Source organism: Podarcis liolepis, assembly GCF_965112155.1.
Source record: "Podarcis liolepis genome assembly, chromosome: 1".
Classification (NCBI taxonomy): Eukaryota; Metazoa; Chordata; class Lepidosauria; order Squamata; family Lacertidae; genus Podarcis; species Podarcis liolepis.
This window is the reverse complement of record NC_139554.1, coordinates 25,843,061-25,987,239: the sequence shown is the minus strand read 5'-3', so window position 1 is coordinate 25,987,239 and position 144,179 is coordinate 25,843,061. Positions and strand designations below refer to the sequence as shown.

The 144,179-nt window shown below is 43.4% G+C and overlaps 1 protein-coding gene across 6 annotated transcripts; it reads left to right on the top strand.

The window, feature by feature from the left end:
* Positions 1–26,738: 26,738 nt before the first annotated feature.
* Positions 26,739–125,183, top strand: FLRT2 (fibronectin leucine rich transmembrane protein 2). 6 transcript variants are annotated; one of them, XM_083502043.1, is made up of 4 exons: positions 26,748–26,828; positions 49,770–49,839; positions 120,423–123,928; positions 124,106–125,183. In XM_083502043.1, the coding sequence occupies exon 3, from the start codon at positions 120,820–120,822 to the stop codon at positions 122,803–122,805; it is 1,986 nt and encodes a 661-aa protein (XP_083358169.1). In that variant the 5' UTR covers positions 26,748–26,828; positions 49,770–49,839; positions 120,423–120,819; the 3' UTR covers positions 122,806–123,928; positions 124,106–125,183. The 6 variants fall into 6 exon arrangements, with proteins under 6 accessions (XP_083358167.1, XP_083358169.1, XP_083358170.1 ...); XM_083502044.1 differs by lacking the exon at positions 26,748–26,828 and adding an exon at positions 30,135–31,165; XM_083502041.1 differs by lacking the exon at positions 49,770–49,839 and having other exon boundaries at positions 26,739–26,828.
* The last annotated feature ends 18,996 nt before the right edge of the window (positions 125,184–144,179 follow it).

Here is a 144,179-nt window from a genome sequence, read left to right as displayed (position 1 = left end):
TGTCAGAGCTGCTCTCCCAAATGTCAGACTTTCCATATTTGCATGTTGAGATTTATATAACAGAAAATGCAGGCATGCGGATGTCTTAGACAAATATGTGGTGTTAAGATGAAAAGCGACACGGGCAAGTGAAAGTTTACATTCTTCTCATAACATTATAAACCCAAAACAAGATTATTTGGTTCAGGCAGTGGTGTGTTATGTACCATCCTTGTCAGGGATGTAACCTTGTGCCTTATGAAGTACCATTTGCCCTACATTCAGATCTTCAGAGCATAAGCAGAGTCTGCTGGAACAGGCCAATGACCCCCCTGGTCCAGCTTCCTGCTCTCACTGTGGCCAACCAGATGCCTATGGAAGTCCTCAGGAAGGAGCTAAGTGCAACAGCACTCTCCTGATTTGTGATCAACTGGCATTCAAATGCATGCTGCCTCTGACAGTGGAGGTAGAACACAGTCATTGTGTCTAGCAGTCACTGACAGCCTCTGTGAATTTCTCTAGTCCTCTTTTAAAGGCATCCAAGTTGGTGGCCATCACTATTTCTTGAGCATCAAATGTGCTTTTGCTGTTATTTTAATCAGCTTTGAACAGTGGATTTTTTCCTGATCCCTGTGCACAAAGTCATGTGACTTCTTCTTCTTCTTCTTCTTCTTCTTCTTCTTCTTCTTCTTCTTCTTGTCACAATAAACTACAGTGGTACCTCAGGTTAAGTACTTAATTCATTCCGTAGGTCCGTACTAAACCTGAAACTGTGCTTAACCTGAAGCACCACTTTAGCTAATGGGGCCTCCTGCTGCCGCCGTGCCACCGGAGCCCGATTTCTGTTCTCATCCTGAGGCAAAGTTCTTAACCTGAAGGACTATTTCTGGGTTAGCGGAGTCTGTAACCTGAAGCATATGTAACCTGAAGCATATGTAACCCGAGGTACCACTGTATTCCAATTACCATAAGATCCTATGGTAAGTTACAGCAAATGAAAAATAAAATATTAAAATGTGTTTAAAACAAATTATATTCAAGAAAATAGGCGAGAAAGGGGTGGGGAGAGAGAGACTAGGTAACTGTTGCTAAGCAGACTGTGAAGGGAGGAGAGGTGGCCCATTACACCACCTTTTGAGTAAACAAGCACAAACACCCCAAGAGGCACACACCATCAATGACAGTGCCAAAGAGGATACACAGTCACATAAAATGTACTTACAGTAGATTAAACATACTGATGCAAATTTAGAAAGTATCACTCTAATTTATGTAAGAAAGACAATACATCTTGCCATAAGGAGGAATGCTGTGACCAGATTATGCTAAATTCAGCTGCTAATGGTTGGCCTTCCTACTTTCCCATTTTAAGGTTGTTTATCTTTAAACTGGATTAGGACAAGACCTTCAAATAGCGGACTGTCCTTGGTATAGTAGGGCACATGGCCAGCCTAGCTCCCTCTTACTCTCAGTCTATTAACTGCTGGAGGGAGTCCCAGTTCTTGGCCCCTTCTTTTTCTCTCAAGTCTGGTTCAAGCAGACTCATCCCATGGTAGTCCCAAGACAGGTCCTGAGGAGGAGAAGGCTGTATGTGTTGGGTGGGAATGAGTGCCTAGATGGACTAATGGGTGGAGCAGAAGCCTTGAGTAGGTTTGTCATGGCCCAGTGTATTGCTGCATCCAAGGACTGAAAGAGTCTCCATTCCTTGTGCTTTGTATAGCAAGAGCAGGATAATGTCCTGTTATTTTAACTTCCCTTTGGGGTTGACATTGGGCTAGCATTCCTCTCCAGCAGAGAATCATGATTAGGACGGCCTTTAGTCCTTTGATTCAGAGTCTCAAAGTGTTAGTTATGCCTCCAAGGAGAAGATGGATGCTCTAGCACTAGATTCCTCACCTGGCTGGAACCTTTGTAGATGTTAAGGAATGAACTGCCAAATCCTCTGAAGGTCAAGAGTATCTATGACCCATGTCCCTTCAGCTTCAAACTCTTCTGCCAAGAGGGAGTCAACAGCTGTGTCAAAGAAGACTGGGCCTTTAACTGGTATGTTGCAGGACTCAGAAGGTGGACCTCTCTTGGTCCTCCAGGCTAGATTGTAATGTCCTGCAAGTTGCAGCAAGACAGCATTATGGCAGCTTGTGCTTTCTGCTTTCAACTGGAGAACTGTTGTCTGTGGGGCTGTCCAGGGTCCTGACCTCACACCAGAACAAAGATGGCTTAAGGAGACCTGAGTCTTCCTCCCACCATCTTGTTTGAGCCATCACCTCTTCTGGAGTATGGAAATTGCTATGAGCCAGGACACACTTGCATAACAAATGAGAAGGGGGACACTTTCATAAAATTCACGCTCCATGCTGAGATCATTTACCTTGGTGAGCCCCAGGATATTGGTTGCAAACTGAAGAAATCATTCCATTTGCAGAACGATGTTTGATCTAGTAAAAGGATCTGCAGATGGAAGATAAGATAATTTCCTTATCTCTCCCCCCACCCATTTTCCATGTTGTTCTGGAGTGTCCCCAAAACTTCTGGAACAGATTTTTAAGAGGCATAAGAGGGAAGCAGAGGAGTTGGGAATTGATCGACATCTCCCTCCCACAACAGATCAAAAGCCCTTCAGTTCATGGAATGGCCTTGGGCTTTCAAAGACATGCATTTATGCACTAAATATGCTCTTACAGGGAATATACTTTGTGTTAGCAAAATTCTGTATGATGGATTTAGGAAAACAGTCACCCTGTGCTCTTCATACTTGAGAGCATACAATTTCCCAAGTGCTGTGAGTCCCTGAGCACAGCTGGCACATGAGCTCCTAGGGGAAGAGGGCCTGGATCATCTGCTGTACTTTGTCCAGATTCTTTAATGCCACATTGCTTTGTATCGTACTGTATCCTAGGTGCACTTGGCTAGTCATTCAGAAAAAAGGAGAAAGTTAATCCATGTGGATTGGACATCAGCACTTTTTCCTGTTGCGATCAGATTATTTTGGAAAGTTTAGTTGACGATTTGTGGTGGGAGGCAAGCAGTTAGTAGTATCATGCCAGACCTCTTGGTAAAATTATCTCTTAAATTTTCTGCTGTTACTCTCCCCTCACCTCTATGATGCCTCCGGGTAAAGACTCATTCACCAGTCCTGTCCACAACCAGTTTAAAATAGCTAGTGGTCTCATTGATTGGGATTCTTCTGGAGATCTTGAAAGAAGCAACAAAGGTCTTTTGTAATCACCAGTCAACTCTTTGAGGCTTAGTAAGCTGCTGGATCCAGTGCAGTTCTACCTTTCTTCCTACTCCACAGAGGGGAGAAGGAGCAAAGGGAACACAGTGAGAAATGAATGTCATTTTGCAGTCTTGTCTGGGATATACAATCAGAAGCCCATTTCCTAAATAGTTCACCAAGTACAGGCGTTGTTGTATTACAACTTCCATTATTCCTGGCCACTGGCTATGCTGGCTGGGTCTGATGGAAGATGGATTCCTACAACCTTCTCCTACTGGTCCACTTCTAGGACATACATCCTGCCAGTACTGTCCCTAAAGGGTGTTGTTTCATGGCCCCGGTCAAACTCAGAGGCAGGGAGATCTGCCACACACCCAGGTAAACTGATAGGCCCACAGTACTAATATATGCCTCCTACTGCTCTAGGTGTCAACCTGATGTCTTGGCTGGGATGGTTGATCAGCCAGAAGTCAGGCTACCTAAGAGCGAGATCCTTGCTATACGCTCTGTCATATGCTGTGGGCTGTAACCCATAAACTGTGATGCTGTGACCCTAGCCTACATGTACCCACCCCCACTTCATGCTGCTGACACAATGTTATGAAGTGGGATAGACAACATGGTGCCCTCCAGATGTTGCTGGGCTCCATGATCCGCAGACAGCATGGTCAATGGTCGAGGAAGATGGGAGCTGTTCTGCAGTCTAACATCTGGAAGGCACCATGTTGGCTACCTCTGCTATGCATTCCTGAGCAATTAGAAAAATGGGACAGACTGCAAAAAAAGTAGAAAGGTGCACATTTTCACAAATCTCTCTATTAGTTATCTGTTTGTCACACCAAAGTGTTTCTATTTTAATATATTTTATTACTTTCCAATAGCAGGAATAGAGGCATGAGCATAAACATTATCAACATTCTCCAAACAACTGGTTTTCCCCCTCGCATCCCTTCCCCCAGAACAGAAGATTAATGTATCAAATTTTACCAGAACCCTTATACGCATAGTTGTGTTGGGATACTGCCAGGGAGATAAAGTCCATCATGGCCCCCAAACCGGCTGCCGGACGATCCATCGATCTCCCGTAGTCATGCAGTATGAGCTATTAGCGACACGAGTTTCCTGGAAATACCTTGCCACATTCCAGGGCTCATGCACACTCTTATCAGCAGATAATGCACAGCCAGAAGTCGCACTCAGGAGAGCATTATTTACAAGCTTTTATTCAGCGTTGATCAGAACAAAGAAAAGCATGACTGTCTGCGTCAGTGTCTTTGACAGAGAGAGAAAACGAAAGCAATAGCAAACATAAACATCCTGTGAACAGGAAATACGCAGGCTCTGTGACTCACAGCCTGCTCCCTTTTAAGGTGGAACGGAAATATCCTAACAAGTTGGTGGGTGCATCAGGGTGTTCATTTGAGTATTTTATAAAAGAGTGTCATATTTCAACAAAATCACCCAGATCATGTGCTTTCTTAGTTTCTCAGCAATTGTCCATATATTCTGTTTCTATTGTGTGATGCATAGATGACCAAATTATTTCCTGTTTTTTTCTATAAGTAATCATGCTGCTACCAGGAAAAAAAGTGGTAAGTTGCTTGTGTAATAATTTAAGATGGGTTTCTTAAAAATTGTTAATAGACGTATGCATGGGTTGCATTGAACATCCTGGTTCATACCAAAGCGTTTCTAAACAGCAACCATCATTTTCTGATTTGGGAGCTATGTAGAAAGCTCCCTGTCTAAATGACGGTCATCAATTACACAATGGGCTTTGTATGCTGTTAAGCAAGTTGTTGATGGGGTTAATGGTATAAGGCTTCCAGATTATGAATAGATCTTTGAAGCAAGTAAACAGCGGCTCCCACACAATAGAATCCACTTTACTGCCAGGTGACTTACTCCTAAGGTCAATTATTCTCATTAAATAGCTGTGTAAATTTGATGAACTCCATAAAAAAAGAAAAGTTCCTTTCACACACCGAAATGATGAAAAAACAAACATGTTTCAATGCCCATTTAGCTGAAATAATCACAGAGGCTTTGGACTACAATTCCACCAACCCCAACCATCATGCTGTGTTGATGGAAATCATAATCCAAAATATCAAGAGGGCACCAGGTTGGTGAGGCAGCTGTAATGTTTCCTTTTGCAACCCCTAGATAATGTGTCAGATAAAATATTGAGGAATCAAATCCACCACATTGAATGCAGCACAGATTACAGCCCTTAATTCTAATTGGTCAAACAGCACTGAAATGTTCAAAGCTGCTGTGCAAGGTTACCTTGGATAACTTTGTTAAGATGTGGAGTAAACTACCAGCATCTTAGTTTCTAATTCCTACCTGTAGCCTATTACTATGGGATAGGAGTGTCTTATGACCTTGAGTTTGTTTATTTACTTAGCTCTCGAGATAGAAAGGTGCTATTACCAACATTAAACAGATGGGAAAACGAGGCACACAAAGACTCAAGTACTTGCCCAAGGTCACACAACAGCAAAGCAGTCCATGTTGATTTTATTTATTTATTTCTGCAGCTTAGTCTTCTGATAACTAGAGAATGCTCAGTGCTCATGGTGTCATCTGACAATAAAGACTGGATGCCACAGTGACAGAGATGAGCCGTACTTCAATCAAATGATAAAAAGAAAAGAGAGAAAGCCACCTGGCTCCACCCCAAATTGTACTATTTGTTTTTATTAATTATTATTTATAAAATAATTTTATTTATTAAAATTGGGACACGGGTGGCACTTTGGTCTAAACCATTGAGCCTCTTGGGCTTGCTGATCAGAAGATTGGTGGTTTGAATCCCTGTGATGGGGTGAGCTCTCATTGTTCTGTCCTAGCTCCTGCCAACCTAGCAGATTGAAAGCATGCCAGTACAAGTAGATAAATAGGTACTGTTGTGGCAGGAAAGGAAATAGCCTTTCCGTGCGATCTGGTTTCCGTCACAGTGTTCCATTGCGCCAGAAGTGGTTTAGTCATGCTGGCCACATGACCCGGAAAGCTGTCTGTGGACAAGCGCCAGCTCCCTTGGCCTGAAAGCAAGATGAGCCTCACAAACCCATAGTCGCCTTTGGCTGGACTTAACCATCCAGGAGTCCTTTACCTTTACCTGTAATTAATTTGATTCATTTATATCCCACCTTTCCTCCAGAGAGTTCGAGGTGGATTATATAGTTCTTCCCCCAAATTAGGCTGAGAGATTGTCACTCAATGAGCTTCATGGTCAAGTTGGGGCTAGAACTCTGGTCCCTTATGTCCTAGTCTGGCACTGCACAAAAGCACATTGTAATAGACTCTGGGAACCTAAGTAGAAATATGTGACATTGTCCTTATGCTGACTGTGGTCCCATTCTGAGCCCAGTTTAAAGTGTTGGTTTTAATTTTTAAGGTTTGGGCCCAAGTTACCTGAAGGACTACCTGAATCCATCCTACTTGCTCATTAGGAACCTGCTCATCTGCCTGCCATCTAGATAAGTGCAACTGGCAGGCCTTTTCTGTGACGGTCGCACAAAGGGAGAGGGGCTTTTCTGTGGTGGTCCCACAGCTCTGGAACTCATTGCTAGATAATCTCTGGGAGTTCAGCACAGTCCAGCCCTTAAGAAAGGCTTTAAAGGTTCATTTGCTTCAGGTGGCCTACATTTATTTATTTTTTTAAAAATGGGGTACTGCTCTCTGTAATGGATAGATTGGGGTATTGTGTTTTTATATTGGGAATTGTGTGGATGCTTTATGATTATATCTCATTTAGCATTGGGTTTTCATAGAAACTTGTTTTGTATTTACAGGCATCCCCCCCCCCCCCCCACTTAGGCAGCGGTTAAGTTCCGGGGCTTCACACAGATAAGAGAAACTTCTAAAAGCCTCTCGATGCCCCTTTTTTCCTGCTCTCCAGGATTATTTGGGGGAAGTCATGACCTTCAAAAGTTCCTTGGTGCATGCACAGCTGATAACGAGAATGAGGATACCTCTCAAGAAAGCCTATCAGTCAGTGTATCTGCTTCCCTTTTTCTGGTGTCTTTCCCAGTGAAGAACTTAATCAACAGTGGAAGGAAGCATGTCTCTCTCGGTCTCCCTGGATTCAGACCAGGTTACGAGGCTGCTGGAGAATGCAGAATAGGTGGAGCTGAATTCCCTCAGAGTGGAGCCTATCATGAGGCAAGCCAACCTGGATTGTGACATGGGATGAGTACTTAGCCTGCTCCCACCCATCACCACAAACACAATTTCCCCAGAAGATATAGGCTGCTCTCAGCAAAGCCAAGCTGTGACAGCTTGACCCTGCTGCCCCGGGACGCTCATCTCAGGATTTCCTATAGTCCAAAGGAGTTGCCTGTGTCCCCTTCTCCTTGGACTTCTTGGAACACACCATCTGATGGTGAGTGAAAACTATATTAATTTATCTTTAATTAAATAAACTAATGAACAGAAGGCAAATGGGCTCATCGTTGTTTATGGCTTCCTAGCCCTTCTGTGTCTTCCTCATGTTATTTGAAGATGACCCTGTTTTAAGAGATCAGACCACAATCACTCTGAAGTCCTGAAGAATTGAGTGACTGGGTCAAGTGAACATGCACAGGAAATGTATTTCAGCAATCTTTGTCATAAATATCTACTTGCTCTTGAGCTGTAGAGAGAAGTTGTTTAATTTTAGAAAAATCATCTCAGATGAGGAAGACAAGCTTCCTTGTTGCTATTTCTGTTTTGACTCTGTCAGGTTCTCTTTTGTCTCTCTTGTTAGCCTCTTAAAACAATTTCTCATTTGATTTATTTAAATCCCATTTATTTTCTAATATGGGCAAGATGTGTCCACTAACCAAAAAAACCATGTATGATGCTGACATAGCAATGTGTGTCAAGAGTGGCAGGACTAATGCAATTAAACAGATGAGGAGACAAAATTTGTACTTCAGTGATTTTTACGACACGAAACACCAACATTTGTGCTTTGTTTTATTTTTCTGGTCTGTCTGTTTGGCATAATAACTGGGATAAGAAAAACAACGTCATTGCAAATATATTGCCCTGTTCTTGGACAACAAGGATATATTCTCTTTACTTTATGTGTTACTTTTACTGGACTGGTTACATTCCTGAAACTCAAGTTGTCCACTGTAAGTTATTTCACATATTACGCAAAGGTAAACACAAGTTTGCCAGCAAGTACACTCTCAACAGGGAGCTATAGATAAGCATGACTCCATGGTGAATGTAACTGTGCAATATATGTGTTTTAAAATACTTGCCAAAGTTAAGCATGCAAAATCCCACTGATTTCAGTGGAGGTGCTAAGCACATGCTTAGATCTCTGTCACTGAAATCAATAGGATTGAAAAATATTTAACCTTGCCTCAGTTGTGCCTTTGGTTGACACATTCTCACTTTGCAATTCTAACTGCCAGCCCAAAAGTACAGTATAATGTATGAAATGGCCCCAGAGGTGGTTGATATAAGAACAAGCATGGCTCAGAAGATGGGTAAAATCTTTTTGGCTATGTTGGGAAATGAAATGAAGGAGTTTATTGTATGTAGGCTGCACCGCATCCATTGCACTAGGGGTGAGACACAGAAGAGATTTTCAGAACAGTGATGAGTCATAATGAAATTTAAAAGGGAAGTGGGAGGTTGGGTGAGGGAGGGTTTGGTGGGTGGGAGAGTTTGGTAAGTAGGTGGATAGATGAGACAGGAATTATTCTGTGCTTCAGATTTAAATACTCATCTCTGCTTTAAGAAATGCATTATGAAGCCCCAACCCTCATACCTGGGCTAGAGTCCAGCAGACTTTCCTGGCATCTCTGAAAATGATCAACTCTTTGAGATTTGACAAGCTTTATCATACATTCTGTAGCTTCCAAAGTGATTGAACATCGCTAATCATTACAATGCTGCCTGTCTGAGCAATTTGTAGTGTGGGGACCAAATAGAAGGAGAAAATACAAGCCAGTTATCACACAGTGATGTCATTTTATGATCTGGTGTCTCAGAAGAGCCTAGGAGAGTGGGGATTTTTTGAGGTTTCAACAGGCTGAGACATTTATTACAGGATCTTTAGATAACATATCTTGATGGGGTGTTCCAACAGAGGAAGCTCAACAGATCATGAGTTTTTATTGGTGGAGTTACCAAATAATCCTTCCATGGTAGGGTTTGTCAGTTTGCTTTTTTATTGACTGGGTGATAACTTCTGATTATGGAACTCCTAGATTTCCTACATTTGACAAAGGGCAGAAACAAGTGCCCTTGGGCCTTGGCCATTAGAGGTGGAGTGTACAAGGGTCCGAAGAACATGTCTCAGTCTTTGCTGAGTTTTGTGGGGGTGGAATGACAAAGGTACAGTTCATTCCACCATGAGGGCAGCTCTTAAGTAAAAGGAAGCTGCCTCCCCTTGGATGCACATAGATTGGTTTCATAGACCACAATTTTCTTTATGGGTTTGTGTTCATGGTTTGAAAGGTGTCTTTGAGTTGACCTAGTCTACCACCACCACCATCTGGCTCAATGGCATTGTTCAAAATGAAAAACTAGCACATGCCTCCCATACTTTGAATTATTTTGTATAAGTTTGTGTTGAACTTCATTAATGGTTTACCCTCTTTCTTTCCTGATTTGTTTCTGCATATTGTTACATTGATGGAAATGTTATTTAAATGTTATCTTCTAATGTTTTCTTATTGTCATGTCATGAGCCACTGTAAGCTCATCTGCATTGTTGGAGAAGTTACATACAAATATTAAATCACATCAGCACCAACTATAGCCATTCACACATCCTCAGAGCCTGTCCTGCTAAGTTACTTGTACTCCACACAAGGGATGTAGGTGGCGCTGTGGTCTAAACCACTGAGCCTCTTGGGCTTACTGATCAAGTGGTCGGCAGTTCGAATCCCTGTGACAGGGTGAGTTCCCACTGCTCTGTCCCAGCTTCTGCCAACCTAGCAGTTCAAAAGCACCCCAGTGCAAGTAGATAAAAAGGTACCACTGCCATGGGAAGGTAAACGGCATTTCTGTGCACTCTGGTTTCCGTCATGGTGTCCCGTTGCTCCAGAAGCAGTTTAGTCATGCTGGCCACATGACCTGGAAAGCTGTCTGTGGACAAACGCCAGCTCCCTCAGCCTAAAAAGCAAGATAAGTGCCGCAACCTCATAGTCGCCTTTGACTGGACTTAACCGTCCTTCGGACAATGTGTAGGAGAGGAATGGTCAGGTCTGCTTTAATTCTCACACCCCACAGAGGGAGATGGAGTTAAGGAAGCCAAATTGAGTAATGTGCCTCTTCCATCCTAGAGGCAGAGCTACATTCTGGGGTATCTCACAGGTTGTACACTAGCAGAACAATCCAAATCTTCAGTGCTACCTGCTGGTCCTCTCCTGCATCCCATGTCCCCCAAGTGTGCCTGTAAGGGTGGCAGGACCAAGAGAAAGGCCTGTCCTGAAGATCTCAAAACCCAAACCCAACTACTGTCTTTCAGATAGCTTGGCCTAAGCTGTGTAGGGCTTTATAGGTCATAACCAGCACCTAACAATTCCACCAGAGTTCATCATTTTAAGCAGGTACTCCTAATTCCTGGATGTGTAATTGTGCCTATTCCTGGATTTTGATTATAGCCCTGGTGAAAGACTACACTGCACAGCTGTATAGCCAGAGCCATTTCCAGCTTGGCTTTAAAAATCACAGAACCGCAAAGCACTTAAATATAAGAACTTTATGGCACCACAGTCATATGTTGGGTGGGTTGCCCATTTCAATGCGTGCTTTCATTTGGCTGGTTTGCAAGGGAAATGAGACGACAACAGCATTTAAATCCCTCCGTTTGTTCCTCTTTGGGTAGGTGGCAGGGTACTAGGCAGCAGCTGAGGTGTGTGGGTGTTTGAAATAGTAGTTGACAATTTATTGGTAGCCAACAGTGTTCTTCAAAAGTTGCAGTGGGGGGAGCAATCACATACCATAGCACGGAACTAAATATATGTTAGCATTATCTAAAACTCAGCCAGTGTTAAATAGCTTTGCCTACTTTTCTTATCGAAAAGCAGACTGGGTGGCCTTGATCATGGGCTTCAGGCACCTACAGAAGAGAAAGGTGTTTGCATTCAGAAGCACCTTATAGCAGGTAAAGGCATAATGAGATTCGGTGGTTAGAATATTAAGCTAAGCATAATTCGGGCTCCAACATAATGTAGGTCTTCTGACAGTTGCCATTATTTACCTTAGACATCTCCTTGAGTGTTATTGGTTGCACTTCCTCTGCCCGTTAGTCCTATAGTGCTGGATCCAGGCTGAATGTCACAACTTGTCTGAATGTTTCAGTATTTGTGGCTGGAGAGTTTAATGCTTATCAGGGAACCTTAATTGGGATACTTTGGCAATTCTGTGATATATGAAGAGGAAGCTTTGAAGTTAGGGCTTTATAGGGTCTGGTAAGCTAAGTGGCTTTGGGATCAGCTGGCTGGCTGGCAGGGGTGCCAATTTGAATAAAATATTGGGGTTGCCCCGGTAAGTCCCGCCCTGCAAAATCGATTGCATGGTGTGGTGTGCACACACCATTTGAATGGCAATGGCCATCAGTTTGCGGGGCCCTGGCTTCCTCGGATATTTTATTGGGAGAGTCGAAGGGACTTTGGCCCCTGATAATTGGCTCCTAAGATAGGCAGGTAGGTATTGCAGCCTAAGTGGCACCCTTGCCACCCAGAGATCAGTCTACCAGTAGAAATAGAACACTGGTGGAATTGAAGATAAAGTATCAAACTTCTTCTAAGGACCTTAGCTTGAGACAGACGTGCCCCTTGGCACTTTATGAATATAAGGTTCTTGTTGTTTATGTTAGGTGGCAGGGTCCCGTGAGAGGCCAGTGACTATCCACAAAGTTTGGATTTGAAGAAAGGAGCTAAATTTCAAAGTCAGGAGGGCTCTGACTTCCCCATCAAGCTTGAGCTGTAGTCCATCTTACATTTCAAAACTAAGCACCGACTCAGTAGAACACCATCACTGTTGCATAAAACCCCTTAGTTCCCCAATCCCATTCTTGTGGCTTAACCAAACTTCCTCCTGTGTTTTGGCAGGCTGTGCAAGCAGATTGGTTGTGCAGATAAACATTCTCGTTCCTTGTGTAAACAAGGGCATTTTCATAAATTTGCAGAATGAAAATGTTAATAAGCGCCATCAACATTTCTTGCCTGGAACGGCTTGAAGGTTACGAGCAATGTTGATACAAGGCCAGAAAAACCAGCGGCAGAGAGGCACGAAAGCAGTTAGCAATCAGTAATGGATGATCGAGGAGGGGTAAATAATTAAAGCGAATTCCGACAAATGCAGAAAGATGTACAGAGAGCATTCAAAATGCTAACAGATGACAGACAGCTGAATGCCGACAAATGAATTGTAATTACGACTTTGACAAGCTTTTATGGCATAAGACTACTCTTTGTTCCTGATAAAATATGATAAGTAAAGAAATTGGGTCCGTCCCCCCCCGAAAAGTCAGGAGGCAAGCCATTCTGTACCATTAATGAATGATGTGAATAGCAGGGGGAAGAATTTGTTTTTAACAAGAAGACTAATGAGTGCATTTAACTTTTTCTCTCTGTTTTAAAGGCAAATCAGTACATTTAACAATAGGTCAGTTGTACTGGGTTGTATGCTTCACAAAATATGGGTGTTGAGACTTTGGTATGAAAGAAAAGAGAGTTCTTAAGCTGGAGATTTATTTTGCTTTTTAAACTCATGTTTGCCTAGTTGTTAGCCACAACCAGAAATTGCAGAGTTCAATTTTGTATGTTATTGCTTTGTTTCTGTAGTAAAAGCATCCTTACACAAAACAGAGCTTCTGCTTTTCATTCTTTGCATTTTTGTATGTTTGAGAAATGATGGTATGTACTTTCCGTTCAAACCGGACCAATTTTATTCAGATTTTACCATACCTTGTAAGTCATTAACTCTGAATAACTATGTTTCAGAAAGGAACTCCCCCCCCGACTTTTGTGTTCTTTTTCCATTTTAAAAACCTCATCAACAGGGAAGACCATCAAAAAAGAACCTTCTACCACTTTTTTTTTAACTGCTTAGTGCCAAGATTCACATTAGGAAGGGCATGTATAAGAAATGGAAGAAAGGGGAAATCACAAAGCTTGGAATGAGCTCAGGCTTGCAAGGGAGGTTAATAATAATAATAAAGGTTTATTTGCTGTGTATGAAATAAGAAGAACAAGAAAATAGTAGGTCCTCTATGTGAAGAAGTGTGATTGGGTGATATGGAGCGTAAGCTACTTTAAATGAATTCAAATATCCAGAGCATGAGGAGCTCTAAGGGTTCTAAAGGATTCTAAAAAACCTAATGGTTCCAAAGGAGCTTTTGGATTTAATCTCAGAGCCTATGCCTAGAATCTTTAAAAATTACTGGAGAAGAAGTGTGGTCCACGCAGACTGAAGGCGGGCAAATGCTGTCCCCCATCTTCAAAAGGGGGGAGAGAGCGAAGACCCCGGTAATGATTGGCTAGTCAGCTTGATGTTGGTACCAGGAAAAGTCATAGAACAGACAGCCTGTGAGTAATTAGAAAAGGTTGTCGTGATAACAAAGACCCAGCATGGGTTTCTCAAAAACAAGTCATGTCTGTCAAATCTTATCCCCCCGCCCCTTTTTATTGATAGAGTTACAAGCTTGGTGGATCAGGGGAATGCTGTGGGTGTAGTGTATCTCAATTTCTGTGAGGCTTTTGACAAAGTCCCCCATGATGGGAGGGTTAGCTAATGTAGAAGACAGAATCAGAATTGAAGATAATGTTAACAGATTGGAGAACTGGGCCCAAGCTAACAAAATGAATTTCAGTTGGGTTCTACACTTAGGGCGAAAGAACCTGTTGCACAAATATAAGATGGAGGACACCTGGCTTACAGGTGAAAAGGATCTAGGGTTTAACAGTGTGTCAGTGAGTCAACAGTGTGATGCAGCAGCAAAAAAAAATATCTAGTGCTATTCTAGGCTGAATCAACTGAAGTATTATATCCAGATCAAGGGAAGTAACAGTCCTGCTCTATTCTGCCTTGGTCAGACCATATCTGGAATACTGTGTCCACTTCTGGGCACCACAATTTAAGAAGGATATTGACAAGCTGAAATGTGTGCAGAGGAGGGTGACCAAGACTTATGAATAATGGTTGAAAGAGGTGGGTATGTTTAGCCTGGAAAAGAAGAGACTGAGAGGAGATATGATAGACATTTTCAAATATCTAAAGAGCTGTCAAATGGAAGATGGAACAACCTTGTTTTCTCCTGCTCTGGAGGGTAGGACTCAAACCAATCGATTCAAGTTACAAAAAAGATTTGACAAAGTCATATAAATGACAATAACTTCAATCCAGTTAGGATTCTTAATGCCAAATTGAGCAAAGTCATGCTTTGGTCCACCATTTTGATTCAGAATGGCAACCAGCATCCAAACAAAGAAAAAGATTGATGCCTGCCCTTTGGGAATGCTCATGTCATGTTGGGCAATGGAATCTTCAGAGGCATCTAAATTGGCACAGGTTGGAACTATAACATGAAAAATCAGGCAAAGTCACACTGAAGTCATGTATCAGTCCACCATCTTGATTCAAAATGGCAGCTGGCATCCCTCTGTTGATGGAAACTGCTTCCCCCACCTCAGAAACTCTCATGCCAAGTTTGTAATCCACACAATTTGTACCCATCATGCCAAATATTGGGCAAAGTCACACCAAAGTCATGTTTGGGACTGCCAAATGACATCCGGCTTCCCAACAGCAATGAAAACAGACACCTGCACCTCACGAACTCTCATGCCAAGTTTGATGATGATAACTCAAGTGGTGACTGAACCTGTTGAGAACAAATGAACAACTCATTTCCCAAAATATATAGTAGATTTGGAGTGAGTTGCAGATAGATGTGAGATATCAACACACAGGATATATCACATCAGGGTTTGGGAGAATAATGATATCCAAGAATAACAGTTTGTGGATTTGCAAATTGCCTGGCTCTTGAAAGCCATCATGCATCAAACCACATTGCAGACGTACCCATTAGAGTTATCAAGGATACAGCGCTAATCCTGCTGGTTACTAATAAATTGATAGTGTTTGAAAAAAGCAAAGGTCCTGACTTCCTTTGTCTCCTCAGCCTGGTCCTCGGACCCTTGTCAGCATAAAAGAGTCCACAAGAAGAGTGTCCTTGCAGAGTATTTTCTGCTTTTATTCTTAAAATGTCTTTATCTGCAAAACAACCAACTGTACACACATCAACAATACCAGCTTTCACCAACCAACCCACACACACGCACAACACTAACATTGACCACTCTATATATACAGGTACAATTAGGTGAAAGGTTGCATGAGTAATGGTAGGCCACTGACTCATGCTGACTTAGTTCTTTTAGCATTAAAAAAACAGCAGCCAATTTTTAGCCATGACATAAATCCTGTGCGGCTACAGACAAAAGTGCATAGTCCAAACCTAGGCTAGAGTGACATCAAACAACAAGCACAACATCACCCAAGAGGACTGAGGGATGGAAGACGTTCATGAGTCAGTTGAGTTGGACAGCAGTGCACATCCCTCTGTGCCTGAAGGCAGCGTGAAATGAACTCCATGCGGGTTTTGTAGCTAAAAAGCCTATTTTGCAACAGGCCTAGCTAACAGCCCATCCCTGAGCTGAATAACTGTTGCCACCATCCGCATGATTCAAACTGTTAAATGTGTGAGTCAATTCTAAAGGAAAGGGGGGGGGGACGCTTCCTTTCTCTCTCATGATTGTAGCCTGACTCAAAGACACATATTAAATGCTCTGAATCCTTGTATCTCTTCAGGGAGGACTTGACAGATTCTTTCAAACCCCCAAAGAAAAAGTGCAGTTAAAACCTCTTCACTGTCTTTCTGCCTGAGGCATAAGAAGGAAAGAGGCATTCGTGGTTTATACAAAAAGGTGCAACTGTCCTAGGGATATGTGACAGATCTTGATGGCCAATCAGCTTGGGACTACAGTGTGTGTGTGTATCCTTCTAAATAAATCCACAGCTAAGAGCTTCAAGGGTTCCCAGATGGAAGACAGGTACTACAAATTGAAAACAAAGAGGAACTTAAGTGATCAGCAAACCCTGGAGATATTGATCTGAAATAGATCCTGGCAAAGGCACCAGTTTCTGAAAAAGATTAAGGGGGCCCAACGTGGCATCCTGATGTCACATGCGTGATGTAGCAAGGAACCAGGGGGTGGAGCCGAATACAGTGGCAGCATGGTCCCAGTGGCCAGTGGCCCCCATCATGCAAGGGAAAGACGGGGAAAGCTGCCCCTATCCAGTCACTGCAGCAGCAGCAGGAGGAGGAGTAGCTACCAACCATTGAGTCATGCCATGCCCCACTCAGCTCCAGTATTGCCTGCTTCTCCTATTCCTCCCCCTTGTAGCGGGATGAGAAGCAGCTGCTGGCAACCAAAAGCCATTCTGCGCCCAGCTCCGCATTCACCCTCTCCACCCTCTGAACATTGGGCGGGTGGCCCCTAGCAGTCGGTGCCTATTGATCCTGCCTTTCATTGGTTCAGGTGATTCAGGAAGGGGTGTGGCCTTGGAAAACTTAGATTGATAGCACTGTTCTGAACAAGCCATTTGACGCAGCTATCCAGAACAGCAGAAAAGTATAGAACAAATCTTTCTGTTGCCATGAGCTGCTTACCTGACACACGTTCTTGAGCCAAGAACAGCAAAGTCTGGACGAAAGGGGGAAAACTGAAATCTCATTTGCTCTCATCTATCCTAACCTTGCTGAAGCTCGCTCTTAAGATTGCACATCCTTTGGGAAGATTTTGCAAGTGTGCTTATATACACATCAGATGGGTCTTCTCAATATGCTGAAAGACTAATAAAATCCAGAGTCTTTCACAATGCTTGTAAAGAATGAGTACAATGATATGAAAAAGGTGACTCCTATCAATGTCAATGTAATCTCTATACAACATCAACATGAAAACTAGCCTCATACCTTTCAAATGTTTTTTTAGAGCTCACACTTCATTAAACTAACTCTTCCCCATCTTTCTGCCATCAGAGATAAGTTTCTTGAATAGATGATGAATGTTTCAGTGACTCAGCATATCTGGACATAGTTTTCCAACACCAAAAGCTCTCCCTGGAGAGAAAGAAATCACAGGCTCTGCTTTATACGAATTAAACCTACAGGAAAATTAAAACAATGGACTAGCTGAGCCCATTTTTCTCCAACTAATTAGAAAAGTTTTATCTATGTTAATCTCTTCATTCTACCTTTCATTGCGCACAATTCTTATGAAACTCAGTTTACCAACTAACCAGGAAAAATGACCTCTCTCCTAACTTTCAGCAATTAGCAAATGAACCTTTTTGTGGCATTGGGATAAGAAGATTAATACCTGAGCATGTCAGGGCAACAGGATCATGTTTAGGGAAGCTTTTAATGTTTGATGGATTACTGTATTTTAATATTTTGTTGGAAGCTGCCCAGAGTGGCTGGGCGGGGTATAAATAAATAATAACTATTATTATTATTATTATTATTATTATTATTATTATTATTATTATCCCAGTAGCAGAGGATAGTAAAAAAAGTTGGCAACCTTATATACAATCTCCACTTAGGTAAAGGTAAAGGGACCCTTGACCATTAGGTTAAGTCGTGACCGACTCTGGGGTTGCGGCTCTCATCTCGCTTTATTGGCCGAGGGAGCCGGTGTTTGTCCGCAGACAGCTTCCGGGTCATGTGGCCAACATGACTAAGCTGCTTCTGGCGAACCAGAAATGCCGTTTACCTTCCCGCCAGAGTGGTACCTATTTATCTACTTGCACTTTGCTGTGCTTTCGAACTGCTAGGTTGGCAGGAGCAGGGACCGAGCAACAGGAGCTCACCCCGTTGCGGGGATTCGAACCGCCGACCTTCTGATCGGCAAGTCCTAGGCTCTGTGGTTTAACCCACAGCGCCACCCGCGTCCCTTATGTGACACTTATCTCCACTTAAGGTAAAGGTAAAGGGACCCCTGACCATTAGGTCCAGTCGTGACCGACTCTGGGGTTGCGGTGCTCATCTCGCTTTATTAGCCGAGGGAGCTGGCGTACAGCTTCCAGGTCATGTGGCCAGCATGACTAAGCCACTTCTGGCGAACCAGAGCAGCGCACGGAAACGCCGTTTACCTTCCCACCAGAGGGATGTGCTTTCGAATACTAAATAATGTGATACGGGTCTGGATCTGAAATCTCAGTTCTGATATTTGCAAAGTTACGATAAAATTAAGCTTATAACACGAACTTTATTTATGATACTTATATCCCACCTTCCCCTCAAAGAACTCAATGCGGTGTGCATAGTTCTCTCCCACTCAATTTTATCCTCACAACAATCCTATGAGGTAGGTTAGACTGAGAGACAGGGACAGGCCCCAGGTCACCTGGTGAGCTTCATAGCCAAGTGTAGTTTTCATCTAAAACGAAGACTTGCTCTCTTAATTTTTTCTGCTTTCAAAAAATAATTGCTAAGCCCACAGACTATGTTTTCTTACATGTAAACTGGATTTGGTAGAATCGAAGCCAGGTTTTTTTTTGTGAATTCGTAGGCAAAACTGAAATAGTTCCAAATGTTTCATAAGCACAAAATTCTCCTGATGTCCCAAAATTGTTGCAGCAATTTATCCATATGCAGCATAGGTACCATCTGTTGAGACAACGTTGCTTGTTTTTATTTATTTATTTACATTTCATTGACCTTTCAAGAAAAGATTTGCATTGCGCATAATGATACAGCAAAAGTTTAGCAGCACAATCCTGTGACTGTTTTACGAAAGAAGCAAGTTCCACTGTGTCCAATGGATACACAGTGTTCCCTGGCAAGTGTGTTTAGGGTTTTAGCCTAAAAGAATCATAGAACTGCAGAGTTGGAAGGGACCCTGAGGATCATCTAGTCCAGGCACAGGCAAACTCGGCCCTCCAGATGTTTTGGGACTGCAACTCCCATCATCCCTGACCACTGGTCCTGTTAGCTAGGGATGATGGGAGTTGTAGTCCCAAAACATCTGGAGGGCCGAGTTTGCCTATGCCTGATCTAGTCCAACCCCCTGCAATGCAGGAATATGTAGCTATCCCATATAGGGATCAAACCTGCAACCTTGGTGTTATCAGCACCATGCTCTCGCCAACTGAGCTTTGCAAATATACACTGGATCCCTTTCCCTTCCATTTGTGGAAGGGACACTCTAGATCCAACTCTTAGCTGTCAAAATCTTAGTCTGGATTAATAGGTATCAATGTGTGAGACCCACAGAAATCAATAGACTTAAGTTAAAACTTCATTGTGTCTGCTCTGAATTTGACTGCTCTTGAATATCACACTAAGACCATAATTTGATACGTCCACTCAGAAGTAAACTCAGAAATAATTCAATGGGACTTACTCCCAGGTAGATGAATATAGGATTGCAGCCTTCCTTTCCTTTACATCTCCTTTAAGAAACAGCAGCTTGGCTTGATTTTCTTGTTTGCCCATCTGCCTTAGAAGAACCGTTATTTCTATTTTAAATCCTTTCAAAAATAAAGGCATTTTCGCACATGACATGCAAAATGCCTTTGAGCCTCTCTTGTGCTATTTGTGTGCATGTGTGAATATTGTTAATACAGGATAGAAAGTGGGAGAGATTCGGGTGTTGCTGCTTTTTTAAATTAAATGTACTGGAACCATTATAGGTTTTGCGTTAACGTTGCAGCTGGTGAAAAGAAGTTTTGGTGTCATGTGGAAAAAAAATCCTTAAAAACAAATAAAAATTAACATTGCCATGCTGAACTCTGTGGATTAAAACCTCTCCACCTTAAAACTGCTTAGCTGGATCAAGCATATTCTATATAGAGTGATACGAATACATCAAATAATCAGTTACTCCAAAGAAATACTGAGAATCTGAGAGTCTTTTGCATTGGCCTTCCTTTGGCCACCCTGCTCCTCACCAGAGCGATGGGGGGGGGAAGAATTAAATTCTGTTTGCATTTAATTGACGCTTTTCAAAACAATAGATGACCTGAAACAGTCATTGTTCAAAATTTGCACTTCTCCAAATTTTGCAGTGCAGTTCTCCAGCCATGTAGTATCACATGTACAAATATGCATATGCTAGGGTAAAGTGTGCCTAAAAATGCATATATTCATGAAAAATCATACTGCCCCAAAAAGCTTTATAGTAGGAAAATTGCTTTGCAAAAATGTTCGTATTAGAAGTTTACACAAAAATGCTGATGAATGTTCATGCAGACCCTTTTTTTAAAAAAAAAAACCAATAAATTGCAAACTAATGTGGAAGCATAGAAAACTAAAGTTAAGTTTGGCAAAATGAGAAATGGAGAGAAACGGAAATGGACAGATTTGCTGATCCCTCTGCACAAGCCAGCATTGAAACCTCCCTTCGTTGCTGCTCACACCAGCTGCTGTTGACATGCCTCCAGTAACTTGGTTTCGATACACTCTGACACAGTGTCCCCCAGGTGGTGCATAGGAGCAAACACACCCACACATCTGCAGGACATGTTGACCTCAAAGTTGCTCTCCCCATTTCATGTCATCGTTTTATTGGAAAGGCCCAGCTTGCAAAAAACAACAAGGGACAAGTGAAAGCTGGAAGCTGGGAAATCATTGGCACACACTTTTGAGGTTTTAAAGATGAAAGGAAATTGGTGAGACTCCCACGATGTCTGCATCCCTTGGGAACAGACACCGAGAAATTGCCAAACATATGACTGGCCATAATTCTATCAAAAGCTATTTATAAAAAATAAAAATAAAAATGAAGGAAAGAAGGAAGAGCCTGTCATGTGAAATAAATTGCAGCACCTGAAGGCATGGAGTGGACTGTTATTGGGTGATATCTTGGTAACTCTCCAGTTAAAAACATACCAGGCAATAAAAAACAGAAAAGCAAAAAGAAAGGTCTTTCAAGGAAAATCGATATGAGATATCCCATATATTGCAATGACTGTCTGGTGGCTGCTAGGTGTGCCGTGCACTATACCACTTGATTTTATTTTTTTTAATCCCATAGGAGAAAAATCACTTTCTGGAAAAAGAGGTATACTTTTGAGGATGTAAGATAAACAAGGAGATGTTTGAAATGCAACTAGAAATATAAAGAAAAAATATTGTATGTACTGGCTCTTTTTCTTCTTTTGCTGTGACACACACACACACACACACACACACTTTATGCTCTCTAGACAGTTTTTTCTCCTTTAATTCCAGCACCAGTAATTTATAAATATGTACTTTTTCTGCAATGCACACACATTTTATTTCATTTAACAAAACAGCATGAGGAATCTGCCTAATGAAGAATCCATCTAACAAAATGGAATGGGGAAACTTTGCTTCTCTGAAGTTTAACCAGAGCAAAGCACTTAATTTATGACCTAGTCCTATGCATGTTTCTTTAATAGCAAGTACATCTCACAGGTCTAAAAGCCTAAAGGCCAGTCCCATTTTGCCCAGTGGACCTTACTCCCAGGTAAAACTGCATAGGACTGACTGCAGTGTATGAGTAATAATGACGATGATGACAATAGCAGCAAAAGTGTGGTGAGGAATATGAGACCTAAATGTTACAGTGTTCTTGTGCAGCATGCTTAAAAACTCTGCATGAATTATTACTATTGTTATAAGTAATTTGACATCCATTCAAGTAAGTGCAAAGACTCATTGACTTCATGATATCATTATTTGCAGCCTCAAGAGAAATCCCATTATTTCTTCTTACACTTTGCTGCTTGTTAAGGCAGAAATATTACTACTGTATTTGGTCCAGTTTGGGTGGCAGGCCTCTCTGTTCTCCACTCATGTTATCTTATTTCAGTCTCTCCATTTTAGTGCAATAGAAATGCAGCCCTTATTCATTTGTGATTCACGGGCCCCTGTTCCCCCTCCCAATCCTTCCATTTATTTACCAAGTTTATATCCTGCCCTTGCTCCACAAAGAGCCCAGGACATCAAGTGTGTGTGTGTGTGTGTGTGTGTGTGTGTGTGTGTGTGTGTACAATTTGAAAACAACAATAAAGCAAAAACGTTCTAAAGATTAAAGCGATCCTCGCTCTGACCTTCTAGCAATGCTGTCTATGTCAGAGGGAGAAGCGGCACTTTTGAAATGTAGGATGCTACATGTGATTTTGGAAGAGGGCGGCAGGCCATTAAAAATGGCTTCATGGGCCAACATTGGCTGTGAGTTCACCACCTCTGGTATAGATATAGACTGTTCCCCCCCCCCCCATATACACAGTTGCTTTCTGAATGGTTCTCAGTCATATACTAGAAGATCCACCTCAGAGCTACAGCTCCCAGAATAAACTATAGTTCCCAGGATTCCTCCGGGAGGGAAGTGATATAAGGGGGCTTTAAAGGCATGGTGGTTGATGTGACCTTTGATCCATTCCAATGAGACTTTTGAAACTTTTTGGTGGGTTGTAACATCCTAAAGGCAGCCTTGGCATTTGTTCAAAATAAAAATGGCAGTCTAACTCAGCCATGCCTGCTACTACAACCTACCTCATCCCCTGCTTAGCTTATTTTTCCAGGAGGTTTTTTTTAATGGGGGGGGGGTTGCTTGTTTGTTTGGCTGGCAAATAACACCCTAAGAAAAGGCATCATCATTCCTGCTCCACTACACCACAGACTGCCTGCGTTTCTGTGTTCCCCATTCATGCTTGCAATAGAAAAATAAGAATAAAAATATTATGAAAACATTCTACGCTTCTCTCTCTCTCTCTCTCTCTCTCTCTCTCTCTCTCTCTCTCTCTCTCTCTCTCTCTCTCTTTTAAAGGCAGCGTTTAAGGGCTAAGCAATCAAACGATACCCAAGATTAATATTTCAGAGGAGGGGAAAATAAATCAACCTAAACGAAAGGAGGAGAGGGGCGGGGAAGGAGTTTTGGGTAGGTGGTTAAACGCTAGCGAGCCCGGGCTCGCCGGCTTTCCTGCCCGGCGCTGCAAGATGCGCCGAGCTCCGCCTGTGCTATACTGCCACCTTGTCTAAACGCGGGGATTTGCACGGCAACTGTACAAAGCACGTTACCGGCGCCGCTCGCCTCCTGCACCGCTTCTCGCATAGCGATAGGTAGTTAAATAGAAAATTTTCACAGCCCTTACAACTATGATCCGAATATTCTCAGGCGATCTGCCCGAGATCTCTACTTTGAAATCAAGGAAGCAGAGATGAGAGCATGTCAGGGACGGGCAACACCTCTCCGCTCCGTCCCAACAGGGTTTGATTATGGAGCTCTTTAGCAGGTCGCTTTGTGCAATCTGAATTGAAATGGGCCCAGGCGCACCAGGTCGCAGCAGCACGCCATCCAACAAAGCGCTTTACTTCGGCGCAGCTTCATTGTAGCTTCTGGTGCTTCCACGGAAGAAAGTGAGTTATTTGCACGCCTCAGTGCCCCCCTCCCCAATATATCTCTGCCATAGTTTTTGAGTAGTAGATAGGTAGCCGTGTTGGTCTGCCATAGTCAAAATAAAAAATTCCTTCCAGTAGCACCTTAAAGACCAACTAAGTTAGTTCTTGGTATGAGCTTTCGTGTGCATGCACACTTCTTCAGATACACCATGTATCTGAAGAAGTGTATCTGAAGAAGTGTGCATGCACACGAAAGCTCATACCAAGAACTAACTTAGTTGGTCTTTAAGGTGCTACTGGAAGGAATTTTTTATAGTTTTTGAGATACGCGGGGGAGAGAGAAAAGCGACCCCTCCCTCTCCTGCCTTTCCTTCGAGTTAACGCTCTGCGCGCGTCACTTCGGAAAGGCTGGAGGAAGAAATGGGGAGCTGCAGCCTGCGCGGAGGAGCTTATCGCTTGGGTCTCTCGTTCTCCCTTTTAACTCCTTTTAATTCGGCGTTTGAGAGCAGGGAAGCTTTTAGACACGAGTTCACGTAGCTCTTTAGTGATGTGGCTATCAGCGTGCTGATGTTCCCTATGAACTCTCCGTTGCTCCACCGTAGCAGAGCCAGTACAAACATTAAAAGCTCATTTCCCTCGCCTCCAACAATCCCGGGAACTGTAGTTTGATAAAGGGTGCTGGGAATTGTGTAGCCCCGAGAGGTAAACTACGGTTCCCATGGTTCTTGGGGGGGGGTGCGGTAAATATATGATGCGTATGCAGCTCTGAAAAGTTAATTCTGCATTGCAGGGGGTTGGACTAGATGACCCTTGGAGTGCCAGTTCTATGATTCTATGAACTATTGTGCCAGGAAGAGAGGGAGACCCAAGGCCTAATCCGCATTCGGAGTACATCCGGAGCAGGACTGGTTCTCTCTTCGACTTCTTCACTAAAGCCCCAACGCTGGATGAAAGAGGAAGGAGGCTCGTGGGGAGGGCGGAGGTTATCTTTGTATGCCTTCCCCACCCTCGTGCCTCAACAGAATACCTTTCCACAGTTGTAGAAGCGTACACACGTGCACGCTGTTAACTCGCATTCTGCTTTTGCTTGCGGAGCCCCGAAGGCGAGGAGGTTGGAAAGGCTGGTGCCGGTTTGAGGTGTGCCGGGGGTTGGGGAAGAACTAAACAACTACAGGTTAAAGTCATGCCACACGCACGAAATCCAAGGATCAGAGGCGAAATCCCTCCGAAGTGGCTCCTGAATCCACGTATTGTTCGCGGGAAATATTTTTTTTAAAGGTCTGTAAGTGCAGAAAATAAAGATCCCAAGTAGAAACACTCCCCACCCGCCCCTATCCTCTCGAGTCCAGTGGCAGATTATGCCTGTTCTCTCTTTTCCAAACCCACCCCTTGAGAGGAGACGAGGCGGCACGTTTGCAAAAGAGGCACGCAGCTGATCTCCCGAAGGATATCTCTCGTGTGTGTGTGTGTGTGTGTGTGTGTAAGTTTCCCCAGGCATGCAAGCCTCTCACTTTCTCTCTCCAGGCATTCTGTGCTGGGCCAGCCACAACAGAGCGACCTCTCTCTCTCTCCCTCTCTTGCTCTCACAGGCTCGGCTCTTCTTTCAGCGTCCCGCCCTCAAAGGGTTAAGCGGCCGCTGCCTGCCGCTCTTTGCTAGACGGCTGAGTTTCGAGGAAGGCGCTGTTTGAGGCAGGCGTCGCTGCGCGCTGCTGTTGCCGCTGCTCTTGCAGCCACCCGCTTGTGAAACCCGCCAGGCAGGCTCGCTTTGGGAAGACGGAGGGGCACCCATCTGGTGCATCGAGGATCTGCTTTGGGGAAAGAGGGGAGAAAGAAAGAGGGAGAGAGATTTGCGGGCCGGAGGCGGAGAAGAACGAGGCATTTGGTTATGCTCGGCTGTCTTTTGCATCTTGGCGCTCTGGGTTGAATGACCGGCTGGACAGCGGCTCCAGAAGATCCCTCCGCTGGGCGCTCTTCGGCGAGAGAAGCCTCTTCGGCGGCGGCGGTGGAAGCCGGAGATTATGAGGACGGCGAGCGTGGCTCTTGCCAGCTATGGAACAAAGCCAGACCTTGGCGGTGATCCTTAAATCAGTACAATGCAGGAATCCAGTGGCGTAGCGTGGGGGGTGCCAGGGGTGCCAGCCGCACCGGGCGCAACATTTTGGGGGGCGCGTTTGGCCGGCCCCCCTCAAGGAAGCGGGAACCTCTCCAAGGCACAGCGCGCCGTTGGTAGAGGAAAAAAGCTGCGCAGCAGCAGCAGCAGCAAGGCACAGCGTGCCGTCGGTAGAGGAAAAAAGCCGAGCAGCAGCAGCAGCAAAGTCGGGAGGAGGAGGAGGTGGAGCGAGCCTGCTAATTCCTTGCAAAGTCGGGAGGAGGAGGAGGTGGAGCGAGCCTGCTAAGAATTCCTCGCAGCTGGCCATCCAACCTCCAGCGAAGGAGGGCCCCGCTCCACCTTCCGAGGGAGCCTGCTAGGACCCCCGGCTCCCTGCAGGTGGCTCACAACCCCCGCTAGCCCGGCCGGGGCTCGGGGAGGATGGGAGCCGCCTGCTGGGCTGGCACAGCTGCGTGTGAAGGCGCGGAGGGAGGCGCTCCCAGGGCTGCCGGCGGCCTTTCCCCGCACGTGAAGGAGCAAGGGCGGCGGCGGCGAGGCTGTGCAACAGCCGCTGCGTGAGAACGAGCCCTTGCCCAGCCCGGGGGACGATCCGGAGGCCCTCTCCGAGCGCGTCGCGTGTAGCCAGCCTGCCAGCCTGCCTGCCAGGGTGGAGCAAAGCGGCGGAGTGGGGAGAGGTTGCCCTTCTTCGCACGCAACCCCCCCCGCGTCACGCCTTAAATCCACCCTCCCACAAACTAGGAGCGAGCAGCTGAGAGGGAACAGCTGAGAGCCACGAGCAGCTTTTTCTGAAAATGCCCTTTAAAAAAAAAAATCCTAAAATTTATAAACCGCTTGACAGCTACAAAAGCAGTTTGCCAAGAGAATAAAACTGCCAGGAAGCAGTGGCGTAGCGTGGGGGGTGCAGGGGGGGCCGGCCGCACCGGGCGCAACATCTGGGGGTTAGGGTTAGGGGGCGCAAATCCACGGGTTAGGGGGCGCAAATTACTTGCCTTGCCCCGGGTGCTGACAAGCCACGCTACGCCACTGCAGGAATCGAGCGGCTGCCCTCGCCACCTTCCTGACCCAGTGGGGTTTGGGTGAGCTCCAGCGAGAGGAGAAACGCGGCGCACTCTCGTCAGGTAAAGCGAATTCTTTTTCCTTGCTGCCTTCGTGCTTCAGGCGCCACCATCTGAGATGGATGGATGGATGGGGAGAAAGAACTCGGGCCATTTCATTCGCCCAGGGTTCCAAGTTTCATTCGGGGAGGGGGGAAGCAGAGAGGTGTGCAAGGTTAGATTCGGTGTGACTCCGGAGCGAGCGAGGGAGAGAGAGGTAGAGGCTGTGGATTCTCTCTCCATAGGCAGGAAGAGTTGTGTATGCATGGGGTAATAAGGATAATGATAATAATATATCTGCGATCCTGAAAGTACCTACTCCAGAGTAGTCCCCTTCAAACCAATGACAGTTCGGTTTCTGCATGGCAGATTAAGTTTGGTGGTGCTAGTTCAAGTACACACACGAACACATTTTCTGGGTGAATTAGTGACGGTGTCTCCTTTCCATTGCCCACCACTCTCGCGCAAAAGGTCCACGTGGGTGGATTCTGATGGCTTCTGTAAATCAGGCCGTTCCGTGCCTTCAAGTTCAAGTTCTCAAGCCTTGAGGTAGTGACAATCGTGTGTGTGTGTGTGTGTGTGTGTGTGTGTGTGTGTGTGTAACGTTTCAAAACGGTGCCTCTGCTCCGCCGGTTCGTCTTTTGCGTCCGGAACCAGTGCGCCTTTACGCGCAAGGAAGCTCCGGCGAGTTCAACGGGACTTTACGTCCCTGACAAAGCTGGACCAGATCGGGCTGCAAGAGTGAGGCGCAAGGGTTTGAGAAAAGCAGCGTCCTCCCTTCTCTCTCTCCCTCCCCGTGCAAAATTAGGATCCAGAATCAATCGATTGGAGAGCTCTGAGTGGCTTATTCCCCTCGCTGCCTGCACTCCTTCCTTTTAGCGCCCCTCCCCATTTTAATCCAGATCTACTGCTGACGGAAACAAACCTCCTTTCTTCCCCCATCAGTCAATCACTGTCTGGCAAATGTCTTTCCTCCACCACCCCCTTTTCGCCTCCGCAGAAGAGGGGTGCGGGAGCGTTAGGGCTGGGTTAACTCCTTCGAGTCCGGACCCTCATTCATTCCGAGTTATCGGGATACCCTCCCGCACCGTCTTGATTTCGCCGAGACTCCCCCCGCTTTCCTCTCCAGCGGCGATTCTGCTTTTGTGATAACAGTGCCAGCAGCACTGCGTGCCAGGCTCTCGTCAGCGCTTCCGTTTCAGAGACTGGCTGGATGCTCCTTCTGGCTTTCTTCTCCGGGGTCTGCGCACCAGCATTTTCATTTTTCGAAGGCATGGGGGCCGGGGCTGGACCCCTTTAGCGGGTTTAGGAGTTCCTCTGTCTTGGAAAAGTACATAAATTGCAGGCTGTGAACCCCGCGAGAGCCATGCCAGGAATGAACGTGCCATGATCCCCAAGCTCACAGATGGGCTGTGAGAGAGAGGGACATATTTTTGTTCTGTGCCCAGGCTTTGATAACAGTGTAGCTCATCAGGAGCATGGGAAGTTGCCTTAGTCCCGTAGCATCTACAATCATCAACCCTCTAGGGTTTTAGGGTTTCAGTCTCCTACAGCCTTGCCTGGAGATGCCGGGGATAGAACTCGAGATCTTCTGCCCGCAAAGCAGGCGCTCTGCCACTGAGCTACAGTCCTTCCCTCCTTGAGCTGATTCCATTTCTCCGTGTAATCTGGGCAATATCATAGCCCTCTGCTTTGGAACAGCCATGCGTGCTGCCTTCCCTTGCCATATATGTACCCCTTTTCCTGCGTTTGGGGATGTGTCTTCGGAGGTAGGAGGTAGCTTAGGCCGTGTCCAAAACGCCCAACGCGTCTGTATGACCCGCCAACACATTGCTAGGGATGGGTGGCTGAGGCATGGAGAGCGAGCGTGTGGCTTGTACGTGTGATCGAAGGGAGAAGGGCGAAACGGAAATACCTCTAACCGGCTCTTAGCGTCAATAGGACGTTTCGCTCAAGGGAATTCTCAGTAGTTTAAATCGAGGCCTGCTTCACTCCAGAGTCTGCACTTGGGTTTATTTAGCTTACACTTGATTGCTGTACACTTGATGGCTCTCTGCGGAGGGTGTGAACTGGCTCCGTGGAAAAGCCTCGCGCTTGAAGCCATGTGGGCTTTCTCCTCGTGGCGTTGGGTCTGTGGTGGCCTACTCACACCTTCAAGGCACCCTTTTGCGTGGCAGTCATCAGATGATGAGAAGGCAGGTGTGAAACCCTTTAGCTCTAGAACCTCGAGTCCAGATGCTCGGAGGAGGGAAAACAAGTCAGCATGGGGAAAAAACACAAAATCAGGAGTGATTTCAAACGCTTTTTACAAAAACTACCCCCTCCTCCAAAAGAAGAATTTGTAGGATCCCTGAAATTGACAAATTCCACCGAGTTCCCTCCCTCCCTGGTGCTTAAAATTAATGTCAGAGACATGCAACCCGATAATGTATATTCATTTTTTATCAGCAAAGTCTTGCAGGTACAGCCGCCTTTTTTTCTCCCTCCTCTCCATTTGTATCTAGCAAAGCTCTCAAAGAGTATAAAAACGATCAATTTCATTTTAGTCTGGTGAAAATGTGCCCTCCGTGCAGTAGCCGAAAATTTAAATAAAAGGGGTTTACTGGCTGCCCCTCTCGCAAATGTAGCATTTGGGGTTGGGGGTTATTTATTCAGTTATGAGGCAGAGACGCCTAGATTTCTTCTGTCCTTTAGAAAAGTCAAGACAACACAAAACAGATCTCTTCCTTCTCCGGGGATCGGCTGATGTATTTATTGATTTGATTTTGCCAGGTAAAAGTTCAAAGGTGGTGGTGGTGGTGGGGATCTCACCGTCGGCTGCAGACATGTGAAAAATAACACCGCTATGGTGAACATTCTGCCTCTTTCCTCCTTTCCCCTTTCCTAATGACTACAATTGATTCATTTTATCCCAGCGAAGGGAGTTCCTTTCCCTGCAAGCGGGGCGCCTGCTCAGCGCAGGATAAAACCAAGTGGCTTTTTATTCTTAATGGTCGGGATCAAAAAAAAAGAGCCAGAAAAACTCAAATCCTGCCTGCCTTGGAAGCCCTGCTGATGTTTTTGTCGGGGAGCCTCTATTGGGGCAATTAAAGCAGCTAATGACACGCGCGCCCGCCCGCACGTCCAGAGCCGAGCCGAGAAGTAGATCAGGCTGAGCGCCTAAGACGCCGCTTGGTGCTGTTTCCCGTATTCTATCTGATAGCTGCGCGCAAAAGGGGAGGAGGGGGAGAGACTCCTAATAAGAATTGAGGCAGAAGCGCCTCTTTGGCTAAAGAACTTGACGGTGAAGGGTGGGTTAAATAATTGGGGGGGGGGGGAGAACCCGAGCCCGACTTTGCCTCTTGGAAAGCTTTCAGGCTGCAGCCCTGCCTTCCAAGCATTCTTTAAACTCGCCATGTGGGAGGAACTCCAGGAGAGAGAGAGAGAGATGGCTATCAACCCGAATTCATTACTGTAAACATCTCCCTGGGGTGTCAGGCGAGCAAAAGGGAGAGAGAGGAGAGGGAGAGAGGGGTGGGGGAGACAGAAAGGCTCGGCTGCCATTAGAGTCCGATCGGAGATCTCCTAACGCCCAGGATCAACCTGCCAGCGCGGCTGGACTTTCCGAGCCCAGAGGGGAAAGAGGCGCTCGAGCGCACACGCGCTCACGCGTGCACGTCTGCATGCGCCCGGCGCCCCAGGAGGCTTCTGGGGTGCTGCTCGCCTGCGCTTCCTCCTCGTGGGATCCTCTCTCTCCTGAGCTCCGAGGACCGAGGGGAGAAAGAAAAGAAAAAACCCAACCCCAGGCCAGGGGAAAACACCACCACCAACTGTTCTCTGCAGGCTGATTAGAGCTCGCTCCTCTCCCGGACGTCTCTGTGGATTTCGAGTTGTTGGCGTCCCTCTCTGCCTGGTGTGTCCTCTCTCTCTCTCTCTCCTTGAGAGGTGGGGACCGAGGAGAGAGAGGAAGAGGTGTGCGCCTTTGCGCTTGCCTTCTCGGGGATGCTGGAGCCCCGGGCTGCGCGTTGGAGGCGAAAGGAGGAGGATGTTGCCGCTGCCTCGTAAGCGGGGAAGGCGGAAGAAAGTGCCGCGCTCGCTCCGCAGAGCAGAAGCAGCAGCAGGCGGCGGCCCCGGAGGCGAGCGCCGCCCGCAGCCTGCGGGCGAGGGCAGCAGCAGGAGGCGGAGGACCACGACGACGACCCCACCGCGGCGAGGGGACGATCCCACCGTTGCTGCTCTCCCAGCGCCTCGGAGACCAACGTTACTGCTGCTGCTGCTGTGGCGGCGGCCGCCAAAGTTTGGGGGTCTTTGCTGGAGGGGGACAGAGACTCCCCGGGGATTATGCGCACCCGAGGACAACGCTTCAGAATCGGAGCCTGCAGGTACAGTCGGGCTCGCGTCCCTCTCTCAGGATTCCCCCCTACCCCGATTCAATGATTCTAGTATTCCCCCCCTCCCAGAAGGAGGGAAGCCCCCCCTGCCATTACAACCATCGCCCCCCATAGTGCCAAATGCAAAAAGTTCGTGGCCTGGGATCCAGGTGTGGACGGGATGAGGGGCAAATGGCCAGCCGCCTGCTTAGGCTAGAGGGGTGGTGCGCGACTGACAGGGACACACGCGCAGGCATCCCACTGGGAAATTTATCAATGGCTGTATGTGACAAGTGGAAAGGGAAAGATGCGATCGCTGTGCAGCAGCTTGTGTATTTCAGCCTGTGTGTGTGAGAGAGAGGATGAGAATCCAGATGAACGTAGAGGGCAGCTTTTTACTTTTTCTCCTTCATCCCCCACCTGACTCTTGACTGTTCCAAATGTGCCCTCTGGCCATTTCCTAGCCTTGAAAGGGACGACCCGCCTCTGTCCCCTCCTCCCATCAGTATCCTCACACCATCGAGCAAAGAGCTACTACTTGGCATTCTGGAAGCAAGTGAGGTTTATATTTTGGAAGAAAGAAGGGAAGAGATTTCCTTGTGTGTGTGTGTTATGGAATGGAGAAGTTGAGCAGATGAAAGCCAAGCTGGCAAAGAGAAGATCAGGTTAAGTCAGTGCTGACAAGCATTATGAAATTCAAATGGAGGGGTGCGGGGAGGCAGCGGTAAATTGCATCAGTATTCATCAGATTCCCATCAATAGCTACATAAAGGCGGATCTGATGGCTTGGGGGAGGGAGGAGGAGGCAGAGATGGCATTTCAAGTCCATCAAGTGGACAGCAGCCTTATTTCATGAAGCTGGTCTGAGGGTTACTGACAAGCCAGAGAGAAAAGAGAGGAGGGGGTTGAAGCAAGCAGTTGGGGGGGGGGAAGCAGCCTGAAAACTGAGGGAGAAGCCATCAACCTTCCTCTCTGGAATGGAGAATCAGTCAACAGGAGCTTTTAATTAATTTTAATGGAGGAAATCTGTTTTAAGGCTTACAATAAGCTAATAAAGTCCAAGGCAGAAATCCATGCAGAAGCCTGGACTTGTGTATAGAAAGTGCTGATTAGATTTTTGCCTTTGTAGGATTTTTCATTTTTTATCTTTGGTTTAGGAGAGAAAGAGAGAGAGATAGAAGGAGAGAGCATTTGCTTAGCATAGGCAAAGCCTATCCTTTTACACCCAAGCTTATTTACCTTCTCTTAGTGCTTACAAACCAATCATGCCAATTGGGATCTGGAATGTAATCTTCTCCAGGCAGCTTAATCCTGCAGTCCTCAATGAGACAAAACTCCCATGGAGTTCATTCATGGATTTATTTACGTAGCATGTACTAGAGAATTCCTTCTCCAGTGGGACTGGCAAATCCATTCTGGATTCAAGAGGGACAAAAGGACAGTCAGGTCATCCCATCATGGTCTGTGTCACAGAAATGCACTGAAAGTGGCATTTTTTGACCAAAGACTGCAGCATCTTGATATTAACAGAAAGAGTACTATACTGGCGTGCTTTTTTGTTTCTTTGTTTTGTTATCCTAGGAGGCAGGGACTCCTGCAAGCACAGGAGGGGCAAAGCTGGGCAGGAGGCCTTCTGAGATAACGGTGATTCATTTTCCTTCAGAATTGCAGTAACCTATCTGATCTATTGAAAAGAACACAGAATAAAGGCAGGAAAATGTTTTGCAAGCCTTGTGTAACTAACCTTTTCTGTTTAGATATGATGGGACTGTTTCTTCTGATTCTTTTTGCCTAAATTACTTTAAGATGCGCATAATCCACACCCCCCCACTATGCTTATATTTCAGCAAACAAAAACCACCACCACCCGCACCTACTCAGTACCTTTCAAAAATAATTTTCACCCATCACACTTAGAGAATCTCCATTCCCTTCTCCTTCTGCCAGTTTCCCCTGCATTAAGTTGACCCATCAAAATATTGCACTTGGAACACTAGGCAGCCTCAGTACTTTTCACACTGCTCTGAGCTCACAAACGCCTTACCCAAAACTTCCCATGAGTCCCAATAAGTGGTAAAGTACCTCACTTTTTGAGAGGATGTTCTGCTCCTATACAACTGGGATTTTACCTTGGTTTTAAAACAGGCTTGGTTAGTTGCAGGTGGCATTGCAATGGTTAAAAAGAAAACAAAAGAGGATGGTTGGACTAGATGATGGGGGTGTTGGTTCTTCCAACTTTACAATTCTATTATTCTATGAGATGCCAGCCAAGCCCCACTGAAAATTGGACCTCCTTGGCATGGTGATAATGTTCTGTTTGCAAACTGGCCTCTGATCAGAATGTTGGACACGGTGTGCAGAAGTCTAGGACTTGGACAAAAGATAAATTGATGGAATGCAAACAAGCTAAGTTAAGGATTGACTTGTTCATATGTATATGTGATTTTTATCTGCATATGATTTTCAGTCTCTGGATTTAATTTGAGCCATTGCTATAAGTCATGATTATATCCTGGTCTGCTGGAGAGCCTGATACAGAGTTAGGCTTATCTGCTGAAAACAACCCCATCTCCACCCATTTCAAAAAATGCCTTACATGGGCTGTGGTTTCAGGCGAGAATCGGCAATGCAAACATGTCTGTAAGTGGTTAGAAAGGCAACTCTCAAGTATGTAGAGCCCTGATGATTTGATTTTCCTCTCCATTCCCTGGCATCAGAAAACGTAGGCTTCCTTGTTTGAAAACAAGTAGGAGATCAAGCACATTAAGGGCTGTGGCTTTTATTCTGCTGTGCTTTATAGGTGAGGGAATAGCCCCTCTTAAGAGAAAACTGTTTGTTTCCAAGAAGGACAGCTTCTTAGTCACCCCTACACCCTCTGCTCTTAATCTAAAAGTGAGTTCATTTTTCACTAGATTACTTTCATATAACTTTGTGGTTTCTGCCACAGTGATTCAAATTCAGTCCATTAGTGACCTCTATCTGTGAGAAGTATGCAATCAATGCATGCATGGTCTCTCTCCACTCTCACTCTCTATCTTGCTCCTTTTCTTCTGCAAAGTATATTGTGGCAGCGGGGAAGGGGGAGAATGCAACATCTGACTTGCTTGGGTTTTGGATATCTTAAATTACTCAATTTGCTCGTTGGATTAAAAGACGGTGTTCACTCCTAGCTCTTCTCATGTCTGTTGTTCTATAGCAGAACAACATTCAAATGAATATAAGGTAACTCATGCCCATTTGCCACTAATGTGAAGAACATCAGGCATTTGGACAGTGTTCTCTTGGTTTGCTGGTGATCATAGGTCGGCTCACTTAACAAAATCAAGAGTCAAAATGCAATTTGGTATGTCTGATAGTTCATGTTTGCTCCAGAAGTTCTGTTGATTGCGTGACTTTTATCACCCCATAGTTGTTCCTAAAAAAATGCATACTTAGCAAAGATGTACAGTGACGAGCATTTAAGTATAGTAGCAAGATTATCTTTGTAATGAAAAAGGAAATAAAATTCCATCTGTGTCTGTATTTTGAATACCCATCAGAGATCAAGGGAAAAGATTGTTATTAACAGATGGTCCCTTTTTGGGGATTATTAAACCCAGCTTTCAAATATCAATTTGTCTCTTGCTTGTATCCAGATCCATATTTCATGTTTTAGTTAATTATTGTGAATTGTGAATCGAGGGCTCCAACAACAGCATTGCTTTGATGAGGGGGATAGTTTGGTTTGACATTTTCCAGATGATATTTGATGCATTTAGTGCTGGGGTAATATGGTGGCTTTAGATGCTTAATGATTCCTTACTTTTCTTCTTCTTTTTCTTTTGGAAGCAAATTGTGCTATTTCAAGAAAAAAGAAGAAGGAAACCTCACAAAGTGACTATTCTTATTTTATTTAAAAAACTTACAACCTGCCCAATTTTCCAAGGAAATCAAGATGGCTAACCACCAAAACCCACAAATTACACCCAATTACAAAATCCAGATATCAACATAAAAGCACGAGCCAATTTAACGATTTCAAAAAAAGCCACCAACACAAACCATGTGAAGGAAGACTGTCAGCTTCAAGCTGATGGCATCAAGCTGAATTCCCTAAAGCAGTGTATGACCTATAGATGCATCTGTCGGCTTGCTTTTAAAGAACAAATAAAGAAATACGTGACCCAAATAATTATTACATCTTTGGAGTTCTTTTAGAAACAACAGTTAAAAAGAAACCCATAAAAAAACTGACGGCTTACCAAAGGCAAATACTTTTGTGGGAGCCAGAGTCCAGTCTTTTCTGAATCTCTTCCAGTTTTGTCCTCTATGAAAATGCTTAGCTAGTACAATGAACTTAGTTATATTCAGCCAGTGGCCCAGACTGTTGCGATCTTCCTGTTCTTTGGTGCTTTACTGGTGATTTACTCAAGCAGCAGCCTTTATTTCTCTTTGATTCCTTCTCCTGACATGGCCCTTTGAATTGAATAGGAACTCAGTCTAGTGAGGTCTTAAAACAAATCTGTCATGTTACATTCAGGATTCCAGAAAACTTAATGATCCATAAAGAAATCTGTAAAACATCTTTAATCTTTTTTCAAAAAAAACAACATTCTGTGCTTTCTGATCTGCTTCTTAAAGGTCCCTTGTCTACTTTGTAACAGGCCTGATACATGTGGCTTGTTTATTTTAAAAAATGGCTCCTTCTGATCCGGTTTAATGGGAATATTTCTTCTTCTGTATATAAATGGGTGAAGGTAGAGCTATAGAAAAATGGATCATGCACTTAGGTAAACCAGCCACTGAGATTTAGGTGTCAGCCCCCAAATTGTTAACTCATAGGTAGCCTTAATGAGATTATTCCACAATGTGTGGACTGCAGATTTGAACAACAGAATTTCAGAAACTTTTGCTGTGCTCATGTCTTCAGTGGCTGCAGAATCCATCTCCTTTACTATCAAATCCAATGGGATTTCATGATGGGGATGATCCTATGGAGTCTTGCAAGTTGCCAGAAAAATGCCATTGGCCAAGGGCTGTACTTGCATCATTCCTGAGTCCCTATCAGGACATTTTGATCATGCTTTGAAAGGGGTGGAAGATACTCAGCACCTCATAGGATCAGTCCTCCCCTTAGATCAACGCCCCAAAGGTCACAACAAAAATTCCGACATGGCTTTTTGAGTCCTTCATAATTATTAATCACTGGGCAGCTAGTCAACTGATAAATTAACAGAGTAATTCCCTGTGACAGTTTATGGGCTAAGGACCACAGTCATAGAAATTAACATAAAGGAAAATGATTTGCAAACTTATTGGGGGTGATAACCTTTAAATAGTCATGATAATCAACACGTCAGATCCCAATAAGCTCTCACTCACGTGGAACCAGAGTCTGTGAAAAATGGTTTTCAGTGTTGGGATGTTTCATTTTTGATCCCTTCAAAGTTCTGCCCGTGCAAATTTAAATAGGCTGTATCTGATTTCCCCTCTTATATTTTATCAGTTTGGAAGGAGTGAAATTTAATGCTTACTATTTGTATTTGTTTATCATTCTTTCCTGAATCTGAAAGCTGTAACAATCCTTTAAATTTAATGACAAAAGACCCAGTTTATTTGGAAGTCCTTGTGTGTGAGTCTTGCTGAACCATGAAAGCACATTTTTCAGTGGGGCACAGAAAAAACATTTCCTGTTGCGTTGGGCCATATACTCCTCCTGACTTCCGAAGGCTCAGAATTCTAGCCTTGCACGAATTGCATCAAAGGCCTCTTTAAATCCTTTTGTGCTTGCCTGAAAGACTTATTTCAGACCCCTCGATTTCTGTTGCCCTCTGTGCCCATGGTCAGAGCCGCCCTTGTCATTAGTTAAAGTAAGGCAACCATGTCAAAAAGCCCATGGTTGTGGACCAAATAGCAAGAGCCCCTTGATTCTTTGTCCTAAAATCCCTAACCGTTTGCCTCCATTGTGTGCCACACAGCAAGCCCTGGCCCTCCTAAGCTAGCCAGCTGCCTCAAGCGCCCTGGATCCCAGAATCAGCTGCCGTTCCAGTTGGTTTCTGTACGTGGAATGCATGGAATGGGGAGAGCATGTTTATTTTTCCCTTTCGCCATGGGCAGCAAAACGCTGTGGGTTGACCCTTCCTTTGGTAAGGAGCCTCCCCTCTTTGGTAGACCTTTCATAAGGAATTATCACTAGCCACCATTTCAGACTGCGAACTTGAGGCTGATACCCACAGTTCAGACAAGGCTCCTGGAGCAAAGCATAATGTGAACATAGAAGCTTGCTGGATCAGGCCAGTGGCCCACCTAGTCCAGTATCCTGTTCCCATAGTGGCCAACCAGGTGCCTGTGGGAAGTTTCCGGGCCCAATTCAAAGTGCTGGTTTTGACTTATAGAGCCTTAAATGGCTCAGGACCATAATACCTCCATAAGACTGCCTCTTTCCATATGAACCTACCTGGACCCCGAAATCATCTTCTGAGACCCTTCTTCGTGTGCCTCCTTCATGAGAGGCCCAGAGGGTGGCAATACAAGAACGGGCCTTTTCTGCAGCGGCTCCCTCTTTGTGGGAGGTTTGTTCTCCTGGTACCTTCATTATACACCTTTAGGCACCAGGCAAAAATGTTCCTCTTAACCAGTCCTTTGGCCGGGTGACGTCCAATGCCCTTTTAAAATGTGTTGGGGAGGAGGGGGCTATTGGGTTGTTTTTGTATTGTGATTTTATGTTGTAACTGCCCTGAGACCTGTGGTATAGGGCGGTATACAGCGGTACCTTGGGTTACAGGCGCTTCAGGTTACAGACACTTCAGGTTACAGACTCCACTAACCCAGAAATAGTACCTTGGGTTAAGAACTTTGCTTCAGGATGAGAACAAAAATCGTGCAGCGGCAGCTGGAGGCCCCATTAGCTAAAGTGGTACGTCAGGTTAAGAAAAGTTTCAGGTTAAGAATGGACCTCCAGAACTAATTAAATTCTTTACCCGAGGTACCACGGTACAAATTTAATAGATAGATAGATAGATAGATAGATAGATAGATAGATAGATAGATAGATGATAGATAAAATAAAGCCCACCAGCAGGACCTGAGTACAACTGTGCTGTCCTCCCTTGTGCTATCCAGCAACATATTCCCAGCAAACTGTCTCCAACAGTGGAGGTAGAGCATAGCCAGGAGGAGGGTTTTTGTTGGTGTTTTTTTTTATATAATTTAGCCAGTTTTATTTTACAAAAAGAAGCTCAAAGTGACTGTTAATGGTTAGTAGCCATTCACAGCCACAGATTTGTCTAATCGCCTTTTAAAGCCATCCAAGATGGTGGCCGTCACAGCCTCTTGTAGAAGGAATGTGGCTGGAAGAGATGAGGTCCACAGACGATGTTCTTTCTTCTTGACAGGGAAGTTTAGGACTAGCACCAGGAGTGGCTGCTAATAGACATATCACGCCTGTGTCCCTGGAGATTTTTGCCCTTTGAATATTTCTGTACAGTGGGATCCTAGGCATGCCTCTGAATGTAGCTGCAAACTGTCCACTGGCTATTATATGATACACTGATGAAAAAGGTCAGAGCCCAGAATGGAAACTAAATCCAGGACCTTATTGGGAGAGAAATGGGTTAATGCTGCCAGGAGTTCCACTCCCAACAGCAGCTGGTTGTGCATGTCATTCTCATAAGCAGAAACAAATGGGCAATGGTAGTTTGCAGGGAAGGAAATGTTCCATTCCTTAACTGTAGCATTAAAAGGGTTTGTATGCACTGTGTATTTTTGACATAAATGGGATGGGAAAGCATTTCCATTAACAGGACAGCGACCAATAATACACATGTTGACGATATCTCTTTCAGTATAGCACAGATGCTGCAGAACTCTTGATTCCATCTACTTAATTGTAGGTGTTTACAGTGTGCTACAGTTACAGTTCTTTAATTAAAAGCTAAAGTGTTTGCATTTTTGTTTTGCATTAGAAAGTAACCCAGCACAGTGGCCTGGTTCACCCACATATAAACATTGATGCAGACCCTCTAAGTGTCCCTATTTTCCAGGGACAGTCCTGGATTTATAGAAGTCATCCCGGTTTCTGATTTGATCCTGGAATGTCCTGCTTTTCCTTAGGATGTCCCTATTTTCAGCAGAGAAATGCTGGAGGGTACGGAGGGTACAGAGTTATGTGACCCCCGAGCCAAGGAGATAAGTAACAAAATAACCTTTAGAAGACATCTCAAGGCACCTCTGTATAGGGATTTTTTAAAAATATATTTAATGTTTTACTAGGTTTTTGTATACGTTGGAAGCTACCCAGAGTAACTGGGGCAACCCAGTCAGATGGGCAAGGTATATAATAATCATAACAACAACAATAAAAAAGGAATAGGACATCACTATTTTCACTGGAGAAATGTTGGAGGATATGTTGATGAGGAATCCTCTGTGTAATGGGGCACGTTCATTTGTGCTGCTCTTCTGCTACACACACTATAGGGAAAAAGTTTCTGTGAATTGGGTGCAGTACCCGCACCACAAAGTGCATGAAACATGCGCTGGGAAGGGCACTTGTGTCTGTTTGTGTCATGGTGCCTGCAGGATTCCTGGTCACTGGGTATGTGCATTGGCACTCGGTGCATTTTTGCCAACTAAGTCCTACCCAAATAGAAGCAGACCCACTGAAATTAATGAGCCTAAGTTAGTTGGATATGACTAACTTAGTTGGATACAACCCAGTATATACAATTATGTGTAATTGTAGAACATGCGATATGAATCTATTTCAAGACATTGAATTAAAAAAACAGAGGCTGGCAACCTAAAGCTCATTCTGTTTTGCATAATGGCATCTGGGAAGTGTAGGCTGCTGGCTCTTTTCTTCCAGCCAAGACAGTAAAATACATTTAATTGGAATGCAGTTTAATAATGGAATGATACTCACCAAGGTTGGATTCTTCTTTTCCAATGGCAGGGCCTTCTTCTTACCAGGCTTTCAGGAATCCGTCTCTGAAATTCAGATGAGAGTTAACACAAACAGAAAGGAGATATTTGCAGAGTAAATATATCCAAAAGACTGAAGGAATCAAGTCAGTCCACATGCTTCAGTGAAGGTAACTCCTTTTCCCCAAGTCCCAAGTTATCTGAAATGCAAGCTATTTTGACTTGGTACATATGGTGCATCTGAAGAAAACCCATGATGATCTGAGTCAAATTCCCTTGATGCTCCTGAGAATGAGGAGGAAACTGAGAACATTTAACAACTGGGAGATGTGGTTGATGGTCCACAATTTTATCAAACAATAATATTTAAAAATTATGTGGAAAGAGATGACATACTTTGATGTCTCATTTCCTTTTAAAGTTAGAAGCAGAGAAAGTTGGTGGCTCTTTTTTAAAAAAAAAGCTGTTTCAATTGTTTTTTCACTACTTCCCATATAGTTTCCAGAATAATCAGAGGTCTGTGGAGTGGCCTTTCCTGCCTAGAACAAAAGGAATACAGTCATGTAAAAACAAAAAGCAACAACAAAAATGCTTCCAATTTTCTGTAATAACATCTCTCTGTTTGGCAGGCTCTTGGGAAGTGAAGCGGCAAACTCCAGAACTGGAAGTGCAAGGTTTTTTTGTAGTCTTAGCCTGAGCAGCTGAAATCTGAGCATTTCTGGGCATTATAAGGAAAGAGTAAGAACACTGCAAAAGAGAGAGAGAGAGAGATGTGCACCCTCTTTTCCCACTTCTGGTGTAAATATCTGTGACGGTGACGGGCGCATCTTTTTGGCAGTGAGATGCACTGAGCTGCTATAGATGCACAGGCAAGTTATGCGAGTCACTTCCATGTTCTCTTTGCTAGTTTCATTGTAACATATGAACTTAGCTACTCTCTTTTAGGGATATAATGCAAAGATGGACATTGACTTTGGTCTGAGGGTGGTAGTGGAACTGTGAGGGGGTTCCTGGAACAACTCTGCTTTCTAGAACATGTTTCCACTCTGTTGGAGGCATGACAATCTCTCTCTCTCTCTCTCTCTCTCTCTCTCTCTCACACACACACACACACACACACACACACACACACATCCCACTGAATTGCAAATTGTGTGTCCCTGCACAAAGGCAGAGATGTTAACATCACAAGAAAGCTATCAAATCACAAGACTCCACTGTTTGCAATAAGGGTGTGACGAATACATGGATCCTTGACAAATTGACTACATGGAACTGGCCTTTGTAGCACTTTTGTTTCACTCCCTTGAAAAGTAATGCCTGATGATCTGTATCCACCCTACGATAAACATTGGACATATCCCCTTATCTTGGTCTTTTAATGCCTCCCAGTTTATAAGCTCTTATCAGCCTGAATGCCTTTCCTGGGATGTAATCCACGTTGGAGTTAATGTCTGATTTCTATTACATGATTAGGGTGATGATGAATGAAAAAAGCATATAAAGCATTGCTGTTTGGCCCTCTGAAATGATTTTTCTTGATCACACACTTGCAAGGAGCCAAGCAAATATATGAATGCTCCAATTTAGTAGTGCAATTTAGTAGTGCTCCAATTTAGTAGTGAAAGCTCCCAATGAAAGCTGCAAAGGGTATCTTGAAACAGATTGTTTTCTAGTGCAGATAACAGGATAGATATGCACAGTGAATTGCTAAATTATTTGCATCAGATCAGCCTGTGCCCACTGGTACCTCTTGCAGTATCTGTTGCCAGAGTGCAAGTCTGCCCTCTTCTTTTCAATTCACTCCTTTCACTTTCTTAAGGCTGATCTGCAGGTCACCAGTAAACTGTTAAGACATCTCTTTGCTCGTAATAGTCTGTTTTTATTTGAGAAATTACTTTCGCCATTTGATGAAATTAATTTCAGTAACTTCCCCTCGCAGAAGTCGCGTATAACACAATCACAGTCTTTGCTCAGGGTGAAAAGTGTCTACTATTACTGCTTGGAAAATAGCTAAGCAATAAAAGGACACAGAGGACATCTCTCTTCTTAAAAATAACACCCTAGATGCCTTGGAGCAGGCTTGCAAGGATAGATCCCCCCACACCATTTGCAGATACTTTTCTCAGTTAGCATTTGCCATGAAGCCTCAGACAACACTGTTGATTTTAATTGCCACATCCCTGCAACCCTCTAACCAAAATAATTCTGTGTATACAATAGCATCTCTAGAGAAGGAATATATAAATGTCAAAAGCTAAGCTCTACACTCTGCACAGAGGACCTTTATAAATCCGGAATAAATGAGGTGTTTAGAATTGCTGCCAGCAGCCCTGGCAAGGGGGATGGGAAGAGGAAAAAAAAGAGAGAGAAAAGTCTGTTGATCTGCCCAGATTCTGTTTTTCTTGCAGAAATTTCTTATCAGCAGATGCACACGCATCCTACATGATGCAATTGTGGATCTACCGATAAGGGAATAGTTTGACTAAATGTAGATGGATTGGACCAGTTATTTGGCCGAGTGTTACGATGTGAAACAGCTGAGTCCAGAGCGTCTGTGCATTTTCGGCAGCCAGCCGAAGGATAAGTAAGGAGTTGTCTTGCTGGAATTGTTTGGCATGGGTTCTTTGCCCTTCATTTGTCCAGCGTTGTAAGTGTATAAATCAGTTTGTATGGGCCATGATGACTCCAAGATTCACAGCCACTCATCTCTCTGTGACATTGATGGAATCTTTATTGGATCAAATGCATTGGAATTCTAATTATGACTCTCTGCTCTTTAGTGTTCCCCTCCAGCCATCAATATCTCGTAAACAATCATATTTTACAAGCTTCAGGAAGATAGTTTAGGCAGATGTGTGCTGACTAGGACAAGGCGCTAACCAAATCACAGCAAAGGGATCATATTCCTCACTTTCAGTGATTGAAGTGAAATCAGAAGGAACTGAAAATGGTACAGTCATCGTCCTCTTTAACAGGGAGGGGGAGATGGAAAGAAAATAAGTAGCCCTTTGGAAACCCTGCTGAATTGTCACAAAGTTACATGAACATTGACATATATCATCATTCAATATACAGCAATTTTAAAAAATGATAACGTGATGTACTTTGCCATTTCATAGGGTATATGCTTATTGTCAGAGATGGCTAGCCTGTGGCCTTCCATATGTTGTTGGACTAAAACTCCTATCAAGCGCAGCAAATGGTCAAGGGTTATTGCTGAATCTAGTCTTTGTTCAGGATGGAAGATAGCAGATCCTAATTTATGGTTCTTCTCTAAGGACCTTGCTACCAACTACCATTCAGGAAACTACCAATGTGTAGCTGTAGGAGAATTCACCTTTCCAGTACAGGTAGTTCGACCAAGCAAAGAAAACTTTATATCTAGAGTAAAGAAGCATGAAGCTTGTTTTTTCCTGCTCTAGGGCTCAAAGCAATGGTTTCAAAGTTACAAGAAAAGAAATTCCAAGTAAACATACGGAAGAACTTTCTGACAGTAAGAGCTGCTCAACAATGGAACCATCTCCCTCGGGAAGTTGTGGACTCTCCATCCTCAGAGGTTTTAAATCAGAGGTTGGATGGCCAATTGACATGGATGCTTTAGCTGAGATTCCTGCATTGCAGGGGTTGGACTAGATGACCCTTGATTCTCTGAAGCTCTTGCTCAGATGAGGTGATAGTGGAGGCTCAGTTGTCAGAGACAGAAGGAAGTTAGGCTTGTGAAGGATCTATCACTGGATTTATAACACTTGGTAACTACCCAGGTATAACAGTCTAGGAAAATAGGTACTCCATTATTTTGACTGACCTGCAGGCTAGAGAAGTCTATAATTGCTATTATTCCTTCCAAGGAAAGAATTCAGCATAAATTTATGCAACATTATGGAAGTTGTTGTTCAACAATTTCTGGAGGTCTTTGAGTTAGCCATCCCCGATGTAGAGCCATCACAAGGTTACGTACTGCTAAAAAAACCCTTCATTCAGAATCCCATGTACATCTATCATCATAGTGGTCTGGTGTATTTCAGCATCGTTGGCTATTATGAAGTAAAGCACAGGAGCATTAGAAGCTGCCTTGTACCGAGAGCATCAGACCATCTAGCTCACTACGGTCTACACTGACTAGAACTGGCTCTCTAGGGTTTTGGAAGTCCCTTGCCCTACCCGGAGATACCAAGGATTGAACTAGGAACTTTGCATGCAAAGTATCTGCTCTACCACTGAGGTATACCTGTGGCCAAAGGCCAAATAAATCTAGAGCATCCTGAGAGGTGAAGGTAGGAAGACTCAACTCCTGGTAGTCCCCACTGGTCCATCCAGAGAGGGAACTAGTTAATGAGGCTCTGGCCAAGAATATGTAACACCACCACCACCACCACCACCAACAACAACAACAATTTATTATTTATACCCTGCCAATCTGTCTGGGTTTCCCCAGTCACTCTGTGTGGCTCCCAACAGAATATTAAAAACATGATAAAATATCAGACTTTAAAAGTTTCCCTAAACAGGGTTGCCTTCAGATGTCTTTTAAAAGTCAGATAGTTGTTTATTTCATTGACATCCAATGGAAGGGTGTTCCACAGAGTGGGTGCCACTACCAAGAAGGCTCTCTACCTGGTTCCCTGTAGCTTGACCTCTCGCAGTGAGGGAACTGCCAGAAGGCCCTCGGAGCTGGATCTCAGTGTCCGGGCTGAACGCTGGGGGTGGAGATGCTCATTCAGGTATACATCTAACTTCTTTTGTCCTATCAGACTGATGCACAATTCTGAAGGCATTGGGATTTATTTATTTTTTAGCCAGGGTGTTAATAAAAGGGTCTGATTTATAAAACTTACTGTAAGAATGTAAGAAAAGCCTGCTGGATCAGGCCAATGATCTAGTCCAGCTGTGGAGACAGAGCATAGCCACTGTGGCTAGTAGTCATTCATAGCCTCTCTTCCACGAATTTGTCCACTGCTCTTTTAAAGAAGGTGAAAAGTGTGAGACCTCTTAGACTGAATCTAAACTGAAAATAAATATGGAGAGATCTTTTTCTTTTCTATATATATATATGATTTAAAAAGTAATAATCCCACACCAATGTTGGATAGTGGGAAATAGTTTCACTCATAAACAAGTGCACCAAGGGTTCATGACAATGATTAAGACAAATGAGCCAGATACTTTGTGTGGGCCCCTGGAATCTGCTGCCAAAGAATTTTTGAAACATTCGCTTCCAAAGCATTTTTCCTGTCAGCCCATAAAAAGAATTATGTTCATGTGTAAATTTGTAAATGTGTAAATTATGTTCATGTCATAAATTTACACATTTTTGTTGTCCCGCAACATCTTACTCTGGCAACCCAAAATATTCTAGGTCCTGATATTTAATACAGACAACAGAAATGTTAAGATCTGAAGTCAATCAGAGTATGGCAGGCTACTTTGATATCAAAACTGATATCAGTTAAGCAAGCCTGCCTAAATATGGGGTGCACATTCTGTACCTATTAACCACAGGTACATACAGTGAGAAAATATATCCTGTAGCTATTAAAGAGATGCAGTTCCTACATTGTCACGCAGACCATTACCGAGTCAAAGTAGCCAATCTGGTACTCTCCAGATGTTCATAGAATCGTGGAATTGTAGGGTTAGAAGGGACCCTGTGGGTCATCTGGTCCAACCCCCTACAATACAGGAACCAGCAGCTATGTTGTTGGACTCCAACTCCAATCTGCCCAAGACAGCATAGCCAATGGCCAGGGATGAATGGGGATTGTAGTCCAGCAACATGTGGGATGGACTACCGCTTGGTCTGGGTGTTTTTGCTCTAAGAATCTGAGAATATGTTTTGTACAAGTTTCTGAGTATCCAGCATGGGCATCTGCAGCCCTTGCAGTCTTTTCATAGCGTTGTGTCTTTTACGTGACATAATGGAGATTTCCACCAAGACAGGAAGAGATTTCGCAAGGGGGACTCATAATGGAAATAACTTGTAATGCGTAATGATTGCTTTCACTTTGTAAGTGATTTTTTGAAAAGGAAGTTAATCATCCTGGTGATGGTGCTGTTAAACACTTCTCTAGAATTCTCTAGTATCCATGAGCATATCTGTGCTGTCATGGTAGATCTAACCTTTTGGCTGGTCTTATGGCATTCTCATTCTGTATGATCTACTTGATTCCTTGGTATGGGGGGATATTCAGTATATTGTATTCTTACATGGCATGCAAGGAAATGATGGTCTTGAGGTTGACAGGGAATGAATCTGAAACGTCTGCAACAATCAATTTTATCCATTGCATTACACAACTTTTTCAGTCCTTTTCTTTTTGTAGAACATAGATTTCATGGGGAATAATAGAAAATGTTCTTCTGCAATTGCTGTGAATCACTCAAGGTGGTGTTGTGGTTCTCCCCTCATTCCATTGATCTTGTAGGTTAGACTAGGCTTTCTCAACCTTGTAGTTCAAGAACATCTGGGGACCCAACTCCCATCATCCCTGACCACTGGTCATGCTGGCCAGATATGATGGGAGTTGTTGTCTAACAACATCTAGGAACCCAAGGTTGAGAAAGGTTGGGTTAGACAAAAATAGCAATGGTCAAAAGCCATTCAGTAAGTTGCTGAGTGGAGATTTAAATCAGTGCTTATCCAGTCATAATCCAACATGCTCAGCATTAAACAACACTACACTATTTTTGTGGCAGTGGGAGGAGAAGCATTATTTTGCTGTACTGCTTGTGTTCCACATGATTGTACAAATATTTTTTTGTGATTGAAACTCACTGTGAGAGAAATGAATTCATTTGAAACAGCTGTATCTGTGATGCTGTAATTCAGTGAGAAAGGGTGAGAAAGTGACAGCTCTCAAAAAATCTTTACTTGAAAGTTGTTGTAAATGACTACCTCAGTGTCAGTTTCCAGTTTGATATGTGGAGACTATTATATAGGCTTGGGGGAGCAATTAGATTCAGTTCAAATTCAAAGGCAAATCTTAATAATTTGCAATTTCTGAAACACTGTGCAAACCGAATTGCACTCACCCTTAGAAAGGAACACCTCTCTGAATTTTGCAGTGCATGTCTCCAACCAAGTAGCATATATAAAATGCATTACAAAATGCATATACTAGTGAAAATAATTCACCTAAAGGATTGCATTAGGAACATATAAATATTAGGGAAAACATGCTTTGTAAAAACTGCCTAGTAAGCATGTGTGTTAGAAGACATTTGCACTAAAACGCTGGTGAATCTTCATGAGGACTTTTTGAAAAATAAAAAATCACAAACTGGTGTGGAAATGTAGAGAGCAGAATTTAAAATTGGGTCAAAAAACGAGCAAGTGGGAGAAACCAAAATCGACAGATTTGCCCATAGAAATTGATGGATCCCTACTTTCCCCCTGGCTTATAAGAATGTTTTGCAGACTAGTTGTAACTGCCTTTTGCCCCTCTTAACCTGCAACATGGGGAAACTTAACATTGCAGGATGATTTTCTTAAGCCACTCAGAGATGTAGCTCTCCTTCCTGCATCATGGACATAATATACATACAGTGGTACCTCAGGTTACATACGCTTCAGGTTACAGACTCCGCTAACCCAGAAATAGTGCTTCAGGTTAAGAACTTTGCTTCAGGATGAGAACAGAAATCGTGCTCCGGTGGTGCGGCAGAAGCAGGAGGCCCCATTAGCTAAAATGGTGCTTCAGGTTAAGAACAATTTCAGGTTAAGTACAGACCTCCGGAACGAATTACCGTATTTTTTGCTCTATAAGGCTCACTTTTTCCCTCCTAAAAAGTAAGGGGAAATGTGTGTGCGTCTTATGGAGCGAATGCAGGCTGCGCAGCTATCCCAGAAGCCAGAAGAGCAAGAGGGATTGCTGCTTTCACTGCGCAGCAATCCCTCTTGCTCTTCTGGCTTCTGAGATTCAGAATATTTTTTTTCTTGTTTTCCTCCACCAGAAACTAGGTGCGTCTTGTGGTCTGGTGCGTCTTATAGAGCGAAAAATACGGTAAGTACTTAACCCGAGGTACCACTGTATTTTATATTGTCATATAAAGAACTTTTTTCTCTACACACAAAAATAGGAACTGCTCTCATCACCTGCCATCCCTAAACACAGTAAGACCTGTGTTTGAACTTGTGCCAACTCCTGTTTTTGCCTCTACTTTTCCCCCCTTGGTGGCAGGGAGGTGGGGAAATGGAATGATGACACTCTGCTCCAGAAGCACAGCTATGCTCATGTCTTGCCTTTCCCCACTGCCTCTTATGAGCAGCTGCCACTTTCACTTCTCTGACTGGAATGCAACATGATGTCAAAGGGAACTAGGAAGTCCCGTCTCAGACAAAAGAATTGTAAGACTAGAACTTGTTTATGTCTGTGGTTGTGCCATGATGAGTAATGCATTTTCCCCAACCTCAACACTCCGAACATATTTGGAATTTTTTTTAAAAAAAATCAGTGCATGCAGATATGGATATATTTATCCGTTTATTTCCACACGCAACACAAAAAAGAGAGGGGCACAAATGCTCAAGGTCACCTCTGTTGCTTGGCAATGCTCTGTCATGCAACAACTTCCTTTGTATTTGTTTTTAATCTTCTTTCTTCACCCTTAGGAGCCGATGCCACTCTAGCAGAAAGAGAGAGATTTCTTAGAGTGCTTCCTGGTGAAATAATTGTACATAAATCAAGGTGCCATTTTTCCTTCATCTGGGGAAAGGGTGGCCGGGAGAAGCACACAAGCTGACCCAGCTATTTCAGGCAACCTTTTCCATTTTAGAGATCAAAAGCAGGTATCACAACAATGGTGAACATTCAATTTCTCAAATTTCAGTGGAGCCCTCATGCTGAATTTAAGCACCCCTTGCTTCTGGCACTGCACATTATTGTGCTCCCCCACTCACTGCAGTGTGGTGCCCAGTGTGGCCGAACAGGTCACACTACCCTAAATCCACTTCTGCTCACAAATCTGAAGATACTCCTGAAGAAATGAAACAAAGCACAGAACAGTTTTCTGGAGTAGCTCTCCAAATTCCATATATGGTGTTGCTTATTTTGCATATGATTTGGCACAGTTTCCAGGTAAGGATTGACAAGTTCCCCATGTTAGAGAGCCACGTCAGCTTTTGAAGTCGATGATAGGGAGAAGGCAGAGATGATTCGTAATCCACATACCACATTTGATGCACTAAAAAGTGGGCTTTTTCTGGGCACTTGCAGTTGCTGGCTGTTCCCTCAGGAGACAGTATAGCCTTCTACTGGGGAGGCCAGGGCTTAAATCGTTGCTCATCCATGGATGGGCTTGAGGCCTTGTTATGAGCATTAGGGGAACATACCTGCCACCTTCATCTTCCTAATGGAAGGACAGGATTTCTTTATTCTTTTTTGTTTAAAGGGTGCTTGTGGTGAGCAAAACAGAGGAGAAGGAAAAGAAGACGACGACAGGGGTGTTGCTTGTTCTCCTCAAAGATCCAGCAAAGGAGTCTCTGTCAAATCTCACAAGTTGAGATGGGAATTCTCGGCAGCCAGAGGCCCATGTTCTAACAAGACTCGCTTGCATGGGTACACTTTGCTACTGAAACGCTTAGCTGAGAGCATCTGCTTTGCTGGAGCCGCATGACGACATGTTCAAATATTTGCTTGTGGTTGCCAGCCCATGCTTTTCTAAGCAATCCCACAAAAGATGAAAAGATTTTGCTTTGTTTTCATTTTGTCATTAGGGAATCAGATCTAGACTCTGCGGCAGCATCACACACCCAAGATAATGCAGTGCCTCTGTGGCAGACCCAGGTAATGATGGATTCAAATCTCCTCGATTCCACTTGCGTGCTCTAACCTGAAGACTGTCTGTCATTACAAATTACATTAAATTGTGCAGGTGTGGGAGCATTAAATCTCCTGCTGTTTTTACGATGGCCTTGTTCGCTGATACTAGTTACTAATCCAGATTTGTTTGAGTTAGTCCATCCGAGTTTATAGGCCAGACAAAGAGAAGAACGAGTTTGCTTCTATCCTGTGTGAAGGCTGATACTTAAAGCTCTCCAGTGTGTCTTGACCTTTGTCCAGACCTTTGTATGGGGTGGAAGCTGTATGGAGTGGAGACTGAAGGCATGTAGTGATTTTCTTAAAGTGTTAGGAAACTACCTTATACTGAGTCATACAAGTGCACCATCTAGCTCAGTATTGTCTAGCAGCAGCTCTCTAGAGTTTACAGGCAAGATTTTTCCCCAAAGCCCTAACTGGAGATGCTGGGCATTGAACCTGAGACCTTCTGCATGCAAAGCAGATGTTCTACCACTTCCCTTCCCCTTCCTTCCCTTCGAACCTAATCTCCAGTGTAGAATTGTCATTCTGTTTGCCAGTTGTTTTCAAAATAGATTGATTATGCTTGCAGTGGTGCCCACCTGTTGGTCACTGTTGCCTCTAGCAAGGGGAAGAAGTGTATGAAGACAAGACAAACATGTTTGAAAGGAGAAAAGGCTTAAAATGCCCCCACTCTTGAGATTTAACACTTTCCCCTAGAGACCACCCTGAGAAAGAGGCGGAAGCCCTGAGATTCCAGGTCCTGGCAGCCTGGCACGACCCTGGCAGCGGTAAACTGTTCCTGTCCACAAAGCTGTCACTCAGAGCATCACTCATATTGCCACTCTGTCCACAGATTGTTCAAGACACTTTGGTTACTGAGGCATATATGATGCCCCTCAGATGCTATAGTTCATGATTATCTGCTGCCCTTTTAGGGTCACCCCAAACCTGCTGACTGAGCAGATCTTTCCCAATGGTAAGGCTGGCTCTGTAGTTGTATTGTCCTTTGCTTAGCTGTCCTTTATAACTTTATTTTATTCAGTTTTGTTCATTTGCTGTTGAAATCATTTTTACTCTTCTGCATCTGTACCTAAAATGGTTTTGAGGCGGTTTACAACATATTTTAAACTATGCGTTAAAAAACCCTGTAAAATGGCAATAAAGCTCAAGCAACCATATGCTGCAGGCAGAGGTAAAAACAAATCAATCACCCAATGCTTAGGGGAAGAAAACGGTCTTTTGAAGCCTAAAAGGTAATAAACCAGGTTCCAGTGGAATGTCTCTGGGCAGGAAATTCAATACCTGAGGACTATTGCAGAGAGAGTTTTAGCCTGGCCCTAGTCAACACCTGCCTAACTTCCAAATCTTTGGTCACCTAGAGAATACCCTCCAACATTTTTCCAGTGTAAATAGGGATGTCCCATTCCATAATGATAATTTTACTATTTATACCCCACACATCTTACTGGGTTCCCCCAGCCACTCTGGGCAGCTTCCAACATATATAAAAACATAATAAAACATTAAACATTTAAAAACTTCCCTATACAGGGTATGCCTTCAGATGGCTCAGGGGTCAGATAACTCCATACCCTCTCCAATGAAAATAGGGACATCCTAAGGAAAAGTGGGACCTTCCGGGATAAAATCAGAAACTGGGACGGCTTCTCTAAATCAGGGACATCACTGGAAAATAGGGACACTTGGAGGGTCTGCTAGAGCAGGGCATTTGAAGATGATCTTAGCAGCCAGGCAGGCTCAAATGGGTTCTTCAGTTATATTGGTCTCAAGTAATTCAGGCTTTATGGGTCAAAACCAGCAGTTTGAACTGTGCCTGGAACAAATTATGCCTGTGAAGAATTTTGATGATGGGTAAGTCCCAGTTAACAGCCTGGATACAATGTACTGAATTCATCAAAGTTTCCAGACAGTCTTCCAGGGCAGCCTCATATCCAACACATTGCAGTAGTCCAACCAGCATTTTGCCAGAGCGCAGATACACATGGCAAGGCAATGTCACTTGCTATGTGTTTTTCATAGCATTCTTTTGTGTTGTGTGTTCACTGTCTGAAGGCACATGATGCGGCTGCTTTGCTGGAGCTAAGTAAAACCTGAGCATTGCCAGGGTGTGGATTGTAGAGTGCCTGGATATGATCCCTTGAATTCCATAGATATAAGCGAAATAAATAAATGTGCTCTCAGTAGCTGAATTATTCAACAAAGAGGGGTGTCTATTTAACTCAAGTTTCTCTTGTGATCCTCCCCTTCCTAATCAACCTCAAGAAACTTGGCAACCAAGGTACATTCTGTGACCTTTTCCAGCTGCTCCTCAAATGCATTTGATCATCATGGACATGTAATAAGGCTATGAAAAAATTACCAGGCTAACCTTCATCTGTGTGTGTCAGAAGATTGCAGGTGTAATGGCTTTTATGGATGCTGCTGTAGACATTTGGCACTCTGCATTAAATTTCAAGTGATGGGTTTTACCGATTTAAATGCTTTCTCCTGCAAGAGGCACATGTCACAGTGCTCAGAAGGTGAAACTGTAGCTGGATCTTCTCTGCGATTCCATTGCAGTCTCTTGGAGGTGTTTGCCTAATGCAGCAGCAGGGCTAAGCAATTTGCTTTTGTTGCGGTAGAGAGAATCCAGTAATGCAGAGCAGGTATGCTGTAGTCGTTCTGTTATCAGAGTATATTAAACCTTCACACACAAACAAAGTCTTTATGGAGCTATCATATCAGAAGCTGTAATTCCCAGGATGGTTTAACAATCAATTCCTCTTCTCAAGGAGCTCTGGGAATTGTAGCTCTGTGAGAGAAACAGGAGTCTACCAGCAACTCACAGCAACTTTATCAAACTGGAACTCCCAGAATTCTTTGGGGGAAGCCATAATTGTTAAAAGTGATATCACAGAGCTTTAAATGTTCGGTGTGAATGTGGCCATAGTGTAGTGGGACTCAAAATCTCACATCTAAGAACTCAAGATGGATTGTTGTGAACTCCCTCTAGTAAAGTTATCTAAGGAGTCATCTTATACTACCAGTAAGTCTTAACCTGATCCAATAAGCTTTTTACTCTCTATGTTGATAGTAACTAGGCAGAGAGCCTTCTTGGTAGTGGCACCCACCCTGTGGAATTCCCTTCTATCAGATGTCTAGGTGATAAAGTATTTATATACCTCCCTCTCACAAAACACCAGGGAGGTTTACAGCAACTTATAAAAAATAACATTTAAAAGCAATATAGAACAATCATTGAAACAAGTGACTGCTCAATGCCAATGTAGTCTTTGGGATGCATTTTGCTGATCTGTATTAGCAGGTATCATAATTCTATAGAGTGATCATAGTTTGCTCTCCTCATAGTAAGTCCACAGAACTGGGCATCCCTTGTTTCTTTTGCTGAATACTACAAACAAATATGGGACGTGGCTAGAGCCGTGGTCTAAACCACTGAGCTTTGGGCTTGCCGATCAAAAGGTTGGCGGTTCGAATCCCCGCAACGGGGTGAGTTCCCATTGCTTGGTCCCAGCTCCTGCCAACCTAGCAGTTCGAAAGCACACCAAAAAGTGCAAGTAGATTAATAGGTACCACACTGGCTGGAAGGTAAATTGTGTTTCCGTGCGCTGCTCTGGTGTCAGTGTTCCATTGCGCCAGAAGCAGCTTAGTCATGCTGGCCACATGACCCGGAAAAACTGTCTGCGGAGTAGACAAACACCAGTTCCCTCAGCGCCGCAACCCCAGAGTCGTTCGCTACTGGGCTTAACTGTCAGGGGTCCCTTTACCTTTACAAACAAATTACCCAGCCTGTTGATTTCTGCGTCTCTCTCTGTCACAGGATTTGGCCAACACAGAGAGTTGCACAGAATGCAAATTGCTTTTATATGTGTACTTTCCTTTACAGCTAAATTCTTTGTACTTTCAGAGACCAGGAGTGCATTTCACTGTGCAGGCATGTGGGTTTTTGCATGCGTATATGTGAATGATTATGCGTCACACAGTGGTTTGCTGCAACAGTAAAGTGCTGTTCTTTTTTGTATATGCACTTGAAATACACTCTACGCAGTGATGTGGATTAAGCACCTTGCTCATTATCTAATAATGCCTGCCTGACACAGATGGGAATCATTCTTGCGGTATAATTGAAATCCAGAGAGACTTCAGGTCCCAGTGCAGGCAGAGGGGTCACCGAGGACAGCTGCTAAGGTGTAGGAATGAAAATAGATTTGTGTGGCTCCCATGGGACTAACACCCAGAACAACCTTCACTCAACAGCAGCTTTTCAAACTGCTGAGAGTATCTTGGAGCATATAAATGGAGCACCAGAACTTTAAAGCTTCATGTTATAAAATCTGCTTAGATGCAATAGGGGAAGTGGCAATCTGTGGTTGCCAAGTGGTGAAAAGCTAACATTCTCACATAAATCTTCCTTAATAGACTGAATCAGGCCTTGGTTCATTAGCCACACCCACACCAAGCATTTAAAGCACATGAATCCTGGGGTGTGTGGTTAAGTCCTCACAGAGCTACAATTCTCAGCACGCTTCACAAACTACAGTTCCCAGGATCCTTTGGGGGCCTTTTGACCAAGAATGGAATGGGTTAAAATCACTGTATGAAATTTGAAAGGCAAAACACTCATCTCCCACCACCTCTAGAGGAATGCGGCCTCGAGAGACAAGCAAAATATTTGTCATGAGAATGGTCAACCACGCCTTTTATTTGGAGTGGCGTTGCTGTCACCGCCCATAGATTCACAGTGCCTTATAATAAAAAGTCATAGGAATGGACAAGAGGCTTGCGGGTGTACAATAAGAAGCCAGGCACAGGCTGATCTCTCCGGATAAATGTCAATATGCATTATTAAATGAAACAGTGGTTAAAATATGGACTGCTAGATGCGTTTTCCTTCTGAGGACATGGAAGGAATTGAAATGCCTTTTCAAAGCAGATGTCGATGTCTTTGCTTTTTTTGATCAATTCTTCATTGTGTGTGCATATAGTTGTAGATATCTAGTTTGAAGCATTAATTACAACACTGCTCTCTCCCCCCACCCTCTGCCCCAACCAGCAGAGTGGAGGCAGATCACAGGATTAGAGGAGGACTTAAGACAATTTCCTGAAGTGTTCATCGGAAGGTTTTGGGCCACCTGATATCCTTTTAAATCAGGGATATGTTTCATCTTCTTTAGTGATCCTTGCAGCATCTGACGTGCTGGGTCGCCTTAAGAAATACTTTCAAAGGAGATGGGATTGCAAGATCAGTAGTCACCTTCAAAGTCGGTATTTTTTTTTAACTCTGGCATGGAAATATTGCAGTCTTTTGAGACCTTTGTGGACTCACAACAGAGGATCCCTGTTATTTCTGTTGTGGATGTACCTATCATTCCTTTTGAAAAGAGAGGTGGAATGTGGACATGAGAATGAAAAACAGTCTAAGTTGCAGCTCATCTTATTCTGAAATGTAATTTCAAACAAATGCATAGTGGCATGAGCTGCTTTCATAGCTAATGCCACCCCCTGGTTTGAAATTCTGTACACGTATATCTCCTCTCCTTCTGCATTGAGTTTAATCTTGGTTTGTACGAGAAGGATGGTTTGAACAAATCATAGTATTCCTGGTTCTAACAAAATTGCAAACCATGGTTTGCTATGAACTCCGAAGTAAGTTAAGAAATTACTGGGGGTTGGGGGAAGATTGAGGGATACATAACCATAATTTGGTGTACTGCTTGCATAGGCAGTGGTCTGAGACAATGAGAGGTGCACTTTGGAACTTCTGGAGGGCATCAGGTTGGGGAAGACTGGTGTAATATGTATCTAAACTGGCTCTATAAGTAGTTTTTGTGTGTGTAAGAGAGAGAGAAAGAGAGAGATTAAATCAAGATAACACAGGAAGCTAGGAAAGTCATTTTTGGTTTTGAAAGAAACTTTGGGGTCATCTATAGTGCTGTTTAATGTGGACAGTAAGTTTCCTGCACTCCTATTAATTCTCCGTTATCCATATGATATTCTTCTCCAAATCACCACCTTACTACATTTCCCCTTCTTTTTGGAGAATCCCTGGTGTGAGAAAATCTGGATTGAGGGAGGGGTGAATATGGAATGCAGTGGTTTGAAGGAGAGCATCCTATGGGCAGTGAAGCTTACTATCCGCATGAAATGGCAGTATGGCTGAGCCCTCAGGCCTGAGGGTAGTCATGTTTTCAGGAAATCAGAGTTGTGTGGCAGATATTGAGAAGACTCTCCACCTTCTGTTGAGGCTCGCTGGGGCAGATGGGAGTCAAACAACATCTGGGAAGCCATCATTCCCTGCCCGATCCCAGGGCCTTAATGCATCTTATCTTGCAGTGCCCAAGCGATCTCTGTTCTTGTCCTTTCTTTAAAACAGAAAGAGAACAGAACAGCTTAGAGTGCCACTCACTATCTCATTCCTAGTGTTCTGGCTCGGGTGGCCTCTCGTTCCTCAAATGCCACCACAGGGCTGTTCAAGAAGCACATGCCCCATGGAGGAGCAGAGACCTGGTTTTCAAAATGTCTTCCCTCTCCATAAATTGCCTTTGCTGTTTCATTACACAGTTTTAATTTATGCTTATTGTTTTCAACAGTATTATGTAACCTGCTCCGTGAGGCTCGCTTGAAAAGCAGTACATTAATACCTTTAAAATAAATAAATAAATAATTGTGGAACAGACGGCAGCTAAAGGGGAAACTCTGAAGGTCTATATTTGGCCTAGCTGAGGTGGTAGCATCTTACAGTTTTAACATCACTTTACACGATCTTGTGCATATACTGGTATTTGGAAGAATAAGTACATAAAGTTTGAAGGAGATAGACATGTCCGTAAACATCCACCCTCCCTTCTGAGGGCCTGTATGTAACCTTCAGTGAAGTAAGAATCTCACACTGAACATCACTTGAGGTTATATTTTCTCATCCCAGGCAGGCTAGCTACAGAACAGAGTGATAGTAAGGACATCTTTTCTCTCTGCTGTGTCATTGCTGTCAGCCTTGTGCATGTCTCCTTAGGAACAGAGTTTCTAAGGCAGGGATAATAGCTCCCAATTAGGTATGTGGTCTGCAGCTCTGAGTTTTGTTTTGTGTGGGCTTTTGGTAGGATATGGTTATAAGTCTGGTCACTTTGAAGAGGTGAAATGTTCATCCATGCAGATGCCTAATGCATTCCTACTCTGCAGTTTCTGCTAAGCTAGAGAAAACAACATAACCTGTTATTCTTGTGTGTATGTGTGTGTTTAAAATCCTGATTATCTTTTATTCTGATCTCCTGGGAATGGTATGCTTGGCAATGGCTTCTATGGAGAACTATAAACTAAGAAGCATACCCCCTCTCCAACTCCTCTCAGCTGTGAAAATTGTACAACTCCAATTACTCTATTACTTTAATTATTCATCCAGTTTTAACCATAATCTTGTCACTCTTTGCATAACTCAAGTAATGCACTAAAAAGCCAGCTATCCAAAGATAGCAACATTTAATAATATTGGCAATCCATTATCAAGGTGAAGACACTTGTTAATGTAACTTTTAGGTTTATCGCTGTCTGCAAAACAGTGCTCCTCTTACAGAAATATAAACCGTAGGGGGTCACAGAGAGTTTGAGTACAGGTCTTAATGGATCTGGTCCCTGGGGAAAAGGTAGCATTCAAACTTCATGCACCATTGATTATGTAAAATTGCTACCATGGAGGGTGTTTTGTGAGGAACATAGAGATGGACCGAGGCATTCTGAGTTCTGAGATGGAAAACACAAATAGTGCCTACCTACCCACCCATAGTAAAAAAACACAGCCATCAACAATAGAATATGCTGTTTTTTTTTAAAAAAGGGAGATCAGTATTGGTAACCTGAGGCAGGTTACCTCACTCTTCCTAATGATGTAGCCAGCATTACATAAATTCTCAAAAGTTTCCTTCAACCCATAATATGTATGAAGGTTTCCATGGTTCATAACACTAGCTTTTGATTCAGGACAGACAAAAGAATAAGAGAATCATAGAATTGTAGAGTTGGAAGGGACCACAAGGTTTATTTAGTCCAGCCCCTTGCAATGCAGGAATCTTTTGTCCAAGGTGGGGCTCAAACCCAGAACCCTGAGATTAAGTCTCATGCTCTACTGACTCCATCACCCCGTATTACTTAAGTACTTCTTCATGCAGCACATAGTTAAATTATGGAATTAGCTTCCACAAGAGGCCATGACAGCCAGTGACTTGGATGACTTTAAAACTGGGATTAGATAGATTCATGGAGGATAAGACTATCAGTAGTTACTAACCCTGATCGCTATGTTCTGCCTCCATGATCAGAGATGGTATGCTTCTGAATGCCAGTTGCTGGAAATTGCAGGAGCAAACGTACTAGGGAGTGGGTCCCATTGAACTCATTGGGACTTCTGAGTAAACATGCTGTTAAAAAAAACAGTTTAAAGAACCTTTCCTTGATGCCTCGAAGAAGATTTATATTTCCTGATGATCTCAGTTTACAGGGATTGAACAGAACTCTGCCGACTTCATAGTGTCTCTTGTTTGTTTTACAATTTGCTGGAATGTAGGGCAGAATATGTTAGCATCGTATATTAGTGCGAATCCCTTACAAAGCAAACAAAAAGTTGTTGAAGCTGCTTCTGGGTCACATATGCCAATGCGGTACATTATCTCTGTGCTATTTGGTGCAAAAAAAGAGGAAAGTGTTTTGGCTTGGCATGCACATTTTTTTATTTATAGCTGTCTTTGATCCTCTTTTGTTTTTTGGCTGTTATGTGTTGCATTCCCTTCATTAAGCTAAAATGAAGCTGAAAACCATCCGAAGGATTATGATCCTCTGGCAAAATGTTAAATTGTGCTGCTGACCTAAGTTAATGTTGCAGTAATGGGGGATGAGCGTCTCTGAGAAATCGCAACAGAATACATAAAAATCTACAGCGGTATCATGAAGAATTTTTAAGTGCCAGATTCCAAAGGCTCTAATTAAAGGGATTGTGCTCCCACAGGCAGAGGAGGAGGAGGAAAACAGAGGGTTAGCATGAAATGCTAAACCGAAGTTTAGCATCAGGAGGTCAAGCCACTGTACCTCCCTTCCTTTTCCAGTGGTGTTGGGAAACGGTCATCTCTGGATCAAGCAAAGCACATCGTCTGTTCTTAAACAAGAAAGCAGATTCACTTAAAGGAAATTGATTCAGGCCTTAACTACTAATACAGTGGTACCTCTAGTTGCGTTCCGCTCTTGTTATGGACTTTCAGCTTATGAACACGGCAAACTCGGAAGTGTTTACTTCCGGGTTCGCCACACGGGCATGCACAAAAGCGATCTGCCCACTTCACACATGCGCAGAAGTGCTCGATTGTGCCACGCACATACACGGAAGAAGCGCTCTAGTTGCAGACTTTTCAGGGTGCAAATGGCACCCCGAAACGGATTAAGTCCGCAACTAGAGGTACCACTATATATACTTTGCACATGCAATCTTGCTTTATAAATTTGAAACTTTTAAGTGAACCACAGGGTTTCTGTAGACCATGCTCACTCCTAAAGTGGAGCACTTTCCAAATTCTTTCCCCTTTTGGACCTTTTCCTGCTACTTAAGCCCCCAAATAATAGATGAGTGATAACCTGGTCTCTTGACTATACCATTTCACACTAAAGGTGGGAGCCCTTGTTGGTTCAGTGGAGACACAGGTGAGAACTAGTCCTAAGCTTAATAAGCATGACATTTGTTCATGCACATTCAAGTTAGAAATGAAGTGAATGTCCAAAATAAAAATGCACCTTTGATTTTCACAGAATTAAAAAGAATTGGTTTATGGATATAAGAAAGAGTGCATTTCACTGGTGACATTCAAAGTTTTTGTTTTGCATTTTCAGAGATGGAGTTTCGTGCTTCAAAGTAGACATTTGCAGTTATTTCTGAGTAGCTTGAATCTAGATGACAACAAAAGTGGTGACACAAACACACTTCCTGCCAAATAGGCCTGTGCATTTCAAGATTAATCTGAGTTGCACTGAGCTCTTCAGTCCGATTTAACACAATGAATTTACTTGGGCTAAATTATTAATTATTATCATTATCATCTATTTATGACCTGTCCTTGACCCTAAGGCCCCAGGACAATCAATGTTGCCTGAACTGTGGACAATGATCTAAACACACACACACACACACACACACACACACACACACACATATTTGAGATGTTTGCTCAAATAGCACTTGGCCACTCCCACTTGTGTGAAATTCACTTCAGCTGGCTGAGGCTGATTCAACATTCTTGACATCTTTGCACCAATGAAACCGTGCAAGGAAGCCTGTTGGGTGCCACTCAAACCTGTAGAAAATACATAATATTTGACTCACTGGGCAAATAACATCGCTGAAGTCTGTGTTGGCAGCCATCTTACATTTATCAAGCAGCACTTGGGTATCTTATCCATTGGTTATAGAAGCCTTATAATAATCAAGTGTGATGTTAACAGTTCACACCCTTGTGTGCTAGAGGTGCAGCCCAACCACACCAGTAAGCAGAATGGACTTTGGTTCGACTTATCTTTTTTAGTTATTTTTAATTATTACACATATAGCCTATTCTTCTTCAAGGGAGCTCAAACTTTCAATTTGCAAAAGGGTTTCTAGTTTTTTTCCCTTCCCGGCAGTTTATGGGATCAGATCTGTTTAGTTTCAGCAGTAGAACCGCATCAAGGGCCTTCAGACTATTTGGGGTGGGGATAGATATGCACATGGATCATTATGATTTCTGTTTTAGGAACTGAGCTGTCACAGGGCATCCAGTGTGTAATTCAAACCTCCCAAGCCCTCAGCAAAAAAAGCCACCCACCCGATCATATGTAAATAGTACGTTCCATTTAAGTTCTTTCCATAATCCAGAAGCAAGCCAGGCCTTCAAAAATTACCAAAATAGAACATAGTTTTAAGTGGGGAAATACCAGCCCATTGAAATTTAATATGAGGGCAATCACGAGAGGTTCCCCAACTCCTCCTCTGCCCCTCAGATTAATAGAATTGAGTTCAAGAAGGTGATCTGCATCAGTTCCATCTACTTTGATTGGCAGTAACTGGGATGCGGGCAGAAATTTGTTTCAGTTCACATTTTAATGCAATCTTACCTACTTCACAGTTCCTGAAATAATACGCCAAGCGAAGCACAACTGCCCTTTGAAATGTGCATGTTTACAAATTTTGCAATGCAGTTCTCCCACCAAGGGATGTGTACAACAGTGCTTATACCCAGGTAAAGTGCAAGTGTAAATGCATCTATCATTGAAAATCACATGCAAAATCACTTCTAATTAGGCAACATTGCACAAAAAATGTAAATATTAGGTAAAATTGGCACTAGAATGCTGGTGAATTTTTAAGACATTGACAGAAAACCGCAAGCTGCTATGGAAAGGTTTGGAAGTAAATTTAAGATCTGAAAAAAATGAGAAAATGAGAGAAACTGAAATGAACATATTCATTCCATTTTTAGGTGGAATGAAACTTTCCAAGCTTTTCGGACAGAGAGATTTTCCAGACTTACCTAGAAACTCAAAGGATTGAATTTGGGAACTTTGGCATGCAATGCTTGTGCCATGCCCCTTTCTCAAGTTTTTAGATGGTTGCCCAGGGCATACACTTAAGAAGAGATTTCCCCAGTGAGCATTTCTTATATAATACCAGCTCAGTTGCAGCTTGGTGGCCAAATTCATAAAAGCGTCTCTCGTGAGCCTCCACTACTCTCAGAACATCGGCACGCCTGGGACAGAATTGTTCCTCTGCACTTATAACAACATTGGAATCTCGGTAAACATTGCACAGTTGAAACTTGTAGGGTGCAGCTGCAGGCTTTTAAACTTTTTATATTAACTTCCTCTGTTATTTTTAGCGCTAATCCTCTCCTTTTGGTCTAGTATCATGGAGCCTCCCCCCCTCCCAGCATCTACTTAACCAGGTTTAGTGCTGATTAAAGCTCCTTTATTTGAGCTGCTTCTTTGTATTACACATAGTTGCCTCGGGCAAAGATGTTTGTGGAATGCGATGCAAATTAGGCTTTTTCTGTTCCACGCTGGACTGCACCTAGGCCATAATTTCCTAGCGTACACATTTCCTCCTGCTGCCACTGTCAGTCATGAAAGCCGGACAGCAAAACCGGATCTTGCTTTGACTGCCTGCTTGTCGATGGAAAGTCAAAGCTGCTGCAGTTACAGTACGATCATTTCTTACATGTATTCAACTTGTGTGATTTCAACCTTGAAGTCTGGCCAGTTGAATTAAATGCATGGCAAGTTTTCCCTGGTGTGAAGAGAGTTTTTAAGCTTCTTGCCTTGCTTCCTGGGCAAAGCCCTCTTGGCATATTGGTTCCAGAAGGCTGGAGAGGATTGCTTGAGATCTTGTGGGAACTTGGATGGCCCTGTGAGATCTTGTGAGTGGATCCCAGAGCTGGTGTGTTGAGCAGGCCTTGCCCCAAAAACAAGGCAGAGAGGCTAACCTTACCAGGCAAGGTCCAGTCAGCACTCCACTTCTGGAAGGCTAGGGATGCTCATACATTGGTGGTTCCCAGGATTTGAATATATATGTTTCTGTGTATATACAGAACCCTTGGAAATGAACTCCCACATAAAGTGCATTGTAGTTCCTTTGGAGTGGGACCTGCCTTAGGACTTATGCTTCATGGCCTCTGAGTTCCAGTACTTCCTGTACCTGTTGCAGTGAAGATGGGCAGGGGAATTATGGTCCATTAGCAGTCGCATTAGCAGGCACCATGTAACAGTGGGAAAAACATCCCTTTCCTAAACTGGGCATCTCGCCTTTGTACATTAGCAAGGCTCAAGAACAGAAGGTGACAGGCTTTCACAGAGAATCATGCTGTTATAATAACACTCTCCCCTGTGCCATCGCTTCTGGCATTGGAAGCTGCCGTGGTTTTGAAAATTGCTGTCATAAACAGGCTGTGATGTTAATATTATTTCCTTAACCCCTTTGAAAAGTTGCCTATGTGTCAAATTCTCAGGCAAAGATGGGGTGTAATGCCCCCCCCCCACACTTTCTTTTCATGAGTTGGTGGACAGGCCTTGGATATAATGCTGGTGTAAAGTAATGGGGGGGGGGTGTTTTACCATAGAAGCCAAGACTGAATGTTGTACTTAGAAAAGGGCCTCCCTTGCATCCCAGGGACATAAGCTCCCTCCTGTGGAAGCCAAACAGGTATGAATGCAATTTGGCTTCCAAAGAAGGATTGGTACATTTCTGAGTCAATCTCCGCAGCCTCTAAAAAGCTTTCCACACCTCGATGGGGGATGCCGCACAGCACTTTCTCTTATCAAAAGCCTGAGGTGACTGCTGTTGTGTGGTGTGTGTGTGTGTGTGTGTTCATAGAGCAGGGGTCAGGTCCACTGTCCCTCAGAGCTTGTTGTGAGCCGGCCTATATTTTTTTTTGGGGGGGGGGGATGAACGAATTCCTCTGCCCCACAAATAATAATATTTATTCCTTTTACAACAATTTAAACACTTACAGAAAAAACAAAGAAAAAACAGTACATTACAATACAAAAACACTACAGAAAAATTAACAAAACAAAACAAAAACAATTTAAAAACACATCAAAAGAGAAGAAAGAGGGGGAAAAAACCTTCCAATATCTTATCTTTTTTTCACATATTTCCACGGCCTCCTCACACCTCCCTTTTTGTATTCCACTTCTATTAATTATTTCAGCAATTCCTTTCCATCTTCCCCTGTTTTCTATCCTATAATTATCTTAACACATTTTAACCTTATTTTCCTTTAATACTCTATTAATCTATTTATACTTAATTCCTTATAACATTTCTACTGAAGCCATATAACTTCATTCCATCATTCTTCTAACATTCATTAATTTTACAATATTTCTATAAATAATCTTTAAACTTTTCCCTGTCTTCTTCCACCGACTCTTCTCCCTGGTCTCGGATCTTGCCAGTCTTTTCCGCCAATTCCATCTAGTCCATCAACTTCATCTGCCATTATCCAACACTTCAGTGCTTCCAAGAGACAACCATTCTCTCAGCCAGCAAAAAGCAGATGGTTCACAACAAAGTTTAGGGGTCTGGCAGGGCAGGTCCACCTCCTTCTTTAGCATCCGTCAATATCTTAAATTTTACTCGAGGCTTCCTGCCCTGCCAAACAAATCCAGAAACATCCCTCTGCCACCTCCTGAAACAATCCATCCCATCCAAAACTTGCACTATTTGGAACAAAAGCAACATCCCCGGCAACACCAACCCTCATCCCCACCACAACAGCTCGGCCCAACAATAGCAACTTCAGATTTGTCCATATTTCCCAATCCCCCTTCTCTTCAATCCAACGTCCTTCACAGTTACCCTTAAATAAATTCTGACCCCCAAATTCTGACCCCCCATACTGACCCCCAAAAGCCTCACTTTCTCAACTGATGTTAGTCCTGTCTCCTCCTGAAGCTCTGTCAAGCTTTCCTTTCCCAATTCAGGTAGGGCTCTGGTCCTCAAATTCATCTGTTTTTCTTTGAATTCCATCATAACAGATGTCAATTTATGTTCACCGAGTTGCCTTTGAATGGATGGGGCACTCTCACACTCCAGTTGTATTGTTTTACATTCAGCAGCAAGGGTTTTCTCCCTGACTTCATCCACAGTTTGCCGTGTCAAGGTAAATTCCTGTATCAATCTCTGGATGGTTTCTGTGTTGGTGTTCACCTTTTGTCCCAGTTTGTCTGTTTTCCTGTGAAGCTGTTCCAGCGAATCGTTTATTTTCACTAATGCGACCACTAAGGCCTCTTCTGTCGACATTTCATCTGTTTTTTCCTTTCCATTTGCCATAACACTTGAGAGATTCAAGGTCAATCTCAGAGTCTCACAATTTTTATCTAGCAGCTGGAAATCCCCCTAGCCCAGCTCTTATAAAGTAACCAATTTCAGAGACTTCCACTAGGGGGAAACAGTTTCTATTTATAATAGTCAACAATGTCCCCTTTAAATGCAACTCATACAATCCAAAGTTAGTTTCAGATTTCAGTTACTTTTTACTCCTTTTTAGAAGCAGCCGGAGACAATAGAAACAATGTATTTCTCTTACTTTGCTAGCTGTCAAGGAACGTTCTAAGTGCTGTCAATGAACATTCCAAAACGTCAGTCCTACTGGCGGTATTTTAACTCCCTTCACTCTCTCCTGCAGGCATACTCAGTCCACAACTCCCCCCCCCCTTCTCCTGCCTCCAAGGGGGGTTTTATGCTCTTTACAGATGGAAATTTAGTCTTTTACAAAAGGCTTTCCAAGACTTCAGCCTACAGCCTCCTTGCCTCAGTTTGTTTACAAATAGGGAAGGTGGACTTCCTGTTTTGAACCTCCCCGTTTTGATGCCAAATTAAACGTTTAAAATCTGATTCTCCCGTCTCAGCTCTACTCACGGGTAATTACTTTGGAATCAAATTGTCCACAGGAAAAAGTCAATGCTCTCCGGCAACAGCTATGCGGCTTCACTCCGTGGAAGAAGCAGACGATTCTAAGCACTGCGCCGCTCACCCCACGTCACTCCGGATCCCCAAAACCGGGTTTCCCCGTGAGTAGGGGAGGCGCAAAAGGTGCCTGCCGAATCCCACCTTCACAGGCTTCTCCCGCCTGTGATTTTTACGGGTCTCCGCCTTCGCCGTGGTGGCCAGACCCAAATTTCCACGGAGCAGATTCCTCCCGGTCAGAGGAAATCCACCATTGCCGGAGGCACCAACCCGGAAGTCTCCTCTGCCCCACAAATAACCCAGAGATGCATTTTAAATAAAAGCACACATTCTACTCATGTAAAAACACATTGATTCCCAGACCACCCACAGGCCAGATTTAGAAGGCCAGATCCAGCCCCCAGGCCTTAGTTTGCCTAACCATGTCACAGAGGATGAACAAACATTCTCTTCACAACCCTCATCTCAGAATAGCTTCATGGATAACACTGGAAACTTGCAACCTTTGGTACCTCCTTTCCTTGAACTAATTGAAACTAAGGACTCTCAGTTTATGTTCCTTTCCTGCTATATCTTTTTAGAGCGTAAGCAAGGAGGGAGCTTTTCTTTTGGTTGATGAGCAAGAATTAAAAAATACTCTAAACAAATAAAGTAAAGTAAAATAGGTTTTGGCAGGTGCCTTCAAGGTGACATATACAAAAATACAATGCTGGTTTGGAATCCAAAATAAAGGTGCAGGAACTGCAAAGAGTACTTCTGGTGTCACATGTGCACCTGCTTTAAAATGTAGATCCCCACTAGGCAGATGCTCCAATTGATAAATTTCTTCTCTCAGCAATCTGAGCTGAGAAACACCTAACAACATATACAGGCTAATGTAGTGTTTGCTCTCCTTTCCCCCATAGAAAATCCCTCTAACCCTGACTACTGCAGCTGCCTTTGCTGCCATAATGCTCTTAGAGGGTCACTAAGCAGCTTGACCTCATTGCCCTCTTCGCCAGACAGCTCTCCTGGATCTCCATTCACAAAGTCGCTGCAACTTCATTCATAAACTAGAAAGGTCCACCTGTCTTCAATAAGCTCCAATGCTTAGTTACTGGATTGGGAGACTTGTAATGACCATAAATAAATACTGGCAGCATGTGATCACTAATCCTTACAGCAACTATTAAAGCATCAGGAGACTTCAATCCTTAGTAACAGACTTCTAGACAAGACGTAAGATAGTTTTGAGATGGGGGGAAAAAAACATTAATACATACTAAGGGGTGGGGAAAATTCCTTTGTGGTGGTGCCTTTAATATTCATGCTGAAGTGTTGACAATTGCACTACATTTTTGAATGCTTCAGCTCTGTGAAAGAGGAGCTAGGATTTAGCATTAAACATTTTACTGCCATGAAATTAGAATCCCATCCCTGAAATAAATGGAAACTATGTAGTAATTAGGGGCGCGGGTGGCGCTGTGGTCTAAACCACAGAGCCTGGGGTTTACCTTTACCTTTCTTTATGTAGTAATTAGGGATGTCAACAGTTTAGATAACTTTAGATTGTGTTTTAGCTCATTAAGAAATTAAAATGTACATCATAATAGGTAAGAAGGGGGGAGCACTGCAGTTAAAGGGATGGGTTAGGAGAGAGATACCCCAGATTCAACCCCCTCTCAGCTATGAACCTCATTGGGTCACCATTGGACAGTTACTTGCTTGCAGCCTAGCTTACTTCACAGGGTTGTTTTGGGGATAAAATTGGGGTGAAGAGAGCACCTTGGAGGAATATTTTTTAAAAAATAAAAAATACAATTATGCAAAAATAAAAGCGACTACTCATTCTACCTAACCAAGTTGCCCAAATATCTGGTTTCATGCTATACTATGAGGTTCAGGAACTGGGGGAAATGACCCATGGGGAAGGGCAGGGACACAATCAATGCGTTGGAAGGTGTTGTCCCAAGTAAGGAAGCTGCCTATATTCATGGAGAATTTCACATGGTATAGATGCCTGGAAAACCAGGGTTCTACATCAAATGAGGAGCCTACGGAAGTGGAAGGAGACCAGCCCCCCTTCAAACAGCCACTGTCCAACTTATGGAGAGCCATGGAAATGAGACTGGGAATACAAGGTGGCATAAGCTTATCCACACAGTTCTACCCTAATGTATTGCTTTTCCTAGTTCTTGAATGCCTGAAGAGGGTTTTTGATGCAGCCTTGCTGTGCTATGTATCCTTCAGTCAATTGCTATTCTTTTATTTGTTTCAATGCTTCCTTCCTTCCTTCCTTCCTTCCTTCCTTCCTTCCTTCCTTCCTTCTTTCCTTCCATCTGTGTAACCAGGCTATAGAAACGACCCAGGAAAAAATAGGTATGCTTAATTCTTGCTGAACTGGGCATCAGATCAAAGCAGTGCTTTTTGTTTAACAAGCCAGGATTTCAGTGCCGAAGCTGGGCACTCAAAAGACAGACCCACACCATATCTTTAAGATACATTCAAACCACATTATCGCTCCCAAACAATCCCAGGAACTCTAGTTTGTAGCTCTGAGAAGGCTAGCTCTTCTCAGGTTTATTTGAGCCAAGAAATGTGCAGTGAATGTGCTGGAATTGTATGGTGTGAATCTGCCCCATAAATTCCGTGTTCGTGTTTACCTCAATCTGTGATTTTTTTAAAGAAAAAATATCTTCTCACATACATATTTTAACATGTACTTTCTCTCAGGATACATATTTAAATACATATTTTGATACATGCTGAGAAATGTGGTACAACATTCAGAGCAGTGTAAACTCCCAATGGATAGCTGAGTTCTGATCCACACTTTAGAGCGAGAGGTTCAGATCAGGTCACATTGCATATGAATTTGCAAAGATTGCTCTCCTTAAGCATCCCTAACTGGGGTCTGAAAAAGCAGCCTTCCAGATGGTGTGTAGAGAGTCCTCCACGTCTGCAGTTGTGCATCTGGGGGCTCTTTCAAATCTCATAATAAATGTTTGGAGGCTGGAGGCACATGATCTTTCCATGCACATGTTCAAGTGACTTTCACGGCTGAAAAGGATGTCAGACTGTCTATCCCACCAAACTTACAGCACCAAGACCCATACGGTAGCTGGCAAAGATCTCCACTCTTGAAGCTGCTGGGCAAATCCCGGCAGTTTGCTGTATCCCTCCTTGAAAATAATCTCCTGCTGCCTTGTCAAACTTGTCTGGCTACAGCCAGTCAGGCCGTTTTGACACGGAGAACATGAAGCTGTTGAATTAAGGTGGCAGGGTTCAGAAGGAAATCTTAAATGGCTCAGGCTGCCAAAGAGCTGCTTTGCTGCTGAATTGGTTCCATTTTCTTTTTAACAGCCTATTTACCGAAGGGAAAAGAATTCGGCAGGTAAAATAAAGGAGATGTTAAAAACAAAACAAAACCCTGAGCCATGATTGCTCAGTTAAATCCCACTTAATGTACAGCAAGCTGCAAGCCTTGTCTTTTCCATACCTGTTGTGCTGCTTCTTATCTTGTTTGTCAGAAATGAAAACAGGTGTACGAGGTTCTCCCTCCCCTGATATTCAAGATAGTCATAAAAATGCATACATCTATATAGTTAATGTGTCCTTTTTCTTTTGCTCGGAAAGAGGCAGTTAAGCATAAAGTCAGTGCTGCAATTCATGAAGCCTTTTGTTATTCAGTCATGCGGGGACGTGATGTAGCAGTGCTTTGTCACTGGACCATGCTATCACACCATCTTCGTTTCAGGGTGATATTTACACAGTGCTTGATCTGAACCTATTCTACAAATCAGCATCAAGGATTTCTGAGGGCAAATGAAGTTTTGCTTTATTTCATTGACACTATCCCCTTTTAACTCGTTCTAGCAGCCAAATGCACTCCTCTGTATTAGGTTCCACCTTAGCACAGATGCCTATAGAGTCACATATTGGTGGGCCAGCACTGGTCTGCATCAGAAATGGCAATTATCTCCCCCTCTGCTGTATCAATGAATAGTCAAGCAGATGAAGTGACATCATCACTGCAGTCAGAAATGAGGAAGCTCCAAGCCTGGTGATGTGACATCATACACTGACTATCCCTTGATTTTATGTGTTCATTCGTTTATTTCTACATTTATATTCCACCTTTCCTCAAAGAAACTTGGTATCAAAGAGGATATTGTAGAGGTTGGAAAAGGTTCAGGAAATGATCAAGAGAATGGACCAACTCCTCAGTGTGGAAAGCTTGCAGCATTTGGGGACTTTTTAGTTAGAAATGTATGAAATTAGGATTGACATGAAGAAAGGGAATAGAGAAAAGCTTTTCTCCCTCTCACAGAACACAAGATGTCTTGGACATCCAGTGAAGCTGAATGCTAGAAGATTCGGGACAGAATAAAGATAAAAGTACTTCTTCATGCAGTGCATAAACTATGGAACTCACTTCTTCAGGGGATGGTGATGGCTACCAACGTAGATGGCTTTGAAAGAGGATTAGACAAGTTCATGGATAAGGTTATCGATGGCTACTAGCCCTGATGACTGTGCTCTGCCTCCATAGTAATGGTTTTGAATGACAGTTGCTAAAAGCCACAGGAGGAGAGAGTGTTTATGCGCTCAGATCCTGTCTGCGGGTTTCCCACAGGCATCTGATTTTCTGAAAACAGGTTGCTGCACTCGATGATCCAGAAGACTCTTCTTATCTACTTATATTGTATACACTTCTCATGCTCCCCCTTTTTAATCCTGGCCATAACCACGTGGTGCAGGTTAGCCTGAGAGACTGCAGCTGGACCCAGGTCACATAGAGGGCTTTATGTCAGCAGAGATCTGAACCCTAGTCTTCTCCCAGGTCCTAGTGCAACACTTTAGCCTCTACACTGCACTGGCTGATACCATCCCATTGTTGTTACAAGGGAGGGAATAGAAGCAGAGATGAGGCTTGTGGCCAGAGCTGATGTCATGGGTTGGCATAAGTAGGCAACTGCTAAAGCAGAGCCCTCTGGAAAGGCAAATAATTCCTGCCCTTCTCCCTCACCCTTGCCACCTGCTCACACAACACATGCTTTCCTTTTGGGGGGGGGGGAGAGAGACAGACAGACGGATGTGCCATCACGTGCTCACCCTCTCAGCCAAAAACTCTTCCTGGCAAGTGATTAGGCAGTGGTGGGACAGATGAACAGCCACAGCAGCTGCAAAGAGGGAAGGGTGCTCTAGCGAAGGTGTCTCATCCAAGGGCATCTTGTCCAAAGCCTGGAGCCAGCATTCTTTCTGTGTTGATGGCTGCAGTCCTTAGGGGGGACATCCAACTTTCCTCCGCCTCTTTGTACTTTGAGAGAGTGTTTCATTGAAGCTAATCACCCAGGATTTTCTTCTCATGTTGCAATATTGTAGTCATTGTTTAACAAAACTCAGGTATTGTGGGAAGAGGAATGGAAGAGGGATGTAGTTTCAGCTGCAGTTGTTAGTGTTCACAAACTTTATCATCACCTTAGAATTATCCCCACTTTGCTAACATCTTTGATTACATCTTTCATTTACAATAGGTGATTGTCTTCTTCTGTTACTCAACCAATGGTGTAAGAACTGCAATGAGATTTCACACCTACTCATCTCACAGAAGGCATTGAGTTGTTGTCAAAACATCACAATGTCTAGATGGTGATTATAAACCTAAACTAGATTACAGGCAGTACTCTGAATCTGAAGGTCCCTTAAGCCTTTTTACCAATCATTTGAGCCATCCAATCACTTAATGTTTTCTTATTCTAACATCCAGGTAGTATACATGATATTGCTGCCCTGGACTTCTTTGGGAGGAAGGGTGGGATATAAATTAATTTTAAAAATAAAAATGGGTGGGATCTACCTAATGAGCCCCATCAGTTGAAGTCCTGTGCAAGAACTTCCACTTGTGCAATGAGGGTTTCCCCCTCCCCTCTATGTGCCCATGTGCACACCAATATTCGCTGAGGGGGGGTCTGGAGAAGCCCCCCCCAAAAAAAAAACAGCTTGTGTGGGGAGGAGAGCAGGGATTGTTCTTTCTGGAAAGCTAAAATTCTTGCATAGACAGAATGATTGGATGAACTCAGTGTTGAATTCCACGCATTGTTCCCAGGTCAGAAATTCTGTTTTAGACAGTGATGTGGAAGCCAATGTGAGGCTCGGTAGAAGAGGCTGGTATTAGATCACTTTGATGTATAATAATTTGAGAAGTTGAATGCTTTTCATTCATTGTCCCTCACTTTTCACTCTGGAAATGGTGGATGCCGATAAGGTGACTCCCGCAGCACTGAAGCCAGTTCATATTTGAAGTTTTTTGAAGTTAAAGGACATGCCCAAGTGGGAGTAGAAGCAGTGGAGAAGCAGGAGCCGCCATGTCTTGTAAGATGTTGGCTGGCTGGCTGGCTGCAGAATGTTTGTTTCAGGCCCAAGAAATGCAAAAAAGTAAAATGCTGTTCGTGTCCATGTGGTAGAATTTTTTTTGTGGCAGGTATGCTTATTCAGCCCATCTGAGGCTTATAAACTACACGGAGGACAGCAGAAATGGAACAAGGGGAATCCAGCAGCTATAAAATGTATCAAAGAACAGCACCCACCCCCCAATGCAATAGCGGATCAGAAAGAAGGTGTTTTATTTTTGTATAAGAACTAGTATGAAAGAGGCCTCCCAGCTTTCTCACAGGCCCATATAAGAACAGCGTAAACAGTTGGGCCTGATGAGCATTGACTGTTCCCAACCCTAATCCTGAGGAAAGCCATCTAATTAGATTTTAATTTGACCCTGACTTGTTTTTTAGGAGGTAATTTAATTATTGCTTGATCTTATACCAATGTTATATATTTGATGTTAGCTGCCCTGAGCCCAGTTTCAGCCGGGGAGGGCGGGATACAAATTAAAGTTCATTATTATCATTAATAATAATGAACTTTAATTTGTATCCCGCCCTCCCTGGCTGAAACTAATAGGAACGTGGGTGGCGCTGTGGGTAAAACCTCAGTGCCTAGGACTTGCTGATTGTAAGGTTGGCGGTTCAAATCCCCGCGGCGGAGTGAGTTCCCATCATTTGGTCCCAGCTCCTGCCCACCTAGCAGTTCGAAAGCACCCCTAAGTGCAAGTAGATAAATAGGTACCGCTTTATAGCGGGAAGGTAAACGGTGTTTCCGTGTGCGGCACTGGTGCTGGCTCGCCAGTTGCAGCTTCGTCACGCTGGCCATGTGACCCGGAAGTGTCTTCGGACGGCGCCAGCTCCTGGCCTCTTGAGCGAGATGAGCGCACAACCCTAGAGTTGGTCACGACTGGCCCGTATGGGCAGGGGTACCTTTACCTTTATTATCATTAATATTATTCCCAGTGTATTAAAATGAACCCAAGAACAGACTCCTAACTGGCAGCTGCTTTTTAAAAGCTTGCATTAAAAATCCCCAATGAATACAAAGGTCAACAGGTTTTGAACAAATGCAAACTTTACAATCAAATCTAGGCAATTGCATTATTTCAGTCATGACTTGAAAGTGGATTTTTCATCCGAGGGCTTTTTCACACATGTTGGGAGACTCAGGGCACACACACACAAACACACACAAAAGGAAGTATTTCACACAGCACAGAGTTAAGCTGTTGAATTTGCTCCCATGAGGATAGTGATGGTCACCAACCTGAATGACTTTAAAAGGGGGAGGGTGAAACAATTTCATGCAGGATAAGCCTATCAGTGATGAGCAGTTGTGATGGAAAAGGGACATGGTTTAGTGGCAAAGCATTGCTTTGCATGCAGAAGGTCTCAGGTCCAATCCCAGGCATCTCCAAGTACAGATGCAAAAAAACCTTCCTGATTAACCATGTCAGCACAAGCCCTGCTCAAGGGCTTCCATATCTGGCCTTTTCTTCCTCTGCATCCCCCCCCCACTGCACATCTGCTACCCTGCAATTGGTGCAGGGTGTATGTGCCAGGAGAACCACAAGGATAGTGTACAGAGGGAGGGGCAGAGGATTGTGTTTTTGGACAGCCTGATATGCCTGAGCAGATGGAACTTATAATAGTGGGACACTGAATTCCACCCAGTGTCTGGAATCCTGGAGATGTGCTGACAGTCATTGCTGACAGCCCTGTGCTAGATAGCCCTATGACAACACACACCACGATTGCCTCATTACATAAATCATGTTTAGAGCACTGCAACACACACACACATCTGGCTATAAAGTAACATAACATTATATGCAATGAAACTGTAATTTAATCGTCATATCAAAAAATGGCAAAGCACAGTTCCTGATGGCAATAACATATCATATTACTATTAACCTTCTATATGTGTTATTGTCGTAAAGTCCAAGGATTGTCAAGTCCAAAGATTACAACATACAGTTCCTGTTGGCAATGCCATTTCATACTGATATTTTCCTTCTGCATCATCCTGTGTCTTAAAAGTGTAACAAACGAAACTTCATTCTGCATCGTCCTATGTCTTGAGAGTTTAACAGACGGAACTACTTAGTAACAGCAAGGCAGCTGATGATAGACCAGTTCTCAGGATACACCCTATGATGGCCCTATGAAACAGTTTCCTATGTTCCTATAACTGTTTACTTGAGGCAGTATTCCATTGAATGCCAGTTGCTGGAGAGCATGAGTGAGAAGAGTGCTGATGTGCTCAGGTACTGCTTAAGGGCTTCCCACGGACATCAGGTTTGCCACTGTGGGAACAGGGTGCTGGACTAAATTGAACTTTTGGTCTGAACCAGCAGGACTCTTCTTACATTGTTATGTTTATTAGGTTCTGAGGTGCATACCTAAACACTTCAGGAATGAGTGTGACCAACAAGTTGGCTGGAAGGCTTTGACTAGATGTCCTCATCAAAGAGATGGACTTGACAGAACCTCCCCATTGGGTGTACTCCCAGTGGGAAACATGGACTCCTTTCTGTGTAGCATATGAACTGGCTCTTGATAAAGAGTAAAACTCAAAAATGCAATGTCAGTTATTGCTAGTCAGAATGGTAGGCTCTGGGTGGTTGGGCAGCAGAATCTACTTGGTTACACAGTCCAAGGCTGCATTCAAATAGCAGTTTATTCTGTTTTCCTGACGTGTCCCTAACTGTTAATTTCCACATTGTATATGCCCTTTTGAACAGCATAGCCACCTTCTAGAAATATGGAGGGATATATCATAAGCTTAGCATCTGTTTCTGTATCATTTGCTTCTAGGAAATACTTTGCTTACAAATAACAGGGGAATGAGCACTAAACTTGTGCTATATTCCACTATATGTCTGGAAGAGGCTTATATGTCACACAAAAGCTCAAATATAATGCAAAAATTGACAGGAAAATGGCAAAAAAACCAGAATAAGCTGACATGTGAATGCAGCCTAAATGATAGAGAAGAGTTATAGAAATGTTGGGCTCAGTGTCCTGCAAATTCTTTGCTGTTTTTGTTCATGAAGGGTTTCACCACATTTTCATTTTAAGGCTTAATTTTCTAAGTAGCTAGACCAGCCTTCTCCAATCTGAAGTCCTCCAGATGTGTTGGACTACAACTCGCATCACTCCCAGCCAGCATGGCCAATGGTCTGGGCTGGTGAGAGTTGTAATCAAAAATAGCTGCAAGGTTCCAGGTTAGAGAATGTGAGCTTTCCATGGTGGTACTAGAAATCACACTGCTGATCTTCTTCATTTTTAGGTGATGTGTAGAACTTAATTTTTGGCTTAAGAAATACACACACACACACATACTAAAGAACAAGCAATATTTTACAACTCTTACTGCATGACTAGACTATTCCATAGCTAGACTACTGAGAAAGAGGTATAAGAGGTAGAGCTGTAAATACTTTGCATTTATAGAAGTAAGACCTGACTTTCCTGTTTCGGTATGCTAATTTTCAGAAGGCAGCGCAGATACTTTGGCATTCACTCAAATACTCGGTAACATTTCATTCCCTTAGTCACAGATATAGTTATTTGACCTTTTATAAAGCTCTTATTACAATTTTTCAACGGCAAAAGTGGGGGGGGGGGGCTTGTCCTTTGAAACCATATTTCAACATTATTTTGATCCAGAACTTTCCCAGAGATAAAGAAACTCTGAACCTCCCGTGATATTCTGCATCAACTCTCACCACCCCCAAACATCATGGTCAGTGGTAGTCACTGTAGTCTATCAGCATCTGAAGAGCCACAGATTTCCCCATCTTACCACAATAATGCCCTTTGTCTATTTCCACTACAGTGGTGCCCCGCAAGACGAAATTAATTCATTCCGCAAGTTTTGTCGTCTAGCGAATTTTTCGTCTTGCGAATCACGAAATCCCATAGGAATGCATTGAAATTCAATTAATGCGTTCCTATGGTCAAAAAAAGTCCAAACAAAGCCAAATTTGGTACAACAACAGTTTATTAACTGCTCTTTAAAGTCACACATACTGTAAAGAGCAGTTCAAAAATTGAAGGGAAAATAAATTAACTTTATAAACAAAACATGTCTTTGTTTTTAGACAAAGGAAACAAAGTCGCGAGACGTTTTCGTCTTGTGAAGCAAGCCCATAGGGAAATTCGTCTTGCGAGGCAAATCGAAAATGGAAAAACCTTTCGTCTAGCGAGTTTTTTGTCTTGCGAGGCATTCGTCTTGCGAGGTACCACTGTATTTCCTTGCATAACCTAACAATAGGATTCTGCACCATTCATTATCAAAGTCATTAGATTCCTTGTTGTAGAGTGGTCTTGTGTTGATGTGATAGTTCTGAAGAAAGTGGTTCAAGGATTACAGTCATGACTTCCCCCCTTGCTTCATTTTGTGACTCCAAGGCTCATTCAGCTGTCAAGTTTGCCACCAGGAAAAGAGTCATTATCAATTTAATAATAATAATAATAATAATAATAATAATAATAATAATAATAATAATAATTTATTATTTGTACCCCACCCATCTGGCTGGGTTTCCCCAGCCACTCTGGGCGGCTTCCATAGAAACCAAAAAACACTAAAATATCATACATTAAAAACTTCCCTGAACAGGGCTGCCTTAAGATGTCTTCTGAATGTCAGGTAGTTGTTTATCGTTTTGACATCTGATGGGAGGGCGTTCCACAGGGCGAGCACCACTACCGAAAAGGCCCTCTGCCTGGTTCCCTGTAGCTTTGCTTCTCACAATGAGGGAACCGCCAGAAGGCCCTCGGCGCTGGACCTCAGCATCCGGGCAGAACGATGGGGGTGGAGACGCTCCTTCAGGTATACGGGGCCGAGGCCGTTTAGGGCTTTAAAGGTCAACACCAGCACTTTGAATTGTGCTTGGAAACGTACTGGGAGCCAATGTAGGTCTTTCAAGACCGGTGTTATGTGGTCTCGGCGGCTGCCCCCAGTCACCAGTCTAGCTGCCACATTCTGGATTAGCTGTAGTTTCCGAGTCACCTTCAAAGGTAGCCCCACGTAGAGTGCATTGCAGTAGTCCAAGCGGGAGATAACTAGAGCATGCACCACTCTGGCGAATTTGTTGCTAGTCTCCAAATATATATAGTGAATAGGGTACAGCAGAGAAACAGTACATATGTAGGGAAGGTATTATTTTATACCTGTCCCTCCATTAACCTCAGTATAATTTTCAGGACACCAGGAACAGGAAACCTTTGGCCAGAGGTGCCCACTTGGGCCCCAGACTGTGAATGCCCAGTGATGTCATGTCATGCACGCACTGCTCGGCTGCCACCCTCTGCCGCCGTGGCAGGACAGAGTCTCCACCTCCACTGTCTCTGTTGGGGCCTCACATAGTTGCAGATGCACCCCAGAAGCACATCCGCAGCCCCAGCGGGCCCCAATAGAGGACTTGTGGGGCATGCAGAGGCCCCAGCCCAGCTGCTGCGGTGGCACCAGAGAGTCAGAGGTAAGGCAGCAAGCAGTGGAGGCCAGGCACCCACAGTGAAAATTTTGTGGGTGCCCAGGCACTCAGGGAACCCTGGAGGTGGCAACTGTGCCTGGTGGGCCTTTCACAATAACATGAAGGGCCAACTCTCATCAGGTCCTGGTAAGATAGCCAAAGGTCAGGAACGATCAGAGTTGTAACCAGTGCCATTTTTCTAGAAAAAGAGGTGCTAGAACTTACCTCTTGCATTCTCCTAGAATGGCAATGATGCCCACCTGACAGGTGCCAGTACCAGTGGCATTGCCCCCAGGTGCCGTGTCGGGGGGGGGGTGACAAGAAGGCACTCCGCAGGGGCTTGCGGGGGCTCAAGCAGCCATCGCACCGGTGCAGCCACATGTGAAGGATCCTTCATTCGTGGCTGCAGCCACAAGCAGAGGATCCCAGCGCCGGCAGTAGACCGCTATGTACAGCGCATGTGTAGTGTCGCACGCATGTGCTGTATGTAACGATGCTGCACATGCGCCGTACATAGAGGTTTGCCGCTCGAGCGCAATACAGACAGTGGTGGGATCCCTCCGTCGCTGCTACAGCTGTGAACGGAGGATCTTGGCACCGTCCGTATGGCGCTGGAGCAGCGCCACCGGCAAACCGCTATGTACAGCGCATGTGCTGTACATAGCTGTTTGCTGCCCCGAGTGTCATGACGCCTTCAATCGCCCCTGGTCAGTACAGTGTCATCTTGGTTTAAGAACAGCTTAGTTTATTAACAACTTGGATTAAGAACGCTGCAAAGCCAGAAGTAGGTGTTTTGGTTTGTGAACTTTGCCTTGGAAGCAGGACATGTTCCGCTTCCTGTTGAGTGTGTTCCATTTGTAAATTGAGTCCCTCGCTGCTATGGCAAAGCACGCCTTGGTTTAAGAACGCTTTGGTTTAAGAAAGGACTTCTGGAATGGGTTAAGTTCGTAAATCAAGGTACCACTGTACTGCGTTCCGGTGAGTTCTGGCAGGAAAAATAGGTCCGGGTTGTAACCGCAACTGGAAGGCCATAGTTTCCCTATCCTTTCATTAAGCCAAACTCATTATGGGAATTGCTCTATGTGCTATCATTCTGACAGCCAAATATAACATATAATTCCCACTGGACTCCACACGCTAATCTCTACTGCTGTCTCAAGCTACTGGTGTCAGGCGACACAAATCCTAAATATTTCAGTGGAGGAGCATCCAAGATGAATGTCAGCCTACAGCTGTTTTTATGTATTTTCTTAGTTTTGGTCTTGTTTTAATTATCCATTGCTTGTTTTCCTACTGGGCTATCAACTCCATGGCTAATGTTTGCAAAGATGCCCGATGTACCATGGGTGATAAATGCTACTATTATCTTAAGCAGGGAGAGGCTGGCTGCCCTTTTAGTTCAGAGGATCTTCTGGAGGGATGGGGTGGAAAAGGATGGGTGGCAGACTGTTTTCTCAGTGCTGTTCCTTTGATACCATCTTGGCAAAATAGCCATATATTAAAGACAACACAAAACGTTGGCTCAGTTCTGAAATCTAAGGGGACCCGACTAAAGTTGCTTGCTTTAATGTTCAAGGGAAAGAAAAATACTTGGAAGTGCTGTTCTGAACCATTATGAATCAAAGGGATACTCTATTTCCAGATGACACATCATGAATGTGTTTCTCTCAGAGACGCAGGGGGCAACTTTGATTTGTGCTAGTCACAGGCGAGGAAAGCACAGTGGCTTTGGGCACAATTCATCTCAAACCAAAGGCTTTTTCTAGTTTTGCACTGTACTACTGCTCTGTAAATTGGGGAAAAGGACCACAAGCCAGAGGTTCCAACTTAACACAGGGCCATTGCTTAACAGTTTTGAGTAGTGTTGCTTCCTCGTACTCTAGTGCATCATATGAACTAGTAAATGTCCAGATAGTTGGAGTATCCAAGCCCCATATCTAGAGCCAAGAGGAAAGAACAGCAGTTGAGCAATTGATGGGAACCCATTCAAAAGACTGTTTATCTTAAGGGTTTACCATCCTGCTTTCATTACTGCCTGGATCCTCCTGGCTTTCTGGGTCATCAGAGGGAACAAGCCTTTCAACACCTCCTAATCTCATAACATATTCTGCAATTCTCATGGATGTTTTAAGTCGACATTGCTCATGTCTTGCAGGTAATGAATTGAGAAACGTAGCAATTCTATAGTTTGTCCAAGTTAAAAGGGGGTCTTTTAAAACCTCAAACTGAGGACCTTGTCTCCAAGGATATCTTAGAACCATTTTTTTTCTCCCCTGAGGAGAAAAAGCAATAAAACCTCTCTGAGGCATGGTGCAGATGATTATTTAAATAGATAGATAGATAAATAAATAAATAAATAAATAAATAAATAAATAAACCACCGACTTTCTAAAACAATGAAAGGACAGAAGAAATGTCAGGCAGAGATTTCTGCCAACCAGCCTTGTGAGAAGCTTCTTCCCAACATATAGTCATATTTTATCCTTTCATCAAATTGAAATCAAAAGAGGGCTGTTAGATTTTATAGTGTGTTTGATGGTGCATTGCATCACTAGCTGAATCTTCAGCCTAAATGTTCATTTTGAACAGCGAATTAACTACTTAAGCATCCTTTAGAAGAGGCTGAACCCATTGCCTTTGTTTTGTTTTTCAGGTCTTTAAAGAATACCTTGGTGCAGTCATAATTGCCTTCCAGAATTATCTGGGTTTTGGAAGCAAGTTTTAGATGTTTTCATCAAAATATGTTTTCAAGCCTATTACACACAGTGTTCAAAATGGTCCCAAGAAAGGAAGAGGTGATTGTTTCATTCCTTTGCTCTCCAATGTTTAATATGGGTTCTGTTGCAGTTTCATATTTCTTTTATTGTACTGACAGAGAAAATTTACGAACCAACCCATTTTTAACCATCAAGATCATCATAATCATTGTGGAGTTATATGATATGAATTGTAGAATGGACTCAGGAGATAGCGTGATGTGATTGGCTACACTGGCATTGATGCAATTTAACACTAATGAGGGCTGTTGGGTTTTGATGTGAACAGAGGCAAGAGAAATAAAGTGAAGCGAAAGCTTGAATGCAAAGTGAGAATCTAGATGCGTAGTCTAGAAGACCGTGGCAACTAGCATGCACAAAAATGTATCAGATTACAGATTTTGGGGTGGCAAATTGTTATGGTAAGAGATCAGTTGGTATCTTGAAAAGAATTACCTGATCGTGACTCAGCAAGTCTTTGAAATGAATGGCTATGTTGAGAGTGTTGTGTTTGCAGTTCCTGCTTTTGTCAGATTTAACCTCTCTCTGTGTGATAGGGGAACAGAGGAAGGTAACAAAAGTGATGAGGAGCTGTGTACATGTTCAGGACAGGAAAAAGTTGCTAGAAGGTGCTAACCCTGCAGCTTACTTACAAAAGGAAGGAAAATATATATATAAGCAATGTACAAGATGAGTAACAATGTAGACCGCGGGCATAGGGAACTTTTCTTTGCCAGGAAAGAGAGTTGTGCATTGAAAGGAATAAAAGAAATATTTTCTGATGTGTTCCTCCCCTGCTGTGGAAATCTGTGTATGCCATACCCATGTGTGGCTGATGAGTAAATCAATGGCTATTTGGTGCAGGGGATAGAGAAAATATGATGCTTTTGTTTTTTCATAACCTTGGAGTTAGCACTGCACTACTACATCCTACTGTGTTGGTCTATAGTATTTCAGATCCCTCTCTGTAAAATTACTTGAATACACACCCTGTGTTAGATTCTCCTTGCACAAGCAAAGCAAACTGAAGATGTGAGCTAGAAGCTCTCGTTTAGTTGGGTGGCTCATTCAATAAGTTCCCGGCTGTTGTACCTTCTCTGTATGCTAACCATCACACAGGGGAGATTATAAGGGTAAATTACCAGAAGCTTATTAGCAGACTCAAGGTTGCCATTTTAGGATGGTAATGATGAGATGATAATGATGATGATAATACCAAGGAATTAGGTTGCACTTTCAGTTATTCAAAGCGCTTCACATACATTATCTCAATAATCCTTACAACAATCATGTAAAGGTAGATCAGGATTACTATCACCACGTTTCAGATCAGGTGTTGGCATGGGACACATCCCGCCTATGACTACCAAGCAACTTTGAGGGAAAGGTGAGATCTGAATGGGGAACTTAACTGGCTTATAGCTCAGGATCTCAGGCACAATGCTTTGCCAGCTCTCAAAGTCTGCTTGCATTAGCGAGGAACTCCAAAGTATTGTGGCCCTGCTCCTTTGATGGTTATTTTAGATCCATGGAATTCTATACTGTGTAAGCCATGGGAATCAAGAAACCATTTATTATGCTTATGATTGCTATTCCCAGGATTCAAAAAAGGTGAGCTGTGATTCACTGAACTTGTCAGGCCTTTCATCTCATTTCAAACTCTGATTCATCCCTTGAATGAGAAAACAAATCAGAAGTTCTAGTGGAGAGGGAGCCAATGTGATGCTTTCTAGGGGTTGTTGGACTACAACTTCCATCATCCCTGACCACTGGCCATGCTGGCTAGGGCTGTTGGGAGTTGGAGTCCAACAACATCTGGGAGAAATCTCATTGGATACCGTGGTTCTTGTTCATTCAGTGATTTCTATCTTGTGATAGTGAGAAAAACAGGTCCTATAGAAACAATTTAGCTTTTATTTGTAATTATACAGCAAATGCCTCCTGGAGCCCAAGGCATACACTTTAAAAGTTACTTAAAAGTTCCTTTGATTCAGGAGGCACTTTGGAACAGATTTTGATCTGAATTATTCTGTTGTTACTGTACACCTCTGCAACTGAGATCTGAATCTGTTCTTTACATTTCATCCTCATTCCTTAGAAATGGAAAGGTTATAACTTATAAGTGCTTTGGAAATGATAAACAATCCTCCTCTTTGCATAAAATCTGAAACCAATTATCCTTTTGTGGGGAGGGGGGACTTTGAAAAGCATATGGTTACCCCCACCCACAAACACCCTTCTTTCCCAAGCCAGGATATAGTAAAACACACACACACACACGTCATCTAAGCTCTGCTTCTTAAATTCTGGAGCACAGCCATAAATTTTAATTGGTAATGCCAACCTTTGTAATTCAGACTCTCTGAGTCAATTGCACAGAGCATTCCTTCAAGGAATTTGGCCCTCAGAGTAGAAATTGCAAGGTGCCGTAAAGGAACTGTGGCAAATATTCATTGAATTCCGTACATAAACCCTACATAAAATCCCTTCAGATGTATCCAAACCCCTTTTATCTTTACTGCCCAGACACATTTGCATGACTGGCTTCTGAAGAAGCTTGCAAGATGCACATTTCAGGCTCTCTCAGATAGTTAAATGGCATTTTCTTGAACTTTTGGAATATATACTCAAGACTAGAAATGCTTCTAATCTGTTGGTGGTGGTAGTCTAATCGGTAGCAGCAGCAGCAGCAGCAGCAGCAGCAGCAGCAGTACTACATAGCCATTACTAAATATGGTGCTTTAAAGTGTTTTCAAAAGCAAAAAAGGAGAGGTTCATCAGTGGCGTAGCGTGGGGGGTGCAGGGGGGGGCGGCCGCACTGGGCGCAACATCTGGGGGTTAGGGTTAGGGGGCGCAAATCCACGGGTTAGGGGGCGCAAATCCACGGGTTAGGGGGCGCAAATTACTTGCCTTGCCCCGGGTGCTGACAACCCACGCTACGCCACTGAGGTTCATATCCCATGAAGCTTACAATCAACAATAGGTCAAACAGCAGACAGACGGGAAGAAGAGGCAAGGACAGCAAAAACTTTCCCCCAAGACTGGCTTTTAAAGGAAAGTTTCCCTTTCTTTTTCTGAGACCTTAGCTCTGATTTGAAAGCTACAGCAGTTGTTCTTTGCAGAGCTGACAAGTAAATCAGCTGGATATGGACGCATAGGGCCCTCAGGTTTAATAAGATTGCAAGCCCATGAAAAGTTACAATAACAATACATTGTAGAAAATATGAAAAGAAGACAGGAAAGGAAGAAAAGGGGGAATGGGCGAGTTTATTTGTTACTCAGCCTTTACGGCCAGAGGACTTGGCACATTTACGGGAATTAATAATAGTTTAATATAACTATAATTATTCATAATTTAATGATTTGTCTGCAATTTCTGGAAATGGTTGAAGACATTCTTGTTACGACAGGCTTTCCCAGTTGGATACATGGGTCTTTACCACGTGCCCACTTGCAGTGGTTTTAGTCTTGTTTTAAAGGCACTGTATGTGTCGTTTTTGTTTTTTTAATTATCTTGTGCAGATCACCTTGAGATGGTGGTTTAGAAGGCAATTAATAAATCAATTGTAATAGTAGTTGTAATAATTAGGGAGGTACCAGAAACTGCCCTATAAGGAAATTGCTCCTCTTGTTGCAAGACCTCCCGCCATGTACAGAGCAAGCTTACCTAAATATTGGGGCAGGCTAAGCTGAATATCGGGTAATTATATGAACAGAACCCAAATTCTTGCCTGCAGGCACTAGCTTAGCAATACCTGTAAATTCACCATCTACCTGAGGCATGTTCTTACTGGAATAAAAATGCATGTCTCAGTGTGTATCTTGCAGTTGTTTATGGCAACTCCAGCTACTCCCAACATTTCTTTTAGCTTTACAGTGTTGCAAGCTCAGGCACCACATGAGATTCATTATACGCTGAGAACAGGACTGTGTGTGGATGGTTTCTCGAAATTCTTCATGCTATTTTTGAGCAGGGAAAGAACACGTGCACTAGTTCACTGATTTTCTCCATCTTCTCCCTGTTAGCTGTGACAATCCCACAGTTTCTTTCTCTCCCCCGCTTCCTTTTCGTTTTTATGCTGCCACTGCAGCGGGTTACAGAAGCAACTATGCCGACAGCCCAGACACCATTTTGTTTCATCTGCTTTGCCTCATCGTCTGTAACATCATTCTGGGGCAGTGTGTGATTATTTATTTTATTTTATTTATACATCACCTGCTTTTAGAAACAACCCTCAAAGTGTTTTACAAAAATGGACAAAGCAATAAAGTTATCAATACGGAAAATCGCCAACAACAGCTTAAGACTTTCAAAAAGTTACAATAACAATGAACTAAAAACAGATTAAAACTTGCATCAACTTTCCAAACATTTGGGTAGGCTTGCCTAAACAAAAATGTTTTGGGCAGGTGCTGAAAAGAGTACAGCAAAAACACCTGCCTGAGATCAATAGGCAGGGAGTTCCACAGTGCAAATTCTTACAGATGCAGAATGGGTATTTTGTGGCACCTGTAACAGAGCCAGTGTCACCAATTGAATCAGTGAAGTGGGACCTTCTGCTTGCTGCCCAGAGTGACTGGGACAATCCAGTTAGGTAGGTGGGGTATAATAAGTATATATTTATTATTACTATTACTATCACCACCATCATCACAAAACCTTCGTGTCAGGCTAATGGACTGGTGCCATGCAGGCTGTGCATTGCTTTACAGTGGTACCTCGGGTTACAGATGCTTCAGGTTACATACGCTTCAGGTTACAGACTCTGCTAACCCAGAAATAGTACCTCAGGTTAAGAACTTTGCTTCAGGATGAGAACAGAAATCGTGCTCTGGTGGCAGCAGGAGGCCCCATTAGCTAAAGTGGTGCTTCAGGTTAAGAACAGTTTCAGGTTAAGAACAGACCTCCAGAACGAATAAAGTTCTTAACCCGAGATAACACTGTACCTGCCTTTCAAATCAGCGAAATGAATCAAATAAACAATAATCAATAATTGGCAGCAGCAAAGATTGTGGGGCTCTCCTTGAATTCCATGAATTGATTCCCTTTTTCTGTTCCCCAGTATTGCTGTTCCCCAGTGACAACCATACATTAATTTATTCGTGACCTTCTAAATCACACTCCCCATTTGCACTCTTCCAGTAAACAGAGGAACTTCGGCCAGGGCTTTCATAACAGCGCCTTCCCCACCGGGACTCCAGTTCCCTGCCTTCCACTTGCATTGAATTGCCGTGAGGTTGGTACAAGAGGCTGAAGAAAGGAGAGCGGGAATACAGCTGAGCTACAAGCATAAAGGGCCAAGTTTTTCTAAGTGTAGATTTCTGAGCCTGAAAAGAAGTGTTGCTTAGTGGTTAAAGCCCGGGGGGCACAGAGACATGAACTCAATTGCCAATGCAATTCTGGGCTGCATCAATAGGAATATAGCATCTAGATCAAGGGAAGTAATAGTGCCACTGTATTCTGCTCTGGTCAGACCTCACCTGGAGTACTGTGTCCAGTTCTGGGCACCACAATTCAAGAAGGACACTGACAAACTGGAACGTGTCCAGAGGAGGGCAACCAAAATGGTCAAAGGCCTGGAAACAATGCCTTATGAGGAACGGCTAAGGGAGCTGGGCATGTTTAGCCTGGAGAAGAGGAGGTTAAGGGGTGATATGATAGCCATGTTCAAATATATAAAAGGATGTCACATAGAGGAGGGAGAAAGGTTGTTTTCTGCTGCTCCAGAGAAGCGGACACGGAGCAATGGATCCAAACTACAAGAAAGAAGATTCCACCTAAACATTAGGAAGAACTTCCTGACAGTAAGAGCTGTTTGACAGTGGAATTTGCTGCCAAGGAGTGTGCTGGAGTCTCCTACTTTGGAGGTCTTTAAGCAGAGGCTTGACAACCATATGTCAGGAGTGTTCTGATGGTGTTTCCTGCTTGGCAGGGGGTTGGACTCGATGGCCCTTGTGGTCTCTTCCAACTCTATGATTCTATGATTCTATGACTTTAGAATCTGTGTTACAGATGCATATTTCTCCGTGAGCCTGTCTCTCTTTCCTCTGCCAGACACTTTCCTTTTTTATTTTTATTTTGGTAGAGACTCCAAGAGAAGCAAGGAGAAAAGTTACCACTTCCGTTACAGAAATAGTAGTAGCCTTCCTGCCTACGCCCCATTTGCGTGCACTAAATAATTTGAAGGCAAGTCAATTTTAAGAGGCTCTTTGGAAGCTGAAGACAAGTGTTCAGGCAGATGGCGAGAGAAGCTTCCTCAAGGAGGATTAGAGCTCATCTCATTGCCTATAACAGGCCTAACCAGCATCTGTTTGGGGCAGAGATCCGTATCATAACTACAATTAGCTGTGTTCAGTTAATTGTGTGCGAACAATTGCATGCATGTAAAAAATTAAAAAGTAACAGGGTGGGGTGGTAGCAGGATTGAAATCATGGTACATGGAGAAAAGGGTGAGGTTAATATTTCTCCTTTGTCATCACCCTGACAAAATTCCTCATAGCACAAAGCTCATCTTATCTCACGGTGGTGGTGGTTCAGTTTCCATAAAGCTATGCTCTATCTCCTGCTGAGTTTGGCTGTGTGAGGCATGCGAAGGAACAGCAAGAGTTGTTTTATCTCTCAGAAGCATAAAAAGACAGGTGAAAGGGCCCTTTCTGGGCCTAGTAAGGATGACATGCTGTTGTCTGGGGCCAGTTCTAGGGAGCAACCAGACTGGCTGCCAGCTTGTTTCAGAACACAGGTAGGGATAGACAAACCAGCCAGCTTCAGTTTATTTTGGTTTCAATCCCTCCTCACAATCTTAAATTCGGTTTGCCACATTTCCACATCAGTTGTGATTTATTTCTTTATTTTAAAAGCATTTTGTGGGCCATTTTGCTGAATATACAGATTCTTGCAAGCAATCTCACCTAATATAATGCATATATGTATGCAATTTTGAGAAATATGCCCTAATACACACATTTTTATACACTGAGTTTTTGTAGTTGGAGGACAGCAGCACACAGTTCTGGCATGATTGCAAATCACAGAACACACGTTGGACAAAATTATATGTATTATCTGCAGCCATAAAGCATATGGGAGAGCTACCTTGTCTCTGCATTGTCTTCAAACTCTGTTCTACAGTGGTAATTAAACATTACCTGTCTGAGAACGATGTCCTGAGGATCAGTTAGAAGCCCTACCTGGCAGCAGAGCAGGGTTCCGTTTGTCCTCGATAGGAGACATGAGGTGGCCGTTTCATTTTATTGTGGGTAGAAATCCCCTTACCCATCCAGCTAGTGATGGGATCTCAAATGAACCAGAAAATTAGCCAGTTTCTGCGGTGACAGTTGTCTCGTTAGACAGCACGCTGCAGGCAAAATTTGCCATGCACAAATCCCAAACCTGCCCATGCAAATGGATACTGTATTTACTTAGGCAAATCTGATATTGATACACTAAAACGTGGCCACTTGAAAAATGAGATGTGGCAGGGTTTGTGTGCAAATATGAGGGCTTTCTCCTTAGGTTCTGCTTTAAACAAATAATTAGAATTAGATTTTTTTTAAAAAAAAAATCAGTCTAGATGGATATACTACTGAAGCTCTCTTTAGATTATGGTGACAAAATCCTGTATTGCAAGAGTGTTGCTAAGCACATTCCCTTTCAGTCTTGGGTTATGCCTCATTGAACACAAGCCAGCAAAGGATACTCTATCATGTTTGCTTTCATTACTCTTGCAGTAAGATATCTGGGACAGGCTGGCTGCGTAGTTTAATGGAGGATGCTGTTTAGCTTCATTTTACCTTCTGTTGTCCAAGGAGTGGGTGGGATCATGTTACTGTAAATATTTCACTGGAGGGCCAAGTGGGGCAGTTGGATTGATGATCAGTCATATTTACTTAATGCTTACCTTCAGCAACAGAAGCTCTTAGCTTAGGATATTCTTAGGATATCTTCTGCCCTTTGGCTTTTCTCGTGACATTATTTTTCAAAGCTTACGCTCTTATTGAGCTTCAGCCTAGATAAAATAGGCAAAAAACAAACAAACAACCTAGCGCACTATGTGCACATATGGTAGCAATTATATAAATCAATAGGCTGTATATATATGGTAGCAACTAGGTGGAGTAGCAAAGAAAAGATGAGGCTATAATGGGAATGGGAGAGAAGGAATGGTAACAGAGAGAGATGTTGCCATGTTGTTCAAATGGTACCAGTTAGGATATTATGTTGAGGCTGGGTAAGATTAGCAGGTAAATTATCAAGTCCTAAATGTATTTATCATTCAGCATTAATCTATTCCCATAAAAATAGATGGTTGAACCCTGGATGGACGCTCAACAGGCCTCTGGGAAGGCAGAGAATTATGCACAGCTTATTTGTGCAAGATGCTTTGTTCGGTAATGCACATTGTGATCAGTCTGTTGCCAGACAAAGGTTGCACAAGTATCTTTGATGGGAATATTTTGCTTGCAAGTGTAATATTTGCTTTTCACGGTATGTGAATGTGCAACTTTGAAATTCACTATCTCAAAAGATTAATGTCATCAGGAAAATGGGACAGCTCAAGCTGACAGAGGAATTGACATGAGACATAACAAAAATGGAAAGTGAATGTCAAGCAGTGCATTGTCAGTATTAATTTATGGGCTGGGGAGGGGTTATTATTATTATTATTATTATTGTTGTTGTTGTTGTTATTTTCCAGCAATCATTTGCACCTATAATAACTATTATCACTATTAGGGAAATTATTTTCCAGCATTCATCTGTTTCTAACAGAAACTACTTGGTTATGTATAATAACAAACCCAGACTGTTGAATCAACATTGATTTAACCTGTGGGATCTCTCCAGTAGTGGATTCAAGCAATATCCATAGGTAATTGCATTGACTGGGAATTTCTTTCTCACCCTCTTGTATACAAGAAGGTGTGTTTGTGTGTGTGTATGTGTGTGTGTTTTGTAGCACTTCTCCGGGTGCCCAAAAGGTCACCGTGGGATGGGGCATGTACTGGCATTTGTTTGCATTTGGAACAGACCATGTGATAGTCTCTCTGAGGAATCACAGAACAAGGAAATAAGATTTGTTTTGTTTCCAACTTGCAAAAGAAAGTGTACGTGTGCATGCAGACACCTGCCTCCTCCCCATCATGAACTAGGCAGGACGAACTGAGGATGGCTTGAGGCAGGACGTTTGAGCATTGTCTTTTAAAAATTCCTTTGTTGTATTTTAGCCACTTGAGTTTAAAAAATGTGTAAAACTGTGGAAGTAGCTGGGTGATTCCACACAATCTCCTGGTGCTGGACTGACCGAAACAGGCTTCAGAAGTTGAGGTGGAAGGGTTTATTGCAGACTTAGCTCCATAGTTCTTCAGGCCCTCATCAATGAGCTTTCTACACTAGTGCAACTGGGCTCAAGTGGCAATGTCCTATGGTTGGTAAAAGAAAAAAAAAGCCTCTATGCTCTGACCCTGCTGGACTTGAAAGATTCAAAGTTGTAACAGTTTGTTTCCTAGGTTTCAGTTTAACCTGGCAGAGTTGTATCATAGCTGATAACTCTGAAGCCCAGCTAAACACATCAGCACTATCAGAGTGCTGATAAGCTACCCTTTTCTTACTTAAGTTCACTGTTTAAACAAAAGCGTGGAAAAAGAGCATGTTAATTCTTTGGGGTGGGGTAGGAAATATCAGATTCAGTCCCAGTACCGTTTCCCTCTCTGCTTAACAAGTGCTCTACTTCCACCTGTGTCAGGTGAGCCTGTGAAGATGCTGAACTAGTGACTAGAGGCAGTAATGGGCCAGATGAAGCAAACTTAAATTGTGGCAGCACAGAGGCATTGTGGGTAAATGGTGTGCAGTAAGTTTTGAAGCTGGAGGAATGAAGCAAACTCGATTCTTTCATGTCCTTCAGTTCGCAAAAGGTCTAAAATTTCTGTCTTTTGAGCCGCATGCATAGATTAGGTAGGGCATTTAATTTTTTGCTGTTTTCTCTATTCTTGAAGGAGGAGGGTTAAATCAACCATGGGATATAATGGTAGCAGTAGAAAGGTTTTATGCCTTTATAGTATGTGGACATCTAAGGCATATTGAGGAGAAACCACTGTGCTTGTTCATAGTGGGTGGCCTATTGGGGTTAAGGAAACACAGCACATATGTCAAAACTCCTGTTACCCCGTTCTTCATGGTGAGATTGTATATGGATAACTCTGGCCTTTCCAATAGAACTCAGGTCTTGGTGGTAGGCCAGGCAGCAAATCACATTAATACAACGTCAGAGACCTGGAAAGAGATAGGGAAATTTAGGGGGGAGGGCTGTCAAGTTCTTTTTTCTGTTTCTTTGTGAGCCTGACAGTTTGGTTCAGTACAAAGACCTTGGATTGGAGTGCAAGAGAATTGCAGAACTTGAACTACACAAACAGAATGGCAATTTAATAGCCTATATCTGTAGAAGTTGGCTTTGCTGGTGAGCATGCATGAATAAGGGAGTTAATTTTGCCAGTGTATATAAACCAGAATCCTTACGGGAGAGGTTAGGCATTTGCTGTCTTATCACCGATTCAGTTCTTGGCTGGGCTCTGTCTATGTCCTGCCAAATATGCTATAAAGTGAACATGACACTTTGGCTTCACTGAAGTCTAAAAACAAACCTGCATTGATTCAGTAATGCCAGGTAGAGGAAAAATTGTACACTGGGCACTCCATACACACCCAGTTTGGTGATGACTTCTTTTTATTTGATTTATTATTTAAACGCAATCTCTGTTCTAGGTACTTCACCTAGGTAACAGTACACAAAATCAACGAAGGGAGCATTTAAAGCAACATAGAGCCATGCTTTGTGTAGGTCTCTGACTTGGTATCTGGTCCAGAAGCTGTAACTAGTCCAGAATGCAATGACTAGCCTGCTCACATCCTACTCCATTACTGAGAGAGCTGCACTGATTGCCAATTTGCTACTGAGTTAAGTTCATGGCTCTTGTGTTAACAAAGCCCTGAACAACTTGGGCCCTTAAGGGCCACCTGATTCCTTATGTGCCACCTTGATCATTGAGATCTTCTGATGGAGCAAAGTTGGCCATTCCCCCATGCCCGAAGGTTAGCCAGTCTAAACATTAGTGTTGCAGGCGCTGCCCCATGGAACTCCTTGCCAATAGAAGTTTGGCTTGAGTCATCTCCACTTACTTTAGATGTCTTCTGAAAACTCTATGGTTCAGACAGGACTTTGGAATTTGCCTTTTTTTAAAAAAAAATGCATCATTTTTTATTGACATGTTACTTTTACTGATGTTATTATTGTTGAACACTGCCTTGTTATATTTCTTATGAGAAGGTGGTTTATAAATATAAATAAAACAGAAAGCCAAAAATACCGGTTCGTCAAAAAAAATTACGGCATATGTATTGGTTAGCCATAATGCACAATTTCAATAGCGGTAGTGGGCTCTCCAGAATGTTTGGCCCCTTTTCTTTTTTTGCAAATGTATTCTACAACAGTTCACTAACACGGGCCACATTCACACCCTACATTTATACAAGGCTTACACCAAAGAATTCTGGGAACTGTAGTTTGTTGACGACGTTGGGAGTTGTTATGGGACAGGAAGTTGTAATGAGACAGGAAGTGAAGCAATTTGTCTGCCCCAAAACTTTTTCAGGTACAAACAGGAGTGAAAGTGGGATTGCATATAATTATTCTGATACCATCATGAGCACAAATCATCATGAATGCAACAGTAAAAACAGACATCTGGAGGGACCAATAGAGATAGAGAGAGGGAGAGAATGAACAAGGTGTTAAAATACACAGTGTTGATGTGGGTCATAACAACAACAACAACAACAACAACAACAACAACAACAACAACAACAACAACAACAATAATAATGCTGGGCTTCATAAAATTCAAAATTTTAACAGCCAGCCTTTCAAGACTGTGAAAAACTACTAGTACTTTAACTGTTTAATGCCACAAGGGCATTCAGGCCATAATGTACCACACATATGTGTAAAGAAGAGAATGAGGTAGTAAATCTCAGCATGGTCACCAGGGCTCAATGATTAAGAGCAATAAAACATGTGCTGAACTATATAAGACTTAAAACCCTGAACACCAGAAAGTACATTTTATTTTATTTTTAAGTTTAAAATAGCATTTGAAAAACCATTGTAACTGAGAAATGGCAGCAACAGGAATAAGAGTGTGTATTATTTTATCATAATGGATTATATTATATTTGTCTCCCCTTACCTAGCAATATTTTGTTTTTTTGTGTGGTGACTAATAACATTCTCTCCTGCTGCAATTTCTCTAACTCTTTGTGATGTTAGGAAAAGCCAAGAGATAATTAATAACCGTCCTGTGATGATAAGAGGATGGCTCGTAAGGAAATGAAAATGAATCACTAATGCAGTTCAGATATTGTAAAATAGGGGGTAAGATGCAAAAAGGGGGTTGCAGTCATAGCATACCATATGGGTAAAAGTGTTTGGCATGTCCTGAGGAGTTACACTCTGTAGGTATATATCTTAGTTCCATATCTCTATCGCAGTTGTTCTTCAAAACAAATTTACAAATAAGCTGCTGGAATATGCTAATCTCTGACACATCTTTATTTTAAGTGGTATGGCTTTTGATGTGGGTAGTGATCTATCAGGCAGGTAAACCTATTGCACCTCAGCAGGAGTCGCGTGTCCCCTTTCACCACTTGAGGCAATACGGGAACTGCCGCCTTGCCCTGCTGCTGCTGCTGCTGCTGCTGCTGCCACCCCAGCCTGCCACCATGGCCTGTTCTGCCACTGCTGCACACCTTGCTGAATTTCCATGGTGGCAGAGAAGCAGTGCTGCCCATGGTGCCAATTTCATGCAAGATCCAAAATTGTGTGAGAGTTTGCATGCCCCACAGGATCTCATAGAATCATAGAATCATAGAGTTGGAAGAGACCACAAGGGCCATCGAGTCCAACCCCCTGCCAAGCAGGAAACAATCTCACATGATGTCAGGTAAAATCTCACCCAAAATGGATGCCATCTTGCCCCAAATCAGCGGCTGATGGCAGCAGTGCATGTACACCACTGGCAGAGGCAGGGGCCAAGCGGGGCACCCATAGGTTTGTCTCCTCAGAGGCTTCTGCCACCTGAGGCAGTGGCCTCATCCTGCCTAATGACAGGATCTCTGTGCCTTAGCATACATTCACTATAAGCTTTGCGGAGGGTACCGTTCTATCACCTCAATTTTTTTTATTTAAACTTTTATATCTGTTAAAAAATATTTTCTGTATATATAAATTAGCAAAACCCTGTTACAGTGCAATGCTTTTTTTAAAAAAAAAAGGGAGGTGAATGCTTTCTCACCACCACCATTTTAACAAGTTTCTTCCCCCACCAATTAAATACTTTTATTCCACAATAAATGTTAGAAACTGTGGGTTTGTGGGCATTTCCTGGTTAGCAACAGGTGATCTCACTTTAAAGGAATAAGCAGTTAGAACTAAACAAATCATTTATTTAAAGGTCACTTTGATTTTTCTCTAAGTGACCACTCAGATGAATTGGACTTTCTCCCCCTCCCACAGCAACTATATGTCATGCCCGCTAAAGTGGAGTGAACTTACTAGGAGGAATATGCAAAAATATCCTCGATTGTGTGGGAAGTCGGATGCAGTTCTGTTTGTAGTGTACAGCAGAAGAGCAGTAGTAATTAGCGCCAGGAACATCAGCCTTGAAGCTGGATATGTGTGGGTGTTAAGCACATGCAGCAGTCATTGGAAAGTGGCAGCCTTTCTGCTTGAGGGTGGTACATTTGGGCCCCAGGCATTTCATTTTCCTCATTTCGTGATTCTGCCTCCCACAGATAGTTGAGCCAACAGGAGATCCAGCAGGTGTGTCCACAAGAAGAAAATGTGGCCTGTAGGGAAAAGCTGCAGATATTCAGCAGTAAATCATGCCACAAATTAGGCTTGCTCTGGGCAATGCTTCCAGTCAGAATTATTGCAGTCCTGCTGGAAAGGTGATTGACCCCTCCTCTCAATCCCACCAAGAGCTACTAGGAGTGCAGGTGATATTTCAGTTATTAAGAAGGTTAAAATATCATGCATATGTATTTCAACAGTCTCCATTTTGTTCCAAAACATCCCTGCTGATTATCAAATCATGATATTATTCTTATTCTTATTCTTATTCTTATTCTTATTCTTATTCTTATTCTTATTCTTATTCTTATTCTTATTCTTATTCTATTCTTATTAAAATCAGTTTCTTTCCCCTTTTCCCCCTGTAGTGTCAAACATGTATTGTTACTTCAGTCCCTGGGTCAGTTGAGTCATATCACTAAAGCTAATATATAGAGCATAGATGGGCAATCTGTGACCCAAAGGCTGCCTTTTCTTCAGCCCTCACTGGCTCCTGAAACTCTGCTGTTCTTCCATTCTATCACATTCCTTCTTGTTCATTCCTTCCCGTTTTTTTCTATGGTGTTGTCAAACAACTGGAAAAGGGCAGTACTTTACTCAGTGAAAAAGTTTACCAAAATGGTTGTATCACTTTGGGAAAAGACATCATCTCCAACTGCCTGTGCACAAATTGCCACCTCTCTCTCTCTCTCTCTTTCACCCACCACCCCACCCACCCTCCCACCCTCAGAAGGGAATAATTTCCAGAAGAGTTGCTATACAGTCATACCTCAGGTTACAGTTGCTTCAGGTTGTGTTTTTTTGGGTTGCAGACCGCCAAAACCCAGAAGTACCGGAACAGGAGCGCCGAATTGCAACCCACGCGTGCGCAGACGTGGGTTGCGAATGCTGCGGGTTGCAAATGTATATCCTACATGGATCACATTCGCAACCCGAGCGTCCACTGTATTGGTCTCTTATACTTTTAAAAAACATAAATCCTTGGTGCACTAATTTTAGAGTAACTGCATCAAACCTAGTGGGATTTACTTCTAAATAGATTTGCATAAGGTTGGGGATTCATATTTGAGGCAGCCATGTTGAACATTGAAGCAGAGTAGCCTCCATGCTGAATTAGTTAACACAGAACAATTTTGTATATGGCACCTCCACTATTGCCCACCAGAAAAAGAAAATGTATGTGATTCCTGACAGGTTATCCCTTGACAGAAAAGAAAAGTAAAGTTTGCCTGCTGCTGATTAAGAGTTTCTCTGAGGAAAACCTAAGAACCCAGTAGTGGTCTCTTTTCAGTAGCCTCAAGTAGTGTCAGTGGGAATGCAAATATAATCTCACAAGAGTACTCTATCAAGAATAGTTTTAAGAATAAACACTGCACAGGAGGAGCATTTAATCAAGTGATGCTCAAAACCCACAAATTAGCTCCTCGTGAAGGAACACTGTAAAAGTCATGGTCTTTATACGGCTGAGGTGGAAAAGATTTCAGCACACAGTATGTAACACTTGTCATTTTTAGTAAGCCAAGCATCTCAGACAGGAGCTCCAGAAGTGCCAAAGGAAGCCTTCCAAAGCTCAAAAGAGAAAAAGCTCAATCCTCTCCTTCCTTCCAAAGTTATGATTAAAGAAAACATCCCCACCAGCAGAGCTCACTCGTGTCCCAAGCTAGAGTGTTGGGGGGTGAAAGGAAGACTTCTGTGAAATCTTCTGAAAACACAAGCTGGTGGCTCCATTAGACTCCTTCAGCGGAGGGGTGCAAAGCCTTTGCTCCCCAGCTGAGCAGCCTGTGTCTTGACACTGCACCCCCATTAGGAATGCAGCGCCATGCGACATGATACACAAGTGTCAAGATTATGTCTCTGCAGATGCAAAGTTGAGTCGCTTAGGCCAGTGAAAGCAGCTTTTTCGAATTATCTCCAGACATTTTTGCTAGGCTGCCTGCCTCTCTCTAGATAAAAGCAAACAGGGCAGAATAATTTATAGGTAGAGGCCAATTTGCTTGCAAAGACACAAAAGGCTGCTCCCTCTCTCCCCCCTCCCCATTTTTCAAAACAAGATGCATTGTGCCACATGTGAAATGGATAATTTAGGTTAAAAAAGGCACCCCTTGCAATTTACTTTGGTCCTATTACCACATAGGCAGAACCACATCTATTTTTTTTAATCACATAGAAAAAACTGATAAAGGAATAAACAGAAACGGAATCTCTCCTTTTTATTGTCAGATCTTGTAGAATTATTTCCTTCTGCAACATTGACTTCTGTTGACACAGTGCAGAGGTATGTAGCCATGAGTACTGATACCAGCCTGAAGGTACTCGTGGATTGTCAGTGGAGGCGCAGGTGGCCTCCCTGGCTAGCAGTGCTTGTTTCCAGTTCCAGCTGTGTCACAATCTGCAGCCCCTTTTGGACAGAAATGACTTGGCGGCTTTATTCCATGCTCTGGCAGCTCCCAGAATGGTTTATTGCAAAGAGGTGTACATGGGGCTGCCCTTGAAACGGACTCTTACACTTTCACTGGTCCAAAACCCAGCAGCTGGCTTGCTGGCCAGGATTCCATTCAGGAGAGCTCGTATAACCCCAAATTTCAAAGAACTGGACTCATTGCGAGTTCATTACTGGGCTCAATTCAAGGTGCTCACATTGGTCTTTAATGCTCTTAATAACTTAGGCTGAAAATAACCAGAATACCACCTCCTTCCCAGTTTGCGTGAAGACTGACAGATGAGACCTCTTGGGAGTTCTGCCACCCTCAGAAGTGTGGGGAATGATGGCTTGGCAGAGGGCTGTCTCTGTTGCAACCCCTAAATTGTGAAAATCTCATCCCACAGATCTATGTCTAGAATCATCATTCTATATCTTCCACATGTGCAGAAGACATACCATATATATTAGAACACAGCCTGTTCTTCTGATTGTAAAATGTTTTAACTGATTTCAATATTGTATTTTTAGATCTTTGCAACCCAACCCGTCCCATGAGCTTATTTTGAAGGGTGACTAAGAAATCCAATAAAATAATTCTAAAAGATGTTTCTAATAATAATCATAAAGGGGCAAATACCATACTGATTTTATCCCTTCCCAAATTTTCACCAGTATTTTACTTGTGTTCAGGTTGGATAGAGAGTGTGACTGTTTCAAAGCATGCTTTTCTTGTGTGCTCTGGATTCCATCATGGTGTTCCGTTGCGCCAGAAGTGGTTTAGTCATGCTGGCCACATGACCCGGAAAGCTGCCTCTGGACAAATGCCAGCTCCCTCAGCCTGAAGTGAGATGAGGACTGAACCCCATAGTCACCTTTGACTGGACTTAACCGTCCAAGGGCCTTTTACCTTTTTTACCTTACTCCCAGGCCCAAAGTCTTGTCCAGGGTTCCTTTACTCCTTTTTGTGTGTGCAAAGTGGGCATTCAACTGATCTCTATATAGAGCTACAGCTGATGCTTCTGCAAAAATATGTTCTTGTATGTTTATTTCTTATGAATTTATTTTACATAAATACATACATATTTTTCACCCCAGAGCAGCTTGCATAGATCATTGCAAACAAGATAGCTCCTGGCTCAGACATACAGTCTAAAAGACAGGGCACAAAAGAAAAAGGGGTTGGGGAGGGAGAAGGGGAAAACAAAAGCAAACTCAGGTACTAGTTCCAAATGTTTATTATTTATTTGTTTATTTAGTTCTACGCCTCCCCATTTTACCCTGGGATAGAAACCATTTAGGTAGCTACTGCTAGGTGACAGTTAAGGAAGATGCACAGACAGTAGTTCTCTCAGCAGAGACAATGGAATCACTTGGCTTCCTTTCTCTTCTTCTGTTCTGTAGCCTGATTTCTGGGCTCCTCGTAAATAGAAAATCTCCATGTATTCCTTTTTTGCCTATTAGTTGGTGACAAGGCACACCTGACGGACCCGTATCTCTTGAGCTGGGAAATAATACCAGCTCTGTGTGTAACAGGTACGTGCAGCGCACTTTCTTGAGAAATGAGTTGTCACGCTTGTCTCCTTAGCCCACACCATTAAAAAAAAAAAGAAGTTTCAATTTTACAAGGTTTAAACTGAAACCACCTTGAGAAATGTGGCCTTGAGGGAAGGTGAATCAAGACACCAACTGCTCTGTTCCGTAGCAGTCTCCTCTTCGAGAGGGAACACAGTTTAATATCAGTCCTGGAGCTGATCATCTGTTCCTTTCAGCCCAGTGGAGTGAAAATGGCATAGTGGTGGCCATCTGGAGGGAGATTATCTGGAATAGCAGCGCTCACAGTTTTCTATATTAGAGGAAGCCGAGATCCACTCATTCACAGGTGAACACTTCATCATTACGGACTCAGGGTTGACACCAGAGAACTCTCTAAAGCGTCAAGCTCAAACAGGACACTGGAACACATTTGCTTAGCGGCACTGAGCAAATTACACCTGTGTTTCGCATGCTGCCCTGCTCTGCCATCTGCTTCCGAATGTAGTCAAAAGTATTTGCTTTATGTTGAAAAAGAGGAGCCCTTTGCAGTCTGTGCTCGATCCCATATCACTTGGAGTTTTGAAAATGAGATTGCGTGAGCTAATTCAGTCCACAGACATTTACATTCAAGGTCACTGCACAGGCCAAGTTGAGAAGTGGCCTGAGCCTTAACAACTTGTTGGTTTCCATGGTGTGGTGTGTGCAAGTGTTGTGAAATAAGGTGACCCACTGGCAAAAATGACTATACCTTTAGGAACATCTTGTTTGACCCAGTCTTCAAGCTTGACTTCTTTAGTCTGCATATTACAAGTTTATGACACAATGTGTTGAATTAGGTGTCATTTGCGATGAAGGATGGGATATCAGTTTAATAAAAGAAATAAATTTGCATGGGGGGGGGATAATGAAATACCAAATAAAGGTGATAGATGTGTATAAAATTATTCATGGTATGGAGAAATTGGATAGAGAAAACTTTTTATCTCTCTGTCTCATAAAGCTAGAGCCTAGGGCTATCCACTGAAGATGAATGCTGGAAGATTCAGGTCAAAAGAACGTACTTCTTAGTTAAACTATGGAATTGGTCTCACAAGAGGCAGCGATGGCCACCAAGCTGGGTGGCTTTAATGGAGTATTAGCTTCATCCCCCATGAATTTTGTCTATCACTGGCTTTTAGCCATGAGGAGTATATTCTAACTCAGTGTTTCCCAACCACTGTTCCGCGGCACACTAGTGTGCCGCGAGATGTTGCCTGGTGTGCCGCGGGAAAAATTTAAAAAATCGATTTTTTTTTTAAAGTCAAATTTTCGATTGGGGCGCCGTCACTAGATGACCCCTGGGGTTCCCTCCCTCCCTCCCGCTCTGCGCCTCCCTCCTCCTCCTCCTCCGGGGAGGCCCTTCCTGGCTCTCGGCCAAGGCTTGGCAGCTGCCACTCACTCACTCGCTCGCCCACCCGTCCCTCCATCCCTGCACCCGGCCTCTCCCCCTCCGTCCCCGGCGCGGGGGCTGCCGGGATCCGTAGTCCCCTCGCCCTTGGGCTCCGCGCCCGCGCGGGGTGCGCGAACTACGTTTCCCAGCGTGGCCTGGCAGGCCGGGCGTTTTGTTTGAAGTGCTCTTCTCCCGGCCATGGAATGAGCGCAGCGGCGGCGGCCGGGCGGGCAGGGGTTCTTCCGCGCAGACCCCGCACAGCCTGCCTGCGCCCCCGCGGAGATCGGGCGGCAGGATGGAGCCCGGGGATCCCCGCGGAGGCGGAGCGGCGGAGGCGGAGGCTGCCCCCCAGGTAGGGCTGCGTCGGGGTTTTTTTATTTTTGCAATGCTGCATCCGCGCCGGAGGGGACGCATCGGACCGCGGGGAGACCCCTTGGCGGGCGTGCAAGGCAATGCATGCGTGCAGGCGTTGCATGGAGTGCAGTGCAATGCAATGGCAACGCGGCGCCCTGCATGCATGCATGCAACTTCCACCGGCGCTCCGGACTTGGCAGGTGAGGGGGGTCCCCAGTGGGCGGCAGAGAGAGCCGGGAGGGCGAAGGGGAGCCGGGGGGAGCAGCGCTGCTCCCCGAGCTGAGCCCGGGGGGAAACTTCGGTGTCGTTGCGCCGGGTGTTGGAAGCGGAGGCTGGCGGGGGCCCCTCACCTGCAAAACCTGGTCGCCTCTCATATATTTCGTGCATTGCATTCATCGCCCGCTTTCTCCTCCAAGGAGCTCCCGGGGGCGCGCGTGGTTCTCCCCGTGTTATCCTCACAACAACAGCCCTGCGAGGTGGGTCAGGCGAGTGGCCCAAGGGAGCACCCAGGGATTGTCCTGGCCAGGTGGGGTGATTTGAACCCTGCTCTCTGCCCGGTCTTCGTCCTCATTTAGCCCCCACATGTGCATGACTGTGCATGACTGAGGTTTCCCCCCCTCGTCTTGGCTATGGTGTGAGTCTGTGCTGTTAATTAATAGGGTTCTGCCTTTGGAGAAGATGAGCCAGCCCTCAAGGAGGTGATTATGTAATTTGCTAGCAATTCATGTCCCTCCCGGCGTGACGCTGCGCGCTGACGTCACGGGGCTGTAATGGTGGTGTGCCTCGAGATTTTTTTCATGAAACAAGTGTGCCTTTGCCCAAAAAAGGTTGGGAAACACTGTTCTAACTCCTCTGTGGGAGATAGAAACACAAGTGGGGAGAGTGTTGTACTTGGGATCTGCTTGTGGCTTCTATAAGAATAGAATGTCTCACTAGATGGGCCACTGGCCCAATCCAGCGGACTATTCATATGTTCTTATGGAACATCTATCAGTACTGTACTTTTTTCTTTGGTCTTTCTATTTATAAAAGGAGCTGTACTTATTAGCAATGTGCAATATTTTTCACTGACTTTGTACCATATTAAATGGTACAAAGAAATGCAGTAAAAAGAAAAGGCAGAACCTGAAGTGGACTCTGGTCCACAAAAAACTAAATAGATTTTTTTAGCCTTTAAGGGGGGAGGCATTGTTAGGAGGTGGAGCCCAGGAACATGTCCCAGCTCTGTGCTCCTATGTCTTTTGGGCTAAGCTATATCTTGCCCCCTATTGCCCTCTTTTATTTTATTTTTTAGATTGCTTACAGGGCAGCTGGGTCCACTGCAAAGTGAACCCAATGTCTTAATCTGCCAGAGGCACTCTGTACATTTCTGTGAATTGGTGTTGAGGGCCTATACTTTGAATCCTTTACATGGTAGAAGTGTGCCCTTAGCAACCAGTCAAAATAGTATGAGGAATTACCCGCTGAGGTAATTTGTGCCCTGATTTGCTGTTCTGTTCTGAAGGAGTTTTCCCCTATATGTTTAGTGGTTAACGATTTCTGCTATAGATGAAGCCTAAGCTAAGAAAGGCAAAAGCTCTCTGTTTATTTTTCTTCATATTATATTATGTTTTTGTAGAGATTATCCTGCAAAATATTATCCACTCCTTTTCTCCCTGGACACCATCCATCTTATTCAAATGACTCAGCTGACAATTGTCACTTATTCAATGGCATTTGATAAATAGCAGAGGCAAACATTTTGTTTCTGTTTTTTATAATATTTTATTGGTTTTCATTATAATAAACATCTTATAACATTAAAAAATAAAAATTTGAATAACTGTATCATTTTGCATAATGTTTGTACATTCAATACAGTACTGAAATATGGAATTTCTCCAATCCCCCGACTTCCCTCTACCCCTTCCATGGTTCCATTATTTCATTGTTAAATCATTCATGTCCAAATCATATTTCCATCCATCCATATCTATTTTTATCTATTAGGATAGTATTGCAAGTATTTTTTAGAACCCTGCTGATGTATTTACTTGTATACAATGCTTTGTCATATATGCAATAAAAGTTTCATTTTTAAATTTGTTATCATCCTGATTTCTAAGTCTGCCAGTTAGTTTGGCCATCTCTGCATATTCCATTAACTTAATTTGCCGATCCTTTTTGAGGGCATTTTTTTGTCTTTCCAGCATTGGGCTATTAATATTTGTGCGGCTGGTCTGATGGTCTCCCTCACTACCTCCAGAAGCAAACATTGTGGAGGCAGCACTGGTGAGGGAGACCATCAATCATGATGTAACTAAGGTGCACATCAGAGTTTCATTGTTGTTTTAAAAATGTTCCTTCTTTGATCCCAACACCACCACTTAAAGAGAGCCAATATTGCAGACCTGGGGAAATGGTAGCAATAGATGACTTTGTTGTTTATCTCATCAAATACTGTAGCAATGCTGGAAACATGTTTGGGTTTTGAAGAAGTAACAAAAGGGAGGGGGATGAGACATTTGCAGCTGTATGAGAGCTCCCCCTACTGCTGGTCAGAAATAAACTCTTGTGGGCTCCTCTTGGATGGTGAATTCAAGGCATCAAGGTGACTTTTGTTTCAAAATATCAAGGTGCTGTAAATAGGTTTTAGTTAGCGGGTGTTGTGTTATGCACAAGTTTTCGGTAGTTTGCATCATTCCAGCAAATGTTTCTCAATTTGGAATGGTTGAAGCTGAACTAAAAATGAGAAGACCAAAGGGAATGCAGAGCAAGCAAAGGGACAGCACCTGTGCTCTAACAGAAGAAATAATGGTTGGCTTCAATGTTTTTCCAGCAGTGCTCCTTTCTAGCATGTCTCAGACAGCATGCTACAATTCCCAGAATTCCCTGGAGTAGTCAGTGGTTAAACCACTCTGGGAACGGATGCTGCCTCAAATGTATAGTGTAAATGGAGCCCATGCCTAACTCAGATCCATTCGTTTCAGTGTGCCTTCTCCAAGTAAAAGTTAGTTGAATACAACTCACTGTGGTTGAGAAACCAATGTGAGTATAATGAATGAATAATCAATCTAATATGATTTTAATGAATGATTTGATTAACAATGCATCTGAGATCTTTAATAATGGAAACGCATGGGATTGAAAATGGGAAAAAAAAAAACACACCACCAGATTTATGCACCACTATAAAATATGATGTACGGGGTAGGCATATTAAATCTAGATTCTCCTTACTACAATGGTGGCTTGTGAAAAGACATTTGGATGTCATGGCTGACCAGGGTTTGAATCTTGGTTTCCCAATAATCTATTCACTCTGGTACTTGAGAGCTGAATTCAGGTTCCCTGAGCTAGTCAGGTTTGAGAAAAATAAGCTATGCCAGCAATGTAGTGTAATGCTCTAAAGCAGGTACTCAAATATGCCATATTTTGTTCCAGAATTATCACTCATTATCGGACAGACAGACAGCTGAGCTTGGGAGGATACTGGGGCCCTTGTGTGCAAGTGGTTGTCATGATTAAGACGGAAGAATTCAAGTGAAATTAATTATAGGAACCCTTTTTTTTCTCTTTTTTTGTCCTTTTGTTATGCAGTTCCGTGCATAGTTTTCTCATGCAGCATGTGGCCTGTTTTCACTCTCCAAAGCTTTAATTAGAAAGCCTGGTTAAAAGCAAATTAATCTTACTGTGATGTCATACTCTCCTACATCTTCACATGCAGGATACAGAATATAAGGAAAGATCTCATGTGCACTCAAGCTTCCAGCACACGTAGATCATCTTTGGAAAATCAGATAAACATGCAATGAGTTTTAAGTGGGGTTAAGCAGATGTGATCCCCACATATTTACGGAAGATCTGAAAAGTGATATGAAAAATGCTTGCTTTAAAATTACCTCCATCTACTTGCCCGTCCACCAAATAAGAGGTAGAAATGTGCAAAACGATTGAGATTGTTTTAAGCTTTAAAGTTTTTGTGTTGGTTCATAAGTTTGTTCCAATTGTATGATTCCCATGGCTACCATACGGGAAAAATACAATTAAAAAGTTTCTCAGTTACCAACAGGAGATAATATTAAAGGAAGCTTATGAAAGTGAAAGCTCCCCTCCCTTAACTTTTTTCTTAATTACTTCCATTTTTTTAACCACTTCCCATAAAATATCTTGATGTGGTTTCATATCAACAATAAAAACAACGCAAAAGAATTCCATATTAAAATGTCCATATTTGCAAACAATTAAAACATCTCTCTGCGTGTAAATATCTCCACTTTAAAGGATTATTGAAAAAGGAAGTTCTTCAGTAGGTGCCAAAAAGACAACAGACAACCTGTCTGATATGTAATAAGGAGTTCCAAAGGGGAGATCCAACCATGTTAAAGGCCTGATTCACATTTTACTGTATCTGCAGGAGTCCCTGTCCTGCAAAGTACAGTGATCAGTTAGCTAGCTATATATGGCATGAAACAAACCTATTAAATACATTTTAAAAAGAAAAAGAAAGGAAAGTTTGTTCATTCTTCCAGCTTACTTTTAGCAAAATAAGATTATATGATAGCAAAACAGTTTGAAATTGTGCAATAAAAGGAGCAGGAATGGATTTAACTCGGACCCAAAGAATCTGACACAATAACAACTGCCTTTAGAAAAGGAACCCCAGTGCAGGGGAAACAGCTTTTGACCGCTAAAGGAAGAGAATATGATGGCACCTTTTCATGACTATAATTACCTAGCTCTAAACTTTTGTGTATGAGAGATTTAAGCAATTTGCAGCAAAAGAGCAGCATGGCAAAAACATTGTTGCCACAGTGGGCAGAAAAGTAAGCAAAGATACGGTATAATTCCTCTCTGTTTGCTCACAGGCACCCTGGATATTTATTATTAAACTTAATGATGGGAGGGAGAGACTTCTCAGCCTTATTAATGTAATTACCGTAATCTATTATCAGCTTGTGAGAATAAGGAGGTATGTAGTCTGAAATCTGAGGTTGCTTCCAGATGACCTGTTTATTGAGCATTCATCCATTTGTTGGGGGTGCTGTACCAGCCACATTCACAGCATATAGTTAGAGCACTGTGATGCCACTACAGATGGTCATAGCTTCCCACAAAGAATTATGGAAATGGTAGTTTATTATGGATGTTTAGAGTTATCAGGAGGCCCCTACCCCCGCTCTCAGAGCTACAGTTCCCGAGTGGTTTAATAATCAGGCTCTCTTCACAGGGAACACTAGAAATGGCAATTCTGGGAGGGAACAGGCAGCTCCTAAACAACTCTCAGCACATTTAGCAAACCACAGCTCCCAGAATTCATTGGGGGGTGGGAATTTATTCTCAAGTGCTTTCATAGTGTTTTCATTGTGTGCTGTGAATGCACATACAGTACCAGCTATTTATTGAACATTCATCTGACTTGTTTGTGGGGAGGTTCTATGACATTATGTCATGCAATTGTTATCCCACAATTTCCTGTGCACTTTATTGTCACTTTTCTTGCCAGAAAGTCTGATTTCTTTTTTCTTTTCTTTTGGGTGGGGGAGGGCAGATTTGTTCCACAAGAGCACCAAATCCATTTTAATACTGAAACCTGAATTTGCCAATATGAGAGTGAGGCTGTGGGCATGTATGTGTATATTCAAACCAGTGGCGTAGCGTGGGGGGTGCAGGGGGGGCCGACCGCACCGGGCGCAACATCTGGGGGTTAGGGTTAGGGGGCGCAAATCCACGGGTTAGGGGCGCAAATCCTCGGGTTAGGGGGCGCAAATTACTTGCCTTGCCCCGGGTGCTGACAACCCACGCTACGCCACTGATTCAAACAGCGGCGTAGCGTGGGTTATCAGCACCCGGGGCAAGGCAAGTAATTTGCGCCCCCTAACCGGGGGCAAGGCAATTAATTTGCGCCCCCTAACCCGGGGCAAGGCAAGTACAGTAATTTACTCTCCCAAGCAGCAGCAGCGAGGCTTCTCTTTCCCCCGCGCTCTCCTGGAGCTGCCTCTTTTATTTCCTTTTCCCCCCCTTTCTCCAAGGCTTTTCGCTTTCTCTCCTTAATTGATTCCTTCTCCACACCGCAGCGTTTCCTGGCTGCTTCCCCCCCTTCCCCTCTCTCTCCTCCTCGCTCTGCTTGCCTTGCCCTGCCCTGCCTGAGGGCGCCCTGAGGAGACTCCGCTCTCCTTTTTGACCAGGCGAGGTGGAAAAGTCTCTTCCCGCCCCCTCGCCAGACTCCCTGCTCGGCTCGGCTCACTACCCAGGCGGCCAGTGGAGAGAGAGCCGCAATTACCATAAAGCTCCTCTCCCTCCGCTTCGCCAAGCTGTCAAAGCCCCGGCAGCAGCGGCAACGGCAGCAGCAGGCGCAGCCAGACCCCCGGCAGCCAGCCCGCCCACCCGCCCGGCTTCCTCTCCTTTTTTTGCCCGCGGCAGAAGGCTTCGCTCTCCCCCTTCCGCGACCTCCTCGCCAAGCCGAGCGAGTGCGGGCTCCCTAACCCGTGGATTTTAGTAGGGGCAGAGAGCTGCTAGTGCGAGCGCGCCCCCCGCCCATGTTGCGCCCGGTGCGGCCGGCACCCCTGGCACCCCCCACGCTACGCCACTGTATTCAAAGCACATTTTCCACCCAAAGATTCCTGGAACAATAGTTTACCCCCGCCCCACCAAGCAACAGTTCCTGGGACCCTTAACAGAATTCACAGAATTCATAGAATTCTCGGGGGGGGGGTGCTTTAAATGTATGCTGTGTATCAAGCCTGAATCCCACCTGAAAAAGGGAAGTTCCCACAGTAAATATTATCCAAACCAAATTTTGGCATGCAAAGCCCGCGACAGTAAAAGCAACAGTGCACAATTCCTCATTTCCCCAGCCCTACTCCTTTTACTTTTAAATGTGTTTGCATTGTGTTCTGTACCTTGAAAGCCCAGGTTGGTTCTTTCTTCTAACGCATAATGAGACATCCCCTTGTATGTATTTACTGTCCGTCATTAAAAATGAAGCTAAGCAGTTTGCGGCTCATTTTTACAGGGTAGATCTAACTTTCTTCTCACATCTGCGAAGACGTGGTAGCAGCCAATAACACTTTTATACAATACTCCCCCCCCCCACCTCCCTGCTCTTGATTACATAAAGATTGTGCTAATCACTTTGAAAAGCCAAAACACATTTTAAACAGTCTCAGGGGGATGACTATTTTCAAAGCTAATCCTTCTCTACAATTAAACAGTTATATGCTAAGCCTGTGAGAAATTAAAGGAAGCCTCGTTTTCCTTCCATCTTCTGCACCTTGAGTCAATAGGAGAGTGGTAGGTCAGTAGCTAGGGAATCTGTGGCGCTCTGGATGTTGCTCAACTCCAACTCTCATTGGCTGCACCCAGGGCAGTGGGATTCACAGTCCAACTGAATGGCCCCTGGACCCCCAACCCTGTTATAAGACACCAGGACAGCACTGAATGAATCAAAGCAATGCAAACAGAGCTTAGTTCCTAGGCATCAGGCAAGGCATATTTCAACATAAAAAGAAACTAGACAAAAAACTCTTGCTGCTCTGCAGCCAGAGCCCTCATGCTGATGCTTCAGTATGAAGAAGGGAAAGGATTCATCAGAGCACATGGTTTGCATGCAAAAGGTCCCAGGTTCTCTCCCCAACATCTCCAGGTAAGGCTAGGAGGGAAACTCTGAAGAGCTACAGCCTGTCAGTGTAGACAGTACTGAATTAGAAGGACTGGCGGTCTGACTTTGTATACAGCACCTTTTGTGTTTCTACCACTATGCTGGTTATGGCATCAGGGGTTTTGCACCACCAGGGCTCCCAGTCCCAAGAAGTGTTCTAAGTGCATTCAGTAAATGTGCTCAGAATCCCCCTTGAAGATCAGAAATGAAGCTGGCAGGGTCTGGCATGTTAGGGGGAGCACTTTGCTCCCCCTTGGCATGTTCTTTAAGCATCTAAATACTGGCTCCAGCCCTTTGGCCCTTCAGCTTTCCTGCAAAACCATTACTCACACATATCGGGGGAAGCTACCCCTTCCCCCTAGATTTTTGATTAATGGTTTTAATGTAAGCTTCAAGAAGAGAACCCTGGTGAAGATTATAATAAGTCAGTTTTAATTTTTGATTCGAATGACTGAATGGATCAATTAAATCAGTACATGGAAGCAGCTTCCTTAAGCAGTGCCTTGTACATAGTTTACAACACATTCTGACACAGAAAAGCAATCAAGGCTTTGAAAGGCTGGAAAAAGGATACAGTTGAATGATGATCCTGTCTCCACTATTAAATGGAACAAATTTATTTAAAATATACATTTGTACAAGAGTATTGGCACACTGGAACAGATTTGCGTCTTAAGGTTTCACACAATTGTGTTTTCGAGTCAGAAGTACAGATCTTTCAGGATTTGATTTATCCTGTAGGATTTGATTGGTTGTTTTGCTACATCATTTGAGCTGCAGTCCTAAACAAAAAGGCATACTTTGCTGCCTCCATTGCATCCTCATTATACTATTCGGCAGAGCTTTTCCTGGTATGAGGCCTTTTACAGCCTGGCCCAAAGGAGGTAGCAGAAACAATAGCTCACTGTGACTTGTTTGCAAAGCATTTTGAAGATTACATTGCTAGCATCTGCTACATGCTTTATTCTGCTGTTACAGCATATGAATCTCAAGGGGTGTCCAGAACACTATCGTGTTGGCTGAGTTTCAATTAGTAAGGCTGGGGTGAAAGGACCCCTGGACGTTTAAGTCCAGTCAAAGGTGACTATGGGGTTGTGGTGTTCATCTCACTTTCAGGCCAAGGGAGCCGGCGTTTGTCCACAGACAGCTTCCCAGGTCATGTGGCTAGCATGACTAAACTGCTTCTGGTGCAATGGAACACCGTGATGGAAACCAGAGCACATAGAAACACTGTTTACCTTCCAACCGGAGCGGTGTCTATTTATCTACTTGCACTGGTGTGCTTTCAAACTGCTGTGGGAGCAATGGGAGCTCACCCCATCACAGGGATTCAAACTGCCAACCTTCTGGTCGGCAAGCCCAAGATGCTCAATGGTTTAGACCACAGCGCCACCCACGTGGTCAAGGTGTTTGGATCAGTCAGGGTGACTGCTTGCCCTCTGGATCCTTGCCCCTCTTGGTTGATAAAAACTATCAGGCAGGGGACAGCTGGCTGGGCCAGGGAGGTGATTAATGACTCCTTGTGAAAGGGGGTTGTCCCTGCCTGCTTGAAGGAGGAAGTGGTAAGACCACTGCTTAATAAACCCTGCTTGGATTGTACAGCTTCCAATTGCCCCTTCTTGGGCAAGGTTCTTGAACGGGTGGTTGCAGACCAGATCCAGGTGCTCTTGGAGTAAAACGGATGTTCTAGATCCATTTCAATTGAGATTTAGGCCCAGTTTGGGAATGGAAACTGCTCTAGTCACCCTCTATGATGACCTCTGTCTGGAGAGAGACAAGGAAACGTGTCTCTGTTAACTCTACTTGACCTTTCAGCGGTTTTTGACCATGGTACATTTCTGGAGCAGCTGTCCAAGCTGGGGGTGGGTGGCATGGCTTCCAGTCCTACTTGGATGGTCTTTTCCAGAGTGTGATGTTTGGGAAGTGCTAGTCAGCTTTGTGGAGCCTTCATTGAGGGATTCCTCAGGGTTTGTCTTTATCTCCCATGCTGTTCAACATCTGCATGAAACCACTGAGTGGGGTCATCCAGAGTTTTGGAGTACGCTGTCTGCAATAAGCTGATGACACACCGCTCTACTTCTCCTTTACATCTGCGGGTGTAGCAGTGGATGTGTTGGACTGCTGCATAGACTGGATTAGAGCCAATTAACTGAAGCTCAATCCAGATAAGTTTGACACACTGTTAGTGGGTGGTTCCCTAGACCAGATGGATGGGAGGTAGCTGAAGAAGAAGAAGAATTTGGATTTGATATCCCGCTTTATCACTACCCAAAGGAGTCCCAAAATGGCTAACATTCTCCTTTCCCTTCCTCCCCCACAACAAACACTCTGTGAGGTGAGTGGGGCTGAGATACTTCAGAGAAGTGTGACTAGCCCAAGGTCACCCAGCAGCTGCATGTGGAGGAGCGGAGACACGAACCCGGTTCACCAGATTACGAGTCTACCTCTCTTAACCACTACACCACAGCTGACCCTACACTTCCTCGGAACGTAGCTTGGGGATACTCCTTTTGTCTATGCTCTAGAGTAGATTAGTGCAATGTGTTATATGTGGGGCCGCTTCTGATGACGGTTCAGAAACTTCAGCGGGTGCAGAATTCAGCAGTCAGGTTGCTCACTGGGGCAAGACAATTTGAGCATATAACACCGATCCTGGCCTGACTGCTCTGCCAGTTATTTTCCTGGCTTGTAGCACTGGGAGTAAACCCCTTTGGATCTGGCGTTTCTGAGCTGATTTGCATAGGATTGCTACTGTGGGTTAAGTCATGGTGAAAAAAGCCCCCGGCTATCATTAGTTTCAAGCTCCTTTTCTCCCAACACTTTCTCCCCGGCATCGAATCACTGCATCTCTCTGCTGCTAGCGGCTTGCTTTATAAACATAGTGGGTGATACAGCTTCTGCCCTGAGGAATGTACAGTTGACAAAGGTAATTGCAGAGGGAAACAAAGCAGCATCGAACGGGCTGACAGTGGACACATGCACACTGAAGCCATATGCGCTGGTTATTGGTTCCATTTCCACTCCACACACTTCGCCCTGCCTTCACCCCTCCTCTTTCCTTCCTCATTCATCACGTTTGTCTTCTCTGCCTCATGCCTGTGGCTTTGGCCTGTTCCCTTTCTAATTCTAAATTCCATTAGTAATGAGGCAGAAAGGCAGGTGTAATTAAACTTGTGTCAAGAGGGATATGAACAAGGAGAATGCAATATTCTGGTGAACAGGCTTTATAGGGTAGTTTCCTATTAATGTACTAAAATGTGAGTGAAGCTAACCCAGACTTTAGCTAGAGACATAATATTTCTTGAAAAGCTTTGTTGTTGGGGAGAGACATTTAGGGGGGGATGAAATATATCAAATACTGGATTTCTAATCAGACTTACTTTACTACTTTAAGAATATGGAATGTACTGTGTATGACATAGCACATAAAACTGCATTTTTGGAGGGGTATATTTGGATCCATTTAAAAGTATAAATGCCTTTGAACCATAGAGATCCAAAATAGATATATCTTAGTCTCTGCCTATTAGGAAAAATAGAAGTGTCAAATTTGTGAGAGAAAGGATAGCCATAGAATGAAGCAAAGACAAATATCAGAGGCTGAAAGGAGAAAACTGACATTCATAGGACAGGCAACAAACCACAAGGAAGAATGGGGAAGGGGAATCATGTCATTGGAAAAGAAAGATATAATGCACAGTTGTTAAAAACGAGGAAGTTGGAACATTTTTCCATCTAAAGAAAATGGAAAATCAAGAGAAATAAAGTCCTGATAGAAAAACTTGGATAAGGTGTGTATGTTAGAAGAGCAGTAAAAAAATAAGTGCTTCAAAGTACATTGTGTGAGCTTCAGTAACAATAAATTAATTATTGTAATGATATATAAAAAAGGATAGAAACCCTGTGATGGGGGTGGGATAGTAATACGCAGGATAAACAATAAATTAGAAAGTAAATAGAAAATGATAAAAGAAAGAATGGAATAAGTATAGAAAATGTGAGAAATGGAGACATTATAACAGTTTGAAAAGGGGAAGAAATGAAAATGAATGACAGCCATCCATATGTTCCATGAAATGAGCACCAAGCCAAGTTACAAAGTTAATAGAATGAACTCAGTGAGCGGAAGAATTGTATAAGTAACTGAAAGAAAACCAGAGGCATTTAAAAAGCATTAAAGCCTTTTGACATTTTACCCTGAAAAAGCAGTAACAATAGAGGAAAGACATCAATAAGAAAAAGAACAGTATTCGTTTCAAGCTAGGTCACCAAGTATTTGAAAACAGTTCAGAGAGGAGTAGCATATAAAGTGTAGAAAAGAAAAGAAATGAAGGGGGAGGAATCACAAGCGTTAAAAAATATGCTGAAAAATATTATAAAATATTTAAAACACTAGGGATGGTGGAAGCATTTCAAGTGAGAGGGTCAAAGTTGTGCAAGAGAAACTAGTTGAATGGGTTGGGGGATTTTAAATGGGACCCAGTCCACTTTCAAGCTGGGCTCACTTGGCTTTTGAGGGAGTAAAATGAGGCGGTGAGGTAACTATGTGTGCCACTCTGTGATCCTTGGAGGGAGGGTGGGGTGAAAATGAACATAGTTTAATTGGGTTTGCTTTTTTAAGGGAGAAGGCAATTGGGAGACGTGTCGTTGCACACACAAATGTAAGGTTGTGGTCATCCAGCAGGAGCATTGTTGCAAAAGTGGGTTTAAAGGTAAAGGGACCCCTGACCATTAGGTCCAGTCGTGACCGACTCTGGGGTTGCGGCACTCATCTCGCTTTATTGGACGAGGGAGCTGGCGTACAGCTTCCGGCTCATGTGGCCAGCATGACTAAGCCGCTTCTGGTGAACCAGAAACGCCATTTACCTTCCCGCCGGAGAGGTACCTATTTATCTATTTGCACTTTGACGTGCTTTTGAACTGCTAGGTTGGCAGGAGCAGGGACCGAGCAACGGGAGCTCACCCCGTTGCGGGGATTCGAACCGCTGACCTTCTGATCGGCAAGCCCCAGGCTCTGTGGTTTAACCCACAGCGCCACCCACGTCCCTAAAAGTGGGTTTGCGTGGCTGTAATCTGAAGACTCTGAAAACCTTCCTTTAGTTTATTTGTGTGTGTTTTTAAAGGGGGGGTCATGATGGCCAATCTGGTTGGTATGATTTAGAAGGGAGCCCAGGCATGTTAAAGAATGATAAACTGTCACAGAAGATGTGTGTTAGAATGTAATCCTGTTAAAAATGTCTCTGCAGTATCACAGCATCTTACATAATTGAAAAGGAACTGGTCCTCTATGACAGAGGCGGCTTGTAAGAGATCAAAGCCTCAAACAGTGCATTAGGTAATCTGTCCATTTCCACAGGAGCACAGGGCACACCAGTGAGGCAAAAATTGAATGTTCTGCCTTAACCAAGTGTGAGGCTATGATTTGGATTGTGCTGTGAAAAACAAAACAGATCAGTTTATTTAGCTAGCTAATGTCGGCATCTCCCCCCTCCATGCGCACACGAACACACACACACACACACACTTGATACAGTTTGGGTAAAATCCTGGCAGCTGTTAATTACCTACAATTCAATTAACAGTGGGAGCTTAATGTGTGCCATACTTCTCTCTGTACTTTACTCTATTATATAAGTTACTGTAAGATCAACTAATGCCATCAGTTCAAACAAATGTATTGAAATGTAAGTAATAGAAGCATTGCCCCCTTATTAGAAAATACAAATTAATCATCAAGCGTGAGATCTTTCATAACCAGCATTATCCCAGCATGCTTTAAGGAACTAAATATTTCAGCTTTAAATTTAAATAATGAATAATGCCAGAGGGAGAAAGCAAAATTAGGACTGCTTTGAACATTACTGGCTGAACTGCATGGTAAAACCTTTCCAAATGGAACAGAACACTCTCATTTATCATCCCCAGCATCAGGTCATCAAAGATACTAGAGGTAGTATTGTCAGTGTAACTACTATCCGTTGATAGCTTCGTCCTCCATGAATCGGTCTGAGCCACTTGTAAAGCCAGTCAAGTTGGCGGCCATCCCTACATAATGTGGGACAAAGTTCCACAGTTACATTGTACTACGAGAACAATATTCTCAGGTCTGGTGCTACCATTAGGCAGAATAAGGAAGCTGCCTCAGGTAGCAGTCTCCGGGGGGCAGCAGGGGCAGCCCCAGCCATTTCTCTTTGCATGATATCAGAGCTGCGTGTTCTTCACTGTAGGTAGGTAGGTAGGTAGGTAGGTGTACATATTGCATAACATTTATACACAGCTTGATTGTACAAAACTTCAAAGTGGTTTACATTAAAATAAAGAAAAATTCACAACCATACTTTAAAACATGCATGCACCCTCTAAACTAGCCTGCTGCTCTCAAAGTCAGTGGAGGATGCTATCCTATTGCCAGTATTAAAGTAAGATCCAATCAGCTTCTTGCGTGCAAAATGGGGAGGTGCCATCTTGTCCTCTGCTTCAGGTGGCAAATAGTCTTGGGCCAACCTTGTATGTGTGGTGTCACTGGAAAAGCTTTGTATGCAGAAGGTCCCAGGTTCCATCCTCAGCATTTTCTTTTTTTTAATAAAATTTTTATTGGTTTTACAAAATTTTAAAAAGACAAACAAACACTAAAAGTGACAAACAAGCACGCATAGTTTCAAACATATTTTCATATAAACCTCTTTTCTTGGACTTCCCCATACCCCCCCTCTCTGCATCCCAATGTCCATACTTCAACTAGCAACTCCCAATTGTTGCTTTCAAATCTCTGTCATCTTAGTCCTTTTTTATATTCTAACCTTATATCCCTGTACCCCTTTGTTTCTGAAAACCACAACATTTTAGCATTCATTAAGTTTATAGTGGTCCTTAAGGTAACTTTTAAATTTTCTCCAGTCTTCTTCCACCGTCTCTTTTCGTTGGTCACGGATTCTGCCTGTCATCTCGGCCAATGTCATATAGTCCATCACTTTCATCTGCCATTCTTCCAGAGTGGGTAAATCTTGTGTCTTCCAATACTTTGCGATGAGTATTCTTGCCGCTGTTGTAGCGTACATAAAAAAAGTTCTATCCTTCTTTGTCACCAATTGGCCGACAATGCCCAGAAGGAAGGCCTCTGGCTTTTTAGGGAAGGTACATTTAAGTACCTTTTTCATTTCATTATAGATCATTTCCCAGAAGGCCTTAATCTTCGGGCATGTCCACCAAAGGTGATAAAAGGTACCTTCAGTCTCTTTACACTTCCAACATTTATTATCAGGCAAATGATAGATTTTTGCTAGCTTGACTGGGGTCATGTACCACCTGTATACCATTTTCATAATGTTTTCCTTTAAGGCATTGCATGCCGTAAATTTAATACCGGTGTTCCATAACCACTCCCAGTCAGCTGACATAATGTTATGTCCAACATCCTGAGCCCACTTAACCATAGCCGATTTAACTGTTTCATCCTGTGTGTTCCATTTCAACAGCAAGTTGTACATTCTAGATAAATTCTTAGTATTGGGTTCTAACAGTTCGGTTTCTAATTTTGATTTTTCCACCTGGAAGCCAATTTTCCTGTCCTGTTTAAAAAATTCCATTATTTGGCGATATTGGAACCAATTTTCTACTTTATGCTTCAATTTCTCCTGACTTTGTAGTTTGAACTTATCTCCATCCTGTTCTAAGATTTCCCAATACTTCGGCCATCCGACCTCCATATTAAGTTTCTTCACTGCTTTAGCCTCCACTGGTGACACCCATCTAGGGGTTTTATTTTCCAATAGATCTTTGTATCTTATCCAAACATTAATCAATGCTTTTCTAACAATGTGGTTTTTAAAGGCACTGTTGACTTTATCATACCAAAGATATGCATGCCAACCAAAGGCATTATTGAAACCTTCCAGATCCAAGATGTCCGTATTCTCGAGGAGCATCCATTCTTTCAGCCAGCAAAAAGCTGCTGCCTCATAGTACAATTTTAGGTCCGGCAGGGCAAAACCCCCTCTTTCTTTAGCATCTGTCAATATCTTAAATTTAATTCGGGGCTTTTTGCCCTGCCAGACAAATTTCGAAATGTCTTTGTGCCACCTCTTAAAACATTCCATCTTGTCAAGAATCTGCAAGGTCTGAAACAGAAATAACATTCTAGGCAATACATTCATTTTAATTACTGCAATTCGGCCTAACATTGACAATTTCAAATTTGACCATATTTCTAGATCTTTTTTAATTTCTGACCAACATTTTTCATAGTTGTCCTTATACAAATTCACATTCTTAGATGTTAAGTAAACCCCTAGGTATTTCACCTTCTTTACCACAGTCAAACCTGTTTCCTCTTGAAATTTCTCCTTTTCCATATCTGTTAAGTTTTTCCCTAAAACTTTAGTTTTTTGCTTGTTCAACTTAAATCCAGCTACCTGGCCAAACTGTTGTATTATTTCTAAAACCTTTTTCGTACTAGTGTTTGGCTCTTGCAAAGTCAATACTAGGTCATCTGCAAATGCTCTTAACTTATAATGTTTAGCTCCGACCTGCACACCTTTGACCTGCTGGTCGTTTCTTATCATGTTCAGCAACACCTCCAGAACTGAAATAAAAAGTAATGGGGAAATCGGGCACCCCTGTCGTGTTCCTTTTTCTATCTTAAGTTCCTCAGTCACAACATTGTTTACAATCAGTTTAGCTTTTTGTTCAGAATATATTGCAGCCATACCATTCTCAAAACCCTGGCCTACCCCCATCCCATGAAGATTCTTCCTCATAAAACTCCAAGAAATATTGTCAAAGGCTTTCTCCGCATCCACAAAAATCAATACTGCTTTAGTGTTTATATTCACCTCTAACTTTTCCAGAATGTCTATTACATTCCTTACATTGTCTGCCAGGTGTCTTTTAGGGAGAAAGCCTGCTTGGTCCTTATGAATCTTCTCCATCAAGACTCTTTTAAATCTTTTTGCCAAAATGTCTGCAAAAATTTTGTAATCCACATTAAGGAGTGATATTGGGCGGTAGTTCTTAAGTTGGGTCTTTTCAGTCTCTGACTTTGGTATGAGTGAAATATATGCCTCTTTCCACGATTCAGGCGCCCTTTTTCCCTCAAGGATCTCATTACACACTTCTCTTAATGGTTGAGTCAACCATTCCTTCAGCGATTTGTAGTATCTAGAAGTCAGTCCATCTGGTCCCGGAGATTTGCCCAGTTGCATATTCTGAATGGCAGCCTCTATCTCTTGTTCTGAGATTCTCTGGTTCAAGTCCATCTTGCTTTGATGAGAGATGTTTTGTAATCCATATTTTCCAAGGAATTTGTCTATATCTTCTTCATTTTGCGGGCCTTGAGTGTAGAGTTTTTTGAAATAACTTAGAAAGCAGTTTCTAATTTCATTGGGTTTAGATATATTCTTTCCATCCACCTCTAGGCTTGTGACTGTATTTAGTTTCTGCCTTTTCTTCAGTTGCCATGCCAAAAGTTTGCCACATTTATTTGCTGATTCAAAAGTCTTTTGCTTCATTTGCTTTATCTTCCATTCAATCTCTTGGTTCATCAATTCCATATATTGTGTTTGATATAGCTTGATTTCTCTTAAAATGTCCTGAGATTTTGGTTTTGTTCTTAATTTTCTCTCTCCTTCCTTTATCATTTCCAAAATCTTCTCTTTTTTCTCGTTTTGTTTTTTCCTCTTTATTGAATTTTGTTGAATTAAAAATCCTCTCATAACCGCTTTACTTGCATCCCAGATCACTCTTTTCTCCACGTCGGTCCTCAAATTTATTTCAAAATAATCTTTTAGGGTCTTTTGGGCCTTCGTGAGAATCTCCTTGTCTCGAAAGAGGGTGTCATTCATTCTCCATCTAAATTGACCAGTTATTGTGAGTTTCATCTCCATCTTCACGGCGTTATGGTCGGAGCAAGTTTTTGGGCAGATTTCCACTTTCTTAATCTTTGGAGCCATTCCACTAGTAACCCAGATTTGATCGATTCTGGTCCAGGTCATCATTGCTTGGGAGAAGAAAGTTCCCTCTCTCTCCAGAGGGTTCCTTGTTCTCCATATATCTATCAAGTCCATATTTTCTGTCATTTCGAAAAAAGTCTTAGGGAGTCTCCCTTCCTTGCTAACTGTTAGTCTTTGTGCCTTGTCCATGTTAGTGGAGACCACGCCATTCATGTCTCCCATGATTATCATATTGTAATCCAAATAGTCAGTGAGGGTTTCATGGAGTCTCTTAAAGAAGTCAGATTTGCCTTCATTTGGTGCATAAATTCCAACCACTAGAAATTTTTCTCCTTGTATTTGTATCTCCACTGCCAGATATCTCCCTTGTTCGTCCTTGAATATCATTTTGGAGCCCATTTTTCCTTCACATATATTACAACTCCTCTCTTCTTAACTTTGTCTGATGAGATAAATTCTTGTCCTAGCCTTTTATTTATAAGTAGTCTCCTATGGGCTCTGGTTATGTGAGTTTCTTGTAGGCATATCAAGTCCAGTTGTTCTCTATTCAATATATGAAATACTTGTCTTCTCTTCAAAGGCCCATTGAGCCCATTACAATTCCAACTAAGGAATTGCAGAGCCATCTTGCTATTTTCCTAGGGCACCTCCAACAGCTCCAAGTTGTTGCTCTTCTTCTGATGGTGGTGGATTTTGTCCAATCGAGAGATTCAGGATATCCAATGCTCTCCTCTGTTCTGCAAGTACATCCACAGTCCCCTTCTGTAGGTCCTCCTGGTATCTTGCCAAAAATTTATCTTTATCTTGAATTGTCTTTATTTTCACCTTCTTTAACTTGTAGTCAAATGACAGTCCTTGTGGGAATTCCCACCTGAAGCGGATAGAATTTTTCTTTAACAAAAGAGCTAAGTCCTTGTAGAAATTTCTTAAGTCCAAAATGTATTTTGGGATGTCTTTGAAGATCTGTGCAGCTGAATTTCCAATTTGCAAGGCCTTTTCAAAGTGTAGTCTTAATATTTTATCTCTTTCCTCCTTAGATCTGAGTGTAATCAAGCAGTCTCTCGGGGTCTTTCTGTCTTGCTTTTTACCCAATCTAAAGGCAGTCGTGATTTTGAATTCGTCTTCCTCAAGGTCCCAGCAATCCGCAAACTCCCGTGTCAGATATTCCACAAGGTTGTCTCTTTCATTCTCCGGAATCAGTCTTAATTTTAAGTTTCTCTCTTTCCTCTGTAACTCCCACAAGGCCAAAGTTGCATCATGCTCATAAACCTTCTTGGCAATCGGCTCTAATTTCTCCTGTGTCTCTCCCGCCGTAGCTTTGGCATCTTCCGCAATTTGGCGCGTAGTAGCATTTTCCTCCACCAATTTATTTATAGATTCTGTATTCTGGTTTAATCTTGCTGAAATTTCTGTTAATTTTAGTGTGTTCTCTGAAGTCTGTTTTGTCAAAGACTCCAGAGTTTGGTTTATCTTAAGCAGAGCATCTGTCACAGCTTCCATAGAGACGGCTGCTCCTTTGTCTTGTCCTGTTGTTCCTGCTGATCCGGCTGTTGCGCCTGAGATTGAACCTCTTTTCTTTACCTGTTGCTGCTGCAGCTGTTGTTGTTGATGTTGCTTGGTCTTGGCTCTTGTGACTATCTCTTCTTGTGAGCCACTCATGTCAAGGTCAATTCCCACGAGATTTATTCTCCCTTGGAAAATTCCACTATCTTAGGCTGTGCCGGACTTTACTTTATCCTCTAGAGGGAGCAAATCAAAATGGCCATAGAACAAAATTTCCAAATACAAAAACAAAGGAGATTTCCAGGATATAAAACAGGAGATTAACGCAGTCAAAGTCAAAGTCAGTATTGCTAAAAACTTGTAGCTTTAAACTGCCACAGTTGCCCAGTTTATACTATTTCTTCTTGTATTACACAGTAGCCAGGCACTGTGGAAACTTTGTATCAGAGTTTCACTTCACAGGGAAAAGTCAGTTCAGTGTGCTAAAAAGGCAGACCGTTTCATGCTTTCAGATGGGTGAGACGGCAGAGGTTTTTTACTTCCAATAGATCATGCAGTTATTAATCCAATTCACCTCCCCTCTGCCCTGCTAGCTAGAGGGGAGATCAAAGGTCCAAATGTCCGGTTTAGCTGATTAAAGAGCGGGTTTAAACGGATGCAAGTTTAGAGCTCCGTTGCTTTCGCTTTCATGCAGTCGGGGGGAGGCAGACTTCCTTTGTTTAAATCTCCCCCGTTTTTAGTCCAATTTTTAAAATTTAAAGGGTCCCGATTATTTTTCAGCTCTTACTCACGGGAATTCAGTCCAAATTTTCTTTTCAGGAAGGAATCGGCGCTCTCCGCTTATGGCGACGCGGCTTCACTTCGCAGGCTGGGTAGCGACTCTCAGCACCGCGCTCTCTCCCGATGTCGATCCGTAGCCTTTAAAAAGGCTCTTTCACGGTACCGGGGGGCGCAAAGGTGCCCACCGAGTCTCCTTGTTCTCAGGCTTCAGCGCCTGGGATTTTAGGGGTCCCCCGCTTGCCGTAGCGGGTAAGACCCGAACTTGCGAAGCAGTCCTTCTCCGGAGCTCGGAGCTAGGACCGCCATTAAGCGCTGGCACCGACCGGAAGTCCCATCCTCAGCATTTTCAGGCAAGACTGAGAGAAGACTCTCAGTCAGAAATCCTGTCAGAAACCCTGGAGAGCCAGTGCCAGTCAGTGTTAACAATACTAAGCTAGACGGACCATTGGTCTGACTCGCTATAGAACGGTTTGCTATGTATTGGATGGGGCGGTTGGGGAATGTTTGTCCTGAATCTCCCAAACACCCAACCTCATTAGATGACTCCACTTTCTGGCATTTTGAGAGGAGAAGAAAAACACCACTCCCATTTTCTCCACACAATGCATGGCTTTATTATGCACCTTGGTTGTATAGGGGTAGCAAGCAGTACCTAACTTTGAGGTGCACCACAGTCACTGCTGCCCCCAAAATCCTACCAGGAACTCTGTGCAGCCTAAAACTCTAACCTGAGCTTGCTGCCCACTGTTATGTCATTAGCCTGGGAACCAATTATCCTTCTTGCTTCCCCAGCTGATTTTTCCACTTGGCTTTAGAAGCCGGAGGAGAGGGAGAGGGAGAGAAGCCGCTTAGATTATTTATGTTACCATTTCACAAAGTTAATGAATTTCTGTGCACAGGATGTTTGTCAGTTAACAATGCCACATTATTTATTTTCCCTTCTCTCCCTTTCTTAACAGATTTCTCAAATCCAGCCTCAAGCTAAAATGAATGCCTTGCCGACTGAAGGAAGCTGAGGACCCTGTCACCGCAGCCAACAGAAGTACTAATCCAGCCATCCTGTCCGTCTCTGGTTGACGTTTGGAACCTTGCTCTGGGTTAGCTGTACGGGACACAGTTACCTTAGCATTCAGCATACATGGCAAGAGGCAACAACATGTCTAAGCCTGGCTAGCAGGACAGCGACTTTCCAAGTGAAAGGCCATCCAATTATAAACGGATTATTTTGCATTTCGCCTCTGGGACGTTACCTCTTACCTGCATAGAAACACAGCATCTCTTTCCATTATTATTTTTTTTACTTCTTTTTGCTAGCATTTCCCCCCTTTTTTCAGTATTTTGTTTCTTCATTTAGAAATGGGCCCGTGGACTAGAATGTGGCCCGTGGACAGGGTTGTTTTCTTTAAATCATGGCTTGTCTTTTCTTTGGGCCTCTCCATGCAGTTCTCCAAAGCTCTGGCCTGTCCAAGTGTGTGCCGCTGTGACCGGAACTTTGTCTATTGTAACGAGCGAAGTTTGACCTCAGTGCCTCTTGGGATACCGGAGGGTGTAACTGTACTCTACCTCCACAATAACCAAATTAATAATGCTGGATTTCCTGCAGAGTTGCACAATGTCCAGTCTGTGCACACAGTCTACCTGTATGGCAACCAGCTGGATGAATTCCCCATGAATTTGCCCAAGAATGTCAGGGTTCTCCACCTGCAGGAAAACAACATCCAGACCATTTCTCGGGCTGCTCTAGCACAGCTCTTGAAACTGGAAGAGCTGCACCTGGATGACAATTCCATCTCTACCGTGGGGGTTGAGGATGGGGCATTCCGGGAAGCTGTTAGCCTCAAGCTTCTATTCTTGTCCAAGAACCACTTAAGCAGTGTGCCTGTTGGCCTTCCAGTGGACTTACAAGAACTACGAGTCGACGAAAACCGCATTGCCATCATATCAGACATGGCCTTCCAGAATCTCACAAGCTTGGAACGTCTCATAGTAGATGGCAACCTCCTTAACAATAAAGGCATTGCAGATGGCACCTTCAGCCACCTATCCAAACTCAAGGAATTCTCTATAGTACGGAATTCACTAACATACCCTCCCCCTGAACTCCCAGGTACAAACCTGCTTAGGCTTTCTTTACAGGACAACCAGATTTCACACATACCACTTTCAGCCTTTTCAAACCTCCACCAGCTGGAGAGACTCGATATTTCCAACAATCAGCTCCGGATGCTGTCCAGAGGTGTCTTTGACAACCTTCGCAACTTGAAACAACTCACAGCAAGGAATAATCCCTGGCTATGTGATTGTAGTATTAAGTGGGTCACCGAATGGCTCAAGTTAATCCCTTCCTCTATCAATGTGCGAGGGTTCATGTGTCAGGGACCAGAGCACGTCCGAGGCATGGCTGTCAGGGAACTCAACATGAATATGTTGTCATGCCCCACAACCACCCCTGATCTGACGCTGGTTACCCAAGCTCCCTCTACATCCCTGCCAACCACAGTAACCCCTACGTCACCGGTCTTTACACCAAGTAACAAACACACTCCTCTTCCCCACACTGTAGCCACACTCCCCACTGTGCCTGAGAGGGACGACGAAGAAAAAGTGACCCCTCCCATTACTGAACAGTTCCAACTCTTCATCCACATTGTGAATGACACTTGCATCCAAGTCAGTTGGCATTCCCTTTTCAACGTGATGGCCTACAAACTGACCTGGGTTAAAATGGGCCACAGTCTGGAAGGCGGCATCATTCAGGAACGGATAGTTAGTGACAAGAGGCAGAACATTAGCTTGGCGAGCCTAGAGCCCAAATCCACGTATCGGATTTGCTTGGTCCCCTTGGATGATTTTAATAATTACCGAGTTGGCGAGGACACCGTCTGCTCTGAAGGCACCACCAAGGCTTCCCTGCTGAGCAATGGAAGCAACACAGCTTCCAGCCACGAACAGACCACTTCTCATAACATTGGGTCCCCGTTTCTCTTGGCAGGCTTGATCGGGGGGGCTGTGGTGTTTGTACTGGTGGTCCTGCTCAGCATCTTCTGCTGGCACATGCACAAAAAGGGACGCTACACCTCTCAGAAATGGAAATACAACCGGGGCCGGCGGAAAGATGACTACTGCGAAGCAGGGACCAAGAAGGACAACTCCATCCTGGAGATGACGGAAACCAGCTTTCAGATTGTCTCCTTAAATAATGATCAGCTCCTTAAAGGAGATTTCAGACTGCAGCCCATTTATACCCCAAATGGGGGCATTAACTACACAGACTGCCACATCCCCAACAACATGCGCTATTGCAACAGCAGTGTCTCAGACCTGGAGCACTGCCACACGTGATAGTTGAGGGGGTTGTGTGGCGAGACACCTGACGCTGAGAGCAAAAACTCAGAGGGAGGAAAACAAAACAAACCTACTCACACAAAACAAACAAAACAAAACAAAAATTACATTTGATAAATGTTACACAGATGCATTTGTGCATTTGAATAATCTGTAATTTATATGGTGTACTATATAATGGGATTTAAAAAAAGTGCTATCTTTTCTATTTCAAGTTAATTGCAAACAGTTTTGTAACTCTTTGCTTTTTAAATCTTAAAAGAAAAATATATTGCTGAAGTACTGTACAGGGTTGTACAATAAGAACCCAATGCCATGGCAAAGGAAAGAACACCTCATTCTTCAAACATTAACCACTTTGCTTTCTTGGAGCTGTTTGGGGGATAGCAGCTCGTACATTTTCCAGTAGTTTTAGGAGATAAGTTTGTATTAAATGAGGAATCATGTGGAATGTCTAAGGTAGAGCAAATGACAGGAGAAATACAAATTAACCTCCTCTTTTGGTTCATAAAATCGGAGTAACTCATGTTAAACTTAGTTCATCACTTCTACCTGCCTCTGTACCTTTTAATTCCCCCCCCCCCTCCAGCCAGAGAAGAAATTAGGGCCTTTTTGGTATCAAACACTATGAATCTCCACCATTGTTTATGTTGATAGCTTTTCTTCCCCCCACAGAATGTTCATAATGCATCTGTCCCTCCTTGCAAAAGCTGATGTGAAAATATTCAAGGCAAAATCTTAGTTTATTTTTAAGTTCTCACAAAAATCAGGACATTATTTTAAAAAAGAAAATCCTGACCAGTCTTGTCAGAACTTTTAGTCTACATTCAGATTTTTATATTCTTATTCCCTCCACCCCAGCCCAAAAGCACATTTTTTTAGTTCTGGCCAAGACCAGAACTAAAGTTGGCCTTGAACTTATTGAAGAGTATTCATTCCAGCAATCCAAACAGATGTGGTTAGTTGGCCAGGGCAGCTAGCAATACCGATTCTTATCACTAGAAGGATAATCCCAAACACTCTTAACTCAACAGAATAATTCATGTTGCTATTTCTTAGTTTCACACCTATCCCTGGCTAACTTAGACTGAAATCTGATATACATGTACCTGGGAGTAAGGCCAGTGGCGTAGCGTGGGTTGTCAGCACCCGGGGCAAGGCAAGTAATTTGCGCCCCCTAACCCGTGGATTTGCGCCCCCTAACCCGTGGATTTGCGCCCCCTAACCCTAGCCCCCAGATGTTGCGCCCGGTGCGGCCGCCCCCCCCTGCACCCCCCACACTACGCCACTGAGTAAGGCCCATTGGCCTCAGTGGGGCTTAATTCTGGGCAGACATGGTTTGGATTGTGCTCTAAAAAACCAATAATTTCTTTTTTACTTCACTCACTGAAGTTCGCCTGCTCCATGAGGAGGAAAGTGAATATTGTGAGGCATTTAAAGCATATAAACAATTCAGTGAGGAGCGTTCCACAGTTCTCCAGAGAGATAAAATCATCAGGCCTAAATTCAGTTTTAGCCGGGCAGAAGATAATGTGTCAAGAAAAAGATCCAGTTAAATATGTTTTAAAGGATTTGTGAGGCGCATGTCACCTTAAATGCATTCCACATCCTTTGACAATCCCACTTTGGTAGAACGTGTTTGGTCCTTAAGGCTACAGCAGTGCTCCCAATTTTGTCTGATTCCCACCAATATTATTTTGAGAATGTTGTACCTCTGCAAATGACACCCTGGGAATGTATGCTGTACAGTCCCTATTAAAATGAAACAGAAATTGACTCAACCACTCCTCCCTTTAAACCTTGAACACACCCACATAATCCCAAATATGTGATATCAGAGCACAAAAAATATCATAAAAACAAATTCTATTACTTGCTTTCCTTGACTTACATTGATTGGGGAGGTAGAGCTTTTATCGAAACCCTTTCCTAACATCAGAAAGACCAGACACAAGTTGTCATCTCAATAAAATACGTTTTAATTGAAAAGTTAACCACAATTACTTTTGAGAAACTGGAATTACTGAAGGGGTTGAGCTGAGGGAGCAGTTAGTACTTGCTCTACCCAGTCTCTTGTTCATCACAAAACCGAATTCTGCACACAGCTTCTTCAGTTCCTTGACAATCTTCACCCGCCACTCCAAGGAGATTGATCAGCACTTTGGCGTACAAAGGCAGAGTACAATCACTTCCCGAGGAATTTTGTCCTTTCCCACCCAACACCTTTTATAACCACATTTTGGATTTCCATTCTATATTCTGTATATTTGCTATTTTCTCCAGCTATAACAGGTATTTTAGGCAACCTGTGTGGCTACTGTAATAGTGAAGTCACTGAACCTTTGCTAAATAAAAGGCTGCCGTATGGTTTGAAATGGTGTAATTTTAGCTAGAAACCTTTATGCAAAGCGTTTTCTTTTTCTTCCGGCTATATAAGCTGTTTGGCTGTTGACAAAAGGAAATTCTTTTTAAACATAAATAGTGGTATGACTCTCCACAGTGAAAAAGTACTTGCATGTGTGTGCATAAGGAATCATAGAACTGTAGAGTTGGAAGGGACCCCGAGGGTTATCTAGTCCAACCCCTGCAATGCAGGAATCTCAGCTAAAGCATCCATGACAGATGGCCATCCAACCTTTTTTTTAAAACCTCCAAGGAAGAAGAGTCCAGTACCTCTCATGGGAGACCGTTCCACAGCTTTTACTGTCAGGAAATCTTCCTGATGCTTAGTCAACTGGTGCTTGTTGCAAGCATGCTCAACAGGGGTTACATTTAATCTACCCCAATTTAATATATAGATTTCATTTCAGCAGAGAGATGAATGAGAACTGGTTGGTACTAAAGGTGTCACAGCGCTACTGGCTGAATAGTCTAGGAACCAGTTTTCTTTTTCTTTTAAAGGCTACAAAAGGTACCGTATTTTTCGCCCCATAGGACGCACTTTTTCCCCTCCAAAAATGAAGGGGAAATGTGTGTGCGTCCTATGGGGCGAATGCAGGCTTTCGCTGAAGCCTGGAGAGCGAGAGGCATCGGTGCGCACCGACCCCTCTTGCTCTCCAGGCTTCAGGAAGCTATCCGCAAGCCTTGCAAGCCCGGCGGGAGTTCCCGCGGGCTCACAAGGCTTGCGGGCAGTAGCCTGCAGCCCCGGCGAGTGTCCGCAAGCCTTGCATTCCCGGCAGGAGGTCCCGCCGAGCGCGTGAGGCTTGGGGCGGCAGCCTGCCGCCCGAAGCACGCAGAGCCCTCTGGAGGGCTCCCCGTGCTTCGGCCGAGTGTCTGCAAGCCTCGCGCGCCCGGCTTGGGGCGGCAGCCTGCAGCCCGAAGCACGCAGAGCCCTCCGGAGGGTGCCCCGTGCTTCGGACAGGTGTGCGCAAGGCTTGGGGCGGCAGCTGTGGCGGGGGGGATATATTTTTTTTATTCATTCCCCCCCCAAAAAAAATGAGGTGCGTCCTATGGGCCGATGCACCCTATAGGACGAAAAATACAGTGAATGTTCAAATGTATGCCTGAAAGACTAAAAGTTAAGTGTAGAAAACATCAGCTGCATGTTAGTCCTCATTGCTCAATAATGCAGGCACGCACAAAATTCAACCACAGATGTGCTGTTCCTTCTCACAGATCAATAATGTGGTCATGGTGATGGATAAGCTCAGCCTTCAGAATTAAAGTGAAGTGTCTAGACAGGAAGGCTGTTTCAAGGCCCACATAATCTCAGAGGCCATGCAGAAAGGGATCCATAATCTAAACTAGTGCTGCACTGAAATCCAATTATTCAAAAGTTTTATGCTCCTGGGAAAGAGGCTTCCATTTTCCACCCACATTATCAGGGCACTATAGACTTTCTTTAGAATGTCTCTGGAAGTTCAGCAAGTATAGAGTTCTCAGTTTAACTTATTTCTGTGAAGTGGTGGTGTGCGTGTCTTGCTTCCTAGTAAACATTTTGCAAGCACTTTGCAGCCTCCCTGGCTGTCTCAGCTTCTTAATATCAAAGAAGCCCAAATGGGAAGGTTATGGCACAACATTTCCCCCTTAATAAAAGTGTAGACATTCAGGGAAGTTGCAGAGGTTTATTACTAGAACTCATTTCATTTATTACCCATCCTTCACCCTAACCTCACGAGGTAGGTCATGGCAATTTAAAATACAACATTAAAAGCACGTTACAATCACAAAAGTAGGGTGGATCCATATATCTCAGGTATCAATGGCCCTGGTGTCAATGGCCCACTTCACCCAAAACTGGATAGTAGAGGTGCCAGGTACAGATTTGTGAGGAGGGAATTCCACGACTTAGGGACTTCCACAAAGAATGCCCTCTCATGTGCCATTACCACCCTGAGCTTCTGAAGACAGTGTTTATTGCAAGATTGAAAAGGTCTCACAAGCATCCCCAGCCACCAAAATAGCAAGTTGACCATGGAAAACCACTGCACCCCACCCATGATAATTTCACTGATTTTTTCTTTCCCCTTTGATAATTTTTAATGGAATTTCTTTTCTCAATAATTGATTGTTGTGGGAGGAGGGGAGAGAACATGGGTGAAATCTTCTGAACTGAAGACATAATGCTGTAACAAGTCAGGAGTCACATGAATGTGGTGTTTCAGAGCTGTTTTAATTCCAGATCAGCCATAGTGGCTGGCATGCCTCATAATATAAGCTCTCTTCAGAAGAAGCCTAAAGCATTTAGTAAATGTGGGAACACCTACAGACCCTGCCCACAACATCAATGTGTCCCACTGACTCTTCATGTTTTCGGAGTAATGTCTGAAGTGGGCATGGCATATGTCTACACTGTGCATGTCAATACTCCATGTGCCTGGGCCCGTAGGCACACCCTTCAGACCGTTGCCAAATGCATAAATCCAAGGTGTATGCGGAGCTGGTGGATACAGAGATGAGATGCAAGCTCCATCCCATCTTCTGAAGAGGCCCTTTCCAAGCCAAGCCAAATTCAACCAGCCTTCCCACCCACATGACTACCTTCCTTACTACTCATCTTTGGTCCTCATCCTCCTTTGTTTTTAAACTCACATATCTGTCTTAGGTGGCTAGCAGTCAAGCATCCTCAGAGAGTTAGAAGCTGGAGTGGAGCTTGCATAGACGTATTTTAAAAGCATAAGAGAATTCCTTATAGATCAGGCCAAAGCATAGCTGTCAACTTTTCCCTTTTCTTGCGAGGAATCCTATTCAGATTAAGGGAATTTCCCTTTAAAAAAGTGAAATGTTGACAGCTATGGGCCAAAGCCCATCACTGCATTTTCATGGTGGCCAATCAAATGTCCATGGGAAGCCCTCCAGCAGAACCTGAGGGTAACAGCACTCTTACCATACTGGATTAAAATTCAAGCCATCAAATAATTTGGACTCTGAATACATGCCTTGTGCATGACAATCCCTTGAAACTCATATCCAGGCACTGGAAATACATGTTCTGGTGACGTCTCTAAGGTCAGGTAGTATAACCTATTTCAATTAGAGAACAAGTTCAAGCCTTCCTGCATCAGGATATGGAGGGCCTAGGGCAGCCTTGAGTCCCCAGATGTTGTAGGACTACAACATCATTCCTGAGCACTGGTCCTGCTTGCTAGGGATGATGAGAGTTGTAGCCCTACAACATCTGAGGTCACGAATTTGATAAAAGGCTGGTCTAGACTATTACTCCAATTGCAGCTTTCAGATTTTTTTTAGTTCTCCTCCCGTGGGACCAAGAATAATCCAAGGCACACAATAAGAGCAAAAATGCTGCAATCCCCATAGGTTCTGAAGTCTCAGACATAACCCTAAGGGAAACATGAGCTTCCAGAGCTCTCTTGGGAGCAAGGGAAAAGTGTATAGCCATCTACCTAAAAGCCATCAAATGTTATCCTCAAAAAACACTGAGGACTGACTTCCCTAGCCAAATGATTTCCGATACGCAATTCTGTAGGTACATTGTGGGACAGCTGAAATCTCTGCAAGGGCCCCATCAAGGATAAATCAAGATTGATGCAGGATTAAAATTGATGCAGGATCTAAATTTGCAGGATTGGGAGTTCTGTTATCACCACTTTCAATCAGACTGCATGAAAACACAGAGATGAAACAAAATAAGTCCCTTGAGACAAATATATCCTTCTTAAGTTCTATATGTGCGACAGAAGGCGTGTCATCTCCTGTTTCCACCCAATTTGTCTTGCCAAGTTAACAATAGAGAATGTTTGTTTGTTTAAGTATTTTTTATACCACTTTTCATTTACAGAAAATACCAAAGTGGTTCACATTATAAAACACACAAAGTTCAATAAAAACAATAAATGTGAGTCAGCATCACAGAAACCAAAGTGAACAGGAAATGGCACCAGCAGTAAAGCTTTGGTGAACAGATGAGTTTTAATTCATAGAGGAGATAACCCACCAATGTTATCCACAGAATCTCAAAGGGAGAGCATTCCACAATATTGTGGGCACCACAACAGAAAAGGCCCTTCTCTGGATCCCCACCCAATGGACACCTGCAAGCTGAGGAAGGACACACCTGCAGGCTTTAGTGACCTGGGCAGTCTATAGAGGAGAAGGTGGTTCCTCTATAGGACTGCATGGACTGCAAGACAAACCCATGAACCTCCATTCAGAGATTCATGATACACTACACAGTGTGTTTGCCATGGTTTGGTAGTTTGGGGTGGAAAACGTTGCTGGCATGCTGGCTGTATAGCCTTTGATAAGTTGATCTATTGGTCTGGTTGTGAGGTAAATATTGATTTGGGATTGTTCATATTTTAAAATGGTGGATTTCAGTCTTTCAGCCATCAGGGAACCCTTTCTACTGACTCCTCTGCTGAAGAATCCTACCCTCTGTCATGGAGCCATGTGCCTTGCCTATTATTCTGAGATGTGCTCTAGAGCTCACACTTAGTTTATGAGCCTCATTGGCCAAATTTCTGAGATTTCAGTATCACCCTGGGTGAACTAAAGTACAAACAACACTGCCTGTGCATGGTCAAGCTGTCTCTCAGGGATGCTCAGAGCTGGACCAAGACATTTTGCTGCCTGAGGCAAATATGGCACCCCCACCCCCTAATTCCATGTACAAAAGCTCTTTGCACTGGAAATTGAATGTTACTTCAACACTGGCAATGGGACAGTGCCCTCCACCACATCTGAGGAAAACAAGCTTGCTAAGGGGGCTCTGAGTAGGCTGGGATGGTGGGGCACCCACAGCTCTGCTCTCCAACACCTCACTACCACTCCAGTACCTTTTGCCTGTGGTTCCCTCAGTCTAATGGCAGGGCTGGTGCTGGGGATGCAGAAGGTTCTGGGTACCTTCTGACATAGTCAGCTATAGAGAAGTGACTACAGCCCTGGAAATTCTCTCAATCCCGGCACAACCCATGGTTGGTGTGGAGGGGGAAAACCATACCCACTCCTTAATAGCAACAACATGTGACCAAAAGTGCAGACAGTCAACTCCAAAGTCACTCTTAAAAACATTGGGTCAAATGTCAGCTATGCCTTTATGAAAGGTAAGTGCAGAAAGGTCCCAGCATTTTGAATATACTCCCATTTAACAAAACACGGCATCTTTCATTATGTGTAAATGTACCATTTGGCCTTCAGGAAAACAAAACAGCACCCCACAGAATTGACTCCCTGCTCCCAGTCAGCAGCAGGGCAGGGAAAGGAGAGCAACATCACAGCTGTATGTTTTATTAGAGATTATTTATTTTAAACTCCTAATTAAACATAATCCCCTATAAACTAGTCTAGGACCGCATCCAAGGCAGGACAGGCAGGTTGGACCAGATTCCAGGTCCCTAGGTCAAGGCCATGTTGCAGCCAGGGGGCTGTGCAAAGCTCAAATTAGGAGAGGCACAATGCCTTATATTTAAACCCTATGAAACATATGTTGCTTAACTTTAGCCTAATCGTTCCTTGTGTGTTCTTTAAAAGTGGAGCCATACCTAAAGAGAATGTTAGAATGCCAGATGCAAATGTAACCTTCATTTTCAAAAACCCAGCAGCTGCGCTTCCACTGAATGAGCAGGTGCCACTTATATAGGTGGCTATAATTGTCATGGGATAAGCTGCACAAATAAATGTGCTTGCTTGGTAGTTTTTGTTTTAATCCATCACATGCCTTTTGCCCTGCAATCTAATTCTCCAAAATTCACTTTAGCATTCCCAATGAGGGAATTGCATGTGGCTGAGCATAAAGCAACAAAGTTGCTTCTGCCGTAATCCATTGCAGCCGAGTCGCGCTGAATGCTGAAATCAATACTAGTTTTACTTATTTATTTCTAAAACATATAGATTGCCTTTTCCCAATCCAGTGCACAATTGTGATAAACAAAGCAAAACAAAACAAAACAGAAACTACATATGTAAAGGGGTTACCTTGTAAGGCAACTATAAAATAGTAATAATAATAAAACCAGTCAGGTCTTCTGTCATAAATCCAGAGAAAATAGATCAATCAAGTAAATAGTAGCCCGGTTAATTCAAATTTGATTCTCTGAAAGTCTTGTGGAAAATAAAGGTTTCCACTAGGGCTGCGCTGAGAAGTGTATCAGTTTGATATTTACTTCAAAAAGAGCGTGTTATATCCTATAGCCTGGAGAACTTCTCTGGGGAAGTGAATTCTATAATGTAGAAACCCCACCATGTTACCTTGCAGGTAGTGGCTGTGTTCTGATGATCATTTGTCAGGTTAATAAGGTGAGATGCAACTGAGCCTCTGGGTGCAGTTGAGGATCCGTAACAGCTGCCTACCTGGAGAAAGTGGTAAGCATCCATTTCAGAGCAGGAGTAACAGCAGTATCATATACCAGACTTTCCTTAGGAGTGTGTCTAAGGACTCTCCTAAGAGACATCCCAATGAGGTTTATTGCAATGACCTCATCCACTTCAAAATTTACCGCTTTCTCAGGTGTAGGGAATGGAATCTTGGTGGCAGGCCAGATCCTGACTTCTGCCATGCCATTCTGGCCCCTTTTTACAGGTGGGAAGGGCTGCCCAACTCCCAGTCACCTGATGCCACTGTCAAGTGGCAGCTCCAAAGGGGCTCACTGTCGGTGCCAACCAGCAGATTGGTGCTGATAGCGAACCCCACCTGCAAAGCTCTCTCCAGAGGTATGATTTGAATTTGCAAAGCTCTCTCTTCAGGCATGATTTGAATTTGAACCATGCCTGAATGTGGACAGCTTCAAAGGGGTTTGCTGTTAGCACTACTGTTAGTGTAAGAAGGCCTTATCCTGACTTATTTAGCCAAACTATGATCATCTGGGGACATGGGTGGCACTGTGGTCTAAACCACCGAGCCTCTTGGGCTTGCCGATCAGAAGGTTGGTGGTTCGAATCCCCGCAATGGGGTGAGCTCCTGTTGCTCGGTCCCTGCTCTTGCCAACCTAGCAGTTCGAAAGCACACCAAAAGTCAAAGTAGATAAATAGGTACCTCTCCAGCAGGAAGGTAAATGGTATTTCCATGTGCTGCTCTGGTTTCGGTGTTCCATTGCGCCAGAAGTGGCTTAGTCATGCTGGCCACATGACCCGGAAAAACTGTCTGCGGACAAATGCCGGCTCCCTCGGCCTGTAAAGCAAGATGAGCTCCACAACCCTAGAGTCGTATACGAATGGACTTAACTGTCAGGGGTCCTTTACCTTTATGATCATCTGATTGCAGTCACAGAGTGAACTTCCATGCCAGTGAAATGCTTATTGGGGGGGGAAATCTGGATCATTTGCCTCATACACTTGGAATATGCAAAACTGCTCAGGTAGTTTCTTCTGTGCACTTAATTTTTTAGTTTAGCCAGTGTGTTAGAGCATTGAAAGTGAAAGATTTGCATCCCCCCAGTGATATAACATGGCCCTATTCCCAGCACAGGCAGGCTTGGAGATGTCAGACTTTACAGCTATGACATTTTTTTATGTCAATAAAAAGGTCATTTTTGAAAGCCTCCTGCACGGCATAGTACTTCCATTCTCTATAAGCTCCGTACAAGTCGAATCACGGAGAAAGGAAGCATGCATAACTTATGCATGTGTAAATGTCACCTTTACCCACCAAAGTTACTTTTAACCCCCCTAAGATATTAGTACAATAGGGGTTTATTAATTTATTATGGCCAAATGCAACCAAGCAAAATGAAAGGTATGTTTCAAATGGGCATTTATTACCTTTCTTTTCTTGCCCAAAATAGATATTACACCCCACCAAATCACTTCACCCACTACCTCTCACATTATGTCAGGCAAATGTAGCATAAACAGTGGGAATCTGAATACAGCTTTAGGGAACATTAGAAAAAGAAAAGAGGCCTCTGAATCAACAAAAGTATGCTTAGTTTATCACTGAAGGTATTCTGCATGTCACCAAAATAAAGAGGAGTAAGCTAAACAGGAGAGTCAGACCAGAAATCCAGATTAGAGATGCCAGTGAGATGTTTCCCAGGTTTGAGGACTTAAATATTTTAATGAATATACGGTAATTCTGTGCTTGTAATTAGGCTTTCAGTGCTTGTTGGATGGGGGAGTTTAATAAACAGAGACCAGCAAAACAGATTAACATATATACCTCTTTTTACATTTTCTGCAGTGCTTGATGCGTTTCGCAAATGTCCTTCATTCCAGAGGTCTATTATCTGTGGTTACAATACAGGGACGGGCAGGTTACCATTAATTGCATCTATAGGGTTTAGTATGAAAACCATGAACCCTGAGTTGTAGCCATTTCCTCAGTCCATGATATGTGGCAGGAGGTTGCTCTTTGTGTGTGTGTGTGAGAGAGAGAGGGGGGGGGGGAGAGAAAGAAATGCACCCTGCACATGCTCAGAGACTCTGTGGTCTTTATTATGAATCGGCATAGTCCAGACAGGGCTGAATGGTGCTTTGAAACTGATTCTGGGGCTAAGCCACTACACCTTGGCTACCTTCCACTTCTACTGTTGTAGTATGCCTCTGAATGCTATCCCCAACAGCCTCACAAGAGGTGAGAGAGCTGGTGTTCCCAAATCTGGCTTCCCACACACATCTGGTTGGCTACTGGGAGAACACGATGGTGCACTAGATGAAGTCATTAAATGATCAAGGATGCAGTCCAACAGCACACAAGGTAGAGAAACACTGGACTCGATGCATCCTTGGTCCAATCCAGCAGGACTCTCATGCTTTTATGTTTACCAGTATATGGTCAGATTATTTAAATCTTCTGTTTTTTTGCACATATAATGAAGTATTAACTCTGGAGAAAATCTTCTTCTCAAAATATTTACACTGCACCATCATTCCACTTTCATGATATTACTGTGTCTTTATTCAAATGTGCAGATCACTCTATATGCATAACACTAGACTTATTTTTCTAGGTGTTGACATTGTACCCAGTTAAGCTATTCCTATGGATGCAATCCTAAGTAGCCTGCATTCAGTGCACACATCTGAATTGCAGTCAAGTGTTTTGTTCTCCTTGTGAGCTATTTACATATTCTTCAGACATTCTCAACATATTCTGTGTCTGGTAAGTTTGAAAATAGGAAAAGATTGTCGCTTTGCAAACCATCACCATTATCATGACCACACACTGAGGAATGAGTTAAAGCAAGAGACAAGATGTAGACAAATTTGTTTCACAAACTTACTCTTCCCTGTGGTTCTCATGGTTCCTTGACCCCGAACTAAGCCACCTGCTCCGTGAGTCCCTGCGCACTGCGCTAACCCGGCACAGCATGGTGCCTCGCTTTCATGGCACCAGAAATTGCGTCTGCGCAGATGCCAACGCCGGAAATCACAGGTGCACATGCTCATGCGCACACACGATCCAGCCCATAGAGGGATCTCCACTGGAGTGAACCGACCCAGGTGAGGTAAACCTTGCCGACCCCTGCTCTGCACACTTCCACATGACCAAAGTGGAACTGACTTCTTATGAAAATGCATAAGATTGGGTTGTTCATACAGTATCCTAAACCGGCAACCCTCTCGCCACCTGCAATCCACAGCAACTATCATTCAGAGGCCCAATGTCTCTGACAATAGAGGTACATACCGTCCAAAAATTCTGATGAAAATAGGACATCCTATTCCATAATAATAATAAAAACTTTATTATTGCCCTAGCCACTTTGAGTGGCTTCCAACATATCGAAAAACATAATGAAATTTAAACTTTAAAAAATCTTTCCTATACATGGCTACTTTCAGATGTCTTCTACAGGTGGTTCTAAAAGTTACTTATCTCATTGGCTTGGGGGTCGCCTAAATCCATACCCTCCAACATTTCTCCAGTGAAAATAGGGATGTTCTACCATACCCTCCTGGGCAGATTTGAGGGTAAACCATATACAGCACGGGTCTGCCCTTGTGGCTCGTTGGAAGTTGAAACTGCTCTACATGTATTATTACGTTGTCGTCTTTATGAGGATATACGTTTGACTTTTATTACACCTGTTTTGCAAAAGTCCAGGAAAGAATCGGAACTCCATAGTTTAAAACTACTGCTAGAGGATAAGAATCCCAAGACTACATTAAATGTAGCCAAATTCTGTGTGTCTGCAATCAATCGCAGGAAGCAAGTGGTATCCCATAATGACCAAACCCCCAAATGTTAACTACAGGGAGCATGCTAATAATTAATTTTAATTTTTATATTTAAATCCTTGTTATACTCATATTGTCCTTTGTATTTCTGATATTTTTATGATCTGTGATATTGTGTGTGTTGATGCTGGTCTGTGACCGTATTAATAAATTCATTCATTCATACCATACCCTCCAATATTTCTCCAACGTTTTCTCCATAAGGAAAAGAGGGACATTCCAGGATCAAATCAGAAACCAGGATGACTTCTGTAAATCTGGGGATGTCCCTGGAAAATAGGGGCACTTGGGGGGCCTGGAGGTAGAGCATAGCCATTGTGGCTAGTAGCCACTGATAGCTTTATTCTGCATGAGTTTGTCTAATCCTCTTTAAAAGCTATGCAAGTTGTGAGCCATCACTGACTCTTTTGTGCAATTTTATTGTTGCAGACACATTTTATTATGCAATCTTGCCCACCATACAAATGCTTGCAAGTGAATTTCCATAATACAACGCATTTCATAATACAATGTGTACATTTTCCTACGTGTTATTTGGTTGGAGAGGTGGATCGCTAAATTTGGAGAAGTGTGCATTTGGATGGAGAGCTGTATTCCAGTTCACATATTTTAGATACGTTCCCATTAAAATCCAAACCAAACCACATTTATTCCCCATTCCTCCATGTGAACCCGTTTGTTTCCCTTCCCCAACACCATATAATTGGAACGGTTAGACAGATACGTACAAGTTTTTGCTGCTTAAGTAGGGAAAACTTGATGCTCGGCTACTGTTTTTGGCAGAGACCCCATGTTTATCATCACATGCTGTTCTGCCATCAGACACTGTAAAAAAACACACACTCCCAATTAGTGCTTTCTAATAGAAATGTTTCTTCCTTCCATTGCATTTTATATGACCAGTCCTACTGAACAGAAGCCCGGAAGCCAACTGCTTTGCCAAACATAATAAGAGAGACATCTGTAATGGGATCCTGTGTTATTGTTAAAGGCTGTGCTCCACTACATCCTCAGCTGTACATTAAAGGGGTAGCAGACAATAGTAGGATGCCTCCCTTGGATAATTAATTAAACAGAATCTTTAATGTCTTTGAACCGTATGCATTATTGTGTAGTCTGTTTCCAGTCTCTTTAATCTGACAGCTCCAAAAGACTGTGAGATCCCTTTGAAAGGGAGTCTGCCTAGAGCTTTCTCCAGCTTTGTCACACCTTTTGTTTTGTTTTGTTTTTTGTGTAATGGGAACAACCTAACAAAGTGCATGTAGAAACTGACACCTAGAGGATAGTAAAGGCTCTTCTTGTAGACCCCGATTTCCATATTGATTGCCCATACTATTTATTTGTTGCATTTATATCTCACCTTTCCTCCAAGGAGGTCAAGGTGGTGCATATGCTTCTCCCCCTTTCCATTTTATCCACACAACCACCCTGTGAGGCAGGCAAGTTTGAGAACGAGAGACTGGCTCAAAGTCACCCACTTGGCTTCATAGTTGAACAGGGATTTGAACCCTGGCCTCTCAGGTCCTAGTTTAGCATTCTGAACACTACACCACATGGGCTCTCCTATCATAACTTCTAATATCATTAGGGATGCTGTTCAATTCCATCCCAGTCAACCCATCTGGGCCATGCTGAGTTTTGTAGAAGCATTTTCTGAAATGAACCAGGCCTGAAGGGCCACCAAAGTGCTCAGAAAAACCAAAACCTTTTGAAGTTAGAAGAGAAGATACCTGCTAGATGACAATGGTATTACTTGAACCTGTGGTAAGGTAAATGACCTGCATTTGGAAGATCTTCTGAAGAAGGTCCTGGACTTCAGTGCCAAAGTATTGCCCTGATGGCACTGCAGGAGGGTGAGGAACCTCAGGCCCAGGGACCAAACCACAGGCCTCTCTATCCAGCCTTTGGGACTCATCTCAAGGCCACACTTCCCTTGCCCTGCTCCAACCCCTCTTTGAGTGTCATCTCCTGGCTAGAACCATTATAAAAAGGTAAACGATGCCTGACAGTTAAGTCCAGTCACGAACGACTCTGGGGTTGCTGAGGGAGCCGACATTTGTCCACTGACAGTTTTTCCGGGACATGTGGCCAGCATGACTAAGTCGCTTCTGGCAAAACCAGAGCAGCACACAGAAATGCTGTTTACTGCTAGGTTGGAAGGGATCCCAAGGAGCATCTAATCCAACCATATTGATAGCCACTTTCAAATATCTCAAGGGCTGTCACATGGAAGGGAGAACAAGCTTGTTTTCTGCTGCTCTGGAGGGTAAGACTCAAACCAATGACTTCAAGTTGCACGAAGCGAGATTCCCACTAAACACCAGAAATAACTTTCTGACGGTAAGAGCTGTTCGACAGTGGAATGGTCTCCCTCAGGAGGTGGTGGACTCTCCTTCTTTGGGAGTTTTTAAGCAAAGGTTGGATGGCCACCTGTCATGGATGCTTTGGCTAAGATTCCTGCATTGAAAGGTTGCCCATGAAGCAATGTGTCACTCCGGCTAAAAATGTCACCCCTTATTTTATCCTTATTTTATCTGTGAGATGCTGGGAATTGCATCACTTTCTTGCTGCACCTACATCTATGCCAGTGGAGTCATTTAACGTAACTCTTTATAAAAGAAATCAAATACCAATTTGTTCCTCTCACCCAAAAAGTGTCATTGGAAACAGATACTTTCTTCTTTAAAGCAACAGCAGTCTTCTCTTGGGCTCTTTTTGCCTGCCTTTCAAAAGGCATACCCCCCCCCCCCCATGATAGTTCGTTAATACCACCAATTCTGTTTAAGGCAGCTGCAAACATTCCACATTGTAAAATTATCGCAGTAATTGGCCAGACCTATATTAGATTTGTCCTCATTAAGACTTTATTATGGAAACCTTTTAAGCAGCTGTCTGGGTTAAAACATTGTTAATAACGAGGGCCAAGAATGAAAAAAGGAAGAAGAAAAAAAGGACAGAAAGACTCCTAAAGAGGCGGCTTTGAGATTCGCTTCTGGAATCATCCCCAAGCAAACAGAACAGAAACTTTAAGAAAACTGGAGCAGAGCAGAAAGAAGCCATTCAATTCAGGATCCCACACATTGTCTACACATCAGGCCTATTATCACTCCATACCTTATGGCTCAAATATCACTTGCAAAGTGTCTTTAGTGCTGAACATATGTTAAAAAAATTATGTAACCAAAATACATGATGGTTTTATTACAGATACTGTAATGTCTTAACTGAGTGAGAAACAGATCTCTCTTTTGTCTTTATTTTTTTAAATAAAAGTGCTATGAAGAAGAAGAAGAGTTTGGATTTGATATCCCGCCTTTCACTCCCCTTCAGGAGTCTCAAAGCGGCTAACATTCTCCTTTCCCTTCCTCCCCCACAACAAACACTCTGTGAGGTGAGTGGGGCTGAGAGACTTCAAGGAAGTGTGACTGGCCCAAGGTCACCCAGCAGCTGCATGTGGAGGAGCGGAGACGCGAACCCGGTTTCTATACATTTCTACAGCATTAATTTAATCGCCGCTCATACAGAACTTGCCAGCAACCTAAGCTATTGGCTCGGAGACACAGTGTTTGCTTTCTGTTAAGCCAAAACCTAGTCCTGTCAGCTTTCCTTCCCTGGACGCTAGAATGTTACAGTTCAAACTATAGTGATGGTCACCAAATGGAATGACCTTAAAATGGGTTTAGACAAATACATGGTGGATGTTAATGGTGGCTATCCATGATGGAGTTGGTCAGAGGTGGTATGCCTCTGAATATTAGTTTCTGGGAATCCCAAGTGGGGAGGGTGCTTTTGTGCTCAACTTGTGTTGAGGCATCCGACTGGCCAATGTGGGAACAGGATGCTGGAATAGATTGGCCTTTGGCTAGTACTAGCTAGATACCTTATCTTCTTATTTGCCTCTTGCAAGGCAGATGTTGGGTGATAGCCCATGTCTCCCACATAATCCTAATGCAAGGGCAGAGGGCATTAGGAGGAAGGTTGTTTAACCCTTTCCCCACTAAACTAACTTTCCCCAAAAAAACCTCTCCTCCCACCCTGGCTGTTTTCCAGGGGTCTTCTGTCTTTCTGCAGCTGGCTCTGGGCTCCTCCAAAACCTACTATAGAATTAAACAGGCCTTTAAAAGTTATTGCATGAGGTGGTGGTATAGAGGTCTAGCACCTGCTGTTTACTAATTGCTCTCTGAAAACACTGCCTTCTCTGCATTGCCTTTTTTCCCTGATGAACACATATTTGGGAACTACACATTTGCTAAGGGAACACACAGTCCTGCCCTCATGACTTCAAGCCTTTCCCTAATTGAATGCCCCAGAGAAGATCTCACTATAGTTTTTAGCACAGAATGCACTTACAGTCAAATGGCCGGTTTATTGCATTTCAACTGCCAGGAGAAAGCAAGCAGGAAAGCTAAATCATCATGAATAAATCATGCAAATAGCTCAAACGCATTTGAAGTCAGGCTACGCTGTGTTTTTGTGGCATTAATTTTTGTACTGAACTTCACAGTTTTGATGAGGAAGAATTTTTGTCAGATCAGTAGTCAATTTACATCTCAACGACTCTTTTGAAAAAGTCTACAACACCTTGTCAGACTACTGAAGCCACTACTGTTTCTCTATGTTCACCCTGTTGCCAATCTATCTGACACCACATAATGAACTAGACAGGATACATTATATCAGGGGTCAGCAAAGTTTTTCAGCAGGGGGCCAATCCATTGTCCCTCAGACCTTGTGGGGGGCCAGACTATTTTTTTTTTTTGGGGGGGGGGGAATAAAAAAGAACAAATTCCTATGCCCCACAAATAACCCAGAGATGCATTTTAAATAAAAGCACACATTCTACTCATGTAAAAACACCAGGCAGGCCCCACAAATAACCCAGAGTTGCATTTTAAATAAAAGGACATATTCTACTCATGTAAAAACACACTGATTCCCAGACCAACCGTGGGCCAGATTTAGAAGGCATTGGGCCGGATCCGACCTCCGGGCCTTAGTTTGCCTACCCATGCATTCTATGTTACTTGGCTATAAAGCACTGTACCTCAACACAGCCAATCTGGTGCCAGGTTCAGAGTTTCAACTGAATTCTTCCTAAACCAGAGTTCCTAGTGAGCTTGGAAGATGACCTTTTTTTGAAGGAAGTTACAAGAATCTTTATTATTATTGGTAGATTTTGTTAAGTCGTTTTCAGTGCTGACATGGAGACAAATTCATGGAGGCCAAGGCTAACAATGGCTACTTCCCACAATGCCTTTGTTCTACCATCACGTTCATTATACCCTTGAATGCCGACTGCTGGAAAGCACAGGTGAACAGAATGCTATTGTTCTCATGTCTAACTGGCGGGCTTCCTACAGAGTTTGGAATAGGAGTACAGTGGTGCCTCGCAAGACAAAATTTATCCGTTCCGTGAGTCTCTTCGTCTTGCGGTTTTTTCGTCTTGTGAAGCACGGCTATTAGCGGCTTAGCGGCTATTAGCGGGTTAGTGGGTTAGCGGCTATTAACGGCTTAGCAGCTATTAACGGCTTAGCGGCTTTAAGAAAAAGGAAACAAATTTGCAAGAACTCACAAGATGTTTCGTATTGCGAAGCAAGCCCATAGGGAAATTTGTCTTGCGGAACGACTCAAAAAACGGAAAACTCTTTCGTCTTGCGCGTTTTTCGTCTTGCGAGGCATTCGTCTTGCGAGGTACCACTGTAAGTCACAATGGCATAATTTACCCCATCATAAATTGTACTGTGTTCCTATTGCTTGGATTGCTCTGCTAACACCATTGACGGCCAATGGTGCCCACCTGCCATCTTAGTAGAATCTCTAGCCAGGGAACACAAAGGCTGATTCAATGTTCTGTCTGTATCTCTACAGCCAAAATGTGGTTGCACAGATGCATGCTTTGTCAATTTCACCCCTTAGTATTATATTTTTGTTCTGCCTGGAGACATTAATGCTTGTGTAGCAAACTCTATTCTTTAATTATTCCCCATTTGATTTTTATTGTCTCTGGTTGCTATTTTATTATGGATATTAATCATGTTATGTAATTTTATTAACAGATAATGTGATTGGTGGTGGGAGGGAAGGGTTGGGCTTTATTGCTTGCAAGCCGCTTTGAGGGCTACTGAGTGGTGGAGAAAAATGCATATAAATGTAATTGTAGTATCAGTAAGTTGCGAAAAGGAGAGTTCTGCACACTGATGGTGCAATTATGGCACTGAGTGTGAGCATTATGCTCAACAATTACAAGTAATACAAATACTTGGAATAAACTGAGCAAATGAGCTAGACTTATCTAAATTCTCTGGAAATTCTCCTCAGCTTTTCCCTGACTGTTTATGAGCTAAATGGATTATATTTATTTTGCAAAATAATTATGCAAATATTATGTGCCTTACATTGCACCCTACTGTTAATATGTGATTCACTCAATGTAATAGGGAGGCTGATTAGCACCTGAATGCAGATATTCTGCATCAACGGGAGGGGTTGACCCAATAAGGTTGGGCTGCAGGCATTTAAAATAAATTATCAATCCCTTAGGCATGGCAAATAATATCATTATTTAAGGGAATATCTGAAAGCTATGTGAGATATAATAACATACAGTGGTACCTCGGGTTACATATGCTTCAGGTTACATATGCTTCAGGTTACAGACCCTGTTAACCCAGAAATAGTGCTTCAGGTTAAGAACTTTGCTTCAGGATGAGAACAGAAATCGTGCTCTGGCAGTGCGGCGGCAGCTGGAGGCCCCATTAACTAAAGTGGTGCTTCAGGTTAAGAACAGTTTCAGGTTAAGTATGGACCTCTGGAACGAATTGAGTATTTAACCCAAGGTACCACTGTATGGTTGGATCCAGACCTGTATTCAGCACAGCTCCACTAACTGTATCCTGTCATAGTTAGAAGGGGAGGAATAATTTCTCCTCAACCCCAAACCACCCTACCCCAGTAGGTGCAGAGGTGGCCTGGGGGGGTGCATTGCAAAAGGAAGGGGCATCACCAAGAATAATCTTCCCTCCCTTCCACCTTTGGGGATATCTAGTTAGTGGAGGAGGAGCATCCTCCATTGATGGACAGAGATGTCTGGATGTGTTCTGTAGAAATATGGAGAACCAGAACATCACAAGTGATCAGATCAAACCCTCAGACAAGAGAAACAATCCTATCCAAAGTAATCATTGTCAAAGAAGTGTGATTCTCTTTTAGACAATGGACAAACATAGATTCAACACTGGAAATTATCTTATGTTTAGGAGTAGCCAATGCAGTGTTCTTCAGATGTTGTTGGACTCCAGGTCACATTACACCTGATCATTGACGTTGCTGGTGATGCTGATGGGAGTTGGAGTCCAACAAAATCTGGAGAACCTCAAGTTCACTTTCCCTAGCTAAAAAGCTCCTTCATCAGTTGTCTTGGGTCATGGACTGAATCTCTCTAAACAGAGAACAAGTGACTAAGCCATAGTCCCTATGCCCTCATAACATCCAGACTATACAATGAATTGTACATGGAACTGCCCTTGAAAGAGCTTCTAGGAACTACAACTGAGGCTGACTGGGGCTGATAGGAGCTGTCCAACATATTGGACAGGTACCATGTTGACTACTCCTGCTTTAAAAGAAGGGATGTCCCATCCAATTAGGGACATCTGGCAACCCTAAGCCAACTGAGACCACCAGCCTATATCTTAAAGTCCATCTCAAGAAATGGCTTTGAATTACTATCACTGGCGGCTGGTCTTGAACTTGTGACCTGGAGGTAAGACATGCTGTTTTCTATTACCAGCCCCTCCAGCGATACAGCTTCATTGCTGTGCGGCAGTCAGAGATTTCTTTTCCTGATACCAGGGCTGTGGCAAAGGGTTCTCAGTTTGGGCCAAATGTTCAGCTCCGGTTTTTGTCATCTGGAGATGGTATCTCTTTTAAGGAGATAATTGCACGTTGCCCCTAGGCCCTGGAAATGTCAAAAATGGTTTAAAAAAATTAAAGCAATATATCTATATACACTATCTTGGGAGCCAGGAAAGAGCTTTCCCTAAAATCTTTCAGTGGATTCAATGAATGAGTGTTGGCAGGAGGTTGGGGTGGTGGAGAGATAGTGAAGAAATAATTGTATCCTCTCCCCACAACCAAAACAATCCAGTAATCAACTTTGCAATTACCAAGTTCTATTTCACTGGATTTTATAAATGGGAGTAAAATAAAATAAAGGGAGGGAGAAGTATCTGATTGTGATAAAATCCCCATTCACTGCTGTCTCACTACATTCCATCCCCTTTAGTATAAAGTCTCTGATCTGCAACAGGGGGAGTTATTATTTTCGGCCCCTTTCCATGCAATTTTCACATTGTCTTTATAGCCTGTAAATTTATACATAAGAAAGAGAAGAAAACAATTTCTGAGTTCTGATGTGCTTGAACTCTAGGAAATCAACACTTTATTGTTCCACAGGTGCCTTCTGTTTCAGCTTTCAAACACCTGCTGAAAACTTCTATTTCATCAGGCTTATGCAGGCAATTATTAAAGTACATATTTCCATAACAGCTAGCTAATTTGCGGTTACAACGTTCTTATGTGGTTTTCATTGTATGACATTCTGTATAATGGTTGCAAACCACTTTGATTTTTTTTTTAAAGGAATAGCAGTATATAAATATGTTTATAAATAAATAAAATAACCATCTGTGGAGTTTGTTTAAGAATAATGTTCTGTGCCAACTGCACAAGAAGAAGCATCCAATGAAGGGGCAGAAAAAAGAAGACTGAAGGACAGTGAATGGCTCAAGATCCCTCCA

What these genes read in the sequence shown, in the direction of transcription:
- FLRT2 (XM_083502041.1), top strand. Translation starts at nt 120,820, where the DNA reads ATGGGCCCGTGGACTAGAATGTGGCCCGTGGACAGGGTTGTTTTCTTT.